Source organism: Scardinius erythrophthalmus (genome assembly GCF_964197995.2).
Source record: "Scardinius erythrophthalmus genome assembly, chromosome: 25".
Taxonomy (NCBI): domain Eukaryota; kingdom Metazoa; phylum Chordata; class Actinopteri; order Cypriniformes; family Leuciscidae; genus Scardinius; species Scardinius erythrophthalmus.
This window is the reverse complement of record NC_138245.1, coordinates 25,702,892-25,820,224: the sequence shown is the minus strand read 5'-3', so window position 1 is coordinate 25,820,224 and position 117,333 is coordinate 25,702,892. Positions and strand designations below refer to the sequence as shown.

Here is a 117,333-nt window from a genome sequence, read left to right as displayed (position 1 = left end):
AAGGCGATCTTTTGAAGCTTTTTGTTATACAAATACAATAATTTTTATATTTAAAGAAAATTAGGAAAATTACATGCATCACCTTTTAATTTACTTAATCTCACATGTCTCCTCTAGAATTTCAGAAGAGATCTCAACAATGTTCTCAGATTTGCCAATATATTAGTCTCTGCAATCAAATGTCAGAGATCTCAATATGAACTCAAACATTTTTCATCAAAAGCAACTTATTAGAGTTGCATGACAATACTTTTCTCATTTGTGGCCTCCCCTTCCTCTATCTCATTGTCAAATAATGGATTGCCATTCAAAGCAAATCAGACCGGACTCTAAAGAGTTTAACCTGGTGATAATCTCATACATTTAATCAGATCACAAACATTTCCTGTTAGAATTTGTACAGAAAGCATTCTAATCTCCTTTGCTTTAATAATCAAAATGTTGAGATTTCATGCATCGTTAGTGGTGCTTTCTAAGTCAAGATTTACTATTGCTCATAGTTTGGGATTCAGGGGGTTTAATCATAAGGATTACTCATCCTGAAATGTTTATGCCGTAAAAATGAATGATCGTGTGGCTATCGTACTTATGATTTTTGCTAAAGCTAAAAAATTGCACTGGAGGATCCTCTAGAGACCACAGTTTCAGAGACTTTCTAACCTCCTAACAACCCATAGCTAATTTCGAAACCTCTAAAAATGTCAATGGTTCACAAAGGCGATCTTTTGAAGCTTGTTTCTACCATGCATGGAATAAAAAAATAAAAAAGGTAGTAGATAAAACAATGGAACGATAGATTGAACGATAGACAGAACTATAGAGTGACAGACAGACAGACAGACAGACAGACAGACAGACAGACAGACAGACAGACAGACAGACAGACAGATAGATAGATAGATAGATAGATAGATAGATAGATAGATAGATAGATAGATAGATAGATAGATAGATAGATAGATAGATAGATAGATAGATAGATAGATAGATAGATAGATAGATAGATAAAACATTGTCTGGTGTGTATGTGGCTCTGGCCATATGTTCGTTTGAGAGTAAAGCCTGTTTTATACTTCTGCGTCGGACCTACGCCGAAGCCTCTACGCTGTAGGCAACGCGTTGGTTTTCATTTATACTTCTGCGTCGTTGTCCGCGTTGACGCGCAATTACACTTGCAGAGGGAGCATGTGAAACCCGAGGGAGGGGTTCTAGCAGACCAATCACAGCGCTTGTGTTCGCGTAGAGTTGACGCGTTGTTACATTTTTGGAGAGGTGCGTGTCAGGGTACGCCAAAGGGTACGCGCGCTACACACAGCCTACGGCGTAGCTACGGCGTGAGTTCGACGCAGAAGTATAAAACAGGCTTAAGTGTGTTATTTGAAGTGTAAATGAAGAACAAACTTTTCACAGAGAACTCAGCATGTCATTCAATGAATAGACTTCTCTTTGTCCTTGAGACCTGAGCCATTCACAGTTCATTGATCTCCTATTCTGCTCAAAGCCTCACAGCCCTCTATGAGTGGAGTATTACACACTTGTATTCATGTCTTTAGTTACAGTTTTACACCTCTCATAGGTAATTTGAAATGTCAAAAGTAAATCCCGTTCAGATATTCACAGCATTCAGCGTGGAAACATTTGCCCTTTTAATAAAAAGATAAATGAGTGATTTAGAACTAGATTTGATTCGAGATCTGGAAAAAAAATTATAATATAGACACTGGTTCATGTGTGCACACACACAAATCTGTGTAATATGAAGATAAACAGTGTTATGAATCTGTTTATGTCATATCATAGATTCATGTTTGATCATCCACAGGCCTGCTGTTATTATACCATCTTTATGTAACTCTGAATGTGAATCAGGGAATCGTGCATTTCTCTTACACAGAACTTCAGATGTACTTTTGTGCATCCATGGGTCTCCATGACAACAATACCAAGGGGTTGATGAATTCAGACTAAAGGGCAAAACCAGAGGCCAAAAAAATTATAATGTTTAAAAGAGACACAAAATCCAGTAACTGCTTTTCTGTCTACATGATTATAGCTTAGAAAGCATCACAGAAAGATTAGACACGGCTGCTCTTTATCCAGCACAGTAATAAACAATGGTGCTCTCTCTGAAGCTGCCGATCAACTGCTGTTTCTGTTTATCACCTTGACCGACTGTTGCTGAAGATGCAAGAGATGCCATCTTTTTGTGAACTGCTAACAATGCCCATATCACCTTCAAAAATCACGACTAAGGCTCAAATGATATGTGTAAATTATAGGGTAGCAATAAGCAAATGTTTTGGTAAAAATACCAAAACATTATTATTACACCACCCTAATATATATTATACATACATTCATACTTATTATACATATACACATGCAGATAGATAGATGGATGGATGGATGGATGGATGGATAGATAAGTTAGATAGATAGATAGATAGATAGATAGATAGATAGATAGATAGATAGATAGATAGATAGATAGATAGATAGATAGATAGATAGATAGATAGATAGATAAACAGCATTAGTTAAGGTCACTAATGACTTCCCAGTAAACAATTACCATCTTTCAACGTTCAAATATGGTTGAAAATAATTCAGTCCTTGTTTAGTCTTTGGTGTTTCTGATACTGCATTAAGCTGGTTTAAAGGGTTAGTTCACCCAAAATGAAAATTCTGTCAGTAATTACTCACCCTCATTTTGTTCCAACCCCGTAAGACCTTCGTTCATCTTCGGAACACAAATTAAGATATTTTTGATGAAATCTTGAGTGCTGGCTCACTCCTCCACAGGCTTATGGACACTATAACTTGCTGGCCCAGAAAATGTATTAAAGACATTGTTAATATAGTCCAAGTGACTCCAGTGGCTCAATCTTAAGTTTATAAAGCGACGAGAATACTTTTTGTGCACAAAAACAAAAATAAATAACGACTTTATTCCACTTGTCATTTCCTTCTCTCTGGGCCTCGAGTCTTTTCACGTAGTGTAATAGCGTAGCGCGTCTGTGTTGCACGTCACACGCATCACACACATGATCAGCGTCGCCCAATAGTGAGCCTACGTGGTGACGTGCAACACAGACGCGCTACGCTTAAACACTACGTGAAAAGACTCGAGGCCCAGGGGTTTGCTGGCCGGGGTTTCAAAAGCTACCCTAAATAAATTACAGTAGGTTCCAAATTCAGCCGCTCGAAACCTGTTTGGAAACAGGACAAGGGATCACATCACTCCTGTCTTGGAGTCTTTACACTGGCTCCCTGTCAGATTCCGTGATTTAAAAATTCTCATGCTAACATTTTTTTTTGGCTTTGCATGGATTGGCACCACATTATCTCTCTGAACTTTTAACCGCTTGCACACCAGTGCGTGATCTCCGCTCCTCTGAAGCTGGCCTTTTAGTTGTTCCGCTTACTCGCTTAAAATCTATGGTGATAGTGATACCTTTTATCTAAATATTTTGAAATTATTATATTTGTCTACTTACTTGTTAAACTTTTGATATTATGCTTTTATTTGGTATTTTTTCTGTCTGTATTTCACTTTCATTAATGCATTGTTTGTATAATTGCATGTTTTATTGGATCTTATTCTTGTTCTTTTAGGATGCTACTTTTAAAGGCGCTATAGAAAATAAAGCTTATTATTATCATAGATAGATAAAAAGATAGATAGATAGATAGATGGATAGATAGATAGATAGATAGATAGATAGATAGATAGATAGATAGATAGATAGATAGATAGATAGATAGATAGATAGATAGATAGATAGATAGATAGATAGATAGATAGATAGATAGATAGATAGATAGATAGATTTGTGACTAAATCTTAATGATTTATGGATGTTTCAGCTCACCTTGCAGGAGAAACCACATGTTGTGTATTTCCTCACATTAACTGTGTCCAAGTTATTTTTGTCTTCATTTTTGCAACAGTGCCCTCGTGTGGTGGATATGTGGCATAATACATTTTCAAAACGTAACTTTTTACAATTCATGTTGAACGCTACAGATCTTTGTGTATTTGCCAAAATATAACTGTCTTTCCTATTCAATTAAGACTGGAGTAGTTTACTGAACCGTAGGCTGAGGATTCTTACTTTGAATTAGAGGATTTTATGGCTGTGCCGCATCAATTGCCATATAAGTCTCTGTTTGATAGAAAGCGCTAAACAGTGTTGACGTCAGAGAAGTGTGTAGCTCATGTCTATCCTGTAATCTAGCCTGTCCACTCTCTTCCAGCGCCTTCACTCAATAGCAACAGCGCAAAACCACCACAAGAGGGCGCAAAACTGAAACCCCTCAATTCTGAGCTCTCATATTATTTTCAAATATTAGATTTTTAAATAAAATGTATATTAATGAACTTATTTTAAATTAATATATGTATCATATATATGTGCATTTTATAGAGGAAAACTTCACAAAATAACTATTTCTGAGTGACCGTTAGATAAAATATAATGTATTTATCATACTTCGTACGCTTGATTATTTCTGAAGAAAAACTTATGTTATGTTACGTTATGTTATGTTATGTTATTGCCCCCCAAAATCATCCAATCAGAAGTCTAGCCGAGCAGCACGTGATCTAACCCGGAAAAGCAAGCTGAGTGGATAGTCTGTTTTTCAGGAAAACATCTTTATCTTCGAGTGAAGAGAAAAAGTGGAAAAGCAACAGATCTGAGGGGCGTTTATGTTGTCGAATAAAATCTGAATCGTCTCTCAGGATAAGTCGTGCTGTAGGGGATGCTGGGGGTGGCAGAGATGACGGGCAGGTACGATGTTTGAAATAGATTTTTATTAAATATGTTATAGATAAATCTTCCTCTCTAGCCAGAGATGCAGCTGATATCTACAGTTTTATTGTTTACTTTATTACTTTTCTTCTTTCTTGTGTTCCACTCTATCTCTTAAATTACTGTTAAACTGTAACATTAAGTGTTAAATCTTTGTTTTATATAGAGAGAATAACTAAAATGGCATGGGTTGCTATATAAGGGCGGATGCTAAGCTAATTAGCCTCCCTAGTTGAGTTTTTCTGGGACACACACACACACACACACACACACACACACACACACACAGAGAGAGAGAGAGAGCTGGAAAGACATTCAACACACCGCAAATGTTTAGACAAGCACTGCCATACTGCAGTTAACGGTCTATATAATAGCCTAACTGTTACTTAGATAAATATAAGTTAACAAATAACATGAATTTATTCATAATTTAATTATTTGATAAATTTCATAGTATTTCTGGAACGTTGCTATGTGCTCCTTATCCTTCAAATGCTGTCTCAGATGTTTTGTGTAGTCTGTGCTTTTGACGTTTTGCTTTTCTGGAGACCCAAATTCCCAAACATTCCTGATCTGGATGCTCCCATAGACTATTAGATCTTTTGGGAAAACATGGATGTAATCTGCTTCCTGAGATGCTCCTGAGCGCCTTAAAAACTGACAATTATCATGTCTTAACAGTGTTAAGGGATGGAATTATTTACACATTCAATTTAAAGATATTTGTAATGTTGCAAAAGATATATATTTCAAATAAATGCTGTTCTTTTAACTTTATATTCATCAAAGAATAAAAAAAGAATATCTTTTCCATAAAGATATTGAGCAGCAAAACTGTTTTCAACCTTGATAATAATAAGAAATGTTTCTTAAGCAGCAAATTCAGCGTATTAGAATAAGAAGGATCGCGAGTTATTTTACATGTAATAATATTTCACAATATTACTGTTTTTACTGTATTTTTGATCAAATAACCACAGCCTTGATTGAGCATAAGAGATTTATTTCTAGGTCTAAGAACACTAGTGAAATACTTACAGCACTTTTCTAATAATAATAATAAGAAAACTAATTACAATTGGAGAGAGAAGTTGAATAAAATGGTAACACTTTACAGTATTCGTAAACATAAACTAACAATGAACAATATATTTTTTTGAGGCATGTATTATCTTTGCTCATTGTTTGTTCATGTTAGGCCACATGCAGTACATTAACTCATTTTAAAAATACATATTTTATTTTAAAAATGCATTAGTAAATGTTGAAATTACCATTGACTAAGATTAACAAATGCTGTTAATAAAACCTTAATGCAAAATGTTACCCAAAACATTTCTTTTTGAAACTTTTTATGCGACACAGTATATTCTTCCTAAATGCATGTTGGAATAAGCTGGGAATGTGTTGTCATACTTCCAGAACACACACACGCGCACACACACACACAGATGGCACAGCTCCAGCTTCCTCACACAGTAGTGTGAGACCTCCACTGTTGTTCTGTGAGCTCTTGCATACGATAAGACCTGACATAAAACAGTCTCCATCTCTTAAACACACGACTGATCTATTTTTACATCTACAGTGTGTTGGTACACAAGCAGATCTTTTCTTTTCAAATCACCATATTAGGGAATGTGTCCTTGGAATAGTCAGTCTGCTTTAACGCTGCGAAGGGAGTGTGGGGAAGTTGTAAAGACGATCCATCCTCTAATAGCCACATGACCTGTGATGTCAGAGGAGAGATGTCTGTGCAGGGAATCACTGAGTCATTTGGGATCTTGTCTGGCAGAGTGACCACAGGCCACGACAGGCTAATTCTGTTTGTGTGATGTAAACATTGGTTGAAGTCTTGCCCGGTCGCTCCTAAACGGTGTAACTTAATATCTCGCAAAGTGCCAGACAAGACTACATCATGGGACTTTTGTTTAGAGAAACATCATCTTGAATCACTCTCGAGAGCAGGATAGCAAATGACGATATGATACTGATACAGATGTGACACAATTTAATAATATTAAAGACACATGCAAAATTGAGGAAATGAAATGCCAGCATTTATCAGCTAATGCCAGTTCCAGTTTCTTGTGCTCACTAAGGATGCATTTATTTGATCAAAAACAGTAATATAGTGAAAAATGTTTACAATTTAAAATAACACTTGATATTTGAATATATTTAAAAATGTAATTTATTCCCGTGATGCAAAGCTGAATTCTCAGCATCATTACTCCAGTCTTCATTGTCACATGATCCTTCAGAAATCATTCTAATATGCTGATTTGCAGCTCAAGAAGCATTTCTTATTATTATGTTGAAATGCTGCTTAATATTTTTGTGGAAAATTAATATTTTTTTTATAATTTTTTTTTCAGCATTCAGAATAGAAATCTTTTGTAACATTATAAACATCTATTCTGTCACTTTGATCAATTTAATGCGTTCTTGCTGAATAAAAGTCGAAATATCTTTAAACCCCCATGTTTGTGACACCAAACATTTGTTAGTAGTGTGATTCTTGCATATACATTTGTTTGTTACCATAGATAAATCAAAGCTGTTCATAGACGCTGCTGATTGTTTCTCCTGACATTGATCTGTTTCTAACAGCAACATGGCCAATGCCCTGGCAAACGCCTCGTGCGAACGGTGTAAAAGCGGCTTTGCCCCGGCGGAGAAAATTGTCAACAGCAATGGCGAGCTGTATCACGAACAGTGCTTCGTCTGCGCCCAGTGCTTCCAGCAGTTTCCTGAAGGACTCTTTTACGAGGTACTTCCATTAAACCTGTCAAGTAGCATTTAATCTTGAAGCCTGCTGGTTAAAGCGGTGATATCCTACATTTCTTTTGTTTTGTTTTTCATTTTTTTTATTAAATTAAAGAAAGTCCTGGAGGTCGAATTAAAATGTTAGATTTGTTGTATAATGTTTGTTTTATAAAAATTTTTTTTTTGAAAAAACAGATATAAAATCTAATATTAAATATTTGTTATAAAAAAAAAAAAATATATATATATATATGTGAAATAAGTTTTTTCCCACCCTCTCTCTGATCCTTAAGTTTTAAATTTATTCATATTTTTTTTTTGGACTGGGTGAAGTGTTGAGATCTTGAAGTTACAGTATGTTTTGTCTACAAGTTGAATTCAGAATTGGCAATTGATTGACTTTGAGACATATTCCCACCGGAGCCGATGTGTTATGTTGAATTTTTTCTCTCTTTTGTCCATAGTTTGAGGGAAGGAAATACTGTGAGCATGATTTCCAGATGTTGTTTGCTCCCTGTTGTCACCAATGTGGTAAGAGACGCACATGCATAAACACTCGAACAGGTGATGTTATTGACTGTGCTAATTGTGAATTGTGTCCCTCATATTCCCACAGGAGAATTTATAATTGGGCGTGTGATTAAGGCCATGAATAACAGCTGGCACCCTGACTGTTTCTGCTGTGATATCTGCCAAGCCGTGCTCGCCGATGTTGGATTCGTCAAGAACGCCGGCCGGTGAGTTTATAGCCAATGAGGGATGACTGTGAGCATGTGATTGACAGGCTCCATACGTTCAGTTTCATGTGAAAACTGGTCTAGTATCAGCCCACTGATGAAATTATGATTTCATTAAAAGAGTAGTTCACTTCGAAATGAAAATTGTCATCATTTACTCATTACTTTTGAAGAATGTCGGTAACCAGACAGTTGATGGACCCCGTTGACTTCAATGGAAGTCAATGGGGTCCATCAACTGTTACCGAAATTCTTCAAAATATCTTTGGTGTTCAGCAGAAGAAAGAAATTCATACAGGTTTGAGACAAATTGAGGCGGAGTAAATGATGACAGGATTTATTTTGAAGTGAACTAATCCTTTAATGAAATATCTTTATTCTCATGAGCAGTTCTGTTTCTTTAATACACGTTTTTTAGTCCTACCATCCCTTTGAGATGTTCTTTAGCTCAGCTGATTGTGTATGGGGCCAAATTGATGCATGGAAATAGAAATAAACAGAAAGTTGCGATCCATGTGTTCTGATTGGCTGATGTGCATGTCTGTGTTTTCCAGCCATCTTTGCCGTCCGTGTCATAACCGCGAGAAAGCTCGGGGCCTCGGGAAGTACATCTGTCAGAAGTGTCACGCCATCATTGAGGAAAACCCCCTTATTTTCAAAAATGACCCCTACCATCCCGATCACTTCAACTGCAGCAACTGCGGGTCAGTACGGCAGCAAGCGACTCCTCTGCTGTGTCCATTTACTGAAAGTGATGTGATTTGGAGGTTGTGTGTTTTACAGTAAGGAGCTGACTGCGGATGCTCGCGAGCTGAAAGGTGAACTCTACTGCCTCCCCTGCCATGATAAGATGGGTGTGCCGATCTGTGGAGCGTGCAGGCGTCCAATCGAGGGCCGTGTGGTCAATGCCATGGGCAAACAGTGGCACGTCGAGGTTCGTGTGCTTTCTTTTTTTATTTTAAGCAAATAAAATGTTCAACACAGTGACAAATTTCTAGTACAATTCATATAGCTGAATATGTTTTTAATCACGGATGCTAGTTAATAAACAAAATAAAACAGAAAACTGCTTCGGGTCAAAATGCCAGCCTTGACTAGGTATCAGTGCAAACATCACAAGTAATGTCTTAGATGTATGTAAGCGGATCTGGGCATGGGATATCGGGTGTCCATGAGGCCTTTCTTGCCTGCCACATATGATATTTGTAATAAATCAAACAATGATATAGTAGAAAAGGAGAAGCACACAGTCAAACTGCAAAGGGCATCAGATCAATATTAATGTATTTGATATAATAGTCATGTAGTACATTTTTTTTAATATTTTATTAGTGATATTTCAGTTTCTGGAAATACTTCAAGACTAATTAGCTTCAAGCTGCTTTCATTTCATTTGTTCTATTTCTTTGTTCTGTTTGTTTAATTTGTTATATTGCTTGTAATTTGTTAATAATTGCTTGAAAAAATAGCGAAAATGTAGGCTTCATGTTGTTGTCATATTTAATTTTAATATGTTTTAATTCAGTTTTAATTGTTTATTTAAAGGAGTGTGTTTAGCATATTAAAAAACGATTAGCATATTATTTTTGACTCCTGAAATGTTGAAATTGTGACAACCCTATACTTAATTGAATAATATCTATTTAATTTTTACCAATTAAGACAATATTATACCAATCTTTTTTTCAATGTGCGTGTGCATGAGGTGTCCGCTGTGTGATTCGACACTGAATTTGTCACTTTAGATCTCTTCCTTTATCATACACTACTGTTCAACAGTTAGGGGTCAGTAGGATTTTTTAATACTTTTATTCAGCAAGGATGTGCTAAATTGATCAAAAGTGACATCTATAATGTTCCAAATGTTTCAAAAAGGATTTCTGAAGGATCATGCGAAACTGAAGACTGGAGAAATGATGCTGAAAATTCAGCTTTAAAAAATGTATTGCAAAAAATATTTTACAGTATTACTGTTTTATATGACTTATATTTATATGTATATTTTATTAAATGAAATAAATTCAGCATTGGTGAGCATAAGACTTAAGCGAAAATCTTACCTCAAACTTTTGAATGGTAGTTTACATTTGAGCTTCACACTGACAGCTTGTATATTTGTGTGTGTTTGCAGCATTTTGTCTGTGCCAAATGCGAGAAGCCTTTCCTGGGACACCGTCATTACGAGAGAAAAGGTCTTGCTTACTGCGAGACTCACTACAACCAGGTAACGCAGGCCTGACTCCTCTTTCAAAGCCTCTTTTGTTCCCCCCCAAAAATCTATTATTTATAAACCTTATGGATAATGAAACTGTTATGTCTGTTGTGCAGCTCTTTGGTGATGTCTGTTACCATTGCAACCGTGTGATCGAAGGAGACGGTAATTGCTGTTTACTTGAACATGATATTGACATTTAGTTCTCAACCTTTAAAGCTTCAGTATTTATATAATAGCAAAAACTAATAATGCCTTGTAGTGCAATAGTTATGGCTTCGGGAACTGCTGTTGCGAGTTGGTAAGATGCTTTTGTGTTTTCTCTCAGTGGTGTCGGCTCTGAACAAGGCTTGGTGTGTGAATTGCTTCTCGTGCTCGACCTGTAACACCAAGCTCACTCTCAAGTAAGTGATTTTACACACACATACTCATCCAATATCACAATCTACCCCACTTTCCTTTTTCTGTTTGTGGCTTTTCGCTAGCTCTGTTTAAATTTGTTCAGAAGTGTCTTTAAATTGGGTCTCCCGGGTGCTGTGAAGTTAGGATCATAACTAACCTTTCTGTCCTGCTAACTCTTGTATTCTCTACTTCTGTCCCCTTCAATTCTCTCCTCCGCTCTCAAAATGCTCCCACATTCTATTTCTCTTCTTCTCTCCCACTTCAAACCCAATTTTCCATCCAATTTCCCTTCCTTTTCGCTTGTTTCTCCTCTTTCGTCCCTGACGGTGGCCCTGCAGGGACAGATTTGTGGAGGTGGACCTGAAGCCAGTGTGTAAACAGTGTTACGAACGCCTGCCGGAAGAGCTGAAACGGCGCTTGGCGAAACGTGAACGCGACTCTCGCGAACGCCGAAAGAAAGCCATCGCCGTCTGTCTGTAACCCTTTTCTCTCTTTTTCCTTCTTCATGCTCATCTGCTTCACTCGTTCTTTATCATTGGTTAGTTTTTTCAACCTCAACCGTTTTTTTGTGGCTTTTATGTATTCCTTTCAAAAATGTTTTCCTGTAGGGATGGACATGTCAGATATCGGCTGATACTATTTTTCTGAAGAGCATCTGTCAGTATTGGATATTTAATTGTGCATGCATATTTAAAATTTTTCACCCTAATTTAGATGGAAAATCTACCTATACTGTCATATACCGCTGCTCATCTAAACTTTAAAAATATTAATCATTTAATAAACACTGGAATGTAATGTAACTTCAGCTTTAAGGGCCCTACACACCTGGACGAATTTCGGCGCGCGTTATTCGCCAGCGTTTTTCAACGCGTTTTTTGTGTTTACACCCAAGCGATTTTCGCTGACGATGAGCCGAGTGAACATGCAAATTCATTCCCTGACATTAGATGGCGCTTAATGTAAAACAGAAACCACTCCATAACAGTTCTCTTTTATCAAGATTTTTGAAGTTTTTCTGTCGCGTTTGTCATATAGTTCTTTATGTTCCGACACCAACGAGACCAGCAGCTCTACAATCATCTTGCCTTGCATCTTCCTCGTCTTATTTCTTCCCGGCAGCAGAGCCCGTCCACGGAGAGCCTGCCCACTCCCTGTTGTACCGAATTTTGGTTGTAGTACCACCAGAGTTCCACTGGGGGCGATCACCATGAGTGCAAAATGAATGGGAGTCTATGGGGCTAGACAGCTAAATTTGTCTCTTTCACCCGATTGCCGTTGAGAAATCTCAGATTTGATTGTAGATTTTGCAAGTTCAACATGGGTTTTAGGTCGAAAGTTGAATGAACGAGTACTTATGTCCTTTCGATTTCTTACAGGTTGAGTTGTTGTTGCCCATAACACGCTAGCATTCTGCTAATGAACACTGATTGGTTAGTGAAGGACTGATTACGACCAGAGATCCCGCTTGATGGCATCGTGGCATCCGAAGCGGGACCACAAACAAACAAAACAAAAACTCTTCTGCCGTTTTTCGCGCCGGTGTGCACACTCAAATTGGCGCCCTTTGTTTAGTCACGAGACGTTAAACGTCGGCGAATATCGCGCATGAAATTCGTCCCGGTGTGAACAGGCCTTTATTCTGTTTGTTTCATTCTATAATGTGATGCCTAACATCAATTGTTGCAATGTTTGTATTGTTTTATTAATTTTTTATTTTTTAATTGATTCATTTTTTTTAAATAAATTTTCATATTTATTGGTTATTAGCCATAACATCAAAATAATTATCAGTGTCAGCCAGAATTTGAATGCCTGTGCATCCCTGTTTTCCAGTGTTCATTTGTCAGTTCAGCATTATCATATTTTTGACAATCATCATCATATTGATGTTTTTTTTTCCCATTTTTTTGGTCATTCATAGACCCATTGTCCTCAAAGTTTTTACTGAAAATACGCACATATAATGCAAATGAATTTATGCAACTGCTGAAACACTATATCATGTATATAACAGTGTTATTTATTATTGTACTATATAATAGTATTGTTTATATTCTATTAAATGGTTTAATATTTGGAATTATTATTTTGAATAGTTTTAGTTAACACTAAAAAACACATAAAGAGCACACAGTAAGTAAATTAAATGGGTTGCATACTTGCATAACATATGTGTCTGGCCTAAACGTGTTAGAAAGCACATTCCTAAAAGCAAGATTTGTGTTTTTAGGAACAAGTTTGTGGAGTTCGACATGAAGCCAGTGTGTAAGAAATGTTACGAGAAGTTTCCTCTGGAGCTGAAGAAGAGACTCAAGAAGCTTGCAGAGACCTTGGGCCGCAAGTAGATCTCCTCGCCATCTTTGGTGCTTTAAGAATGAATGGAGACCAAACAAAATCTGGACCGCATTTCATTTGGGATTAGTTTTCACTTGTGTCTTCGTTATCGTTCTATGATGGAAAGTGGCCAGCAGATTTTCTTTGGTCTCGTTCCGACAGATTGTTCTTGTTTCTTAACACAATGCAACCAAAACCAAATACTTTTATATTGTTTATTGATATATATGTACTTGCATGTTTATGAAGATAATGCTAGTTGTAGTCACACTGTTCAGAGCATGTTTTGACATTTGTTTCCTCGGCTCGTATGCAATGCCACAGAACTTTTTCTCAAGGCTGAAACCCTTCCTGTGTCTGACCCTGGGTCCGACTTTGATCTATTGATCTAAGAGTTGTATTTGATATTTAATGTATGCTCAAGCCTCACATATTTCTGTCAGACAGGGGATCAAAAGTTAATGCATGATGTAATGAGTCCGGAGGAACACGACAACCTCTAAACCAAACTCTTCGCTCGAATGAACAAAGTGCTCAGGCTGTGTAATCTCCTTCTCTACTTAAATGATCTTGCTTTATTAAAGCCCTGGCTGTGTTCTCGAAATATGCAATAAAAGACACCACTTGTATTTCTTCTTAGAGGTTTATGAACTGTTGACTGTCGTGCATCATAACATCCTTGTCTTTTTCATTTCGTTTTATACGTTTAGTTTTATGACACGCCTGCCTTATTTTTCTGGAGAAAAAATGCTTTTAACTCTTCAAATATAATGAACTCACCCCTCGTGTTTTGTTATTTACATAGACAGCAATTGCTTTTGAACTTAAATGTGATTTGACTGTCCTTGTAACGGTTGATTTCATCATCTATTTTTAAGTATGAAAGACATTAAAAAAAAAAAACTCACTACATTTCTACTCTATACATTATATTTTGTGTGTTTATTGTGCATTTAACTACAGTATGTGCTGTTATTTTTTTTTAAATGCCCTTTTATTACAGTCAGACATTTCATTTTACTTTACAGCAATATTTAGACCCATAGCAAAACTAGTTTATGAATTCATCACAGCCTGCATTCACAGAATGACGCATTTTGGCAAAATATGTATTAATATGCTTGTTGGCAGCTTTTAAATAAATTTCACTGTTCTGTACGAAATCTAAAAATATATTAATAAAGTATGCACTATTTCTGATGTCTTTTTTTTTTTGTATTGTAGTTTTTAATCTGTTATAGAAGTTTGCAAAACTAACAGATCTATGTATTTAATCAGCCTTCAGATGCATTTACATTCAACGATCCATAAAATATTGGTATCTTGCAGTCCAATAAAATGCAAAAACAATTATAAGGGGGTTTTAAAATTGTAAAACAACCATAAAAATAGTTCATTAGACTCGCATGCAATCGGATTATCTGAACTGCAAGGAAAGAGGGACCAAAACATTATTTAATACAGAATAATCAAATGAGAATGAGTTTGGATTTGGAATGACAAGGGCTAAATGATGACCAGTGATGGGTGTTATGCATTACTCAGTAATGAATTAGAAAAAGTTGTAAAGTAAAGTGGGGATTACTCTTAATTTTTTTGTAATTTAATTACAGTTACGTCTGATGCAATTGCATTAAATACTGTTTAGACTACAGAACTTCCTTTTGAAAACATTTTAGGATTTAACATCAAATTTTAACGTCAAATGTTAAAATGTTAGGTCAGTTCGAGAATAATTTATGCAATTTTATATTATTTATTTGAAAGAATTAAGAGCAGTTTCATCTCTATCTTTGTGTTGTTCATAGTGTTGAAGTAACTTGCTTAACATGGACAATGACTAATTTGTCACCTTTAGGTGAATTATTCTTTGAATGTGATGCATGTAATATACAGTGTTCTTTAGGAAAATGTCAACAGGTGGCGCTGTTACACAGGACCTGAAATTTACAGATGAAAGTCTTCTATAAAAGTTGCATTTCGTTTGAAAAGAGACCTTCAGTCCTCATGAAACATTTTAAATACTCTGTCTCTTCCTCTAGTTTCCCTTTAGAGTTAAAGCTGAGGTGCAACATGGATCAATTGTTCAAAAGATTTGGAGAAAAGAGAAGCAACACAATAAGAGTTCTGGATACTATTGGGTGGGTTGGATTGAATGAACAACTTCTCAATATCACTGAACAGACTCGCCGTTTTACCGTCTAAAGCTGTGCTTCTAATCACAAATAAAACAATACCTCTGATTCTATTACTGTAGCTCAATAGCAGAAGTGAGAACAGTAGAAAAATATTATCTGGGTGTCGCCTCGCCTCTGTCATCATTTACAATGGCAGTAATTTACATTCAGCGGCGCTAATTTCTGTGCTATCGAGGGCTGCAGCAATTCGTCTTTTCCCTGCGAGCATCTCCTCCTCTGTGGAATCTTTTCAAATGAAAGGAGAGAAGGAAATGACAAAGAACAATAAGAGGCATTCAGAAAATTCTCAAAGAGAGCAATTGAAGTGGGTGGATTTGACTAGTTAGTTTCCTAATCTTCAACAATGCTTGACGTCACGGGCTCGGCTGTAACCTCCGTGAACATTGTCATCCGCACTATTCAGATTATTGGGTTGTGTGTGTGTGTGTGTGTGTGTGGGGCCTGGTAAACCCTACATTATGATGACATAAAATGTCCTCACAAAGATGGCAATCCCCTAAATCCATGTCCTTTTGGGGACATTTTTTGGTTCCCATTGGGAAAACAAGTATAATCATACAAGATGAAAATTTAAACACAAACATTTTATTTTAAATAATGCACCAATAACCATGCTAAAAAAAAAAAAAGACCAACAATGTAAATATGGGGTGGTGGCGCAATGGATAAGACACATGCCTTTGGTGTGAGAGACCAGGGTTCGAATCCACTGTGAGACACCAATGTGTCCCTGAGCAAGACACTTAACCCCTAGTTGCTCCAGTTACAGTAAATTGCTGTAAAGTAAATTGTAAGTTGCTTTGGATAAAAGCGTCAGCTAAATGAATAAATGTAAATAGGGTTTATTTTGATTTCATATTGACAAAATAATTCCATTTGGCCCCTTCAACCCTGAATTACATCCTTATGTTATGGTAATGTTTCTCTTCACAGAGCTGCCTTTTAATAAACATCTTTAATTTTTAGCTAGACGTGCTGGGTCTAATAGACTTTACTGTCCCTGTTCATTGATTATGTTGTGCCTGAATGAAAGCGCCATAAAAATACTTAAGTACATTTTTGAAATATAGGCTATGATACGGCTTGCTGGAGGCCAGAATTGTATAGTGTCTACTAATTAAGGATTTACATCAAAAAGGATATTTGTTCTAGAGCCTGCAGTGCATTTGGTTTGTTGATTACGGTGTATGAAAATCATGCTGCGCTCAGAGGCTGATTCTAGTGTAAGAGAAGAAAATATAGAGCTTGTGTCCATAAAAGTAGCCGTCTTTAATTATTCATGCTGAGTGGGAATAGTCGTACTTGCTAGACTTTGTTATTCAACGGTAGGATGCATTGATTGACTACCGTAGACGTTTGGTTCTCCTGCACGTGTTGGATCAATTTGTGTGTGTATGAGAAAGAAAGACGGTTGAAAAGAGAGACAGACTGATGGAAACAGTGAGGTTCAGGACTGCGGGGAGTTATGGCAAAGGACTGAAAATCTATCATGGTGACAGTATGCATGGAAAACGTCAATATGTGTCACACACAGAAAACCTTCCGGGTGGATAAAGGAAAGCGACAAGCGCCGAGCCGGGGATCTGTGTGTGGAAACACAGGTGCAGTCGTGCTTATCGGGTTTCTGCATGTCCAAACATAGCCTGGTTCCCTTTTTTGATTAATATTATTGATCCGGCGAGGAAAATTATGGTAGCCCACTCATCCGATATAAACATGGCTCCTCCGCTGAGCCGATATCAAAGTTGCTTTTCTCTTCACTGAAGTTTAGAGAGGGAACCGTCTGAAGTGCAGCCAGGATGTGTGTGCTCGCATTAATGACATCTCTTCTATATATTCTCCAGCTTATGTGACCGAGAAGTGTTCTCGACATCTTCAACTTGTCAAATCTTCAACTTTTTGTCTCCTTAATTAGCATATTGAGAGGAGTACCATCATTGCAGGTGCTGAGCTGCTGGTTGCTGGTTTATGATTGTGAACTTACTTTCTCAAGTGGAGAATTTCGGATGCAACCAGACATCTTTGTCGCAAGCTATTAAGTTAAAGAGGAAGCAGGATTTCAGAGTTGTATAATTGACATAATTATCCATGAATAAGTCGATTCTTTGTGCCAACACTATTTCTAGACGTTGCTTCTTTTCTACGTCCCATCAGGCCAGATCTCTCTCTCTCTCTCTCTCTCTCTCTCCCTAAGATGAAGCCAACTGAATCTAAATGGGACGCATGTTTTATTCAGGAGAAAAGTGATATCGTGGCTTGTGCATCGGGGGGGAAAAGTGTGCTTGAGTGTTTTTGTTTGGGCTGGTGTTTGATTGGAAGTCACTAGTGAAGTGAAATTACTTTACCTATTGATTTTTCTGGCTCATTTTCTTACGATTTAGGAACACGGCCGACAGAAAATGCTTCTACGGGTGTCTTAGTTAAGAATGCCATTAAATCTACAGCATGTAATGAACCTCTGAAATGTGGGGGGGGTGAATTAGATGTTGTGAGTTTGAGATGCCAGTGTTTAACTGCATCATTTATCAGTGTTTTGGGCATATTTTGAGGAAGCTCCTGTGATAAAACATGTTTTCTATACCAAGAAGTCATCTGGGAGGTAAATGTCCTCTAGTTGTTTTGTAATTTAAAGCATTGCATTGAAATCTCATGGAAATCAGACCCAAGACCTTGGCATTAGCAACAAACAACCAATCACTAAAACAAATGTATGTGCTATGTTTAGTTTTTAGCATGAGGGAAGTATCAATCAATCAACCAATCAATCAATCAAGTAAAATATAACATCACATAAATAACATACTGTACTCCTGTTATTAGTGATGGGACAGTTGATACCTGGGATACGATGCTCCGACGCAGTTTTAAAAGCACTATTGTATCACAAACTGTACCGATGCTTGTGTCAAAATGACAATACAACGTGACTGATGATGTTTGAAGCTTCGAATGTCATGTAGTATCGGAAGGTCGAGACAGCTGGTCTAAAAAAAAGATATTTTTTTTAATATTGATCAATAGCCTTATTAGCCTATGTGAATTCATTGACCAGGCTACACACGACATGAGTTTGGTCTCATTGACACAAATTAATTTAGATGAGATGAGATTAGATTACATAGAACTGTAATGATCCCAGATTGATTCCACTCTTGTATGTCACAGACTTCTGAAGCTTTGTTTGGCCACGTGCTTTTACAAACCGTATATATTTATATTTATACAAATCCGCGATAATTTGTTAGATATGGAGGAGAAAACAATTCTGACCACCAGATGTCGCTAATGCGCATTGTGTTAAAAGCTTCGAGTAATGAACCGTTTTTCGGCACAATTTGATGAAAGCCTCAAATGCTTCAGAAAGCCTCGGTTTCCCATCACTACATGTTATGGTGGATGGTGAACCCAGATGCAGGAAATGGAATAAATCAAGTTTAACAACGAAATCAGGAATCATTATAGACAGTAAACAGAAAAGGTAGTCCAAATGTCTTGATGAAGATGATGATGATGATGATAATGATGATGAAGCTTGGCAGGCACAGCAGTAACTGCAATGGGGTAAATAGATGACAGCAGAGATGAAGGCAGAGTGACTGAAGGATGATGGCTTGGAGCACGGGAAATAAAGATGGGTAATTCTAACTGGAAACAGGAGAGAAAACAAGAGCATAACACCATGATAAACGAGAACGGTCCGACACAGACAAAACACGAAAGGGCTGCTTATAAAGGGAGAGGAAATAGCGAGCAGGTATCGCGTTAATCAGGTGGCGGTGGGAAATAAGAGTAGCAGAGCAATATTGCCGCACGATAAACGCCACACACACCCACAAAACATGAGAGGAAATACACAAACCAAGCCGAGGATAAATCCTTCACAACTCCTCTGCATTTCCTTCCATGCTTTGTCTTTGTTCTCACAAAACAACCACAGTGGATTTATGTGGCTACATTTTCAACAACCAGAAGCCTACAGACTGATTCAAACTGGTAACTCGACTTTTTTTAAAACTATTCTCTAAAAAGAACCGGCTCATTTAAGGATTAGTTCACTTCAGAATTTACTCACCCCCATGTCATCCAAGATGTTCATGTCTTTCTTTCTTCAGTCAAAAAGAAATGAAGGTTTCTGAGGAAAACATTCCAGGATTTTTCTCCACATAGTGGACTTCAATGGGGTACAACGGTTTGAAGGTCCAAATTGCAGTTTCAATGCAGCTTCAAAGACCCTACACGATCCCAGCCGAGGAATAAGGGTCTTATCAAACCGATGTACCCCATATGGAGAAAATCCTGGAATGTTTTCCTCAGAAACCTTCATTTCTTTTTGACTGAAGAAAGAAAGACATGAACATCTTGGATGACGTGGGGATGAGTAAATTATCAGGAAATTTTAATTTTGAAGTGAACTAATCCTTTAAAGGCATTTGTATCGGGAATCGGGCAACACTGTATTTTGATACACAATGAAGAACCGGTAAATTGGAGTCATTTGGATCCGACAGACAACCTATAACTTTACTCCATCTAGAATGGGATACCTTTCTTGCACCATTACCCTGTCAAAAACACCTAATAAGAAAAGTCATCATTGCATCCAGGCCTTCTGAGGAACATAAAGGGACGACAGTGCACCAGATTCACAAGCCTCCCCAAGGGGTCGCACTGGCAAAGTCCCATTTCTCTTGCTGTTCACTCTGTCTACAAATCCTGGTAAGCTAAAAGTAGATAATTCGTTTCAGACAGAGCACAGTATGAGAGCTCTCCTGGCTTTGTGAGCCATCACACTGAATCCCACGTCAAATAAAAGAGGCATGGGAAAGTAACTTTATGCAGGATTTTTTGACATTGCGATGGTGTTAACAGAGCTTAACCTTCTCTGGGTTTAATTTGCTCAGGTGCCTGTTTAAATGTCATCGCTGGTCTCCTGATTGAAGACTCCCTGCCTCGCTGTATTTAGATGAAGTTATTAAACATCTCTAATCTGCCATTTACGTAATGTCTTGGTATATTAGCAGGCGTTAGGTTATAGCTGTGAAGTGAAAAATGAAGATGAACATATATAGTCCTTCGGGTTTTTTAATCAAAGCTAGAGTCCATTCAAACGCATCTACTAGACATAAGACCTAGTTTACAGAAAATATCTCAATAAAAATGTAGGAAAAGCCCACATGCGCAAGAACTTCTCTCTCGGCTATTTAACTATACAGATTATATTCAGAAGCTATTGATTCAATTCAATTCCAATTCAGTAGGGTTCATATTTCAGTTATAGTCTAATGTCAATTTTGCTTACGCATAAAAGAAATGATCCACTAATGCTGTGAATTACACATGGTAGGGTTTCAGACTGATTTTTTTTTTTACTATTCACTAAAAAGAACAGAGTCATAAGAGGCATTTGTGTCAGGAATCAGGCAACACTGGTTGTGCTGTATATTTCTGATTAAGAAAGAAGAACCGGCTCATTAGAGTCATTTGGTAGCGAGTCGAACAACACTGGTCAGGTTGTATCTTTGCTTTTGAAAGTAGCCAATAAGGACAGCCCAATATAAAGACGTTTCTTGACATTATTTTGTGGTACATTGTCTTTTTAGTGCATCACATTCATTACAGGCTGCAAACTCTTCAAGCCGTATCATTGAAGTGTCAGGTGCAACTGTGCGCATTCAGTAGGTCATTGTACGAATTCATACGAATTGGGCAACTCGTAAAATATGTACGATTTAGCAAAAATCGTACGAATTCGTAAGAGTGAGGTCCTATGAATTCGTACGAATTAGCCACCCCGTAAAATACGTACGAATTGCCGTGAGATTGGGTTGTTTTCTCACACAAAATGATCATACGGCTGCAAAAGATTTGGGAACGGAGTTCTAACTGATCCAGGAATGGGCCCAATAGATTTTTGTAAAAACATTACAATGGTTGAGTAAATGACATGATTGTCATTTTCGGATGAGCTATCCCTTTAATGCGCCCGTGCAGTTTTAAGGATTCTGCCCTCTTCTGACATTTTCAAGCAATCTGATTACGGTTGACCTGTGCTCTGTTAACCTTTAGCATATTGCATTGTATGTTCTGTGTGTCTGAACTGAATCTGGCCTTCCTGATGAGATGGTGGTGAGAGAGAGAAACAACAGGGAAAGGCATGCCATTGATTTGCCATCCAACTCCGCTGCCGTAATCACCTGATTGTTCCAGACAAATATACAGGGGAATCGACGAGAATACCAAATTAGATCTCTCTCCCCTCTGGCCTCCTCCCAACAGAACACATTTTCCTCAACCAAAGGCTGTGTAACAAAAAGCTATGTTTAAACCAAACTTTTTGTTGTAGTTGTTTGACGAGTTTGGCAGCTTTGGTCATTTTAAAGAAATTGTTTTAATTCATTTCAATCAGAGAGAATTGCCAAAATAATGTGCAAGAGTGTGAAGTTCTTAAAGAAGATGTGTTTATCTTAAAAAGAGAACTCCCATAATTCTCAACTTGCAATGGTTGTTGGAGCCCGTTAACAAGACTAAAATGTCTTTTCCTCTGAAAGAAATCTAAAAACTTACCACATTATAGTGTCACTAGCTCTGAACAAAGACGTGTTTATTCCCATATTGCCTCTGGGCTGTCATGTAAGTTCCTGCTAATTAGCTGGATAGACGTGCTGCTTTGACTAAAGCAAAATGTCTCTTCAAAGTACTTTTGGCCAAAACTAACTATGTCTTATTTCCTTTTTTGACCTTTAATCAAACCGTGTACTATTTTAACACATTAGCACATTTCAAATAGCCGTGCTTCTTGTTATTGATCATTTGAAGACTCTTGTTGGCTAATTTGCTTTGGTCACAGTTTGGGGAAAGCTAATTATAGCTTGCAAACTACAAACTATGCATAGTTTAAAAGTAGTTAAAGTAAAGCAGAGTAAAGACAGTTGCATTGCTACTTTTAATCACAATATCAATGTGATGAGAAGATTCTTGAATTTATATGTGGTTCTTGGCATTTGAGTGTTTGCTTAATTGTGTACACTCAGCTATCTGTCCAGGGAATTTCCATTAATATGATAATGTTATTTAATTAGTAATTTTTCTTACCAAAGTTGCTTTGGATGGTGATTATAAAAACATAAATGTAAATTCAAATTATGTTTGCTCTTTCTAAAGGTTAAGACTGTTTTGCTATGATTCTTCTTATAATAGCTACCTGGTAGTTGTGTAATGGATATGGATCCGGAATTATCTTACAAATGTTTGAGGTTCATTCCCAAATTGGCATAACCTATGAACTGGAGGATAACTGAAGCCCTGGTCTTGCTCCATAGCCATTGCTCCAGCCTCCAGGTTACTTTGGAAAGACATTATCTGAAATTAGCGTATGTTCATTTGTACGAAAAGCATTTGCTTGAGCAGTTGACTAATTCTCTACAGAATGTGTTGTTGTGGAAGAGACTGAGGGTTATTTCTAAGTGTTGATTGAAGGTTTAATGGTGTCATGATGAGAGGTTACAGGCTGATTATGTGGTGTGCAATTTCAAGTAGTAAAATGTGGGTAGTTTGTCTTCATGCTACACACGTACACACTCACACAAAGCACATCAAAGAAAAGATATATATTTAAACTGAATTGGCAGTAAATTCATATGACTGTGATCTGTTATATAGTACATTTAATTTTCATATGTAAATGTAAATGATGCCTGGGTGTTACATGTTCCCTGTTTTTTGTGTCTTGTTTTTGCTATTAGGACTTTATTTTGAACTGTATTTTCTGTTCCCATCGTTGCCAGTGTTCACGTCCTGTGTTTAGTTCCTGTTTTACTTTGTTTCTATAGTTACCCTTGTTTGTTCCCATAGTGATTGATTGTCCTCACCTTGTTCCTGGTTAGCTTCCCTGTGTATATACTCTAGTGTTTCCTTTGTTCATTGTCTGGTGTTGTCATTGTCTGCTGCCAGGCCAGTAACAGGCGATGTCACTTTGTAAAGAAACACTACGAGCCTACTAATACAAACAAATCCAATTTTGTGTTTTGGTACAATAAAATTAAATGGGTTTAAAGACACCTGGGACTGTCATGGTCCAAAATGACAAACAAACATTTTTTTATTGTCAATCAATTCATTAATTAATAAATGATCATCGATCAATCAGTCAATCTTACTACTAATAATAAAAGTATAATATAATACAATTTTATAGATTTAAAGTCCCTAACTAAAATTTCACTCATTTCACTTGGCGGCCATCTTTGAATCGCCTCTCGGGCAGCTATTTCAGTCATGCAAGTGCAGCTCCCATCTTTGAATGGGGAAACATCAATTATACAAAGCTGTTCATCAAGCCTACGATTCAATTTCATATTTGAAATCACCTATGAAATCTGACATCAATCTCATAAATGTGTTTTCTTATGGTAAAATATCATAAAAAAAAAAAAACATTTTTCAGGCTGGACCAGCCAATGCATGTGCAATCAGAACACTGACTGTTTCTAGTACACAGAGCTTCTAAAGGCAGCTGCAGTGATGCAATGACTTTATCAATTGGCGATTGGCTCTTTTATTTATGACTTATCCATCATATTGCTCATTATACTTTCTCCCATTCATAATAATATGAGTGCACCATCTTTGTACTGTATATCTAAAGTCTTTGACTAAAATCATGCTGGTGATGGTGAAGTGATAGTGTTAACCAGTACAAGAAGTCTGACATATACATAAAACGGCCTGCCAAAACTAGATGTTCCTGGTCATTTAAAAAAAATCAGTGCTGCAGTTTCAGGTTCAAAGTACACTTTAATGGAGTTTCCATTTCCTGTAATTCTTTAATTGTGTATTGATTTTATTTCCCCAGAGGCATAACTAAGCTTTTGAAATGGCCTAAATTCCCAGAAACCCATTATGTCAAATACAAGCCTTAGAGACACCCAATCAGCAGTTTACAGAGATGTTGGGATCCCATCAAAGCTTAAGTGGCTGATTTTGAGCAATTCCAACAAGTATCAACTTTGAGTAGTAATTATTACTTTTTATGCCATTGAGTTTTTTATGCGTTGAGCATTTAGCTTGTGTAGATGCTTTAGAGAAAGCTTTGATTTTCTGAACACATTGGATTCCTGTGTATGATTTTAGAGGAGTAAGAACATTTGATTATGCTTCAATTGATGTTGATGTTGTGTTGCAGGTGGTCACAGGGCATTGCTTTTAGAATTGATTGTGTAAGGCGTTTGAGGCATCATTCCAACGCTATCTCAAACAGTGCAGGTCGAGTCGTGCACTAAAGTTTAATAAATCCCCCACACATGCATTCACACAGCCTTCATCCTCTGATTTCCTGAAGGGACTGTCTGCTCTTGTCACATAGATAAAAGCATCTGCTAAATGAATAAATGTAAATGTATAAATGTATCTAATATGAGTCTGTGTGCTATATCTCTCAGACATTTCTCTCAGCACCCCAACCATTATATTTTCATGACTCTTTGGTCAATGGAACAGAATGATCAAAATCTCGGCTGCACTCTTATTTTTGTGGCATAGAAAGTAGAAATTAATATATGCAGAAGGTTGTGTTCCACTGCATCAAAAACTTCCCTTTGTGTGTCAATCCTCTCTGAATAATAACGAAAAAAGTGCCCTTGAATTATCATATTAAAATACTTCAATATTGAATGTTCACTAGGCCAAATATGTAAATACTTAACTTTACATGATTTAAAGTTAAGGTCGGTAAAACTTTTTTTTAAAGAAATTAATCATTTTATTTGGCAAGGATGCAGTCAGTTGATCAAAAGTGACATTAAAGGGTAACTCTCGCCAAAATGCAACCTAGGGTCTTTTTGTTAATGTATCTGAGGCGAACTTTCATTTAAAAGCATAATAGGCTTTATGCCCAGCTGCACTACTTCCTGAACTTCAGCCAGCTCTTTTGTTTCCTGCCTGCCATTATTGGACAAACTGATTAATCCAGGTGTGTCTGATTATTGTTACTGAGGTCAGGCACACCTGGATTAATCAGTTTGTCCAATAATGGCAGGCAGGAAACAAAAGAGCTGGCTGAAGTTCAGGAAGTAGTGCAGCTGGGCATAAAGCCCATTAGAATGGAAACGCCATTTTAAGTTTGACTATATTTTCATTTTCGGTCAAATTGCCTTTTGAATGGGAGTGCTTGGGGCACTTCTATGATAGCATCAAAAATCGCTATTTTTAAAACACCAATGGCGCTTTTCCACTACACAGTACCAGCTCGCCTCGGCTTGCCTCGACTCGACTCGACTCGGCTTTGTTTGGTTTTCCACTGTGTAAAAGTTGTACCTGTACCTGCTTCCAGGTACTTTTTTTCGTACCACCTCCGGCGAGGTTCTAAGCGTACTAAAATGTGACGTGAAAACACGGCAGACTGCTGATTGGTCAGAGAGAATCGTCACTATTCACTGCGTCATCATTGCACGCGCCAGACGGAGTATCCTGAATAAAAAACAGCAAAAACAAAAACAAAAACATCCAAAAACAGCATACACTCGATTTCCTCCATTGTCCTGTGTGTGTGGGTAGCGGGTCCCCCGCGTAGAAGATTAAGTCACGGCAGTTTCCTGCGGCGTCGCTGTGACGACCAGGTACTATTGTGGAGGTATACGATCTGCAATGGAAAATGGAGCGAAAAGCGAGCCGAGCCGAGCCGAGGCGAGTCGAGCTGAGCTGGTACTAGTAATGGAAAAGCGCCATAAGAAGGCTCGACACAACATGAAACTTTGCTCGAAGTATCACCAGAGGCTCTTCACATGAACTCGAACATTGAGAACACTGTTTATGTACACAGAGTTTACTAAAAAGAAAGATTTAGAACAACTCACTGTCGCTGTGTCCGCCGGCATTTTGACAGTCAAAAATAGTCGATCTCCGAATGCGAATGAATTTTAGTATTGCTTCTTATATGAGCATCTATTCCATTCTAATGGAATTGTAATCCATTCTAATTATGCTTTTAAATGAAAGTTTGCCTTGGGTAGATTAATAAAAAGACCCTAGGTTGCATTTTGGCGACAGTTATCCTTTAAAGACATTTAAGCAGCACAACTGTTTTCAACATTGATGATAATAAGAAATGTTTCTTGAGCGGCAAATCAGCATATTAGAATGATTTCTGAAGGATCATGTGACACTGAAGACCGGAGTAAAGATGCTGAAAATTCAGCTTTACATAACACGAATAAATTACATTTTAAAATGTATTAAAATAGAAAACAGTTTCACACTTTGCAGCTAAAAATCTTCACATTCAGAGACAAAAGCATCACAGATGTACTAATTCATCCCAGAGGTGATGAATTAAGGTGAAAGAAATTCTTGCACGTTAAATATTTTCAACAAATTGTCATGACAGTCAATAAATACTGGGACTGCTTTGTTTTTGCCATTTTAGGATAGAGCAATGCTGGGAACACCTCCAGCTGAGGAGCGACTGGAAACGCTGCTTTATTAGACCTCTCACTGATGGCTTTGTTCAATGGACTTTGAAGTACATATTTTTTCCACTTCCAAGAGCACAGAGCCTCATCCTGTTCACTGATCTCTTCATTACTGGCATGAGCATCATGTGACTGGTCAGAAGTTACACTTGCCACTGGATTTTGCGGAAACCATCAAACCAAATGAAGCAGTTCTGCTCTTTTATAGCAGCGGGAAAATTTGAGCTATTGATCTCTCTGCACATTTACGCTCGAAAGCACATAGGCCCTTTCATGATGTTTTGTATGTTGTATGTTATGTATGTATACATATGTTGTATGTATGTTGTATGTTATGTTTGTACCCAAACCTTAAAGGGTAACTCTCGCCAAAATGCAACCTAGGGTCTTTTTGTTAATCTACCCGAGGCAAACTTTCGTTTAAAAGCATAATTAGAATGGAAACGCCACTTTTAAGTTTGACCGTATTTTCGTTTTCGGTCAAATTGCCTTTTGAATGGGAGTGCTTGGGGCACTTCTATGATAGCATCAAAAATCGCTATTTTTAAAACACTAAGAAGGCTCGACACAACATGAAACTTTGCTCAAAGTATCACCAGAGGCTCTACACATGAACTCGAGCATTGAGAACATTGTTTGTGTACACAGAGTTTACTAAAAAGAAAGATTTTGACACTGTCACAACACTCACTGTCGTCGCTGTGTCCGCCGGCATTTTGACAGTCAAAAATAGTCGATCTTCGAATGCAACGTAACAGGGAGGAGAGTGAAGATGGAAAGCTCATAAAGCTTAGTTCCATATAAATTCACAGATCATTTGTTGTTTTGTCATTAGTGAAAATCAATATTGACCTTATATTTGAAAAAGGATCCAAATATAAGAAACAATACTACAATTCAGAGTCAGTTCATTCACATTCGGAGATCGACTATTTTTGACTGACAAAATGCCGGCAGACACAGCGACAGTGAGCTAGCTGTTCAAAATCTTTCTTTTTAGTAAACTCTGTGTACACACAGATTAACAAAAAGACCCTAGGTTGCATTTTGGAGAGAGTTACCCTTTAAATCTTATGATTGAGTTGCTGCATACTCTAAATTAAACTTCAATATAGCCAAAAGACTTAAATATTATTATTATGTTAACATGAGGGATACAATCACTTACTCTGTTAAAAATTATATGATCAAAAAGTGTTTTTACATGGCTTTAACTCGTCAAAATAAGTTAACTAATTTTCAACTTTTTATGTTATACAAGATTCATCTCATTTTCTAAGTCAGATTAAAGGTTGATTGTACTTTAATTTTAAGGCAGCAACTTTTTTTTACACTAACCCTGTGTAAATTACCTTTAAACTAAGGCCAGTAAAGACAGTAAACTTAGTGACTTTCACATGGTATTTGCACAAGAAAGAGTAATAATAGCTTAACTTTCTTGTTTACATGGAGGATGAGGACATTTTTATTCTAAATCAGGACATACGATCCTCTACTCTCTAGATGATCGGTTAATTTAAAGAGGTAAATTAAGCGAGGTGTTTTAATTAATGCATTAAAATGAAAATAAACCTGGGTCTTGTCTATTAAAGCTTGGTCCTCAAAAGTTAAGATGTTTACATTTTTTTGAAAAAAGTCTCTCACCAAGTTCTTTATTCTAATCATGATTTCTGCCTTTTTAAACTAGGCAGAGTAGAAATAACCTTTTATGTAAATCGAAAATGTGCAACAAGTGCTGTTGATTCAGCTTAAGCTGAAATCCTCACAAATGTTACATGGCACGAACAACCGGAAACTCCACCAACATCAGAATTCATTTGACCTCCCTGATGGTGCATTGCTCTCAGGCAGCAGCCTGATACTGTAGATCATGAATATTTACACCCTAAACTCTGAGCTCTAACAAATGTGTATGATAAATATTCTTCCCTCCGCAGCAGAGGCCGGTGAAAACACATCGAGGATGGGTTCATCTATGTACGCCTGCGGGGCCGATCAGCGGGAATGCCTGATGGGAAAAGATGTTGCCCGTATCCAGTCATTACAGAGATGCGCTGAGCACAGAGCGCCTGTAGCTTGTCAGCAACACCGTAAAAAAAAAAAAAAAATACATCCCAAGCTCCAGTAATTCAACTGAACAGGCAAAGGCAATTTTGCAGTAAATTTACACAATTATCCTGCTTGAGTAATCAATGACTCTCATAGCTGGCGAAAAAAAAAATGGCTGCCAGATGTAAATGTGTGTGTGCGAGTGTATGTGAGAACAGAACAGGTGTGACTGTACCCCTCTGTGCTACAGCGGAGCTCATTTCCCATACCCTGCCAAGTTTGCAAATTGAAGCGTGTAGAGGCTCAGGTAATATTGCAGCAATTTGAGATTCAATAGCAGCCGTGAGAATACCAAACAGTGTCATGTGTACCATGGGAAAGTGAATCATTGGCTTCCATTCAATTAATAGAGTAACACCACAAATGATTAGTCCATCGAACGCACATGGCACCATTTAGCGTCAATATGAGACGCAGATAGAAATGGGCCAGAAGGCGCCTCCTAGCGGTCTAACCCTAACCCTACCCCAGACCTAAACCTACCCATAACCGAACAAAGCTCTGTGCGTGTCATATTGACGCTAAAGGGTGCCATGTGCGTTCGATGTAGACGAAATGTCAAAATCATCAGTATATGACGCGCTAGGATGAGAATGCGTTGGTTTCATTGCCATTTAAGTGAAATTACTTGAACTTAAATATACAAGCTTGATAAAAATGATCATTCTAGAAGAACATTTTATGGAACTCTTCATATATATATATATATATATATATATATATATATATATATATATATATATATATATATATAACGGACAAGGAATGCAGGTAAGGGAACAACTTAAAGGGGTCATATGATGCAATTTCATGTTTTCCTTTTTCTTTAGTGTGTTAGTGCAAGTATAAGATCTGCAGAGTTACAAAGCTAAAGAGATATTCTTTATAAAAGTTAAAGCTCAACCACGCCTTCCTAAAACACTTAAAGGCGGAACTTATATTCTCACTGTATTTATTATTTCGTTGCGAAAGCCAAATTACTTTGTTTGGCCTTCCAAAAGATGACACAATTAAAAAACAGTGCTTAAAGCTCCAATATGTAAAAAAATTTCACCACAAGAGGGCGCAGTTTCCAACAATAACAAAGGCGAAGCTTGATAATGCTATGAAGGAGGTGACGATGGGAGATGTCGTTTTTAATGTCACCATCTAGCAATGTATCTAAATGGAATTAATGAATCATGATCACGGATGAGGTAATTTATTCGTTTTTGTATTACCTGTATGTCTGATCGTATTATTTTATGTCATCATCATAATTAATGAACTGCAAGGAACGTGAAATGTTATGCTATATTATTCCGTTACAACTTACAGCTATTTGTCATTAATTCATATCTATTAAAATCATCTTTACTGTAACTATTACGTTACTTGTACAATAAAAAAAAAATGGATTTGCTTACCTGTCTATCAATACACTCGCGAGAGCAGAGTCTCTGTCAAGTCCAAGATTGTCGCGCAGCTCTCTCCATCTCGAAAACGCCTGGCCGATATTTATCCGGGTTTTATTCCTCCGTTTATCACACAGTCTGCGTGTATCCGAACATGGACGCTTTCATTTTGTTGGCACTTCAATACTCGCCAAAGAGTAATCGTGATCCATAACAGCTATAACCATACAGTCTATGGCTATAACGCTATAACCACCACTTCCGCATTTGACCATGTGATATTCCGGTGTGGTGGAATATCACATGGTCCACACCGGAAAAAAAGATAGTGCGGACATTGCGTCACTGAGAGGCGACATTTCTTTTCCGGGACGGACAGTTATTTAAAATCGGAATTTCTCTTAAATAAAAAATCTTTGGAGACTTTTGAGATATTGTAAGTACACAACTGGAGGAAATATATCACACTGTGCAAGTTATTTTCGGAAATTTTATTACAAAATTGTTACATATTGGAGCTTTAAGCTTTATTTACAACACTCTTCCAAAACAGTACAACTCAAATTTGATATAATTTTATTTTATATATATTGCAGATAATTGATACTGGCTTTATCCAATTTCTGGAATTTGAACATTCTTCACAACTTATGAGTGATGTGGTCCTGCAATATCATTAAACCTTCACTTGGACCACCTTTCCAAGCAAATGCAGATGAAGCTGCCAACTCCACCAATTAATCTTGTTTAAAACTTGTTCAAGTATGCTTGAAGTTCCCGTGCTTCACAGCCGCTGGCCCAAAAGTCCATTGCTCCAGCTAGTGCCAGTTCCAAGAAAAATTAATTACAAGATTTATGCCAGGTTTTTTCCCATGAGATCCCATAGCATGATAACAGATGACACAGTGGGTTAGAGTTTCCTCATATCTCATCCCAAAGTAAATGGCAAACAAGGTTAATTGGCTTCTCTGGCCTCCCCAGAGGCTGATCGACGGTATCAAAAATGTTTTGCTTTTGTTAAGTGTGGAGGGTGATAGGTTTAATCAAGGCATTAAGTGAAAGAGATTTAGTCTCCGCTCCTAGCGTTTGACTGTCCACTGTGCATCCAATTAAACTATGATTGTATTTTATAGTAATTGGGTGGTTCACACATATTCAATCAACAGACTGGGACTTAAATTGCGCCGCATAAAGCTTCATTCACCTTACTTAAAATGACAAAAGTACTTTTGGCACAATGCATCCGTGAATGCAAGAAAAATGAATATGAAACACAATTGAAATGCTTTATTGGTTAACTCTAGTAGAAATTCATTTAGGTTTAGATATTCTGTCTTTCAGCTTATCTTCAAGCCAAATACTCATGCAGTGAAGAGAGAGAGCAATTTATTTCTCTTTATCTCGCTTTCACTATTTTTTTCCCCCTCCTTTATTCTTGCTTTTAGGGTTGAGGTGCAAGGCGTTGATTAAAAACGCATCTGAAAACCCACTTTCAGGTTAACGCTGCTGCATTTTTCCACGTTTTCAGGTTCAGATTTTTCTCAAGATATCCACTCGTATATGGGGCGAATTGAATTTGGGCTCATCGATGATTCAATTTTCACAGGTTTTCTTCTGCATGCACTCTGTTTTCCTTTTATCCAACTCAGAGAAAATAGCAGAAAAACTTAGTCATGTGAAACATTAGCCTGTGTAGAGATGCTTCACCTTCTCTGCAATCCGTAGCCTTTTCTTTTATTGTAATAATCTTTTCTACATTTCTACAATAAAATCACATGAAGTTACAGGACCAAAAATGTTAAACAGTCAAACTCATCTTATATTTAAAGGAGCCAACTTTACCTTAATAACATCCCTGTATGCTCCTGACCTGCTCAATTCATTTCAGGAAGTGCATTGTGGGATGCTTTTCTAGTAGTCCTGAATAAACCTACTTCCATTCTATATAATAGGCAAAAAACAGTATGTGAGCAGAATAGTATGTGCGTTCACTCCATGTCATAATCACAGTAAGTGCGCATCTAAAGGACACTATCCCATGAGGCCACGGGAAAGGATTTGTGAATAGCAGTGAAGCGACGCAACTGACGGTATAGGTCACATGACAGTGACAACATGGCGGATGTACTATGTCTGAATTTCATTCACATTCATACTATATTTATTTTAGCAGTCAAGAAGTACGTTTAAACCACATGTATACCTACTATGCGATTTCGGACGCAGTGCAGTTCCCAAATATGCTGGGCTTTGGCTGCTTTTTCTTCACTGACCAAATTTGATCCATTAAAAATAGTTCTGTAAAGAAGTTCATAAATGTACAATTTATATTTGTCGATAAACTAATTCCAAACACTTACGCATACAGTAAGCCTGCAAATTAATGTGTTTAAAATCCAGGTTTAATCCAAAACCAGTAAAGAGTGTCCACACTTTTGACTGGTAGTCTAAATCCAGTCAAGTATTTCTGTGAACTTGTGAAGGTGTGATCATGTGACAATCAGGTGCATGCTGCCATCAGGGGTGTTGTTTTGCTCTCTACAGCCTACCTGTTACAGCAGATAGCCAAGAGAAGTTGTTTCATTATCACTGTATCCTAAGAGTTCTCAATCGATTCTCTCTCTCTTTTTCTTTTTCCATCTTGGCTTATATTACTAGCAGTTCATATGACACAGGAAATAGAAGGTCAAACGGACTGCATTGTAGAATACAAAACCCAGTGCAATGTGCTGTTGTATATGGCACATTTCACCAGGTTATATTAAAGGGGGGGGGGGGCACTCAGTTTCAGTCAATCTCATGTTAATCTTGAGTACCTATAAAGTAGTACTGCATCCTTCATATCTCCAAAAAGTCTTTAGTTTTATTATATTTATAAAAGAAAGATAGGATGTAGGCCTACCGAGTCTTTCCAGAAAAAAACGAGCGGCTGGAGGCGTGCTGTGTGGGCGGAGCTAAAGAATCACGAGCGCTGTTCACTGTTTACTTGCTGTGCTTACACGCCGATAGCTAACAACACACAGACATTTGAAGCAGTTTTACTTACCGCCTGCGGTTCCAACGCACGACCGTGAACCTTTATCGTTGGGACTGCTCCATCATTAGACGATCTGCAAATCCGGCAAATACTTCCCTAAAGCCGAGCACAGCGCTTTGACGGGCGTACTGCTTTCGCTCTCTCGCTCTGGTCTACGGGTGCGCGCGCGCCCTTCCGGCAGAAGTGCACTTAGGACCCATATAAGGAAATTCCGCCCCATCTGACGTCACACATGCCCATAAAAACTTTCCGAAACTTGTGACAAACCGGAAGGAGTATTTTTGCCACAGAAATACTCCTTCAAACGTACAACTTTATTTTTGAAACTTTGTCCATGTTTAGCATGGGAATCCAACTCTTTAAGTGTAAAAAACTCAGTATGCATGAAATAGCATTTCACCCCCCTTTAAATGAATACAGAAAATTAGCATACTATGCACAGTAGACATACTATATACTGCAGAAAATACTATGGCAATACTCTAGGGCTCAACAATATAGGTAGCCATTATGAGAGTTTCTGGACAGCTGACAGAAGTGTCACTTGCCATATTTGTCAGTAACAAATTTTGAAGTTAATAATTTTATGTTCTGGAGCCTGTAGGTATCTGAACTATACTGGTCAGTTTTTGCAAGCAGAAACAATCCTTACTGTTAAGTCATGGAGTGTACTATCCCATACATTGCCATACACACATTCATTTTTGCATAAATATACCAAAACCAGTTCAATAGGTCATCTGCACTCATAAGCTCTTAGAAAGCTCCATTTATTAAATATAATTATAAACATATGTACACTATTCATTTACAATAGTCATATAGAAAAAAAAAAACAGCCATAGAATTAATTCTCAATAGAAAGCAAGTGTTTTGTTATAGTTGTTTTTCTAGTCAGGAGATATAATGCACTTCCATATGGATGAGATTTCATTCCAGGAGCTCAGTTGTGAGACTGGCTCAATTACCGTGGGAAAGAGAATTAAACTGCCTGAATCTGCCCGGCCCAAGGGAATCGGGATACACACACAAATGACTCATATTCCATCTCTCAGCCGCTTTTTCTTATAGTCTTTTGGTTGTTAATCCCAGCCTATAGTGGTTCCTTGTACCAGTCAATAGTTTCAACATCAAATGCGAGGTTGTCGGATGTCTTTAATCTTTTTTTTTTTTTTTTTTGGACACGTTCAGCGATGATCGATCCTTTAAAAACAATGTCTCGGAAGGTCCACCGCCCTGCCACAAAACCATTCTCTCAGAACCCTCTCCTCCGGGGTTTCAGTCCATTAGCTTAAGCCCAGTCTATATATGCGGGCTCTGAGACAGACAGGTTTGAGCAGGCACACTGGATAAAGAATATTCCAAGTGATGCTTCAGGCCTCCTGCTGTGCCGTTTGCGTGTGTGTGTGCTGTGCATGTAAAACCTATTATTATGCCTGTAAAATAACAATATACAGCTCTGTCATTTTTCAGGCGGCCCGCACACACCACTTCAACATAAGCTTTACTCTCTTCATAGAAAATAAGCAAACAAAGAAAACAATTCTGTAGTTTCTCTTGTGTCCCAGCCTAAAAAAGTGGCTGTCGAGTCATTGCTGGCCTCTGATTGGCTGCTCAGCCTGCAGTGTAGATAATACAGTGTGGTGGGGATGTTTGCATGTTCACTGAAACAGGCTACTCAATTAAAAGTCAAGCACGACAACGAGAGGTCAGATGTAATATTCTTTGCTGTCGTGGTTGGGTTTGTGCAGGCCCAATGCAGCCCGGTACGGTGGATGCTCCATGCTGGGGCAATGCGTCTTTCCGGTGATTCCGGAGGGCGCTGGAGTCCGTCGATGTCGGTATAGGAAGCGGATGATGACGGCCAACGCACAGAGGGTGATGAACACCACTGCAGCCACTACTCCTGTTTATTAGATGAATGAAGATGTGGAAATTAGTGTTGCAGCATGTGCTTCCTTTTAAATGGATGCATGAAAACATGCTAAATATTAAAGATTTATACTGATTCACTTCCTAAAATGTGGTTTGAATGAAATGGTGTGGGTTTGGATCTTGAGAATAAATGGAAGATGTGTTAATATTTCCATCATTCTACAATGCAGTGCTGCAGTGGTACAAATGAGAACAGCATGAAATAAAACTTCTGATTTAACACTAAAGATGTATGAGGCTGTGCAGTTTCATTTCTGAGGATGGTCTATTGTCAGATCTGGGTATTATTCTGAAAAGCTTTTCCAAAAGCACAATATCATGGGGATCTATACCTCCGATAAGTGCCAAGTCATTTTGATCAGCCTTTTTCAATGGGTCTTTGCCTCTGTTTGATTTTGCTGAGTCATCTGTAAGCAGAGAAAGAGAGCAAGAGGAAGACAAAGGACTGGCTTTTGGCATTCTTTTCAGCAGGCTGAAAAATACTGTCATCATTGAGTCTCTTTGCAGTGTGGAAACATTTAAAGAATCATTTACCTGATCGTGTGTGTGTATTGCTCAAAGTGTTTGAGCTGGAAATCGTCCCGCAACTTGATGCTTCCAGGCGGCCGATAACAGTAACTAATGGGCTTTGGCTGTTTTGCAGGGCTGCCTTCAGCGGGGTAGCCTGATTAAACTGCACGGAGGACAAGCAGCCAATAAACCCTCTCAATCCAGCCTGGACCAGTTCCTTATCAGTGATGTCACTATCTGAAACAGGAAAAAGAATTGAGCAACCGAACTTGAATTGTGTTGTTAAAATACATTCTCCCATCCTAGTTTAATATGCAGAGACAACTACACTACAGTTCAAAAGTTTGGGTTGGTAAGATGTTTTTGAGAGAAGGCTCTTACGCTCGCCAAGGAAATATTTCAATATTATTACAATTTAAAGTAATATTTAACAATGTAGTTTATTCTTATGATGGCAAAGTTGAATTTTCAGTCTTCAGTGTCACATGATCCTTCAGAAATCATTCTGATATGCTAGTTTGGTGCTTTCAAAGTTGAAAACTGCTTAATATTTCTGTGGAAATCATGATCCATATTTTAAGGATTCTTTGATCCTGATATTCTTTGATTTGGGGTGGAATTATTGTCTAAATAATGGGAGACAAAAAGAGACTTTTTTTGCAATTCCATCCGGTTACATCAGTGGCATACAAATTATGCATTTCACCTTTAACTGAATTCAAATGTTAAACTGTTAATGGAACCACTCATTTAAAAGTAGCAGACTGCAGAACCACACAAGTAACCTCTGCTTAATGAACTTAAAAAAAAAAAAAAAAAAAAAAAAGCTTCATTAGTAGTGTCTAAAAAGCCATTCTAAAACAGAATAAATTAGCACATTCAGTGCTGGTTCCTTTTCCATTTTGCATTTGTAGTAACTAATGAGATTAAACAGGGTTTGTTGTAGTTATGTGAGTGTCCTAATCGTTCTCTAGCTTTATTTTTTATCAGGTAAAAATAAACTGTCTCCTAGGCAACACTGAGAAATTCCATTTGGCTTTCACTTGGCAACTCACCTGTGACGACGCTGTCAAAAGTGTGCACACCATACATCTGCCTCCCAACCCAGTCAACCACCCACCCTTTCCTAACCTGCCTGGTTTCAGACACCTGACGCCACATCAGTGAAATAGAAATGTGTGAAATGGCACACAAGGAACATGAAGAAATAGAGTCCTCTTCAAAAGCCTGCTAGGAACTCACCTTGGATTCTCCCCAGAATCACTGACCTCACCGGGCTGAGGGCAGAGCCAGGAGACAGGCTGTACTGCTGGGTTACTGTGCTGTCAATCTGGAAGGGCACAGATATTATGGCAGATATCTTGTAAAAGATTTATACCAACACTAAGTTTAAATCAGTCATGGTAAGCACAGGAAAATACATCTCAGTTCATTGTGACATGCTTTTTTAGAAATATCATGCTAGCACTTTATTTTACAGTCCTGTTCCCCATGTACATACTATGTACTTATTATAGCAATTTAAATAACTGGTTAATAACTAGGTACTAACCCTGAACCTACCCATATAACTGACCTTAACCCATGTAATTACCGTATATTACCCAGCACTTTCTTTGTAAGTACACTGTAAGTGCACACACTGTAAAATAAAATATAATTCAGTATGTTACAAGACTTTTGAGACAAGCATAAAAGTCATCCATTCTCATTCCTGTAAAAAAGTACCCTAGTGAAAAAACTTTTAAATACATTTATTTCATTTGAAGTATACTGCAAATCCATTAATATATTAACTGTCATATCGACTTACTGATATAAATATTATAATTAAACTTTATTTGGAGTACTTCTTTATTGCACAATGCACATTTCTTAATATTAAGACTAAAATGTGTTTAATATCACTATTAGTAAGGGTAGTATGATCTCTGTGTAATATCAGTCTTTAAATGCACGATTTTTAAAGTGTACCAAAAGTATACTTGCAATAGTTCCACTTCAGCACAATCAAATATACTTAAGTATATCTTTAGTATAGCTTTAAGTATAGCAATTTAGTATACTAAAAGTACAATTGCAGGGTATTTATATTAAGTACATAAATATGTAAATGTACTTGTAGTAGCCTACACTTAGCATAAAATAAATGTATTTCAAATACATTTGAGTGTATTTATTTTTCACTAGGGTAAAGTATAGGAGGTCAAGTAAAACGTCTTTGGAAATCAGACATTGGCCATTGCGTTAACACCTGCTGCTATGGTGACAAAGACTCACCTGAACAAGGAGTTCCTGTCCCTTTCGATTGATTTTGACCCAGTGGAACCGTCCATCTGATAGACTGGCTGACTTTGGGCTGAACGTTTCTGTTCTTTTTTCTTTGTTCAACAAGTATCGTATTTGCAGGCTGCCTGGGAAATCAGAGTAAAAGCTATTGACTTAAAGTCATACAATATTTGTTTGATACAATGAATTCAGTGTTGTAGCATGACAAGAAGGAATAATGCTTTAAATTTCAACATGTTCAAGTCCACAATGTAAAGTGTTTTTGTATCACCATAAAGGAGTATGTGATAATAACCATCTTTTACATGGCTTACCAAAGAAATTAATGGACTAGAAATATTGATTTGATTTGAAGTCATTCTATTATGTGATAAGAAAATACGGTGTGTGTATAGACGGTTTCATCGGACGCACGCGCGTTGCCAGGGTTACGCGTTGGCCCGAAGTTAACTTCCGGTCTGTGTTTGTTTATCGGTAATAATAGACATTCTCTGGTAATAATTATGGCGCCGACTACGAACGCAATTAAAATGAAGGTGATGAGTAGACTGAAGTTGGGCTCAGGTTGTTGTGCTGTGGGATGCAACCTGACCTCTGGAACAAATACATTATCGAAAATAAAAATGTTTCGGTTTCCTAAAAACGAAGGGAGACGGCGAGCTTGGATCACCGCTGTGCGAAGAGAGGCTTGGCAACCAGGCAAGAATTCAAGGATCTGTAGCACTCACTTCGTTACAGGTAAGAAACTCATGATAAGCAACAGATAATAGCTAGCTGACCAGTAACAAGCCTGCAATGGTTATGTGTTTAACTAAATTGATTACTACACACGTAGCTGTAACATTGTATACATTAATTTTACACAGTAACGTTAGCTCAATGTTAGTTGATACGCTTTAGCTATGATTTAAACTAGTGTTATGATACCTGATATCCATCAAGCATAAAAGCCACAATGTTTTTCCATCAATGCTATACAAATAACCTACATTATTTAACTAACAGTCACCTTTGGCTTGTTCTCTGGGGACATAACAAATACAATAATGCATAGCTCTTCTGATGAAGCTTTAAATTAAGTATTATATGGACTTTTACTACATTTTCACTGACGAATTTACTACATTATCACTGATATGTTTTATCTGTAAAGCTGGTTTAAAACAGTGTGCATTGTGAAATAAATTTGACTTTGATCTAATTTCAATGTACTAGTAGGCTACTAATATTTTTTTTAATCAATACGTTTTAGTCAATATCATAGAAATGCACATGAAACCAGAAAAGTTATGGATTATGCAAAGCATGTATGTATTATGCTAGCAAGGTGCAATACTGTCAACACAAACTGTGTCTGTCTTTATTTTAGGTGCGCCATCAGTGGACCCATGCCATCCAGATCATGTTCCATCAATTTTCGCTCATAAAAACACCATTGATGGTTCACAGAAGTTGGAGCGATACCAGAGGAGACAGAGGAGACCATCTGTGGTTGAGTCTATGGATTCACCTTCCTTAGAGGTCACCCATGCTGACCCTGAAGAAGGATGCACTGCTGTGGGTACAGATCTGTCAATGGCAGACATTGACCAGCTACAAAATGAAAACACTGAATTAAAAAGAAAAATGGCTTTACTGGAGAAGAAACTGGAATCTCAAGAAAAACGACTACAAGATCATATGTTTGGCAGTCCGTCTGATTTTATTTTAAATGATGACAAGCACACTCATTTTTACACTGGTCTACCATCTGCTTCTGTGTTTTTCACCCTCCTCACTTACCTGACAACAACATGGAACGCATCATCAACCATACTTACCCTTCCCGAGCAGTTTCTTGTGGTCCTGATGAAGCTTCGTCTAGGCTTAACTCATCAAGACCTCGCTTTTCGCTTCAGAGTGAGTTGTGGAACTGTCTCAAACATCTTTCATGAATGGCTCGATGTGATGGCTAAAGAGTTACAATGCCTTGTCCGGTGGCCATCCAGGAAAGACATCAGAAGAAATCTCCCCACCCTCTTCAAGACTACAGGTTTCCAACAAGTTAGATGTATAATAGACTGTACTGAAGTGTTCATTGAGAGGCCAACTAGTTTGCAAACACGGGCAGTCACATACTCCCACTACAAATCACATAATACTGTGAAGTTCCTTGTTGGTATTAGTCCAACAGGAGCTTTTACATTTTTATCAAAAGTCTGGGGTGGCCGTGCTAGTGACAAGGTTATAACAAAAAATTCAGGGTTAATTGACCTTCTTGAACAAGGAGACCATGTAATGGCTGATCGAGGCTTCAATTTTCCCGAATATTTTGCCACCAAATGTGTTCGTCTTCATGTACCAGCATCTACAAAGGGAAGAAAACAATTGACAGGATTAGAGGTGACACACTCTAGAAAAATGTCCCGAGTGAGAATCCACGTGGAAAGGGCCATAGGAAAACTGAAGTCATTCAGAATTCTGCGGAACACCCTGCCAGTCAGTATGGTCAAACGGAGAAATGATAACAGTCTTTGCACAATAGATAAAATATTAATTGTTTGTGCAGCACTTTCAAATCTGGGGAAACCACTTGTACCAAAATAAAGCAGGACTTAACCACAACTTAAAGGGATAGTTCACCTAAAGACCCTCATGTCGTTCCAAACCTGCAAGACCTTTGTTCATCTTCGGAACACAAATTAAGCTATTTTTAATTACTTAGGCTGTCAATGGAGGAACAGAAAGCTCTCGGATTTCATCAAAAATATCTTCATTTGTGTTCTGAAGATGAACGAAGGTCTTACAGGTTTGGAACGAAATGAGGTAGAGAAATGAATGACAGAATTTTCATTTTTGGATGAACAAACCCTTTAATTTGATACTTTTACCTACAGGATTACATTTTTTTATTATTAAATATATTAAAATACCAAACACATGCATTGCATTATCATATTTGTAGTGTTGAACTTGTATCACAATGTTTCAAATGGATTGTAACTATAAAATGAAATGATATATTCACTACCAACTATTGATTAACTGACTTATTGATTAACTGATTTATTGACTGATGAATAAAGTACTATAGACTACAATTTCCGTTTTTAATGTATTTATGTATTTGATGTAAAAAGTGAAAAAGGGCAGGAACAACCTATGCTTTAAGGAAAAAAAAACCCTCTTTTTCTTGTAAAAACTGATTTCAAATCAGCACTATTGAGCTGCTTTTGAGACAATTTTCATGTAGCTGTCACTCAACTGCAGTCTTCCCTCTACAAATTCATCCACAACTTTTGGCAGCATGTGTTTGAAGTAAAAGCTACGTAGCCTTTGCATATATGTGGAGACAAAAGCATTGTCATGAGGCACATCAAGTTCCAGGTGCTGTGCTGGGGTCCAAATAACCAGACAGGATGTTTTCAGCCCGAGACAGTGCATCCCTAACTGTATCTGCCTGTAGTAACCTCTGGGGCCTTTAGGGTTCACAACGTACTGCCCACCCTCCACTCTGATGTCTTGGTTTGTGCCAGTGAGTGCATCATTAAGGGATGAGCAAGCACTGAGTGTGATAGGGCATTTTACCTCTAGCAGCTTGTCATCAATGATACCATCAGGGCTTGCTGCAAGCCATGGGTCTCCTGCACACACCACCAACCCTTTGTCCACCACTATGCAGCCCCTCTCCCTAATCTGATCCTTAGCAAGACCCTCGCTTTCCTTCCCATACCTTGTGGCCACATTCCCCTGGAACTTTGGGTAGAGGTGTTCAGTGAGAAACTTAGCTGGGTCAGTTGTCTCACGCTGAGGCACCTTGCTGGCTGTGCTTGCTGTTATGCGTAGCTTGCGCGCATCATGCCAGAGTGGTTCTATGCTCTGTTTTCTAGTGTTTCTCTCTAGTTCCACCACTTGATCTGGGTTCAGTTTAATGAAGGCATCATAAAATGCTGTGCACTTTGGACAGCTCAGAGCACTATCATGCTCACTGTGGGGCTGAGCTAAGCTGCTGAACACGTTGAGTTCCTCTCCCTGAGCATCCTGTTCTCCCTGACTGCTGGTGAAATCCTGACTACCTGACTCGGAGGCTGTGTCTGTCTCACTGCTGTCACACATGACGGAAAAGAGAGCACAGCCTGGCACAACTTCCTAAAATAAATGGTGAAAAGATCTTACCTACACTGCCATATATATATATATATATATATATATATATATATATATATATATATATATATATATATATATATATAGTACTGAATCTTTTACATTAGACTAGCTGATTTGTTAGAGATATATGAACTATAACTTACTTTCAGGGCTTTAAAAAGCTTTTTTGGTGACCCATCTGGATTTAGTGGGGGAAGGCAGAGGGGAGCTTGTAGCTTGATCTTCTTGCCAGGTTTCAAGAAATCACACTGAGCTACTGGTTGTGGATCAGCCTGAAAGGATATTTGAAATGTACATTATACATAAATATACAGTACAGGTCAAAAGTTTGGACACATTACTATTTTTAATGTTTTTGAAAGAAGTTTCTTCTGCTCATCAAGCCTGCATTTATTTGATCAAAAGTACAGAAAAAAAATGTAATATTGTGATAAAGTATTACAATTTAAAATAATTGGTTTTCAATTTATTATACTTTAAATGATCATTTATTTCTCTGATGCAAAGCTGAATTTTCAGGATCATTACTCCAGTCAATCACATGATCCTTTAGAAATCATTCTTATATGATGAATCATTATCAAAGTTGGAAACAGTTCTGCTGCTTAATATTTTTTCATAACCTGTAATACTTTTTTTTCTGTATTTTTTATCAAATAAGTGCAGGCTTGACGAGCAGAAGAAACTTCTTTCAAAAACATTAAAAATAGTAATGTGTCCAAACTTTTGGCCTGTACTGTACATGATAATACAAATAATTAAGGAAAATTGTTGTACAAAATACCACCAATTGTACACTGATATTTGAAATAGGATAACAGGAATTAGTATACTAGGATATGGTTATTAAATATAATAATTGTTAAAATGCTCCCCTTTTTAGTCACCCGTGACCAAACACTTGGTTTTGAAGTGACAGATGGGCCACTCTGGAGTCCATCCTGAACACACTGCTCCGCAGCAACCAAAATTGTACCCACATGGCTACACACCTCTCCATTGCTGTATAGATACAGATAGACTTTTTATCAACGGGATAAATGCAAGTATTGAAAAAGTGTACCTAAATGCTATTGTAAAATGTAATGTTAGCTAGCCAGCCATACTTACCCTGCCATGCAGTTGCAATGCCCACTCTGGATTTCGCCGGACTTCTTCGCAATGATCCAGGCGGAGTAGCTCTTTGAAAGCGTCTGACCCGCCTCGATTTCCCCGTAAACGACACAGGTATTTCCATCCGCGTGTGTTAGAATTTTTTTTACTTTTCCGGAATGAAAATAGTTATAGGCATCCAAGCTGCGATATGCCTTGAACGCCTCCCTGGTGTACACACATTCCTTCTCGACTAAGTATTCAAAAATATTTACCTGACTGACCTCCGGTAAATCAGACAGGTCTGTAGAAAATAATGTTTGCCTCAAAATTTTGTTGAACGGATCTGGTAGTGTAACGTTGTCACATTTAAGTTTGGCCAAGTAACGGCTCTTTTCTTCTATTGGTAGTCCCAAATAATACTGGCTAGACATACTTGCTAATGTAATTTGCTTGTTACTTTCTACAGATGAACTCTGTTGTTATTGATTCTACCGGAAGTTAAGTTTGGGCCACAAAAGCGCGCATGCGCAGTAACGTTTGTTTATGTTGTTGCCGTTGAAACCGTCTATAGACGGTTTCATCGGACGCACGCGCGTTGCCAGGGTTACGCGTTGGCCCGAAGTTAACTTCCGGTCTGTGTTTGTTTATCGGTAATAATAGACATTCTCTGGTAATAATTATGGCGCCGACTACGAACGCAATTAAAATGAAGGTGATGAGTAGACTGAAGTTGGGCTCAGGTTGTTGTGCTGTGGGATGCAACCTGACCTCTGGAACAAATACATTATCGAAAATAAAAATGTTTCGGTTTCCTAAAAACGAAGGGAGACGGCGAGCTTGGATCACCGCTGTGCGAAGAGAGGCTTGGCAACCAGGCAAGAATTCAAGGATCTGTAGCACTCACTTCGTTACAGGTAAGAAACTCATGATAAGCAACAGATAATAGCTAGCTGACCAGTAACAAGCCTGCAATGGTTATGTGTTTAACTAAATTGATTACTACACACGTAGCTGTAACATTGTATACATTAATTTTACACAGTAACGTTAGCTCAATGTTAGTTGATACGCTTTAGCTATGATTTAAACTAGTGTTATGATACCTGATATCCATCAAGCATAAAAGCCACAATGTTTTTCCATCAATGCTATACAAATAACCTACATTATTTAACTAACAGTCACCTTTGGCTTGTTCTCTGGGGACATAACAAATACAATAATGCATAGCTCTTCTGATGAAGCTTTAAATTAAGTATTATATGGACTTTTACTACATTTTCACTGACGAATTTACTACATTATCACTGATATGTTTTATCTGTAAAGCTGGTTTAAAACAGTGTGCATTGTGAAATAAATTTGACTTTGATCTAATTTCAATGTACTAGTAGGCTACTAATATTTTTTTTAATCAATACGTTTTAGTCAATATCATAGAAATGCACATGAAACCAGAAAAGTTATGGATTATGCAAAGCATGTATGTATTATGCTAGCAAGGTGCAATACTGTCAACACAAACTGTGTCTGTCTTTATTTTAGGTGCGCCATCAGTGGACCCATGCCATCCAGATCATGTTCCATCAATTTTCGCTCATAAAAACACCATTGATGGTTCACAGAAGTTGGAGCGATACCAGAGGAGACAGAGGAGACCATCTGTGGTTGAGTCTATGGATTCACCTTCCTTAGAGGTCACCCATGCTGACCCTGAAGAAGGATGCACTGCTGTGGGTACAGATCTGTCAATGGCAGACATTGACCAGCTACAAAATGAAAACACTGAATTAAAAAGAAAAATGGCTTTACTGGAGAAGAAACTGGAATCTCAAGAAAAACGACTACAAGATCATATGTTTGGCAGTCCGTCTGATTTTATTTTAAATGATGACAAGCACACTCATTTTTACACTGGTCTACCATCTGCTTCTGTGTTTTTCACCCTCCTCACTTACCTGACAACAACATGGAACGCATCATCAACCATACTTACCCTTCCCGAGCAGTTTCTTGTGGTCCTGATGAAGCTTCGTCTAGGCTTAACTCATCAAGACCTCGCTTTTCGCTTCAGAGTGAGTTGTGGAACTGTCTCAAACATCTTTCATGAATGGCTCGATGTGATGGCTAAAGAGTTACAATGCCTTGTCCGGTGGCCATCCAGGAAAGACATCAGAAGAAATCTCCCCACCCTCTTCAAGACTACAGGTTTCCAACAAGTTAGATGTATAATAGACTGTACTGAAGTGTTCATTGAGAGGCCAACTAGTTTGCAAACACGGGCAGTCACATACTCCCACTACAAATCACATAATACTGTGAAGTTCCTTGTTGGTATTAGTCCAACAGGAGCTTTTACATTTTTATCAAAAGTCTGGGGTGGCCGTGCTAGTGACAAGGTTATAACAAAAAATTCAGGGTTAATTGACCTTCTTGAACAAGGAGACCATGTAATGGCTGATCGAGGCTTCAATTTTCCCGAATATTTTGCCACCAAATGTGTTCGTCTTCATGTACCAGCATCTACAAAGGGAAGAAAACAATTGACAGGATTAGAGGTGACACACTCTAGAAAAATGTCCCGAGTGAGAATCCACGTGGAAAGGGCCATAGGAAAACTGAAGTCATTCAGAATTCTGCGGAACACCCTGCCAGTCAGTATGGTCAAACGGAGAAATGATAACAGTCTTTGCACAATAGATAAAATATTAATTGTTTGTGCAGCACTTTCAAATCTGGGGAAACCACTTGTACCAAAATAAAGCAGGACTTAACCACAACTTAAAGGGATAGTTCACCTAAAGACCCTCATGTCGTTCCAAACCTGCAAGACCTTTGTTCATCTTCGGAACACAAATTAAGCTATTTTTAATTACTTAGGCTGTCAATGGAGGAACAGAAAGCTCTCGGATTTCATCAAAAATATCTTCATTTGTGTTCTGAAGATGAACGAAGGTCTTACAGGTTTGGAACGAAATGAGGTAGAGAAATGAATGACAGAATTTTCATTTTTGGATGAACAAACCCTTTAATTTGATACTTTTACCTACAGGATTACATTTTTTTATTATTAAATATATTAAAATACCAAACACATGCATTGCATTATCATATTTGTAGTGTTGAACTTGTATCACAATGTTTCAAATGGATTGTAACTATAAAATGAAATGATATATTCACTACCAACTATTGATTAACTGACTTATTGATTAACTGATTTATTGACTGATGAATAAAGTACTATAGACTACAATTTCCGTTTTTAATGTATTTATGTATTTGATGTAAAAAGTGAAAAAGGGCAGGAACAACCTATGCTTTAAGGAAAAAAAAACCCTCTTTTTCTTGTAAAAACTGATTTCAAATCAGCACTATTGAGCTGCTTTTGAGACAATTTTCATGTAGGTCACTCAACTGCAGTCTTCCCTCTACAAATTCATCCACAACTTTTGGCAGCATGTGTTTGAAGTAAAAGCTACGTAGCCTTTGCATATATGTGGAGACAAAAGCATTGTCATGAGGCACATCAAGTTCCAGGTGCTGTGCTGGGGTCCAAATAACCAGACAGGATGTTTTCAGCCCGAGACAGTGCATCCCTAACTGTATCTGCCTGTAGTAACCTCTGGGGCCTTTAGGGTTCACAACGTACTGCCCACCCTCCACTCTGATGTCTTGGTTTGTGCCAGTGAGTGCATCATTAAGGGATGAGCAAGCACTGAGTGTGATAGGGCATTTTACCTCTAGCAGCTTGTCATCAATGATACCATCAGGGCTTGCTGCAAGCCATGGGTCTCCTGCACACACCACCAACCCTTTGTCCACCACTATGCAGCCCCTCTCCCTAATCTGATCCTTAGCAAGACCCTCGCTTTCCTTCCCATACCTTGTGGCCACATTCCCCTGGAACTTTGGGTAGAGGTGTTCAGTGAGAAACTTAGCTGGGTCAGTTGTCTCACGCTGAGGCACCTTGCTGGCTGTGCTTGCTGTTATGCGTAGCTTGCGCGCATCATGCCAGAGTGGTTCTATGCTCTGTTTTCTAGTGTTTCTCTCTAGTTCCACCACTTGATCTGGGTTCAGTTTAATGAAGGCATCATAAAATGCTGTGCACTTTGGACAGCTCAGAGCACTATCATGCTCACTGTGGGGCTGAGCTAAGCTGCTGAACACGTTGAGTTCCTCTCCCTGAGCATCCTGTTCTCCCTGACTGCTGGTGAAATCCTGACTACCTGACTCGGAGGCTGTGTCTGTCTCACTGCTGTCACACATGACGGAAAAGAGAGCACAGCCTGGCACAACTTCCTAAAATAAATGGTGAAAAGATCTTACCTACACTGCCATATATATATATATATATATATATATATATATATATATATATATATATATATATATATATATATATATAGTACTGAATCTTTTACATTAGACTAGCTGATTTGTTAGAGATATATGAACTATAACTTACTTTCAGGGCTTTAAAAAGCTTTTTTGGTGACCCATCTGGATTTAGTGGGGGAAGGCAGAGGGGAGCTTGTAGCTTGATCTTCTTGCCAGGTTTCAAGAAATCACACTGAGCTACTGGTTGTGGATCAGCCTGAAAGGATATTTGAAATGTACATTATACATAAATATACAGTACAGGTCAAAAGTTTGGACACATTACTATTTTTAATGTTTTTGAAAGAAGTTTCTTCTGCTCATCAAGCCTGCATTTATTTGATCAAAAGTACAGAAAAAAAATGTAATATTGTGATAAAGTATTACAATTTAAAATAATTGGTTTTCAATTTATTATACTTTAAATGATCATTTATTTCTCTGATGCAAAGCTGAATTTTCAGGATCATTACTCCAGTCAATCACATGATCCTTTAGAAATCATTCTTATATGATGAATCATTATCAAAGTTGGAAACAGTTCTGCTGCTTAATATTTTTTCATAACCTGTAATACTTTTTTTTCTGTATTTTTTATCAAATAAGTGCAGGCTTGACGAGCAGAAGAAACTTCTTTCAAAAACATTAAAAATAGTAATGTGTCCAAACTTTTGGCCTGTACTGTACATGATAATACAAATAATTAAGGAAAATTGTTGTACAAAATACCACCAATTGTACACTGATATTTGAAATAGGATAACAGGAATTAGTATACTAGGATATGGTTATTAAATATAATAATTGTTAAAATGCTCCCCTTTTTAGTCACCCGTGACCAAACACTTGGTTTTGAAGTGACAGATGGGCCACTCTGGAGTCCATCCTGAACACACTGCTCCGCAGCAACCAAAATTGTACCCACATGGCTACACACCTCTCCATTGCTGTATAGATACAGATAGACTTTTTATCAACGGGATAAATGCAAGTATTGAAAAAGTGTACCTAAATGCTATTGTAAAATGTAATGTTAGCTAGCCAGCCATACTTACCCTGCCATGCAGTTGCAATGCCCACTCTGGATTTCGCCGGACTTCTTCGCAATGATCCAGGCGGAGTAGCTCTTTGAAAGCGTCTGACCCGCCTCGATTTCCCCGTAAACGACACAGGTATTTCCATCCGCGTGTGTTAGAATTTTTTTTACTTTTCCGGAATGAAAATAGTTATAGGCATCCAAGCTGCGATATGCCTTGAACGCCTCCCTGGTGTACACACATTCCTTCTCGACTAAGTATTCAAAAATATTTACCTGACTGACCTCCGGTAAATCAGACAGGTCTGTAGAAAATAATGTTTGCCTCAAAATTTTGTTGAACGGATCTGGTAGTGTAACGTTGTCACATTTAAGTTTGGCCAAGTAACGGCTCTTTTCTTCTATTGGTAGTCCCAAATAATACTGGCTAGACATACTTGCTAATGTAATTTGCTTGTTACTTTCTACAGATGAACTCTGTTGTTATTGATTCTACCGGAAGTTAAGTTTGGGCCACAAAAGCGCGCATGCGCAGTAACGTTTGTTTATGTTGTTGCCGTTGAAACCGTCTATACGACAAACATTACACTAGCAGTTAAGAAGGAAATTGTTTTCTTAGGACAATGTCAGTTATACAGTTCAGTGATCATGATATAAAAATATTTGAACACAGATCTCTGCAATTGACTAATCAGAATCAAGTATTGCAGAAAGCCATGTCATTTCTTACACACACACACACACACACACACACACACACACACACACACACACACACACACACACACACACACACACACACACACACACACACACACACACACACACACACACACACACACACACACACACACACACACACACACACACACACACACACACACACACACACACACACACACACACACACACACACACACACACACACACATGAATAGCACCTTAGAAAATGTGTTTAAAATGACCATCAAAATGTTTAGGGTTACTATGATTTAAAAAAAAAAATAATAATAATACTTTTTTTTTAAGGGTAAATTAAATTAAATCAAAAACATTTACAATGTAACAAAAGATTTAAATTTCAAATAAATTCAGTTCTTTTGAACTTTCTATTCTATCATTTCTATCATGGGTTCCAAAAAAAAATAAAATAAAAAATTAAACAGCACAGCTGTTTTCAACATTGATAATAATACACAAGCTTTCTGAAGGATCATGTGACATTGAAGACTGGAGTTATGGCTGCTGAAAATTTGGCCATTAGTCCAAAACATAAAAAGAATATCTTATCAACCCATGAGATGTCAACAGTACATGAGATGAAGCTCTACAGATAAAGCGTTGTCGGGAAACTCAATTCGCGTATCTACCCCGAATTAATAAAATAAAATAAAATAAAATTCTGTATCAAAAATTATAAGGAAACACCAGTACTTTGTTTAGGCTTGGTTTGTAGGGAATTCCAAACCTGCACACATATATTCAAACGCACATAACTATAGAACCAATTCTTAATGCGCATGTGACCGCCATCAGCGTTTCTCACAGGTTTGCGTTTAAAGTCTATGTAGAGAGAATGGTGTCGTCTTAGCGGCCCCTAATTTAATAACAAATGATCGTTGCGACGGAAGCGAATCAATCAAAACTAACTTTAGCTGGAAAATAACTTTATTAAAGAACCGCTATAAAGCCAAACCAATCTCTGTTACCTTAAATTATACGTTTATCTCTGTAAAGCTGCTTTGAAACAATCTACATTGTTAAAAGCGCTATATAAATGAAGATGACTTGACTTGAAGCCTCCAGTAATATCTGTGGCCTAATAAAAGCGTTTTTCTTTTAGATAGAGCAAGATAAACAAATGACTAAGTGCACCTTTAAGGTGCAATCTGCAGTTACCAAAATAGGAAATAAAACACACTACTCTTTAGTCATAATTAGGTTATTTCACTGCAATTAACAATTTGAGAATTATGAATGCTTGAACATGTTTAACAGTCATTTGGGATAACAGGACCAAGCAAGTCTGCAATCACCTCTGCACTTGAAAAGTTCTCAAGTGAATTATCATTTCTCTTGTAGGTGGAACAAGACTAACTCCATCCACTACTTCTCCCTTCTCTGTCATTAAGTATTCTTTATAGCCTTTGCTTGTTTCCTAGCTTTCCGTGATCTGTCTTTCCTTTAACATATTTTCCTTCTGTTCTGCATTTCCTGTGCCTCGCCTCAGTGCTTCTTACTTTTATCCATTTTTTCCTCCCTTTATGTCAAACATTGATGTGCATCTGTTGTGCAAGACATGTTAGCCAGTCATGCGTTCTCGATGAGATGGTGACAAATTATTTTCTGCTAAATGGAAAAAAGCAGAGCTGTGAAAGAGTACTGTAAATAGTGATGAGACAATGGTTGCAAGATGTGTGTTCTTTTGATAAAGGGTGTGGGTGTAACTGAGTGAGGGAAAAAAAAAACTAAAAGGAAAATTTATGACTTTTTCTACTCTGTAAAAATGTAACCTGCATAGATAAAAAATCATTATTGAATCTCAAAGGAAGACAGATATTGCATATTTATACTACTCACATACTAATCACAGGAAGAATTTTTTTCATCATTTACTCATCATCATGTCCCTCCAAACCCGATTTTTTTTTTTTTTTACACAAAAACTAATACCATTTTCTGGCTGCTCTTTTCTAGTCAATGAAATCAGATAATGACTATGGTGGAAAAAGACTAAATGCATAAAATTATTAATATTCATTGCCCTTTTTTGAGCTTGATACAGGTTTGGCACAATATGAAAATGAGCAAATGATGACTGTTCCCCAAGCTTTAGAGTAACGTATGACTTGGTACCGTTTGATGATAGCATAACAGCCATATAATGCTGGTCAAGAGTGTGAGCTGTCAGGATCAAGGCAGGCACATGACGCGTCAAGAACCCAAACGACACTTTCTCTTGAGATTTGGTAACTTCTGCATTATGGAATCCAGCCGGTGATTTTCTGACTTCCTCATTCAATATTCCGGAAAATGGCTCCTGGAGAGTGTACAGGACTGAAGATCCACTTTCAAAGGAAGCTGCTAGAGCTGTGATGGACACAGAGAGACAAATAAGTCCCTGGTGAACTTCACTGAGAACATCAGCATCATCATCATCTCTATGCAAATTCAGATTGTGCGCAAAGGCAATGAACACTACGTCTCATCTGTCATTATTAGAGCTATAAAAACAACAACATTAGCATTGTTTCCTCCCCAACCACAGCTGAGACGGAGGCAGAGAGGTGTCCTACTGATTCTTTCTGTCTCTTCTCATTTTCTGGTCATCTATTCTAGTTAGCAGTAAACAGCAGTGGCTTGAGCGGACCCGTTGTGACATCGCATTGTGAAGAAACAAAGCCATTACATCACTAATCTGACTGACAGGCTGCTGGATGGGTATGAGGCAGAGCAATGGCTGCTATAATTAAATTCAATTTGTCAGTTAAAGCTTTTCTGCCAAAGCCTGTCAGCCCAGCCTCAAGGAATTCAAGGTGAATACGCCATCAAGGGCATGTTGTCATCCACCGGCAGCCAACCCTCCTGATCTAATAAAAAAAAAAAAAAAAAATTGCCTGAAATAGTTGAAATTTCCATAGAATATATAGTGGGTTGACTTTCATACCTGTTGTACACATTTTTGGTACAAATGTCTCCCACAGTGTGAGACTCATGCCATATCCAACAGCTCACAGCAAGTTGTGGCTTAAACGGATATTAAATCATTTCCTATAGAGCCCTGATTTAATTTCTCTCTGCAGGCTTTGATCAAATTGTGTGATTTTACAGTGTAAATCCAATAAAAACACTTCCTCGTCAAAAATGCCAACAGAACTACAAGCATCTGAGGTGTGCTTGTGGTCCAGAGTGCCTACTTCATTCAGCTCTTTTTGATTGGTGCAATAAGACCTATGAAAGAGAGCTGGCCTGGAGGCCATCGTAACCTCACCTGTTCTGCAGTGTGGCCCATCGAAGGCTATCTGTGTGCAGTCGCAGGTGTACCTGCTCCTCTCTTCCACACATCTCCCTCCATTATGGCAGACGCTGTCACTTGTGCAGTGACCCGGGCAGCCTGAATTCACCCCAGGGGTAGTCTTAGCACGCTCATAAAGGTCAAGGGTAACCCCATTAATGGTGAGGGCACGTAAGCAGCCCAGAAAGCCCCTCTGCCTAGAAGCCGTTCCTCCTATTGGGGAGATTAAAATTATTAATTGTCTTAGGCACTTTGAAGTTAATAACAGTGTCATTCTCATGAAATGATGCCGTTTGGGTGCTACAGTATGTGTGTCCCAATCACTTACTACTGACACAAGTAACTGAATATTATTTGATAGTCTTACTCCATTTAGTGTGTACACAGCAAAGGAAAAATGAAAATGAACAATTTGATTAAAATTAAATAAATGTATCTGAATCTCACCATTACACTTTAATAACAAAACATTTTACAAAAATGTTGTTTTTACTGACATGAAAATCTCATGCCTTCACAATTTTTTTTCTAAAATGCTTTGTCTTTGTAGGTTCTGTCAAACTCTCTAAATAATAGTTCGATTTTGTGACAGCATATTCAAGGGAGTGATAACATAACATCTGAACAGAGGCAAGTTACTAAACAAATATCGTTCATGGCATAAAACAAGAATTCTGACTGTAAATAATATGGTGTAGCGAAATTATATTTTTTGCACTGATCTTCAACCCTGTCACATTTAACCATGCCATGCCATGGTTTCTGACTTGAAATATGATTACAGATTCCTTCTGTATAACGAGCTCAATTTTCTCTGTTCCCAAGGGTATTCTTAGCTAAAGTACACTCAATATTATTATAGCATTACTAGTGACATTTGCATGTTTGCGCACCCACAAATAGTTGACTGCTGAGTTGAAGCCGATAGGGTCTTTCAGACAGTGCTTCGGTTAGCTCCAGAGGCAGCGAGTCAACCTGCAGAGAAGCTTCTTTCACATTTCGCTCAGCACGAATATAATGCCATTGACGATCATTTAAGACTACGGGTGATCGAACGGTAAGAATTACTGGTCCATCCCCAAGGTCAAAGGTGAAGTTCACTGTAGAAGGAGCTGAGAATGACAAAAACAGTGGTATGTTTATCTCACACTTTGCGGTTTAAACAAAAGTTAGACTGAAAGTTCAGTGAATGTACTTCTTTTAAAGAAGTGCTTAGAGGCTCTTTCAAGAAACTTGCTGAAGCCTCTATTTTCAGGTCAGACGCACCCAATACTAGTGCATTTCCCTTCAAGCATAAAATGAACTGTTATGCCACTGTTTTTGTCTTGCTTTCAAGTTAAAATATCAAATATATAAATAAATATACTTAATTCAGCATATACTTTAGTTATTTTAGAGTTATTTTCTCTTCAAGAAATTTTGCAATTTCTCTTCTGCAATTTTGCTTCAAGTATATGTATATTTATAATTCTTGGAAAACAAGAATAAGAAAAATAATGTCACAATAAGTCACATTTGATCAAGCACTCACAAATAAGTTCCAGCCTTATGAAATCTCTGACACCCAGATTCTCCAAGAAGACTCCTGAGAGAGCACTGGTTTTGAAAAAAAGTGAAATATCGACGCTCAGTTCGGCTTGCAGTGTGGGGAAGTGCAGATAGGAGGATTCCTGGTAAAAAGATGCAGTGTTCCAGAAAAATCCTGTAGCAAAGGGACAGGTGAGAAAACACACAGCGTGTTGAAAAGCAAATTGTGCTCTGAATTTGATAAAAAAAGGGTCCATCTCTTTTGCATTTTGAAATATGAAAATATATTCAGTAGAGAGCCGTTTAACCCCCCATTCCCCTTTTAAATTTGGTAAACAAAACACCCACGGTTGCCATAGCAACGCAGCGGTCCAATATGAAGCTCAGCCTGTGAGTTTGTCCGGTTTGTGTCTCCGATGGCGATCTCACTAAGGGGTAAATGGTCTTTATAAGACAGCACACCAGTATCATTTGCCCTGCAGGAAGAGAAAGAGAATGAGAGAATGTGGAAGAGAAGTAATGAGCGAAAGGCCAGTATAAAGACTTTTTAATCTCTCTCTGAGGTAGACAATTGCCCTCCGAGGAGTGTGTATGCTTCACTTGTAGCTTAAAAAACGGTAATACTTGCCCTATGGCGAGTATTAAGCTTTTTGCTTGTCTCACTCACTTTAACAGAAAAGCTAATGAAGGGTTTTAAAGTGTGAATCCAATACAGCATTTTAATCTGTCTCAGATTTATTTATTTCATTCTATGAAAAACAACAATCCTATTATCTTAAAAATAGGAACAACTGCTCAAGTCCATTGAGCTATTTTTTTACCCGAAGGTTAAAGGTTTGTCATATTGCATAAATTATATTTGACTGAAATGCTTTTAAATATTTTATATTCTACAAATGATAAAACTGGCATGTTTTGTAAGAGAGAAGCCTTTGAGCTCCTTTATGAAAACAAACTGTGTTTATGATTACTACTCTACAGTGATTTTCAAGTTGAAATTGTGTATAATTTATAACAGTGACTATAAAATATTTTAGGTATGGGATTTTGAATTTTGATATGTGGGCTAGGGTCAATGGGCTAGTTTTGATTGGCATTTTTTTTGTGTAACGCAGACCTGGCAAGTCTGATTCACTGTGGAATAAAAATGTACCAGATGTCTTGGTCTGCATCACAGTTGCAGAAGTAATTCATGTCCCTGCAGTTGCCATCCAAGCTACAAGAACACTGCTGGACCCCAGGCAGAAATCCTCCCCAATATGTTCGTTTGACTCCGTCTCTATCCAGCCACCACGACAGAGGCGTTCCATCTGAAAATGGACAAAATGCCCCAAGGATAAAAATATTTTTTTATATTTCTATATTCTATATATATCATGTTAAATAATTTTGCTAATAATGACAGTACTGTTTGGAGTCTAATGTAATTAGTCATGCATGATGACATCTGGTATCCTGCTCCTACTGGTCGGTAATGGGCTCTGAGGCTCCTGTCAGTCAAGTAGCCGTTATAGTAGCACTACAATGTGCGTGACCAGACATCTGCTATCACAGCGGTGCAGAGATCTGGCCAAGAGCTTAGCCAACGACAAATGGCAATCAGATATGCAAGATGTCTAGTGCTGGAGGTTCACATTTGAACAATGTTTGATCAAAGGTTGATCTTTGCTCAAAGGCTTTTTGGATCTCATTCCCATTTTACAAATCAAAATGAATCCAAAGAGAGAGCCAAATGTTTGAGGAGAAGTTAACTCCAACCCAGTAAAAAGCCTAAGCATATCAACCCCACAGAGTCAAAAGTATTAAAGCAGTGTGCAGAAAAAATCATATGGAATAATTTAGCGTAAAAAGCTTATAATCTTTTTTTAAGGCTTTATGCATGCCTTTGCAATTCAAATGCTCTCATCACGTCCCACAACCATCCCTGCATGACAAAAATTACAGTATAACCACTTTTTAAGTGAACATCATCATTCACCGCAGATCGTCGTCATGTCACACTTGAGCCCCTTTAATATCGGTGGTAATAACCTGCTGTTGTGAATCATTTAGCTGTGAGGTATGTTTTTGTTCCTTTGCAGCATATTAGCCAAATTTAGAGGATTAGAATTCCTGAGGTAACATAAATCACACACTTCATAGAAAGACAACATTTCAGCGGTACAGCACACAAAACAATGAGATAAACTCAGTGCGCCAGAGTAAGAAAGCAGAACCAACCCCAGGTGTCAAAAAGCCGAGACTTCCTGCAGCGATATATCACTTCCTGTTGGCAATGTTCTGAGGAGGTCACGAGCGAGCGGAGATGGTATGGTGAGATGGTGTAGTTGAAGATGAGAACGAAAGGGCTGCGTGGAGTGGATCCTCGAATGTCAATGGGCCTCGTGTAATCGTGCCCCACCACAGTCCAAACTTTATCTTCTGTGCAAGAAACACACACACACAAAGAAACAGCACACTTGAAAAACTAGTAAAGACTGAAATCCCCATTGACTCCGAGCGTGTATCAACCCTCTCAAGCCTGCACTCAATCGACCGTATGTGCTTGTGAATGAAAATGAGAGATTAACGGAGTGATGGAGTCGTATGCAAATACCTGATGAATATTAAGCAGAGAACAGAAGGTCACTCTTTCAGGAGGGTGTGAAATGATGAGAGTGTGGTAGTCTACACTAGCACCTTTCCCTACACACATTGAAATTGCTACGTGTGATGTCTAAAGGTGCCGGTTTGTGGTGTCTTGCAGAATTAGCATGGCTAATAGCTCCTGTAATTGGGGTCAGTTTCAAACGATTTTCTTGCCAGTGCTTGTTGGCGTCGCTTGAGAGAAAAGGTCTATTTGTATTGGGTCTACAGATCTTTAAATGCATTCAGCGGGACAAAGCTAACTTTGCAATCTGAATAAAGCTCAGTGAAAGCTGACTTGGTAAAGTAAAGCCAGCTTAGCTGTGCCAACGTGCAGCAGGTGGTCACAGCCTATGACAGCTTCCCGGTGCTTACTTTTCTCAGCTCGGCTTGCAGCGCCAATAACATCAGAGTCAAAACCTGCTGCCTATGAAACTAAGAAAAATTAAGCTATCAGTCTCTGCTAGTATGTGCTGCCAGTCTCTGCAGGCAGAAACGCATCTTGACTTTTTTCTTTCTTTACCTGCACTCCTCCCTGCTGCTGACATAATGGGGCTTGAATTTCCCTGCGTGATGATATAATGTATTACAGTCTTATCTCAGAGACAAATCAGCCCAGCATCTGATGCAGCAGAGAGTAATGTCAGAGGCCAAAAACCAAGGTCGGTGAAATTGGTGATGAAACCTGACAGGAGACGTGAGAAAACACATTGTTCCTGAGGCAGATGATACATCTGCTTGCCCCCACATGTCTTGGAGAGGTAGTAAACCATTTCCCCCCCCATTTTGCTATATATTGTATCCTGTAAAAATCCTACAGTAAAAACTTGTCAATTGGTTACCTTACCATATAGAGTACATGGGCTAAGTCAAGTCAAGTGAGCTTTATTGTCATTCTCTTTTATATGTGGAGACATACAGTGTAACGAAATGTAATACCTCGCAGGACCATGTTGCAACATATTTAAATATAAATATAAACATGTAAACAGTAGAAGAATAACATATAAACCTACATAGCTAACCTACTGAAATAAGTAATCTAACTATAAATATATTATATATAATCAAACTATTCATATACAAATACTAACTGTACTAACTGATTCCTCTCATTTTTGTTTTATGTTACATTACAGTGTAATGTTACTACAAAAACAGCACATACAGGGCCAGATCTACTAAACAGGGCAAATAAGCATGACGCTGTATTCCCATAAAAGAGAAGATGGGACCGGAAAGTTCTGCGGGTGATCTACTGACAATGCGCAAATTAAAGAACAAATGCAGCCATGTCTAGCCAAAATGAGTTAAGACATGCCCTTTTGGTATTAAATAATGGTGCAAATACAAGAAAATTGACTACCGCAAATCATAGTAAAATCACGTTGCGTGATTTATTTAAATACTTTCCTCCAATAAATGTTATGCCTGAAAGGGAAATTCCTACAAATGCATATCCAATAAGGTCAGCTACAAAAATAACTGTGCTGTGCCCACAGCTTTTCATTGCCAATTTTTCACGGCGTGTCTTTAGCAAATCCTGACAATAGTTTTTCCAACGCCAAAAGAGGGTTTGCACTGGCACAAGCTGTTAGTAAATCTGGCCCATAGGGTCAAATTCATTCACTTTTGCAGCCCTTCTGCACTCTGTATTTCAATGCAAAAAAACTGAATTTCTCACAGCTATCACGCTCAGTTTGTAGCAGGAGTAATTGCTCAAATGATGAAGAAATTATGGAAAGATTATAATCCGTCATACATCACTGGAAACAAACAACACTAGCAATAGGCACAAATTACTCTTAGTGATTTCTCCCACAGTCTAGAGAAAACACGAAAACATCTAAACCACAGCAACATCACACCATCTAGATGTCTTGGAAACACTAATCAACTGCTTCGTTGGATCCAGTCTAGCTGAATCAGGGATGTTTGTGTGGTGCTTGAGCAAAAAATCTGCCTCACCGGAAGCTCCATGGGAGAAGGTTGGCCAACCCTAATCCAACCTGCTGAACTAGACAGCCGCATGAGATGCTGAACTCACTTAATGAGATGTGTGATTTCTCCAGGCAGTCCCCCCACACATGCTGAGGTCACACCTGTCCTTGCACTGAATCAGGTTTGTAAATGAGAAGTGCTGAGGTTTGAGCTTCATCATTGAATAATGTTAAACATGATGAACATCAGTGTATAATAACGTCTAGAAATGTGCAAAGTTGGGTATGTATAATTAGATCAGTCACCTGCCATGGTGCAGTTAACTTGAGTGTGCTCTAGAGGTCCACTCCCATCAAGGTCGATTGTAAACACACTCGACTGGCTTCCTGTTTTCCTGAAGGCCTCACAGGATCGCTCATATATTGCTGAAAATGATGAATCATAGAAATCATGGAAATAAATCTGCTGCTGTTGTGTTTATGTTGTGTTTGATTACAGAATGCTTGCATTTTGGAACATCAGCATGCTTGGCACAGATATACTGAGCCTGTGGGAGGTAAAAAAAACAACACTAAAGTGAGATCAAGAACATTGTTTTTTTTTGCCTTAAAGTTTGAGCTGTAATCATAAGAAAAAACATTTGTCAACTTTTGTTAATCAGCAGCATCATTCAAACAGAACACTCTGCCTGGCCAAAAACAGCCGATACCTGTTAAATCAGTCACAAATAAAAACAGTGTCGCGTGCTAACAAGTCTTCTTTCATTTATAGTAAATTAACTTCCCTAACCATGACATTGTAAACAGTTAATTTAGCAAACGGAGGTAATTACTGTTTTCTTGGGACCTGTTTGTCACGACAGAGAAGTCCTCTGTGCGGCAGAGAGAACTAATTTGTTGCACGTGTTGTTTTGCTGACGGTAAATCGCACAGCAGGACTTGTAAAAAGGAAATATCACATTTTTGTCTTTTAATGCAATAAGTCTAACAGATGGCATTGTCATGCCTCTCTCTCCTCCAGAGAACATGTACAGTCATGAGCGTATGATGAAACCATGCATGTGGCGGCAGATTAGAACATATTGATCCAACAAATTTGATTACAGCAAGGAAGCGTAAAAATACATCTGGTGAAAATAATTACAGCTTACTCAAAATACTATAATAGACACAGATGCCAAAATTAAATTGATAAATTGGTGAGTGCATAGTTTCAAATCACTGTTACACTTGCAGGTGTAAAGTGATGCATTATGCATGCCATAATTAATGTTAATGATTTAAAGATAAAGGGTAAGCAGCATTGGCCTATTCCAATAAGTATCATTTACAAATAGTTTATTAGAACAATAAAATAAAAATATGTGAAAAGTTGGACCTCACCAACTTAACTGAAATTTAATACCAATTTAATTTAGGCTACTTTCTTCCACACAATAGTGGCACCTGTAGATGAAAATTACCTACCACTCTAAAACTTTTGAACACTTTTTGTGTTTGTTTATAGTTCATGTTTTTATAATTAATATTTTTTTATAATAAAAAGTTCTAATTCTGACAATGCATCTGTGATATCTGAAATAAACCCCCAAGTACATACATTATTCATTATTTAGTAATGTGCTGCAAAACAGCGAAATTAAACTCACATCTGAGTAATCAAACAGACATAGGCTGTTTTGGGACTTTGCATAACTCACAGTTGTGGCAAGTGGCTCCTGTGTATCCTGTTCCAAAACAGTCACAGTAAAACTGGTCCCATGACTGGATGCATTGACCACCATGTTCACACAGATTGGGCAAACACCTGTTGGGATGAACACATTCATTTGAAATGATAATTTATTTAGATTTTTAGTTTTTGTAATAGAACCATTTTTATTTCTCATACCTAACTTTTTTTATTATTATTGTATGTAATATTATTACAAACTATATTATTATTAAATATTATTCTATGCTTATAGGTTATGAGTTGGCCCACATTGAATCTGCTCCTGAAAATATTTCCATAGAATTGGAATGGCCATCATTCACAACGTTCTACACATTCCCTGCTACTTGCATGTTTGATTTTTGAATATTTTGACTGATTTGGTTATCCTTCAAGCTAAAAAAAGAGAGTGTATCACTCCGAGCTTTGTTTAACTCATTTCATTAACTGTTAATTCTATTCCATTAATAGATTTTCCTCCAAAACTAGCATAGAAAAGGCAAATAAATTCTATCTGGGCCTGGTTATGAGCCAAATTATATAGCTGATCACTAAAGTTTTTATGTCATGCATAATGATTCACATAAAAGTAGTAAGAAAACTGTGTGAGCAAGAAATCAATGGGGAAAACTGACCTGTCTTGTATGTTGCAAACATCAAAGCTAAGCTGGCTAAAGTTGCTCAGGCTTTCCTGCTGAATCTGAAGGAAGTTGACCGGATGGTTGTTGATGAACAGGAGACGAAAGCAGCCCTGAAATCCTCTGCTGGGGTTCTCACAGATGAAATTGCTCTGGAATAAAGGGCAGCCTAAAATAATGGAAAAGTCCAACTTACTGGCTTTTAAATCAAAAACAACATCCACAACTAATACCAAGTTGCATAAAGACAAATCTCTGCAAAGCAGCTTATACAATCTCAGCAGGACTGCATTGTCTGAAAAGTAAGCAAAATGAGAGATTTAGAGGTCTTAGTTAAGACGTTGAAAGTTTGAGTCAGAGATTTCAATAACAGCATTGAAGAAAATGCATTTATCCTCTACAGAAATTGAATGTGGTTAGAGCTGCATGAATAAACTAAAAAGAAAAAAAAACCTCCAAGAAAAAAAGGAGGTGGTTTGGGAATAACAGCTGTGCGTGTGAAATGAATGGACCCTAAGAATGATCTCAGCTTTCCAAACCTGTATTTCATTCAGGAATATGAGGAACGTTCAGTTGATGGAGGTTAGAGATAATAAGGCAGAAGAAAATTGTTCTTTGCATTCAGGATAATGTTTTGGGTAATAACTGCTTTTTGCCCGTAGCCATAAGGCTAGTTAAGAAAGGAGATCAAAATAAGTAATCATCCCTGAATTTGAATATAGCCAGTAACTCGTTCCAAGAATCAGGATAAACTATTATCCTATAGCTATTTCCATTTCTAAAGCTATACCTCCAATGTAGATGGTTGTTTTTTGCACGTTCTGGCTAAGGCCAATGATTTCCATGGAGACAGGCTTCTGATTGTTGACTGTTAAAGATACTTTTTGACCCTTGACCTCAACGGCTATGGAATGCCACTGTCCATCACTCAAATTCTGACCTGAAACACAAACAGTACAGGCATAACAAGGCAGTCTGCCCAGCCTCAGAATGAAAGCTGTGATAAATGAATCACGTAATCATCTGCATCAACACTTAATCAGTATACAATATCTAAAAATGTATTAACAAATGAAATGCTATTGCTCCTACATATCTTACCACTGAAAACCTGAGCAGAGTTTTGTGGCCCTCCAGAGATAGAGAGGAGTAGCCGGGTCTGGCTGAGCTGCAGAAGCAGGTTAGTGGGGTCAGGATCATGAGAGAGAGGGACTGAGAACAGCAGCCCTTCCTGATTCCACGTGCGGAACTGAAGGCGTACAGTGAGACCCTCTGTAAAATAATCTGCAGGGAGCGCCAGGAAGCTGCCTGAGGAACTGAGGAATGTCACAGCGACTGACGAAGACTCAGAGCAGGAGAATGTCACATTTCCCTTAGTAAGGAAGAGAGAGAGAAGAAGAAAATATGAAAGAGAATGAAGTGATGAATATGTGGAGAGCAGAATTAAAAAGGAAAGGACAATGAAAAGATGGAAACAAAGAGTCATACTAAATCATACTGATGTTGGGCGTGGGCACATAGCAAGTGAATTATTGAAGCAATAGCAATGTGTGCTGGCAGTTTCTTCCATCTTAGCGAACATTTTAAAACTCTATAGTTCAGCATCTCTCAAACTGGGGTCTGTGGACCCCCTGGGGTCCCATAATGTAACTTATAAAAATATACATATTGGAGGTATTATGAAAAACAAGAAATAAAGTAAGCAATAATCAGATGATTGTGCCAATAGTCTACCTATATATGGAACATTATGAATAGTGGTGTTAGTCTTTTCTTACTGTGATAGGGCAGACCAAAGAGAAGCCCCAATAGTTTACATTAAAAAGAAAAGAAAGCCACATACATGCCAGTTTAATGTGTAACAAAAATACCATTAATATCTAGACAAAATATTTTATCTATAGTTTAAGTTTAATAATCACATTAAGCCGTATAGTGATTAATGTTTTTCTCCAAATTTAAGACCTTTTAAAATTATCATTAAGATTTGTGTTGTACTATTTAAGATGTAATTTTTTTTTGAATGATAATTTTTGATCAAACCTATTTTAAGACTTTAAGGACCCAATGGAGTTAAAAAACCCAAAGGAGACCTCAAAATTGAAAAAAATTCTGCTATAAATCAATACCTCTCAACACTTTAATGATGAAACATTTAGGTTTCCTATTTACAACATGAGCATGGAAGCCCATTGTGTACATGAACGCGGCGGTGCTATGTTTAATTTAACTTTTGTTTTGAGGACCAATGTGAAATTGAAGTTCTCAAATAGTTTTGAAAGTAGCTATAGCACAAAAAATAGCTATAGCACTGCATAAACATCATTCAGTCAGTGAACTCTTGGACTTTGGAATGTTTTGCAATAAGCTGGTAAGTAAGATCGTTGTCTTAAAATGCCTCTGACAAGAGGGAGGGTAAGAAAAAATGATTTTTTTCCCTGTCTGTGATAAGTGTATTAGACCATCAGGAGAGAGCGAGAGAGAAATGGACAAGAGGAAAGACATCACAGCCTCTTAATTAGGGAAAGAGAGCTCTTTTATGGTGTGATGCACACAACTTCACACAATTGCAAAAGCACACTCTTAGAAGAACACACAGAGCTACTGTGATTTACAAAGTGACACTGTTGCAAATTGTATTGGATATAAATGACTTTGTGTGAATAAAGTTGTTTAAATGACACAATACAAAAAAAAAACCCATCAACAAATCTATGCTTTAGTCTCACATTGCCTTGTGACCAGCAAGATTTCACATCCTTCACAAAGAGTGGGATTTGAAGTCTTCAAACTAACTAGCTAAAGTGTCATTGATTCTCACAATATAGGCATATTAAAAAGTGGTATTTACAGTAACACTAGCACTTGTAAAACTTCAAACTTACCACGGTATAGATCTGTGGCTTCCGTCTCTTTGCCATGTCAATGACATTGACACCATTGTAGTTTAGGTTCTCTATGCAGCCATGGAAATTTTCATGGAGAAACGTCCCAGGCTTGCCAGGCAAAGGGATTCCTCCGAAACTGAGCTTGAATAAGGACAGACAAACACAGAAACACACACACATACACACAAACACACAAAAACAACCACATATCCCAGAGATTAGTAACAATACAGTTTGCATAGCAGAGAACACTTCTGAGGGCAATTTTATAAGAATTTTAAATAGAATATATAGGCCTGTTATATACCAGAAAAATTCTAACTTTGCTTCCCTTGTTAACATTGGAAGCTCTTTAAATGAACAAAGAAAAGAGAAAATAGAGAGAAAAGGAAAGTGGTAAATATTTTAGCTGTTTGTAACGAGGTTAATCTATAATAAATGGTATCAATTTTCATTCAATATTGAACCGATTAATCATTTAAGCATTTGGGCTGTGTGCTCTCATGTTTGAAATAATCACGTATACACACAAAAGAATAAATGGAAAAATGGAAGATATGTTGGAGGTTGAAGATATGAAAAGGTGGAAAAGGACAGAAAAATGTGGGACAAAAATAAAGATTAAAGTATAGGGAAACACTTGGTCGGGGCGCTTGTTGAAGGGCCCTGCGATAATCCCTGTGCCAGGTTGCGCCGGTAGATGATGATATCGTGTGATGACAATAGCCAGTGATATTGTCAAAAGCATCAGCTATCGGCCTTATCAAGAGGATTTGGCATTTCCAATTAATGTATTAAATTAGGCTATTCAATAATTTTATTGCGCATTACCCCATAACCGACGTGTTGTGAGGAAAATAAAAGATGAATTAGATTAGCTTACTCATTTCAAAAACACGGCTTTTATAAAATGTTCAAAAACATTTCACTACTTATGGGCCAAAAGAGAAATATTAAGTGAATAATTGACTGGGGTTTGAGACTTCTTCACCACCATAACTCTAGAGCAAAGTTTGCACATTGCTTGTGTGATATCCACTGGCTCGCCTTCATGGTTTAAAATGGAAATAGTTCCAATATTGTGCACACATTTTCTTTATAAACAGTTGCTTGCAAAATTATGGACAGCGATTTAGATTTTGCACATACCTGTGCTGAGATTCCTGGAATCATTGACTCTGTTCTCTATGGTACTTTGTTTCAGGCTTTCATAAGTTTTCAGTGACAGTGATTGACTAAAATGTTTTGTATAAAATGTGGTTTCAGATAACAAGGGAGTGGGATATCTTAATGCATGTCACAGTAATAGACCTAATTCTTTTCTTCTTTTTGTTCTGTTTTGTTATAACAAGAAAACATTTGTTAATATTTATTTGTGTCAGTGTTTGCTGTGTATTAGGGATAGCCTTTAGTCACATTTTCAGTGTTGTCTAAACAAATGACACATATAATTTACAAAATGAAAATAATTCAGATTTATAATATTTTACACTCAGATCACACCTCATAGTCAATCTCCAGTGTGTCCTCTTGTCCTGGACTGCGGAAGTGTTGCGTGTGTCCATCCACGGTGAAGTTGACATGTTTGTTAAATCGCTCAATTTGAACAGAGTGCCAGTGGTGGTCATCCAGCAGGCTTCCTACCGTGACAGAAGATGAGCGGCCGCTAGACTGAGGCTTGGCATCGTCTATACAGAGACAGCAGAAGAGAGACTAGGAACAAAGACTTTAGAACCTAAAGGTGTGTTCACACTTGTAGTTCGGTTCTCTAAGTTATTTTTTTCTGGACCAAAATAGAAAATTATACATTTGGTCCACGTTCATGTAGTGTTCACAGTGTCATTTTTATCACCAGACCTAAAAAAAGGAGCTTTTATGACCCAAAACAATGCTGTGTGCTTGGGCTGAATGCACTCGTTGTATGTGCGCACATACAATGGTATTTTTTCAGGTATATCTCAGTCCGCTTGTTTAGTGCGCACCTTCTAATGGCAGAATTTACATTTATTCAAATTAACTGCACTAACAGAGCAATCGCACCAGAGTTTTGAACAAAACCTGCCAAGTGTGAACACACCCTTAAAGTAGTGTTGTCAAAAGTACTGACTTCGGTACCAAGTCGGTACTGAAAAAAAAAAAATGCATTTCCCTTTAGCATTTTAAGCGCTGTTGAACGGATTCTTAAACACCTCTGATTGGCCATTGTGTTCCAGCGCTCAACATATATGTCTGTGATTGGCTACAATAATCAGTGCTTCTGAAACATGTTGTAAATAGACGTCTTTGACGCTTTTCACAGAGTGCTTACACAGAAACACACGGTAGCGTTTGAAAGCAGGCTGATATATCCGCTGATAGATGGATCTGCTGATAGACGCCTGCTTTCAAATGCTCCCGTGCGTATGTGTGTAAACGCTCGGTAAAGAGCGGCAAAGTTCAAAGAAGCGTTGATCATTGTAGCCAATCACAGACATATATGTTGAGCGCCTGAACACAATGGCCAATCAGAGACATATATGTTGAGCGAGTGAACACAATGGCCAATCAGATGCATTTAAGAATCCGTTCAACAGCGCTCAAAATGCTAGAGGGAAATGCTGGTATTGTCGCATTTTTTAATTTCAGTACTGACTTGGTACCGAAGTCAGTACTTTTGACAACGCTACCTCAAAGCAATGAATTCAGCCAGGCACTTCAGCAAAACTCCACCAAACTGTCTATCCATCCATCCATCCATCCATCCATCCATCAGGTACTAGTACTGGGTAGCAAATACTCAGGTACTTTTCTCTAATTTCACTCTCTGATCCATCAAGATACACTTGAGTGAGAATAAAAGGATAGAAGGTCATCCTGAATAATACGGGATGAGATTCTTTAGCAATTTCCTATTCCTTTGGGGAAAAAAAATCCCACTCCTTTCTTATTCTCGCTTATCTTGTGTCCTGCTCTTCTCTTCCACTCACCCAAATTGAGATGCAAAATGAGTTTCCCTCTCTGAAGCTCCAGAGTGAGGAAATCTCCTCTCTGTCCCTCTCCGTGAACCAGAACCCCTTCTGCCTGATGGCTCCGGAATCTCAGGGATATCACATCTTTCACTGTGCTGGTGGACTTCTGGTTGAACCGGTAGAGTAAGGCACTGCGACCGTCGAAGTCAGCCACGTCGGACTCTGAGGAAGACAGGAAAAGGAGATCAAAGAGAATTTGAAAACACCCTCAGAACACCCTCCGCTGCCTGAACTTTCTCTGACCTTCCAAGATCTGTTTGCTCTTGTACTTCCTGTTGATTTGAAAACTAAGCTGAGTTGAATATTTGAATGCAGTTCAACTTCAGATATTAGGTATGTTTGAGAAGCTGTTTCGCTTGGATATACATCACAACAGGGAAGAAAAGCAATTTCCGCTTCATACCAACTTTAATAGGAGAAGTGCTAAATAAACATACAACACAATGGCTTAATGAAATATAAACATGCAGAAAGGTTTGTGCGATTGTCAGTTTTAGTGGTATGGGATACAATTTATCATTAGTTCAGTTACAAAAAAATAAATAAAAAAATCTTTGGAAAATCTCTACCATGATTTCTAAAGATCATTTCATGTAAGGTATCACTCACTGTATGTGCAGCCATAGACTTCTAGCCGTAAACCCATTCCTCCTCTGGGGCTTCCCTCAAGAGGCAGAAGACGCATATATCGAGTTCTGATTGAATGAGGGAGTTTGTGCTGGACCACTGTGTCTGTGTCACTGTTTCCTGTAAACGTCTGTAAATATACACATACAAACACACATATACAGTGATATTGGTCAGACATTCCTTAAAGGGATAGTTCACCCAAAAATGAAAATTAGCCCATGATTTACTCGCCCTCAAGTCATCCTAGGTGTATATGACTTTCTTCTTTCAGACGAATACAATCAGAGTTACATAAAAAAAAAAAAAATGTCCTGGCTCTTCCAAGCTTTAAAATGGCAATGAATGGCCGTGTCTGTTCTAAATTAGAGACCAGCGCGGGATGGATTTTTCAGTCCCGCTCCCGCAGGATTCTTTCCTGCTTCCACAAACATATATGTTACCTTCTCCCGCTCCCGCCCGCAACATTCATGTTTTGTCCCACTCCCGCCCGCATAAATGTATAAATAGATTTTTTTCTGTACCTGCATGAAATACTTTCAAGTTAGCCTACGTGTCACCACCACCTACACATCAGCATAAATGCTCCCGATAAATTATTTGTTATTAAAGCATTATCATTCACAAACCACTGATAATTTAACATAAAAGCAAGCAGGCTACTGCCTGCATTGACATGACTGAATGCGCGCAAAGTGCGCTCCCTTAATAATTCCTAAAAAGCAGACATCTCAGTTCATTGCAATCTCAAAAATTTCAGTTATTATCAATGAAGCTGACTTTTGGTTGAAGCAGAGGAGGAAGTAGGATCCAAGTGCAGAAATCTTTTATTAAATAAACTCAAAACTTCACAAATACAAATACAAATGCAGACTGCAACGATGAGAACTGACAAAAGCCCTATTCGCACTGGATTAGTATTATATGGGGACCTCGTGTGATTTAGAAATTACCAACCCACATCTTAATTTCGTGTGGCGCATTCACACGGGATCAAGCCTGTGATTTTACTCAAATTTACTGACTTATCTCCCAGATATGATGTCAGTAGGCTATTGATTGGAAGTGTCTTGTCGTTATTATAGGTCTAGCTGTATGATATATCATAAACAGAAGAATGTTCCTTACTGCATGCAGCTATACATGTCCATCTCCATCTAATCATTCTTGAGTTTAATTTGATGTAGCGATATGACCCAGCACCCAAAATACTATAAAAACACTCCAACGCAATGCAGCCTCCATTCTTCGCGAAAGATGGATCAAAAAGCACACCGAAAACAAAAACCTTGAAAAAATTATTTACGACCCCAGCAAATCACAGAGATGCCGATTCGCACGGGACTAATATTATCACAGAACCTCGGTGTTCGGCGAAATATGGTATAGGCCATTTGCAGGGGAATTTTTACTTTACAAATTTCAGCCTCACATGGGATTAAGATCACAGACAACCTCCGCAAATATTACAAATGACTAGAGGTCACCAGGTAATGCTTAAACCGTGCAAATAGGGCTAAAGACTGAACTAAACAGGGCTTAAATACACAGACATACAAGCTTAATAAGATCACAAGGGGGCGTGGCTAATAAGAAACACCTGGGGAGACTAATCAACATTAAACATAACAAGGGACTGCAAAACATGGAACAAGACTGGGGAACACAGGTTGAAAACATCGCATTTATAATCAGAGGACTTGCCAGCATGCAGTATTTAGAAGCTAGTTTGGAAGCTAGTTATTTTACTTTATAAAGTTTTAAATATGGATATTTTTCTTACACAAACGCATCGCTTCAGTTCACAAGGCCTTTATTAAGCCCCTGGAGCCGTGGAGAGCACTTTTATGATGGATAGATGCACTTTTATGGACTTCTAAACAGAAACGGACATTCACTGCCATTATAAAGCTTGGAAAAGCCAGGAATTTTTTTTTTTATATAACTCCGATTGTATTCGTCTGAAAGAAGAATGTCATATACACCTAGGATGACTTGAGGGAGAGTAAATCATGGGCTAATTTTCATTTTTAGACACAATGCTAATACTGAAATCAAAGATTTTAAGTACTTTCCCATTCAAAAGTTTGGGGTCGGTTCAATTTTTTTTTTTTTATGTTTTTGAAATTACAGCTTTTATTTGTATTTAATCAAATAAATGCAACCTTAGTGAGCATGAGGATCTACAGTAATGTTGTGACAGTAAAATAACTTATCTATTTTAATGTATTTTAAAATGTAATTTATTACTATGATGGCAGAGCTGAATTAGTCTTACTGAACCCAAAATTCTGAATGGTTGTTTACCTCTTTATATGTTTATGTAAGCTGATGCTAATTTCCCTGTATAATATTATACTTGGTTTGGTGCTGGTTTGTCTTGTAGACCACAGCTAAACAAAACAAAGCTGAATGCTGGTCAAACAGCACAGTTTAGTGACTGTTTATTAAATGCTCTACAACAAAACAGCTTCCATGCTTAAAAAGGCCCTGCAGACACCATTTAGATGCTTTGTACGATGCAAACATTATATTAGCACAAATGATCCTTTTTGAGTTAGGTTCTTTGCTCCCAGTGATGATGAAATGAGACTAAATGATTTTCTGATGAGTTCTGACCTTCTCGCTCTTTCAGCTGTGTGCTGATTCATCTCTGCTGGGCTGTTTTGTTTTGCCATTTTTATTAAAGGATTCTTGAAAATAAATCACTCCCCGAGCTTGTATGGGGGAAGTTGCCAAATGATTTTTGGAATATGGCGGCCAGTCTGTTTTTCTTTCACAGAGCTAACGCATGCCGATAGCATACAAACCAGAATAAACTAATTTCCTTCATCTTGTCTACATCATTAAAGTTAATGAAAGATCAAGGGTGTGATGAAACAATGAGAAAATATGAGAAAACTTACAGATGGAGAAAGATCTCCCTTTTTTTCTGTAGGAGAAAGTGACTGGAATGCTTGTTCATTGCCGAGTGAATTTTAAGCCCTAGCACACAGACTGTGAGCATGAATAAACCTCTGACTAAAGATTGACAAGCTTCCAGCATGACTGTAGTGTGGTGTAAATTAGTGGGATATCATTACAAATTTCAAGTCAGCAGGCATATATTTAATGAACTACTTTTAAGGAATAAAATACAGAAATAAAAATAATGTCATAATTTTCCCAGAAAAGGTGAAAGCAGTCACCGTAGCTGAAAAATATACATATATATAGCTATTTCTTTCACATTTCTTTCATAAGTGCAATGTGACTGATTTTATACTCTTTGTGGACTGATGTCTTTGAGGCTTTTGAACTAGATATTAATTATTCATTCAGTGAGAAAACAATAGAAGAAAAAAATGCAAAGAAAATGGGGAGGAAATGGAAAATAAGCTTGAATGATGAAATGATTTATATAATGTAACAGTGCGACCATATTATTATTATTCTCCTGGAGATCAACAAATGAGAGAACTATTTCTTTAAACCTTACAGTGAGTTTATGCCATGTTTGGTTCGTTTTGTTTTTGAGAGGAAAAGCGTTAAACTGTCACCTTTTCAGAATAGCCACAATCTCTGGAAAAGCCAGTCCTGTACTCCCTTACTCAGTTTAATATCATTTTTCATACTGGCAGATTGTGTTTGAATGACCTACACATGATGGTTTAATGTAGACAGTCTCGTGCGACATACCCCCTTTACAGTATACAAATTGGTTTAATGTGGATGGCCAATTTTGACATACCTTTAGATATTTTCGTAATGACTTCTATATTATCATATCATTTATGCTCACAAATTTACAAGGGAGACAAAGGATGAAAAAACAGTGCAAAGCAAAGTTCTATACATAATTTAGCAATGCTCCATGTACGATTTATTCAGAGAAAAGGGAAATAATTCAATGCTTTTTTTAACTTCCCCCAACACCCCAGTGGACAATGACAGGAAAACTTAATTTACAAGTGAGTTTAATCCTTGTACTGAACAATAGGCTTAGCTTGTGTGCTCATTCAGCATAGGTAAAGAGAGAGAGAGAGAGAGAGAGAGAGAGAGAGAGAGAGAGAGAGAGAGAGAGAGAGAGAGAGAGAGAGAGAGAGAGAGAGAGAGAGAGAGGTACAATAGCTTCTCAAATACATTCATTAGTGAGATACACAAAGCAGAAAGCACTACGCAACACACTGTAAATATCACTCACTGAAATAAATTACATTCTTAAGCCTTGAATTAAGGTATTAAAAAGATGATGGTATTTTGTTCAAACAAAGTGTCTGCAACTATGAAGGTTTTTATATAAAATAAAGTAAAATTGTATATTCATTTCCAAATGAACATACTAAATTTGTATTACGCAAGCTGCTCTACAGATTGTTCTCAAGTTTCCTGGATATAAACATCTCCCAAAGTATTCACCTGGAAATGTCTATCAATCTATTCATCTCCATGTAATCTTTTTTATAAAGGTTAGGTTTATAACTGACTTTTTGTCTAGCAACTTCCTTGTTTCTTCATTTGACCAATGTGATGGTATTTGAATGCTCTGAACTAAAGTGAGAGGAAGCTAATCGATATAGTATAACACTGTGTACTCTTTCATCCCAATATAGAGTCAATACACAGACGGCAAGTATTGATTTTTTAATTATAATCATTATTATTTTGCATTTTAAAGGTACTGCTGACATTTTGTGTCGCTTGTAAAGTTCAATTCGGAGGTCAATTAACTCTGATCTATCGAACCTTGTTTGAAAGAGGAGGGATTAAAGTTGAGAAGGCGACGCAGTTTTCGAGCTAAAAATTATTATCTGGACTCTGGTTGTTGTGTGTGATCTTGGTCGATTCAGACTTCTTTGCCATTTTAATACTCCAAAAAATATTTCTAGTCCTTTGTATATTATAGAAACATGTTACAGCCAAAGCTTTTTCAGTAAACAAATTCTTCACAACAGTGAGATGACCTGATTAAGCCGTTAGCGGCTTTAGCTCAACATAATCAATATTTTCCATGGTCACCTCCAGCTCATTTTGGACCACACCTGACGAGCTGCCAAACAGCTTTAGAGCCAGACAGGGACAGAGCAGCATACAAGAATGGTTGCAAGAAAATATCTATAAACATGTTTCTGAACTGATTGACCTTTTTAGAGTGGTTTAATAGAATCTGTCACAATGTGAGAAATCCTCCTTGCCACATTAGCCGCTGTTAATGGCTAACGCTAAAGCTCCTTCCAGTCATTGCCATTGATTTTAAATGGACACCAAAATCTTATTATGTGGGGCAGTTTGCAGAGCAAAGGCATCAAAGCGCTTAATGAAAAAAAGAAACATTATGAAAAGTCTTGGAGATCAGTGCTAAAGCACAAACCACAACACAGCTTCTCTGACCTTTTCATGATGCTGATGATTAAATTTGCAATCAAACTTCAAATGCTGCTGTTAATTGTGAGAAAAGAATATTTTTCCGTTCACAAAATCAGTTCACAATTTGAAAATATCTATACCACCACCACCACGGATTCTACTTACATTATGTATTTAGAGAATGCATCTTTCTTTCCAAACCACTGCACTGCACCTGAAAAAAAAGTGCCTTATTCCATTACACAAATGTTACTCAGAAGCTCATCGTGGATGTTGTTATGTATTGTTTTAATGTCAAATTGACAGATGATCTTCATTGTATAAGATACTTTTATTTTTTCCCACACCATTTTCAATAGTATTATTTTAGTCAGAGCCGAAAAAGTCTTGGTTAATCTTCTTTACCAATCCAAGCACAGAAGAACAGATAAGAGAGAGTTCTGAAATGAAATATATTGATTTTGTGAGAATGCGTAGACATGTGTGGGTTTGTGCACATCTAGGGCTTTACACTTCGTGGATCACGTGAACACAAACCAGCAGTGGAGAGAGGCAGATGAAATCGATTTCAGAGACAACGCAATAAGCCCAAACTAAACAAGTGACAACTAGAGTCAATGAGAGGCGCTAGTAATCCTAACAATAACTCTGCAGCGTTCTGTCCAATCGTGAGAACTGGATCTGCCACCACCAGGTCTTATAGGCTCTGACTACAACAACTCCAAAACAGTGTTAAATTATAGAGATCATAAATGCATTTTTCTTGCATTTGACATTTTCAAAATAGGTTTTGCATTTTATATAAAATGACAACAAGGTGACCTCTGTAGTTTCAAACAGAGCATTTCTTCTAATAATGAACTAGCAAATCGTTTAAATTTGATGCATTTCTAAATAATGCACAACCCTAAGGAGCAGGAGCTACATCAACTAGTCATAAATCAACACACAATCATTCAGCAGGAAATAAAGTGCTCCTTTTATGCCTCCCTGCTTTAAATTTCTCCATCATGTTTTATGATTAGCGTGCAATTTTGTCCAAATAACTATAATAACAAACCATTAAGACTATAGTTAAAATAATTTCTGAGGGAATTATTTTCAGGTAAAATGAAATCAGTTAAGTTCTGAGGTGCAAGATAGAGCCTACATTATACATAATCAGAAAAAAAGAAAAGAAAAAAGCATGAGTTCCTGGTTAGTTTGTCTTTTTGTGAGTGAACCAGAACTTGTGTGTGTACACAGGTGACTTGTGCACAATAGACCCGCTCTATAGACCTCTGAATCTTGGTTATTAACTAAAAGCAACTCATAAGAATGGGAATTTTAATTCACTTTGAATCAATACAATTTAAAACCCACTGTTTAAAAAAAAATCCCAGCAAAACAAATCTTTTTTGTGTGTGTGGCGATATACAAAGTATTAAAATATAGTCTTTTAATAATTTCACAGGATAGTTAGTCAAATGCAGTTGTTCATTACTATATTGAAGTTCAATAAATGTATGCATGTGTAAATTGTTTTATACTTTTTTTGCAAAAAAATAATTACAAATAAAATACAATAATTAAATATATAATCAGATAGATAACAAATTACTTTTTGAAAAATGTCAAATTGCATGAAGTTGAACTACTGTAAATTAGTAGCTTGTAGCTTTAAAAGAAACCGTTAAGTAATTACCCTAAAACCAGACCTCTTCACTGCTCGTGCTGCTTTAATATCTGGAGAGCTTACTTAATAAAAAACCTCTATAACTCCATTAGTGGATTGCTAATGCAAATATTGTTCTGCAATTCCTCATTCAGCAGCCAATCCCTTTTAAACATTCCATCTCTGTACCTCACAGAGAAGCTGATTCAAATTAAAAGACTTTTCGTTTAGACTAGTGCAAACACTGCCACCAGTAATATCTCTCGCAGTTGCACTGTTTAAAAGAACGATGACAAAAAAAAAAATCAAGTACAAAGCAATTTAAATCTATTTTTATGAACCAAATTCCATTCGTTTTGATATAGTAGACACCACTGCATATTCTAGCTACCTATTTTTAGTGAATATTCCTTAGACAATGCAATGAATGGGGAAACAGTAGATTAAAGTTGCTGTCTGCAGACATGAATCTTAATTTGTCTTGGTTCTTTTCTCTTGCTGTCCCTATAGCTAACAATCAGATAGCGGTTAACTTGACTTAGATTAATCACATACACATGTATTATTCTCATTTGTAAGTCACTTTGGATTAAAGTGTTTGGTAAATGAATAAATGCTAAACATTAACTGGCTAACAAACAAGAATACTCGCTAACTTTTCCTGACATATTAATACATTTTCAACACAGCTTTAAAAGGTAAAAGTTGCAATAAAACTTTACATATATCTGTCATTTTTCTAATAAGCTATTCATTGTTTGCATTCTGATCAAATATACAAATTGTGCATCTATTCCTGCACAATTGTCCTGCTGTCCAAGAGTTTATGCTGTCTTCAAGCGCACTTTCACCATTCACTACAGACTTGCTTTGGGCTTACTATATAGACCATAGGTTATTATAATTAAATTATATTATTTTGTATTGTCTATATTATTGTGCCCTTCGTGTGGAGTACATGGATGACCAAGTGAAGTTGTATTTACAAGATGGAAACTTGGAATTCCAGATTATTCCAGAGTTGCGACAATGGAAGAGGAGTGTCGATTTGAAAAGGTGCAGAAAGCATGTCTGTAGTGAATGGCATTGAATGGGTTTGGTAGTTATTTTAACTTTATATGCTGTATTTTAATCATTTTGTATTATCATCATGTACAGAACAGGATGGACAAATGGAATTCATAGTTTCCCTTTTTATATACAGTAATATGGTTGTGTTGAAAAAAAATTAGATAGTCGATCAACGACAGTCAGAGATATTGCCGATAGCTGAAGTCTTTGACGATAATCAGTCATTGGCTCGTTTTCTTATTAATGCATTCAATTATTTTTATTTTCATTATTAGGCTATTATTATTATCAATGTTTTATAGATTTCAATGAAATAGTTTCAAGACAAGTTATGTGTCTCAACAACCTACACGTCCCCGCTTAAAAGCTCCAGACAAATTATTTGTTTGAAAAGCAAGCATACTGTATGCATGGTTTGGCATGGCAGCCAATACAAATAATAAATAACAATTGCCTTACCTAATGCAGCAAAATCCTGCGTTTGGACCAGGCCCAGAATCAAATCACAGAGGGTGCTTCTGAAATTAGTGAGGGTATTTTTGTCTCATCCTTTGCTATATGGTTATCACTATCAGTCATCACAATTTTGAGAGTGAATCCCGCATTTATATGTGGACGGGCCTATTTATTGAAGTATGCGGCCGCTTGTCATGCATGGAAAACACAAATTTTATTCAAATTCTGAATATATTATATTAATTATTATATATTGCCTAGACAGCGCGCAAAGCGTGCACAGGAATGTCGATGGGGGGGACATCCCACCGCCCATCAAAATCTGAACTGCCAAGTGACACCTATATTCACAAATTATATATATTGTGCAAGTGTGTGTATATACAAGTGTGCTTGTTATAAAAGAGACATAATTTCTTGAACAGTTGTTTGAACATGGCAAAAACAGCATTGTCATAAGACACAGCATTTGACCCTGCAGGACTGAAATTGCACATCACTGATCTATTCATACATTTGTGTGCACTTATGTTTTTATACACATTTAAAATAAAAAATAAATAAAATTAAATAAAATGAAATGAAAAAAAAAAGAAAAGAATGTAAGCCCACATTTGAAAGATGAAGGGCTGCAGTTGTATCTGAAGCAGTTCATATCAACCTGCAAACATACGTAGTGCCACCTTGCCAGGAAAAACAATCAAACTAGGTCTGCATGCACCGGGACAATGATGCGGCAAATTGTGTTCAACAATATTGGACTGGAACATATCAGATATTGCCTCTGCATCGGACTGAATCATTTTTTCTTGCGTGCCCAAACATACAGTGCGCCAGGCAGAGCGGTGTTTATGTCTGGCTGCTGCTGTGCACAGGATATGGCCATCAAACAGTCACTTCAGTCTCTCCTGCCTGAACATGACCATTAGAGCAGGGAGAAGCTGGAGTGTAATATCTCGGCCGTTGTCTCATGTAGTGCGTATGTCTTTGTGTGTGCACTTAAAGACTGAGGAGGATACTGAATTTAGATATGAAGTGGATGTGGTTTCCTGTATTGTCACGCTGCTTCACGTCATGCCTCATTTCAGTGACACTACAGCAGTGGCAAAGGTATCAGCACACACACACACACACACACACACACGCACACACACACACACACACACGCACACGCACACGCACACACACACATATGTATGAGTATGATTCATAAGTATGCACTTTTTTCTTTCTAAATTTAAAGCAGTATGCAAGACTCCCAGTGGCCTTGGAAACATGGATTTAGTCTATGATAGAATTTGAATAAGTAAATTACTCTGCAGTAAGCCTTACTTATTTTATAGTAACAAAAAGCATGCCCATTACATTTTGGTCTGGAATAGATTCTACATAAAAATGAAGCTGATCACATGTCATCTAGGCCTATTAAACTAGTATTTATTGTGCTTCAATTGCTTTTAAATGGCTGTCCAGACACCACAGTTCAAAAGAAGTGATGCGCCCGAATGAAAATTCTGGGCCAAAACTGAAACTTCTGGATGCACTTGGCCGAAAACCGATGCCGAAACCGAAAATGCCTTAAAAAAATAAATAAATTATTATTCATTTCTTATTTTAAAATATTTTTTTGTATAATTGTATTATTAAAAGACGTTTGAATTAATTTAATGAATCTGAATTTAAAAACTATAAGCCAATGACCATAAAATCACCACACATTTATTTAAAGGGGTGGTTGATTATGATTTCACTTTTCTAACTTTAGTCAGTGTGTAATGTTGCTGTTTGAGCATAAACAACATCTGCAAAGTAACAACGCTCAAAGTTCAAAGCAAAGCAAGATATTTGCTTTTAAAGAAATGGTAGGGACTACACTAAATTCCTCCCGGGTTAGTGACATCACTAACTCTAAAATTTACATAAACCCCGCCCCGGGAACACACAACCGCTGTATTTTCCTGTTCTATTTTGAGAAGAGGAAGAGTTTTAGAGCACATTTGTGAGTCTACTCAAGCTGTTGCATTCGTCTTTTCACATGCAATATAGTACGTAACACAAATGCAATAGCATGTCACTCTGTAGGCATCCCACAAGAGCGATTTTATAGATTATCATGACAGATATGCTAATATGCTAACACACACACACACACACACACACACACACACACACACACGCACACACACACACACACACACAAGCTCTTGAAGTTTCGCCCTTTGTGCCGGAAGCAGCAGCTCATTTGCATTTAAAGGGACACACAAAAAGACTGACCCTCAAAAAGGGGACAATTTTAACATGCTGTAAAACATTATCTGTGGGGTATTATGAACTAAAACTTCACAAACACACTCTGGGGACATCAGAGAATTATTTTACATATTGTAAAAAGGGGCATTATACCACCCCTTTAAAGTAACACACAAAAATTAGACAGAAAAAAGGCCTATACTAATTTAATATCAATATATTATTCTTTATTCAGTTATACACAACATAATCAGATGTAACAGATTTATTTGTGACCAATTATCAAAATAAACTAGTCATAAAAAGCTATTATTATCAGAGCATGTGAGCAGATAGCAGGGAGCGGATCAGTGAACGAGAGGGTAGCGTCATTTTACCAATGTTGGCCAGCACAGTAGTTTGTTTTTCCGGTGAGGGTGAACGGTCCATTAGTGGGGCGTTTGGGCCGTGAGCGACTGAGAATAGTGTGCAGTGGAACATTTACTAGTCATTTTGAAGTTGTGCATCTTTGGAAGCGGAGCCGCTCGCAAAGTTACAAAACATGCTGTGTCAGAGTCATACCTGATCGCTGAACACAGAGGGGAGGGGCAGCATATTTTTGGCCTTTTTTCTCATTCGGCCAAAAAAAATACTAATTTTCGGTGGCCGAAATTTGGTGCATCCCTATTTAAAAGTTTGGGGTCAGCAGTGTTGGGAAAGTTCACTTTCTACATGAACTAGTTCAAAGTTCAGTTCACAAATTTTAAAATGAACTAGTTCAGTTCATAGTTTATACTCAAAATTTTGAACTAAGTTCACAGTTCCAAAAACTAGTTCATAGTTCTTATTTTCCATGTTGCTGCGAGATATTATTTTTCAAAATGATTTCCACAGTCCATATAGAACCATAGACAATTATTTTATCAGTTTTAACACTGAAGCTATGCGTCAGATTTTTCCCATCCTCACCGACCTTGTCATAAAACTCGTTTAAATGATCATACAATGCCTCCTTGCTGCTTTTTGTTTTGATTTGTAGCCTAACGTAAGTGATGAGTCGTTCATGAACGATCCATTCATTGCGTCTGTCACGTGACAAATGAACGAAAGACTCGGAAGGTAAAGTAATTATTTATGTTCCCATGATTTTTGACTGCATTTATAATGATTTCTTAATTCAGAATATGATAAAGATTGCGTAGATGGATGTGTTCTGGGAATTTTCCAGTTAATAGTATAACATTTTAAGCCCCTTAAATGAACGAAATGACTCGAAAAAAGATTTGTTCATTTTGATGAACGAGATCGAACAAGAGAGTCAGTGGACACTGGTGGCGGGTGTTGCCAGATTGGGTGTTTTTTCCGCTACATATTACAGTGTGTTTCACCCAAAATATGAACGCGTTCAGGCACAACACTGGGGGTCTGTAAGATTTTGTTTTCGAAAGCCTCTATAGCGCACCAATAATGCATTAATTTGATAAAAAATACAGTAAAAACAGTAATACTGTGAAATATTACGTTTACAATCTAAAATAACTTCATCCTTCATAAACTATTTTACTATGCTGATTTGGTGCTCAAATAGTTCTTATAATTATAAAAAATTAAAACAATCGGCAGCGTAATATTTTTGTGGTATCTCTTCTGTAATCTTTTTTTTTTTTTTTTGCAGGATTCTTTAATGAATAGAAAATTCATAAGCATTTATTTCAAATAGAAATCTTTTGCATATCCTAATTAAAAAACAAAGAACTCCTGCACACTATCCGTACTTGCAAAAACGTATGAAAAATATTTATTGCCAACGTTTCAGTCTCATGACCTTCATCAGGCATGTATGTGCTGAATACGTATTCATTCCTTTAAAAAAAATAATAATTTTGAATGGTAGTGTGTGTGCGCCCTTACATGGTTTTCATAGGTATATGCTGCTTCTCAAAGAAAAATAAATAAATAAAAGAGAAAAAAAAAAAAAAACGGATTAATTAACATTAACATTAAAGTGAGGCTAAGAAAAAAAGTATATGTGTACACACCTGCTTTGGCAGAAAATGAGCTTGGGTACCTTTTCTGGACACATAAGTAATAAAATGTACTATTCATCAATACTGCATGAAACCCACTCACTCTAGCTCTTTGCTTGGATTGTGGATGCCTTTGTAATGGTTCTCAACTGCTTTCTTCTCTCTCACATGCACACAGGAGGCAAAAGCCAAGATATAGATATAAATGAAAGCAAAGTAAAGAAGCGAAAGGTACTGTACAGCGGTTGAAAAGGCAGGTGAGGCAGGTAGAGGGGATGGTGACTAATGTAGGATTTAATTGTCAAATCGCACCACCTTCATGCTGTGGTGAGAATAAAATGCTTTGTGCCAGCAGGAATAAAACCTCAGCTGTACTCCAGGCCCCAGAAAGCTCTCACATAGATGGTGAGAAAGAGAGAGAGGGATATCTGCGCAACAAAAACTTCATGATTAAAAAAAAACAACAACAACAACAACAACAACAACAAAAGTCACAGCAGCATTTCTAAAATCATGACAAAAGCTCTTTGCAGAATCACCGCTGTATTTTCCTGTTCTCTTCTATCCATTAGCCTCAACCCTTCCGTGCCAATAGATAATACAGCCATACAGATGTACATTAACAATCCAAAATCATTAACACACAAATGCACAGTCAGACTGGCTTCGTAAATAGCATTTAAGAGGCAGAATCACACCATTTGGATTTATATTGACTTACTGACTCACATGTTTACCATGATTAACAGCTAGAAGCTGGTGGGCAGTAATGATGAGAAGACCCTTATCTAATGGGCAGCGTGTTTCGGTTTAGTCAAAGTGGATGACTGTATTTTGGCGTTAAACAGATGGCATCGGATTCTGTATGTCTGGCTCACTGGCATCTGCTTCAGCTGGCATGGCAGCTCACCTTGGCACAGACTGGCACCTCTGTGAGATGGTTTCCTCCTCTGAATGGGTAAACAAGCAAAATTCAAGGTCCTATTGCCAGTGTGTGCCCAACAAGCTAAGTTTCTCCTTTCGCATGCATCTCCTTTTGGCCACACCATAGCTTACACCATCTCGGTTGGAGACAGACTTGATATTTCAAGGTGAAAATAAACCTGCTGGAAGGCCGGAGGCTGAACAAATGGATTCCTTTTGTATTTCTATGCTGAAACTTGGTCAACCAACTGTTATACATCATAGAAGTCACAGGTATGACAGGTATCACATGTGTACGTCTCTCAACAGGGCTTGATTGTTGCACAAAAATGTATTCCAGCTCAAATTACTATTATGTCTTCCCAGTGGACAAATATCCATCTTATTAATCAATAATCTAAAATAATTAAGCAAATTAGCAAGATGTCCTTCAGAATAATTAATGTTCAATTCAATGTGTCACCAGCATTTTCACAGTGGACTCTGGATACTTAAAATTCATTCATAAGTAATATTCCCTCCCATCAGTTCATTAGGAAGAAAAGCAAGAACACAAGATTGATTGACATTTCTGGGAAATTTTACTTGCACTTTCTTTTTTAGTCTGAAGGAAAGTGAAATATACTCAAAATAAGAGGATGGAACTCAATACAAGATGGAGATAAGATCCATTTAAATTTCCTCTCTGTGGAAAATCACTTCACCAAAACAAGCCACAAGAGAACTGCAGGATTAATTAACATAGTCTAATGAATCATTTGTATGTGCCGCATGCACTGACAGGTCTTAAGTGACCCAGAGTGTGTTTTATTGATCTCAGACAGGGAGAATAATTTATCAACATATTCCAAACAAAATTCCATCACTGAACGCAGTTCATCATAATGCCTTGTGCTTCATTGCATCTTGCATCAATGCCACACACACGCCATTCAGATTCCTGTTATTTGAGTCAAAATATAGGCTGGAATATTTGACAATCAAATGGAGTAAAAGACTCAAACTAAAAATAAAGTTTGCAGGCGACCCATGAATTGGTAAGTAGCAATGATCAACAACTCAACACATGAATTGGTTAGTAGCAATGATCATAGTCTTGCATTATTATGCCCATAAGCAGAAGTCAAGGTGGCAATATACAGAGAATCAGTGTGCTATCGTTAGTCTTAAAAATGTAAGACTGTAAGTACACTCTAATTACATGTACTGTAAAATAAAGTGCAACCAGAATTTCAGTAGTCTGTACCAATGCCAGTAAAATGTCATTGTTCTCTGTACCGAATTTGGTACCAGAGCAAAAACTGTTGAATTAAGTACTTTAAAAAATTGTGTCCGGTTTTGTCTCGTCCGTTGGTTATCACAGTAAATCAGAGCGAGATTTCGATTCAATTGTGCATTTAAATATGGTTTTCAAACCAGAAAATTTACAATGTACTTGAAAAACAGCATGAAAAACAAAAATTGTATTCAGATTGTGAATGGGTAATAAACAGAAAGCAAGAGAAGTGCCCTCCCTTTATAATCACTAAGGCTGTCAATGAGCGCGTTTACATGCACATTCTAACCCCATTTATGTTTAATAAGCTGACAATGCACGTGGTCATATAAATGCGTAAACCCGTTTTCCTTTATCAGAGTAAAGTCACAAACGGCTTAAGCATAAACTATATTTTTGGCCCTTCACCCTGAATTCTCCTGGCATGTAAAAACATTAACCTGCATTCTGTCGGTTTATTGAAGTGCGCATATGTAAAATTTGTCAGGAAAGTACCCTTACTGCATCCAAAGAGCGAGTGTTTCGCTGTAGGGGATGAGGAAATATCTCAACTAACAACTAATAAACTCTTTCCTGACCCAAGAAATTATACAAAATTAGTTCTCATCTCGTGCAGTAGTGCCACAGTTAAAATGCTGAATCTGTAACTGAATGAGATGATAATATCAGTCCGTAAGTTTCCCGTTGACATGTTGGAACGCTCTTCAGTTTTAATGCTTTATTTAACATCACAACTGACCACTGCTGGGAAATAAATAAATTAATTAATAAAATCTTGTAAACGCGGCTTACTTGCGTTGCTGGGTTATCAGTAGGCATAAACCAGGACAAAGGGTTATCTCAATAAGCTGTTTTTTTTTTGAGTTATCAGCATTTTGTTTTTACGTACTCAGTATCTAAAGTGCAAGTTCACTGAATGCCGCCTTCTTGCGAAAACTCTTACTTGTACAATGAATCTCCTATTTACATTGTGTGTGTACTTTGTTGGCTATAATGAAAGGATTCGCGAGCGTGCGTTCGTTTTCAGTGGTGTGTTAAAGGGTTAGTTCACCCAAAAATGAAAATTCTGTCAGTAATTACTCACCCTCATGTTGTTCCAACCGCGTAAGACCTTCGTTCATCTTCAGAACACAAATTAAGATATTTTTGATGAAATCTGAGAGTTGTCTCACTCCTCCATAGGCTTTCAGAGGGACCGAAACTTGCTGGCCCAGAAAAGTTATTAAAGAGATCATTAATATAGTCCAAGTGACTCCAGTGGCTTAATCCTAAGTATATCAAGCGACGATAATACTTTTTGTGCGCAAAAACAAACAAAAATAACGACTTTATTCCACTATTCATTTCCTTCTCTCTGGGCCTCGTAGTGTTTTTGCGCTGCGCGTCTGTGTTGCACGTCATCACGCATCACACACATGACCCGCTTCGGCCAATTGTGAGCCTACGTGGTGACGTGTAACACAGACGCGCTACACAAAAACACTACGTGAACCAACTAGAGGCCCAGAGAGAAGGAAATGAATAGTGGAATAAAGTCGTTATTTTTGTTTGTTTTTGCGCACAAAAAGTATTCTCGTCGCTTGATAAACTTAAGATTGAGCCACTGTAGTCACTTGGACTATATTAACAATCTCTTTAATAACTTTTCTGGGCCAGCAAGTTTCGGTCACCTAGCAGCCTATGGAGGAGTGAGACAACTCTCAGATTTAATCAAAAATATCTTAATATATGTTCCGAAGATGAACGAAGGTCTTACGCGGTTGGAACAACATGAGGGTGAGTAATTACTGACAGAATTTTCATTTTTGGGTGAACTAACCCTTTAAGCAGATTCTGACTAACTTGCTGACTGACACCACTAATGTCATTGTGTTCACATCCTCAACAGATATGATTGTGATGGGCTACAATGCATATAAAGAAACGCTGTAAATATAAACCTTTGATGCTCAGAGAGCGTTCAAACAAACAAACACAAACAAGAGCAGCGTCTATCAGCAGGTACCGAATATACCAGGTAGGCCCTACTGCAGAAATGTTGATACCGTCAATTTGTATTTAGTACCAACTGGTACCGGTACGTAAATAGTCTCTTCTATTTAGTTATGGTTGCTATGGTTTCATTTATCACTTGTGCTAAAGGTTTCTTATCATTGGTGTCCCATTATTCAAACAATGCATAATGTCTAGGCAATGTTCCAGAGATTAGCTAGACTCACCCATATCACATCCTCTTGTCTATATGGTCTCCAGGTTCGTCCAGAGTCACTATACTGTAGCTGGTAGCGGGCCACCCAGTCAGAGCTGCCCCAGCGACCCTGGGTAGCAATAGATGTGACTTTCAACCTGTCCCGTAGATCCAGCTGTAGCCAAGGTTGTTGGTCTTTTCCATTCGGAGACCAACCCCCATCACCTAAAGGGACAGATCCAGAGCCAGTGATTTGAAGAAGAAAAAAAGTGCAGAGGAAAGAAACAGAGTTTAAGCATAATTTTCCCCACAATTCAAGCACTCACTAAGATTTCATACTCCTGTTCATCATGCTGACAGGACTGAAGCTTGGTGGTCAGAGAAAAAATGAATTAAATTTGTTCCAGTAGTTTTGTGGCTCAGTCTCTATCTTTTTGAGATTGAAATCCTACAATCCCTAGAGGAGAGTTGACAGACCTCAGTGCAGTATAATATTACTGCGGTTAAAAAAAGGCAATTTGGAAATTACACAGCATATTTCTACACTTGCATGTCTTATAGTTTTTCTAGTTGCATGGTTTTCTGCATCTCTTGTTCAGTACAGAGTAAAAATAAAAGCAGGTCTCACACACACTTCACAGAATTCTTGGAAATATTTGTCCACCCACGCAGACCTACTGAGTACCCACCTCCTTTTCTTTTTATTTTGCCAGAATTCGGGAAACGGTACCTACAGGAAGAATGCTGGCAGAGAGGACAATCTATAAATCAAGCAAGCGGTATATTAAAGGACTTGTGTTTGATTTCTGCAAGTGGCTTGATAGAAAAGAAATGACACACACCTTGGAACAACAATAAAGAACACTGCCCATGTTATCAAATGCAAAAATTTGCAGAAAAAGTGCAGCCTGTAAAGATCTGAATATGCCAAATAAATTTGCTTGTTATGTCGTTCGATATGTATTGTCTACAAAAATATCATAATTATTGTTTTAACGGTGCATTCATATTTTGAGTTACATTTAAGGCACAATATTGTCAACAAAAAATGTATAATTAAACCACAGCTTTTTTGGGTCGCCAAGAAACACACAGCAGTGTTTGGATACTGAAAAAATCTGTGTTTTGAATGGATCAATTTAATAAATATTTAACTGTTTGAATGTATTGTTTCAATAAACTGTTTGAGTTAATGACTCAATGACTCATCTCATTTCATATTTAAAGTATTGTTTTATTTTTCTATTTAAGCAGTTGTAAATGCATTCAATCCACCTCTGAGCTGCATTAAAAAGTCTGTGTAAATGCCACTTCAGATACAGCTTCTGTGCCACTTCTGCAGTGCAAATATGGATACAGATTTAATTTGACTGGTAACAGTGTCTTATTATTTTAATTGTAAGAATTTGACATCAAAGGTTATGCATCAATCTAAAAAAGTAATAAAATAATTACACTATAAAGGTAAAATTCCCCTGGAAATCAGTTTAATGGGTCAAATATCGCATCATAGTGGAAAAGTTCATTTCTATTACTGCTGTGAATTATAAACTGCACAGAATATGTAGAATATGAAAGGCTTCGTGAGTCAGCTGTCCATGACAGGCATAAACCAATCAAGGTAACAGCACAAAACTACTGAGCAAAATATTGTTTAATTATCATTATCGTTAATAATTTGTGTCAATATTGCACGCCTCTAGCTCAAGTTGCTTTTAAAGAGGACATAAAGCTGGTGTGGAAAAAGGAAACCCTCAAGGTCAGGTGTGACAGGGTTGCCTCGGGGCAAGTCAGAACAAGATGGCCGGATACTAAATGCTTTATCAGTGCTGTTCAGTGACTAGGTACATATCATCTGTAAAGATTTTCACACAAGGTCAGGATGAACACTCTGAACTTGTTGGATTTTACCGTAGGCTCCATGAGAAGACAGATAAGATTCTTTTAGTGTGTGCATCCAGAATTTTTTTTTTTTTTAGCATGGGCGGTTTGTTTCATTTATTAAATAATTTCCAAGCTGGCATAAATAACAGGCACAGACATAAATGACAACTTACAGATCTTGTATTCTAATGACAATCAGAGACAGATAATAAATAGATGGATAGATCTAAAGATAACCTTTGGTATCTGCACACGTTTGGATCAGGCTGGCAGTGACTGGGAACGGGCTGCCTGTCTGTGTCTCACAGTGAAAGAAAACCTCCTGCTGTTACTAAGAAAGAGGCATGATGAGAAAAAGAAATGCCTTGGGGGTGACAAGGGCAAGCCGCCATATCGTAGCCCCACTTATTACCGCTAGAAGACACTGTTAATCCAAAAAGTTACAAATCTACTACCAAGTTTGGTATTGTGATAATTTGCGAGTGCAACCAAGCATCATAAGGAAGTTCTTGGAGTGTGTTTGGCCCATGAGGTCAAACAACTTACAATGCACAAAACAACACTCTCAAAGGGCCTCAACATAAGCTTGTATTTCTGGCCTGTCTATGCTTAACTGCATAATTGGCTGGGGAGTTTTCTCAAGTGCTTCTTCAGACTGTAATCAGCTGCTGATTGTTAGGTTGCATTAATCAAACTGTTCTTCACCTCCCTGAAGTAAAAACCACAACACGTTTGCTTAGCCATAATTTACACAGTCCTCTTGTTATACCTCGTGCTTTGCCAAAGCTCAGTCTGGCAATATACTTTGTCTGTGAATGTTTTAGGATCATTAAGCAAATCATGAGCAGCCATTATACTCCTTCTGGGTTTGATCCCGATGGTTTTTGGGGCTGTTGTTGTTCTGGAAACCTCAATCCACCAGCATTTCTGATGAAAAGGGATACAGTTCACCCAAAAATAAAATCATCATTTACTCACCCTCATATTGTTCCATTTTCCATGTGCCATGCCCTGTTCCACTTTTTTCAATTAGGACTGATTTTTCTGTGTCCAAAAACCCACTGAGATAGATCTCAAATCAAAATATCATATTTTACGTACCACAGAAGAAAAAACTCACACAGGTTTGGAATGACTTGAGGGGGATGACAGAATATTCATTTTGGCTAAACTTTCCTTTCACTTTCACTTCACTTTCAAGTAAGGAAAATCTTACACCGTGTCCTAAGCAGACCCCAAGATATAACACGACTACAAGAAGTGACACAACCAATCAAAATCACAGCCATTCCTTTGTTTTCAAGATCTGAAGTGTATTATTCATTGTAGCTTTCAGTAATAAATGCTTTTAACATTAAATAAAGAAAATAATCGGTACATGAGTCTATCATTGTCATACCTTGTAAGGTGTTGTTCCAGCCGCAATGTCACGGAAATATAAAAAAGATGCCTTTTAATCGAGTGTTGTGGCGTCGCATCAAGTCTGGTTAGGATATGGTGTTATTCAAAAAGCGAACCAGTTCTGTATTTCCTAAAGGCATTGTAAACCTAGTAGATCAAAGAGACCATTGGTCCCAATCTACCTAGGCTTATTCTTCTTTTTGGAAATACAGACCTGGAAAAGAATAGCTGTTGCTTGACAATTGACAAACAACACTGATTCGAATATTCATTGACACCGGCATTAAGAGGAAAAACACCCATTACAAATTAAATTTGATTACCATAAGAAAAAGTTTCTAAACTTCTTTCAGTTCCTCTAGCTTCCTTTGAGTCTATATTTATATTTACATTTTGAGTGGTTATAAATAAGTTGCATATTGTCAGTAGAGATTTATGTTTGTCTATGTGTTGTCACACTTAAGAAATGACTTCTAAAACACTTTCAAATCTTGCTTCAGGTACAGCTAATTACCAGAACTTTTCACATCAGTACTGCTCATGGATAACAGCGGACTGTTATATTCCCTCCAATGAAAGTATAAAGTCTTCTAATAATTTTTTGCAATGTTTGTGGAAGCTAAATCGCATTACGTTAGGTATTCATACAAAGAAAAAGCTATACGTCAACACTTTTCCTGACAAGGACAAATTTCCCTTCTGCTTAATTCTCTAGTCACATAAACACAGACAACTGGATGTTATTTAATACAAACAGGGCAAGAGAACATGAAGACATGAGCACATACCATCTCTTCTGTTGAGTTTAGAATAGTGTGGTGACCTCCTGTCAGAAAATTTTGATGAGTTCTGGAAGGAAGTCGGGGGTAGTGATGTCATCAATGGCTCTTCACAGTAATCTGGATAAAAAAAGAATGAAAAGTTGCGTTAAAACCAAACAAAATAAACTTTTGTCTTTAGTTCTTTATTTGAAATGGAAAACAGTTAAGGGTTTATTCAATTATATAAATATTATCATCTGATTTTTATTTTATTGTATTATATGATTCATTAGTTAAAATATTGAATATTATATGACTTTAAATTTTATTACATGACTTCAAAAGTATTGTTTTGGCATGCAATAAATATTAACTCAAAACCTTTTGTTTTACTGGACACAATTTACTTAAAAAAGAATTTCAGCTCATTAATGGGGTTCGAATCTGAAACAAAAAAACTCTTTTAATTGTAGTGGCATAGTTTAATTGTGCAAGGTGTGATGTAAAGACATCTGTTCTCTGTAGAAACGGCCAGTTTGTGAGAGTTAACTAAAGTCTTGAGTCTTGCAAGCTGTTACATGTAGTCTGCCTTTCATCCGACTGAATTGTCAGTGCTGGTTTTTCACTGAACCCGGCCTATTTTTTTTAAGAATTCACTTCAACAGGTTTAAAGTATCTAGGTTGTCAGGAATTTTATACTCATCTGAGATTGTGAGTATTATAATAGGAGTAAAAAAAAAAAAAAAAAAAGGAAGGCTCAAAGAAGATACATTTTATTATCGGGTACAGTGTGTGACAGCACAAGTTGAATCAGAGTGTTCATTCAAATCTTGTCAGTTCATTACAGCAGTAGTAATTTTAGTCTTTCGAATTTCTGCTCAGTGTGCTTGGCAAGAATACCCATTTGATAAAGGTCAGGACCCTTTTCAGTTTGGATGAAAGAGAATGAAGAAAACATTTCTGTGGCCATCAGTCCAGGACGCTTTTAAAGCAAGGAATGTACAACCAATTGCAAACTGCTTCTTTATATATCACCGTACAGACATTATACAGATAATCATACAACTATCCATCAAGCACACTAGCTGCTTCTGTAAGGACAAAGACTAAATGCCCAGGAAGTTCATGCGAGACCATACCAAAGGTAAGATTATTGTACTTTTTTATAGATTATTGTAAATAACATGCCGTGATCTGCTTCTCTTGCATCCTTCAATGGCCTTCTCAACGGAAACACACAGATCAAAAGAACTCTAATGAACCGCAGCTCGACAGCCCAAACACATTAGTCTCAAGCTTCCAGAATATGCATGTATCGTCAGAATAACAAAACAATGAACAGCAGGTTAGGGAACCATTAGCTGTGTCCAGGGAGCATTTTAAAGCTCTCTCCTGTTTCAGCAGCGTAAGCACTTTGCAGCACTCTCCATGGACCAGGGTAAAAATATATCCTTATTTAGAGGGCCTTTGCATTTGTGGCAACATTTTGCCTGACAATCACTCATTTGACATTGAATTGCCTACTCCCAAGTTTGACGCTCCCAATAGCCATCTCTCCATCTCTTTTGTTCTCTACTCCTCAATCTCGCCCATCTATCTGTTCACCCACTCTTCATTTTCTGATTTTCCTCCTCCTTTCTCACCATCTCACATGTACACACTCCCACTTTCTCTTCAACTTAATGAGAAAAGAGAGAAGTCTCGCCATTGTGAGGGGGCTCACATGTGTTATTGCCACCATAAGGGAGCCATAATCTGAGTCAGCAGTGCTCTCCGCTGCATCAGAGAGAACAGCTGCGGCATCGTCCTTTCACTCTCAGCTGAGCAAATGACACACAGCATCCCCCTCAGATTTACTCCTACAGTAATAAGTAGCATTTTAAGAAAGTTCACTGAAGAAAGTGATGAAGTGTCCTACTAGATGTTCTGCAAAGTTCATCTGAGGTTGATTTGTTTGCACTGAAATACAACCTCAGAGATTGCAAATGATATACCTGACGTTTATGTGACACCCTCAAGGGTGTGACATCATTTGATGAGGACAACAAAATATTTCACGTCTGAATTAAGGACCTTATAAATTTCACTGAAGCACATAATTCAGAACTTTCACATGTCCTGAAAGTTATCAGGCCATTTTTTTTTGTGTGTGTGGGAAATTAATAAACAGGCAGTGTCAGGATTTTAAAAACACTGGAGGTCTTGTTGACTCCAGCAATATTTCTAACAGGATTTTTTCATTAAACAAATAATTTCCCAATGGAGTGTCTAGACCTGAAGATGTTACAGATGATAAGGGCACATAAAATGACTAATGTTTAATTACCGTAAGCACAGACAAGGGATGGACTTACACAAACTAATAATCCCACTCAAGATTTTGAAACATTACATGTGGAGTCAACAAACGAACAAGAGCTAAGAATAGGACGATACTCTGTGAAAACTGATCCAGCAGGCTTTATTCAGATGCTTGTTGACCCATTTTGAGAGAAACTGACAATCACTACAAAAGCTGAGCAAGTGAATATTCTTTGAAATTCTATACATATTTTACAGATCATATATATTTAATTCTGCATTAGCCTCATTCAAGCAACCCCTTTAAAACTAAATAACTAGCTTTATATTTCAAAACATGGCTGATACCTTCAAAAATATATTAATGAGTAGTTTTATTACAGTTCTTTATATGAATAATGCAGACGATTCCTGTCAATTCTGTTTTTCTTCCTAAGAAAGATATCAAACACATTTATTAAAATGTAGACAGTTGAACCTAGCAGAAAAACAAGAGGTATTTTATCAACACAAACCAATTCTTAGATATTTTATTGACAGATAACTTCAGAGCAAACGTGGGCAGGGTCTGCCACTGTAAGACGTTTCGAGAATCACTGAAACCATATCAAATGAAAATTCAGCCTATGTTAGCTGTTATTGATCTTATTGTAAACGTTTTTTTCAATGTGTATGTTTCATAAAAAAAAAAAAATCATTCTGTAGAGCTCCAACGCTGCTTCAAAACACCTGTCTATAATTAAGTGTTCCTCGAGATCTTATTTAGCTGGTACAAGCAGAACTTTGCAGTATCTCCAGGATTGGGCACCGCTGGTTAAGCCAAAATAATGAGAACACATCCCACTAAAGAAATATCCTAAACAGTCATTACAGACAATTGAACTATTGGATTTGGTGTATGTGATATCAATTCATTAGCATTCATACTGAAAAGAACAATGAAATGTTCTTCAGAAACACTGTTGTGAATCCACCATTGTTGATGGCTTCATAAGTATCCTCAGCTGGAACACTTTCACCTCATCAGCCAATCAAAATGCGCGCTTTTATCTTTCATGAAAATGGTTTATGGCCCTTCATGGTTAAAACAAAAGCACTTCTTTTCAAGCCCCGTCATCAACAGGAGCACATCAATGACCTTTCGACACAAAAAAACAAAAAAAAAAAAAACACATCTACAATTTCACGTTCTCCCTCTCTTTTAGCCGTATGCACATGCACACATGTTCACATCACAACATAACAATGACAGAGACCACGGTAAAGTGTTTGCCTAGCAACTGGCATATAATTATATTTTTCCATGACTAAATAACCCCGGGAGCAGCAGCATTTTGAAGTGGCTGAATGACAGACATTATGTGGAATTTTAGGACTAAGAAAGGTGGACCTGAGTCAGTGATGTCTCAGGCAGGTCTGTGTCTCTGATGCACTCTTCATTCTGTGCTGCTTGAGAGTGGAACCACACATGGTCATTGTTCAAAAGGTCAGATATTATTACTGTGCATCCTCAATGTGTCCTGGGCAGGAGTCCTTTAATCATGTGGTCCAGGGGGCACAGAAAAGAGAGAAAGGGGGCAGGAATGGCAAAGAGAAATCAGAGGAAGAGAATAAGGGAATGCTGGTAATAAGAAAGAGTACAAAGCAGGGATCGGCAAGGAACTTAGGCAAGTTTGCCGCCATTGGAACACGGAGGTGTTATCACTGGAATGCAAGCAATAACAGAGGAGAGAGGAATATTATGCATATAATTTTATTTAGTTGTTTATTTTAGAAATGCTGAAGTCAATCATATCTGCACAAATCTTTCAGCAATCCTTCTTTGTAATCACACAGACAGTTTTATTGAGTTATAAAGCTTTATGGGAAGCCAAACACTCCAAAAGTGGGATGAAACTGCAATACACAGCAGAACCGCACAGTGCGAATCACTGGAGAGTGGATCTGTTTACACTCACGGCCCACTGAAGAGCGCAGAGATCTGTTCCATTAACTTGCACAAACCAGAAACTGATCTGCAAACAAAAAGTGGAGCGCTCTAGTAATGGATCTACTGTCCTGTGGGTCGCGCAGTCCTACTCGCAGCAACAGCAGTGCTGCAGCAATTACACACTTTGGTCTTCTGTTTTGCTGATTTTCGCACACAAAGCAATACTTTGTAAAACAAAAGGATATTACTTCAATAAAGCATATTAAATACTACAGTGGCCCTGCTTTTCACGCAAAATATTTCACAAAAAGCAGTTTGATTTCAAATTATTTACAACAATTGTTTAAAATGGAGATTCATAATTAATCGTGATTCTATCTTCTACCGATTTGTATCAATTCACAAATTTCAAAAATCGATTTTATAAAATGTTACACTTCATTAACTTCGAAGTACTACTTAAAGTAACTTACAGTTATTGACGTTAATCACAATAAGACGCGAACAAGGACTCAATGCAGTGTTCGCGCTGACCGACACACAGCCGAAGTGCACACACAGATGCCGCCTCTCACATGCATGCGATCACAAATTCAGTTCTCTTTCACAGCTACACACACAATTATGTCAAAATGCACATCATGTGGAGCATCCAATGAAAACGGAGTCGGTTATGTCCTACACAAACGAAAACAAATGGGAGAAAATCGGATGTGTAACTATATCCGTGCATTCATTCTTAAAGAAACAGCTAGCAGCCTCATAAACTGTTGCCATAAATTTCATTAATGTTAATGAAAATTTTGTATTGATTGTATAATATTGGATTGACTAAAATGGGAAGAAAACCTAACTAAAATAAAGGTTCACATTTAATTCAGTAGGATTTTTTTCCCTTCTAGACCTATTAAACTGTCTATCGCAGTCAAATAAGAAAAGTAACAAAAAACAGTAAACTACAATTAAATCTATGCACATATCGAATCGTGACCTTAAGAATCGATTTGAATCTCGTGAGGTACCAAAAGATTCCCACCCCTATAAAGTATTACTAAAATACTTTGTATTTTATAAAAAGCATTTGTTCATAACATGTAACACTAATTTTTAAAGAGTCCAAATTGATTGATAGGTGATTTTAGACATACATAAAAATAAGGATTGGAGTCAGCTGACAAATTTGGACAATCAGTCAATTTGGAGACAGCTGGTCAAAATCAATATCAAAATAGGCTCAGAGAAGTTTTGAGAAAAGCTTTTTGTCACTGTATGAGATGCAAGTTTCTAAATTTTTAACTGTAATTTAAGTGTACAAAAACTTTTTGGGAAAAGCATACTGCATATTGGTCTATACTATATAACAGATTTAATTTGGAGGCTGACATGTCAATTCATGTAAAACAGGTTCCCGACTCCTGGTATAGAGGGATCACAGAACAGTTTTCAACAGCTGTAAACAATGCAGGATAAAGTGAAAGAGAGGAAGTGATTATGATTATCTCAGAAAGGACAGGATGTGCTAAACACCTCAAGCATCCAGGTCTAATGAACGTACATCACGTCATATAGTTATTTAGCCCACGCTGCTCTAAGCTATTTATAGCTTGCGGGATCGATCACCCATCTGATGGGCCGCCACGATAGCGCTGATTAAGGTGGGAGATTAATGGCAGATTAACTGGTTTCCACAGTGTTTCCGCCAGGCATTGTTTAAATCATCTCCCAGCGGAATGACAGCAGTACTTGCAGTGTAAATAGGATCTTTGATAAGATTGCCTGACAAATAACTCTGTTTGGCCCTTTAGATACTATTATCTGATGCACAGTATAATAAAATTCTCTGAGATTTAAACCACAGAAATGGATCTGAAATCTCTTTCCAAAAACTGTGAAAAGATAGTGGGCAAACAGACATGAACTTTTTTTAAATATGACATTTTTGACACTTTAAAATTAATATTTTTTATCTCAAACTGAGATCTAATGGTCCTGCTGTGAGACAAATGGATTTTTAAAAAGTATTTCACGTGTTCTCTTAATGTCAATGATAATTCACAATAATTATAATACAATTTGAAAAATGCTATTTAAAGGTGCTCTAAGTGATGTCGGGTGACGTCACTTCTTGTTGACGTTAAAAGTGTTGTCAAACAAAACGAAGGCTAGCTAGACCCTCCCTCCTCCTCAGCCGCTCAGTAACCCCCCAAACCCCACCCCAAATCCTTCTTGTCGGTTATTGGCTAGAACAGTTTGTTATGTTTCGTGGTGCGGGTTAGCCCAGTTTGTTTTTTTGGCCGTTTGTGGAGCCTGTGGTGTCTGCAGAGACTGCGTTTTTTTTCAGTGTGTTCAGGGGACAGGCAGCTAGCAGATGGTGAGGAGATGTTTGCTGTATGTGACAAAAAATGTTTTGGCCTAAAAAACGCGTGACATCGCTTAGAGTACATTTAAAGATGTTTTACATGGAATCACACCACAGGACAGGTCAAACTGAGCAATGAGCAGCATTTTTATGACAATAGATCCTAATGATATTATGCCATTTTTCATTTCATTGTAACAAAATAATTATTTTAATGACATCCTGATTGTGTTCTGTTCAGTGGGCAGGCTGGGGAAGGCTATATTTCTATAATTCTTACTCTAAATAGCATGATGAAATTCAGTTAGATTAAGACATTTAAAATGGATTATAAAAATACACATTCTTCTTCTTCTTCCTCTATTATTATTATAAGGGAGAGTAAAAACATGCTCCAACTCCAAGTGATCTCATCAAACTCTCTCTCGAGTCTTCCCTGATTAATAACTCCTGGCCTTAAAAAAAAAAAATCATAAAAAAAACATAAACTTTGACAAGCAGAATTATGAAAGCCGAAAACATGTTATTTGTGTGTGCATGTTTTTTTTTTTTTTTTTTTTTTCTGTCTGAGATGTGTCATTTGGCAGGCGCTCTGTTTGTATTTATCCGATCCTGAGCCGTGGCCTTAATTTCCCCTCATCAAAACTCGGGAGGATTTTGTTTGTCCTTCACTTTGCTTTAATCTCTGTAAATCCCTGCCTGCCTGCTTTGATCTTTGTGTGTGACTGGGAGGGTCCTATCACCATTTGTTTGTGACTGGGAGGGCCCTCTCGCCAAACTCCCCCACCTGACCGGATCCTTAGAATATCACATCCATCAAGTTCCTCTAAGATCAGTACAGAGATAGACCGACTAAAAGCAAGAGACTATAGAATAATGCCCTCCAATCAGAACCTGTGGTCTAGGGCAGTGATGTTTTTTTTTTACCAAGAAAGAGATTTCAAAGGAAGGTAAACAAAAATGTCTTATAAAAATATCACCTAATTTTACCAAGAACTGCACAGGCCCAGCAATATGCTAAATTATTAACACAACAAAGGCGGAATGGCAAAATTTGCAGGAGCTAAGAAAATAGCCTGTAAAAATCAATGGGACACTTGTGGATGTGAAAACCAGTCTATTGGGACCTTAATGTGGGAACACAACATAACAACTATGTCCCTTTTAATTAAATACGATATTCTATGAGAATCCATGAGATGCAGCAAAACAGAGTGAACATTCATCAACCACATCTAAAATAGAAGTGGTGTTGTAACCTTTATAAAAAGTAACTACAGCATCTAACAGCCTTGAATATACATTAACACGAGCAATTCTCTGAGACAGCACATGACACCAAACACGTCTTTCTGCAGTCAGTAAGCCCACCTTGCTTCACTGATCCTCTGAAAGTTCACAAACACTGCGGCTATTAGGACGACACAGACTATATGCAGCTCTGACATTATTGGCAGTGAAGAGCAATTTAAGTGACTGTAGAGGTAATTGAGTTTATTTAGAAAACTCAAGATTCTTGTACTTGTCTTGGGTGTTTGGAGAAAATAAATAACCTGTAATATGTAAACACTGCCAAATTATAATGAGCAAATTGTGAACAGTTTATGCTGACTCTATTTATTTAATGTAATAAAGAAAGTTAGTACTCGCTACTAGTGATGATAACTACTAGTGCAGATATTACTAGTGCATTCTCTAGATTTGTCAGTCATATTAATTGTAACACCACCCAATAAAACATTATGCGCACAAATTAATTAATAATACTAATACGTATAATCATTTTTGTTTATTTCCAAAGAGAAATAAATAATGTCAAGATGAGGTCAATGATGAGGAGTCAGACAGTCAAATCAAAGACATTACAGTACATCTTTTATTCTTTTGACAAATGCATCCTGTACATCCAGTTTTAACAATAATTTCTTGCGAATTTGAGTAAGCATCTGGGCCGTCCTGCAGACAACACTGATTGGACCCTCAGCTTTGGGGTCAGCAGAAAACAATCACACTGATCTCTTGGCAAGCTGAATTTTGATTATTTCAGATGTCAGTGCCTCACAAATCTTCCACATATTTTTACACAGGGCATTTTGTGATTATTTATGATCATCTGCTGCTGGCATTTCAAACTTTTAGTGCTTTGGATCATAGGTGGAGTGGGGGCAGACCAAAGCCAATGATTTTGTCTAATTTTGCCAATTTGAGTTGAAAATAGGCAATCATGATTCATGTAATTTATAAATGAATGTGACGAGACAAGAAACTTTTGCGTTTTCCACATTAGACATATACGAATAAGAGTGAATATATGCACATTTTAAAATAAAAGAAAAATTTCAAATAGTTTAAATTGATTACTTCATAACTACGATTACCATTCTTATGTATTTATTTATTCCCTAAAATCCCATAAATTATTATTTATGAAAAAAAAAGCTTTATTTCCACAGCTTTGCTCTGATAGGCACTCATGCACGCCAGCACACAGAGTTGGATCTGTTGGAGGATAAAAAAATAGGCAGTGGAATTAAGGGTGAAAGCCATTTTTTAATTGAATACCTTATGGAGGATTAGGAGAGTATCCTCTGCCATGTCCCACGTATCTCTGTGTGTGTGTTCACTTAATCATGTTATAGCATATGCTCGTATATTTTATGCTTAAATTTTATTGAGTGAGAAACCACTCCAAACGAATCAGTGCATGAGTGAACTATCCAAATGATTTACACTGAAACACAAACCTATTTTCCTAATCAGTTTGACTAAAAAAAGACCTGAATCAAAAAGAGTGATTTATTCATGAAGCGGGAATTGCTTCTTCTGTGGTCGGAATCATGAAACATTCTTATGAATAAAATGCTTCTTAACTGCTATTTAGGGTCCAATTCTCATTATTAACTATGACTTTTGCCTCAATTAACTCCTAATTACCACTTGTTAATAGTTAGCAAGGTAGTTGTTAAGTTTAGATATTGGGTAGGATTAAGGGATGTAAAATAAGGTCACATAGAATAAGGCATTAAAGGTCCCGTATTATGCCCCTTTTCACAAGATGTAAAGTAAGTTTCTGATGTCCCCAGAGTGTGTATGTGAAGTTTCAGCTCAAAATACCCAACAGATCATTTTTTACAGCATGTTTAAATTGTCATTTTTTGGGGCTCAGAAAAAACGCGCTGTTTTAGTGTGTGCCCTTTAAATGCAAATAAGCTGCTGCTGGACGACACAGGGGGCGGAGCTTCATAAGCTCGCGCTCAGTCTCTCAGGACAATTTCATCTCACGGAATGATGATAATATCAGAAACTCTCAGTAACAGTGTTCAGTTCGAGTCGGACAATAATGCCTACAGAGTCAGAGTGCTGTATAGAGATGGAACAGGTATAGTTTAGTAGTTTAATTATGGTTATTAGAGGTCGACCGATTCGTCGGTTTTGCCGATTAATCGGCACCGATAGTTGATTGGTGGAACTATCGTTATCGGCAAAAATACATAGGCTACCGATAGTTTTCCCTGGTTGCGTCCGTTGCTGGAGCGGCTGAGAAGCGCGCGCTGTCATTCATTACACAGTAAGAGAGAGCTGAGAAGGCTCTGCTGGCATCATGCAGTACAAGAGCGGCCTCTAGAGGTGTAATAAAAACTATCACTGATGCCTCCTGTTGTTTATTTCGACACGTGATTCTGCGTGCTGCACTGCACTGAGAGCACAAGCTGCGTGGAGAGCGCTGATATCAGACGCGCTTTTAAACACCGACAGCTAAAAATGTATGTATACAGAACATTTTTTCATATCATTATAAAGGGATTAATTTATTGACTAAATGCTGCATTAGTAGAGAAAGAACAGCACAACAGTATGTTTGTTTGCCTTCGAGGCTGAGAGGACGCTAACGTTAGTAGTACCTCAAGCGGTTAAAACACTGACAAAAATAAACGTAAGTCCGACCCGAATGTTTAATGTCACAATTGTTACCATCTATTTGCATTAGTTTATATCCAGCTGGTCACTTTTATGCATTAAATATGCAGAGAAGTTGCATATTTAAAGCTAGAGACGTAAGATAGCAAACTGATATGTTCATACAGCCGACAGAAACTAAACAAATCAGAAAAGCATTCGGTTTTGGTTATTTTTTCATCATCACTTTAATACATATTTTGTTATTTTGATTAGATAATCATCAAGTGTTTATAAAATAGAAGCAAAAGTGTGAGACTATACATGTAATATAATATTTATATCATTTTAATGCTCTGGCATTGTAGATATTTAAAGTTGGCCATCTTTAAGCATGACTGTTTGGATTTATATGAAATGATAACACTTACAATAAAATTCCATATGTAACATTACATAAACTAATTTCGGTAGAATTGAGGGAGCATTCGAGAAATACGTAACGAGTTCTAAATTTTGCCAGCGGTTCCTGTGTTGTGATTCGACAGCAGCTTAAAGCACGCTGCCCGGAAAGGTCACTCCTCTTACCATAACGTGGAGATGCATGCGCTCAGGCAAGGCCAAACAAAGGTGATTTGACTCCGGGATGAAAATAACAGCATCTCGACAACATGGCGACAAACACACTCTACAAACGCAACTCTTCCTCTTCTCCGTGGGAGCGCAACAAGACCACGCCCCCTTTTTTGTGTATTCCTGTGGGCGGAGGTTAGTCAAAAAACTGTTCTAGTGACGTCATTAAAGAAGGAAGTAGAGGGGTGTAGTCCAAACGGGCCGTTCGATGTAGGCGACTTCTGTTAAATAAAATATCTCGCTTGGCATTGAACTTTGAGCTTTATAATTTTACAGATATTATTTATGCTCTAACAGCAACATTACACACTAACTAAAGTTTGAAACATGGGATCACGAAGAACGGGACCTTTAACATGTGATTTATAAGTACTAATAAACAGCCAAAATCCAGGTAACATGCATGCTAATAGACAACTAGTTGATAGTTTGAATTGGACCCTAAACTAAAGGTTTACCAAGCACTTAAGAAGAATTCAAATTCTTGAAAATAATCTCCTTATCAATAATCATAAATAAGTTAAAATAACTTCCAACTTGTAATAAAGGATTATGACATAACACTAAGTACTGGGGATGTACATTTGGACAATGAAAATGCAAACAGGTTTTGGTCATGAATGTTAAACTTCAGTAAAAAACAACTGTACCAAAATTAGTCAAATAGAGTTTTTAACTTTATAATTACAACATAACTTTGGTAACATTCAGCATATTAGTGCACCCATTCACAGGATCACACTCACTCACACACACAGATACAGGGTGCATTTACTCTAGCGAGAGTGCCAAAAGACAGAGTGCAAATTAATCCAACAGACAGACTTTAAAGAAATAACCACCTAAAGTGTATAACACATTAAAAAACATGATGCCAAGTGCTGAACAGCACTGTAATCTGCAGGTAGTGCAAAAAGACTTGATGTTTTTCATTGAGTTGATCAGAGGGTCTAGGGAAAGAACCGCCACACTCTGCCGGTTCAGAATTGCATTTGGAACATTGGGTCTCACTGACTAAAAATTGCACTATTCGTATTTTTAAGCACATTTCACAAAAAACGTTTCGCCTAATTCACAACACGTGCGAATGCATATGAATTTGTTCTTAACCTCATTCTAATGTTGAATTCTGAGTATTCAAAACAAGCGACTGTGTAATCAATTTGCATAAAACACACTTAAACCATGTGCATATAAGGGCTTTCCCCGCACCCTTTTCTTTCGTCACTCTCAGCAAACGTGACGCTCTCTAAAGACGCTTTCTCTCCTGAGAGCATACGTAGCAAGATCCTTGAACAATGCCAAGAGTGGCATCATAGTTCAAATGCAATAAACAACTTTTATACAGACATTACAGACCTCTGATTAGCCAACTGTATATACACATATCTGCGTCTTTATGCAGAGCTACCTCGCAGCTTGAGCTATAACACACCTTTACTTACTCTTATACTGATCTTTTTACTAATATTTCATCTTAACATGTTTATAAGCCCATCAAGAGTATGTGATTTTTGTGTGCGAGTGGTTTCATATAGTGGTTGATACATTTATTCGTAAATTTAGAACACATTTTAGAAATAAGGTAATTGATGAATCATGATATAGCCTATATAATTTGTTTGTGAAAACGTTTGTACACAGATTTCACTATCAAATTTGAGACATTTTTTAAAATGTATCTTTTTTTTTGTGAATCCGGCCACTAATTCTGAAAGGCGAACAGAAAAACAAGACTACAGTTTGTCAGCTCTACCCCCTACTTAATCAATAAAATATCTTCACTGCTGAAAAGCTACATAATTTAAAATCTAGCTTCAATATTTGGAGTGACGCCTAAAACAGATTGCAAATATAACACGATGTCCCTTCAGCATTTCATGAATGTAGTGAAAACCAACTGAAAACAGCTCCATAAATAAACACCCACAAGACACACGCAACACTAACTGTAAACATGACTGAGAAGCACACAGACAGAGCATAATTCAGGCTGACTTTGCTCCCTAAATTTCCTTAATCTACATCAACAGCTGTAGGCCAATGTAAGCATATTTCTTAAAGAAATTTGTATACGAGTCAAAATCTGCTAAGGGGCAGTAACAAACCATGTAAAAATTATATCATCTTTTATTGGAAAATTAAAACAAAATTTGATCAACCTTAATAATTGCCTTAATCTTTTAAACAACATTTTATAAAAATCACCTATATTTCATCAGCATATGAGTGTCAAATTGAATGAGGGACTCATGTCATGATCACTCATTTAAAGGTGCATTGTAATATTTAGGAGGATCTGTTGACAGAAATGCAATATCATATACATAACTATGTTTTCAGTGGTGTATAAAGACCTTACATAATGAACCATTATGTTTTTATTACCTTAGAATAAGACATTTCTATCTACATACACCACGGGTCCCCTTACATTGCAATAGCCATTATGCGCCGACATGTTTCTACAGTAGCCTTAAACGGACAAGCGTGTTAGCTAGCTAGCTAAAATCAGTGAATAAAACACAATTAAGTAAACATCATTTCTTCATTTATCTTTGTAAAGAAACCTCATTGCTTACTGGCTACTCCCTGCCGACTCAGACGACGACATCTTTTCCTGTCGGCCACCATAACTTCTGTTGGTTGCAATTCGCAACCTCACCACTAGATGTGGCTAAAATGTACAAAATGCACCTTTAAAGGGTTAGTTCACCCAAAAATGAAAATTCTGTCAGTAATTACTCACCCTAATGTTGTTCCAACCCCGTAAGACCTTCGTTCATCTTCGGAACACAAATTAAGATATTTTTGATGAAATCTTGAGTGCTGGCTCACTCCTCCACAGGCTTATGGACACTATAACTTGCTGGCCCAGAAAATGTATTAAAGACATCGTTAATATAGTCCAAGTGACTCCAGTGGCTCAATCTTAAATTTATAAAGCGACGAGAATACTTTTTGTGCACAAAAACAAACAAAAATAACGACTTTATTCCACTTTTCATTTCCTTCTCTCTGGGCCTCGTAGTGTTTTTCTGTAGCGCATCTGTGTTGCACGTCACCACGCATCACACACATGACCAGCGCTGCCCAATAGTGAGCCTACGTGGTGACATGCAACACAGACGCGCTGTGCAAAAACACTATGTAAACTAACTCGAGGCACAGAGAGAGAATGAAATGAATAGTGGAATAAAGTCGTTATTTTTGTTTGTTTTTGCGCACAAAAAGTATTCTCGTCGCTTTATAAATTTAAGATTGAGCCACTGGAGTCACTTGGACTATATTAACGATGTCTTTAATACATTTTCTGGGCCAGCAAGTTATAGTGTCCATAAGCCTGTGGAGGAGTGATCCAGCACTCAAGATTTCATCAAAAATATCTTAATTTGTGTTCCGAAGATGAACGAAAGCCTTAAGGGGTTGGAACAACATGAGGGTGAGTAATTACTGACAGAATTTTCATTTTTGGGCGAACTAACCCTTTAACAGTTCATCTAAAATGACCAAAATGAAGAAAACACTATGTTTGATTTTTGGGTAATTATAAAACATGCTGCTTTTTGCGTAGGTCATTATACTTGTTTTATGAAATGAAGTTTATTTTGTGGCTTAAATAAATTACATGGTGCTCAGAGACTGACATGTTTGGCTTGGCAAATTCATTGACTTTTGAAAATCAAGTTAAAAAAAAAAAATTATACCAGGAAAGGACTGGAGGGGTTTTGATGCACAAAGTTGTTTTTATTGTCTCTTACAACAAAATTGCATGAAAATGCAGTTCAAAAATCACTTAATTACCATTTTTACCCCTTAGCAGATTTGGACTCATACGTACAATATGGACGCACATTCTGTGCAGGAAAATAAACAATGCTACTGCTCTACCAGTGTAATGATAACATGCAATATATGTAAACACCTAGCACATGCCTCACAAATAAACCTCACTGACATTAAGAATTGAATTCATTTTGTTTTTCTGTGATATGATGCCAGAAAGACGCTGTCACATTACAAAGTGAAAGTGCTACTTAGAATAACTGCTGCTTCATTTACAGAATGCTGAAAAGGAAATGTGTTAAAAACAACACTAAAACAAAACCCAAATTTTGTTAAAAGCATTCTCCCAGTATAATCAGCTAACTCTAGGGCTTTGTCTGAGATTCTTCATATAGCCCTGATCTCAGTGTTGATGTCTTTTTAGAACACTTTTTTCCTAAGTGCAACTTATTTAAAGGAAAGTTATTTTCTCCTGGCATGGGTTCCTGAGTTCAATCACTCACACACCTGTTTTGTGGGCACTGAAGTCTGTGAGAGACAGATTGAAAACCGCAGAGGGCTTTTGTTCTCAGCGGGGAGAGAGTTAAACGCCACTTCTCTGTCTAACAGAAGCTGCAGCACCACTGCCTGACATGGGCGGTGCTGATTGCTCGTAGACAGCAGCTTTCCACATTCTCCTCAAAAAAACATAACCTCATCACACTCATGCACTGTCTTACTGCACACTAGAAATCACACCAATCACACTGAACCCCAAAACACTCACCGATCAGACTATATCCTCTCCTGCAAACCAACACACTTTGTATTGCTAAGGTTTTCAAACTGGTGTCCAACAGACCCCAGCAGAAATGTTCAGAGAAATATATTGTTAATACATAAACTTAACATTTACTAAATCTTACATAATTACAGTTTTATTTAGCTTTCTAAAGAGTGGTTTGAAATCAGGAGTTTTTATAAGAAATAATACAAAATAGCCTAGTTATGTGGAAAATTAATTATTCATCTCATACATATACTGTCAGAAACAGGGGTACAGTAGGAGTCCATTTCTGTCCCCCAAGGCACAATCTAACACTAACATACCCCATAGCAGGGCTCCAGACTGCGACCAAATGGTCGCATTTTGCGACCAAAATTTGAGAGTGTGCGACTGAATTTTACACCCAGTCGCACATGTGCGACCAGTAATTTATTTTTTTATTTTTTCACGTTAAACGTGGAAGGGGCGCGTCAATGAATCTGGAATGTGTGGCAGGCCAATGAGTGTGAGAAGAATAGGGAATGGCCACTGTAACTGGCTAATGTGTGGAGGGGGAGGGTCCTAGAGATAATCGAGCGCGCGTAAACGTCCGTGGGAAGGAGACGGAGACAAATATCAATGTCACGGACAGACACAATCGGATGATGATGATTCAGAGTCAGAGGTTTGTAAGGTGATAAAGGCCTGAACCCACTATTTTCGGGAAGACTGGCTACGAGAATTCAGCTGGTTGAGGTACTGTAAGGAGATGAACTCCATGAGCTGCGAATGTTGCAGTGGCTACCCCAGAACTGCGGGGAAAACGAAGTTTGCAGACAGTGCCGGCACTTCGCAGTTTAAACACTCAATCTCAGCCTCAAGCATAGAGTATGCCGTGACATGTTAATAAATAAAAACAAAATGAAAGTGGAAAAAACTGCGCTACTCAGCACTCATTCTGCTTCACAGACCGTTTAATAGTTCGAACCAATAATAGACAGCGCAGAGCTCCTCGCCAGTCGCGGGCCGATCGCGATCACGCGAAACAGTTACATCGTGGAGATCCAATGAAGAAATCCATTGAGTTCGCGACAGAATTAATAACATTGCTGCGAGATCCAGTGAGAAACATTCAGATTTGACGCAGAATTCTCTGTTATAAACCATATAAGATCAAACAGCGCTGACGTGGAAACCAGGAGAAACATGTGCAATGAGCGAACAAGTTATTGAAGGCTTTAGGTCCACAGATCAGCAACAATCACCTTGGATTTAATGTAGTAACACTAACTGTAACTATGGTATACTGTGGTTATAACAGTAGCCTACACATATTTTTCCAGCACTTCAAAACTATATTATCATATTTAAATGTTATTTTTAATAATGTGTTGACCAAACATTTTTTGTTCATCCTTTAAAGACCTATTTATAAAACTAAAAGTTTCAAGAAGTAGGGAAACTCACACTTATTTAAAAAAAAAAAAGATAAAGATTAAATTACTATTGTAAACATAGCTGCAGAGGACGCTTACTGGCTATTTTCACTCCCTAATATATATTTTGTCACTCATTTTGCTTTTGAATTAATATTAAGACATTATGAATGATAATAATTAAAGTTAACTTTATCTATACACCTCAAATTAAGCTCAGTGCTTGGTCATCCCACAGTGCTACCAAATACGTTCTGTAGAACTTAGTGCCGCTGCCCTCAAATGTTAGTCTGGAGCCCTGTGAACTTAAAATAAAACTGCACATTGTAATTTCTGTACGTTAAGGCTATTTATTATCAAAGCATTTGTCAGTAATACAGTTATTTTGGGGGAAAATGTGAATAATTGCATTGCAAGGTGATTTAAGGTGTGCCCCTAAATTTTCTGCTTGCGCTCCTAAAATTTTAAGTCAGGGGCTACAGCGCTCCTAATAAAAAAAGTTAGTCTGGAGCCCTGCATAGGGATTATTATTGGACCTCAAGGTACATATATGGACCTTTTTGAGGGTCAAAAAGCATTAAAAGGTACATATATGTACACTCAAAAAAATGATTCAAGGCCTTCTTAGGTATGACACACTTAAATTGTGTTCACTTTATTTAAATATATCTGATTAGGAATAATACGTATATATATTTAATAAGTCTAACGTAAAATGTATAAATAGTGTCATCTATGAGATTTCATTTAATTTGGTTAACTCAAATTAATTTGGCTTCGGAGAGCGTCATTTGCGCATGTGCAAGACAAGCTCAGAGAAGATGCTCAGAGGGTGTGGCCGCCATTTTATCGTCTGCCGCTGCAAGGACTGCAACGTCGTATTCGTTATTGGTAAGTAAGTATTATCTTGTTTGAGTATTTGTAATAAAGAATTTACCTCACTGTAAGAGGGTGTGTAACTTATATCATGATTTTGAGTGAAATATGCAACAGCAGTGAAAGTTATGCAAGGTGAATTGTTTTAAGTGTCCCTTCGATAGCTTAACTTACTCACGCAACGTTTAAATTCTGTGTTAGACCAGTCTAACGATCCCGAATTTGACTGTAACTGTGCAAAATTGGTTCTTAACTTATTGGCTTGCTAGCTGGATTGATATATCCGTCATAAAATGAATTGGAGGCTTGCGATCGCCGCGATTGTTTCGGCGCCGAGTCTATTTTTAGCTGCGTCACTCACTCACGCTGAATTGGCCACATTGCGTTTTTCTTGATCAAATTTGACCTGCCTAACATGAAAAATAAGACATTTCACCATAAAATCATGAAGTGAGGTGTTCCGTGTTTCACAATCACCATATGACATTAAGCGCTGTGGGGGAAAAAATACACGACAGGCCTTTTTTGTTCAAAGACCTGTTTGAATAATTAAAACTAGAGGTAACGTACATAAGGTAGAACTTATATCTCAATATTAAGATTACTTTGATCATGTAAACTACCTATTTACAACATCGTAGCTGAGCTGCCCAAGGTAAATCAGAGCAAGTGACAGACGGGTTAGCCTAAGTTACACCAGAACACCTGAAAAATGTGACAGAATGGACGATAGTCGTCTGTTTTTGACAATTGTAGACGATATAGACAATTGTACCAAGTAAACATTTAAAATTATTTTAAAATCAATTTAATTACTTGAGAGAATTGTAATATTAAGGGATTAGTTCACCTCAAAATGAAAATTTCCTGATAATTTACTCACCCTAATGTCATCCAAGATGTTCATGTCTTTCTTTTTTCAGTGGAAAAGAAATTAATTTTTTTGTGGAAAACATTTCATGATTTTTTTTTTTTTTAGAAAACGAACGACTGATTGTTTCGCTAGATAAGACCCTATTCCTCAGCTGGGATCATGCAGAGCCCTTTGAAGCACTTCAGAGCCCTTAGAAATTGCATTGATTTGGACTTCAACTATTTGGTTACCGTTGAAGTCCATTGTGTGGAGAAATATCCTGAAATGTTTTCCTCAAAAAACTTAATTTCTTTTCCACTGAAGAAAGAAAGACATGAACATCTTGGATGGCATTGGGGTGAGTAAATTATCAGGAAATTTTCATTTTGAGGTGAACTAATCCTTTAAGTGAACGAGTTGGGTAAAACAGAACCATGTAAACAAAAAGCATATTTTCATGTGAATACTGGTTCCCACTCCTAATCAACATCTTCTCTTTCACAGTTTTATGAACATGACCAGGTGAACAGCAACCTCCTATTTATAGTAAGTCATATTCAAATATTCTGATTTAGGCTGCTTGTGTCATTTGTTAAATATGGTATCTTATAATACTTTTTTATTCTTCTTTTTAGGATTGTTTCTTTTTTAGTGCAAAGAATGTGTCCATCGAAACTAGCTAGCAGGTAGTTGTTTCTGCAGCATTTTAGGCAGACTCATGTGTGCTTTAGGGGCAGTTTTCGCTATCCATGTCCATACACAGATTGCCCATGCACGTTTAGTACATGGAGTAAGCTTCTTAATCATACAAAATACATGCTAAACAGGAAACTCCAAAGCCAGAAGAATTAACAACATTCCAGTATCATGTGTGTTCATGCAAGGAGCTAGCAACAGAAAGATTATTTTCAACACATAAATGGACATCTCAGGCATAATGAAACAGTTCAGTGTATGTTTGTAGGATGTGCATTTGAAAGTAATATTTACAGTACATTTAACACCCACAGATACCGGAAACACAATCCACATTCCATAATAGACTTCAAACCCATTGTCGTCAGCCAATGCCCATGATAGAGGTGTTCAAGAATCAATGGCCAGCTCTCTTTCAGCAGAGTGAAGTAAGTAAACATGTTATGTAGTGTTTTATTTTAGTCGTTATTAGGTTCTTTTCGTAGTAAGAAATTGTTTTTTGTTGTTGTTTTTTTCCATTTTGAAGGTGAACGCAGAGTTCATGCAGATCACTACGAAGCCACTGCAATCAATGTTCCTACAGCTGAACCACTTTTCAGATAAACTGATGCAGATCTTCAAGAGCAAAGGAGGAGTTAAGGGGCAAAAGATCAAAAACGCCCTGGCGATCAGAGACTCTGTTAGTATAAATGCATGCAATGTCTTCTGTTTTGTCTAGTTATTGTACAGCTTTCTGCATTTGGCTAATTTCAGTCTTGATTTTCCCCCTGCTGTAGTGTGACAACATAAACATCAGGAGAGAGTGCACCCTGAAAGGCCTGATGATCTACTTGACTGAAGATCCAGACTCTTTCTTCAAGGAGTATGTGGTAAGTGATTATTATGAATATAACAACAATTCTGTTAGTACTTTTATGTTTTAAAAGAATATATGATTGATTATTATTAAATGCTCAATTTTCATTTTAATTTCACAATAAAATATGTATTAGTGGAATAATCATTTTGTTTTATTCATTTTAATAAAATAATATTTTTAATAGTAATAATTTTGCAGGGGTAATAACTTTGTGTATGCCTTTCATTGTTCATCTGAACACAATAGAATTTGTAGAAGTTTTCAGATGTGTATGTCTATGTCCATAAAATGGAAATAAATGGCAGCCAACAATGTAATAGTAAAAGTGAAAAGTAGCAATGCAATTTGCTGATTACTTTTAAAATATAAAGGGTCAAATTCACCTGGGCTTAACCAAAGTGTTTTGTGTTTTGTCCAGGCCACTGAGGATGCAGAAAATGGGGATTTACAAAATCCAAAGAGGAGATTGTACAGCAGACATAGGAGTTGTGATCGAGGGCATTAAGGTTTTGAGGGACCTAGACTGCGTGATCCTGGCATTCATCATGCTGTTCGGTCTCATTTATGCTCTTGATCTTAATTTTCCTGACAACCTCAAGTACACCTTCAAGTTTATCCAGAAAATCCTAATGAACTTGGATGGACATAGGCTGAATGCAAAAATCCAGCAATTTAAAATCAAGCTGTTTGCATGAGATGTGCACTTTTTTTGAGAACACAATGAGAATTATTTGAGAATACATTGTTGTATATTGAGTCATTAACATACTTATGCACGCACACACACCACACATTATTATTATTTTTTAACACTCTTACATGCTTTTTCTTACACACTTTTTGTGTGTATTTCTGTCGTTCTTGTCTTTAGGGATAGTTCACCCAAAAATGAAAATTCTGTCATCATTTACTGATCCCGGGGTTGTTCCAAACCTGTATAAATGTATTTGTTCTGTTGAACACAAAGGAAGATTTGTTAAGGAATATGGGAAACTTAACAGTTCTGGGCCACCATTGACTTTCATAGTTGTTATTTTTTCTTCCTACTATGGAAGTCAATGGTGGCCCAGAACTGTTCAGTTTCCCATATTCTTTAACATATCTTCCTTTGTGTTCAGTAAGAACAAAGACATTTGTACATGTTTGGAAAAAGGCTTTAAAATGCATTTTTCTAAGTACTTTTCACATTAAATAACTATTGCACTATTGAGTTTTAAATAAAAACATCTCGATCAAGATTTGTCTCTTGTCTCTATGGGGTACAAAATAAGGATTTCCTAATTGTTTTTTTTAATTAAATGTTCTAATTTAAGTTTAGGAAGCATAAAACTTATTTTTAAATGTATCCATTTCATATAAATTATTTGATCAAAATTGAGTTGGACCAACTCATTTAAGTTGGTCAAAATTGAGTTGGACCAACTCATTTAAGTTGCTCATAATTGAGTTGGACCAACTCATTTAAGTTAGTCAAAATTGAGTTGGACCAACTCATTTAAGTTGCTCATAATTGGGTTGGACCAACTCATTTAAGTTAGTCAAAATTGAGTTGGACCAACTTAATTACATTTCATTGCATGAATTAGTTTTTTATAAGTTGGGGCTACACATATTTATTGGATGGAAATCCTGCCATCAATTAAATTGAGTTTGTCCAATGAGTCATTTTTTTGAGTGTACCGTTTCTTTTAAAGTTTAAGGTACAATATTGTACCCCTAAAGCCATTGTACCCCTAAAGGTACAATTATGTACTTTATTTTCTGAGAGTGTACATACTTAAACCATGAGTACTGTACAGTAGTTTGTACATTTTTAAGTGAACTGTCCCTTTAATGGTCTTTCAATGCACCCCAAAAACACACATTGGTTTCACTATATTGAGTGGCTTCACCATTAGTGACTTCTCATAGACTATGACATTTGATAAACATCAACACTGAGACTAACCCTCACTCAAACCTGTTGATTATAGAGGGTGTAAACCAAAATATGTATAGGCCAATCTATGAGCCTTTCCAAGTAAAGACCATCACAAATAGAAGTCGTTTTTTAGTATTAGTGCGGACACAAAAAGTCCCCTCACAAGTATAGTAGCAATACCTGTATGTATACACACAAACACACACACACACACACACACACACACACACACACACACACACACACACACACACACACACACACACACACACACACACACACACACACACACACACACACACACACACACACTCTCTCTGTTTTTACTAATATGGTGTCTTACATGCTTCTATACTGAGCTTAGCAATATATATATTTTTATTTTTATTTATTTTTTTACCATTTTTCACAGCTTGCTAGTCTCCCCAATGTAGGTGATGTCAGGTTTCGGCTCAGGCAATTTACCAGAACGAGAAGTTAAATTACCCCTCTGATATGCTGTGTGTGAACAAAGAATGAAGATTAACTCTAAACATCACATACACTGTATTTTACAAGACAGTATTTATTACGTTTCTAAATTGTTTTCCTAATTTGCCCAGCTTGCTAGTATCCTCAATGGAGGTGAATTGAGTATTTACTATTCTAGGACGTAGACAACTGACACACACACACACACACACATACACACAGAATGCATCCTTTCTTGCCAGTAAGCTATCGGAGGCTGTTCGATCACGGCAGATGTCCATCATCGCAAGCTTTTATTTCTGGAGTACCGGTACTCCTCCCATCACGCTTGCTTGCTTCCAAACAGATTAAATAAAATCGAAAATGAGATCGAAAAACTCAGTGCTTGACTTTTCAAGAAGTGTTTTTCTGCTCGCTCACGCCTTGGTGTGTGTGTCCACGCGCGCGCGCGCGAGAGAGAGAGAGATCAAAGAGGATACAGCCTATTAAGCTCTATCTATTTTATGGTAGCCTATTACAAGAGTTGTTTTCTTTCTTATTCTTTTGACGTGATTACTTATGTGTCTTTATTTAAGAACCGACTTATATCTAAAGATTTTACATTTCTGTGTGAGATTAAGATATATGGCCTCATTCCCACAAAGTTAGCATTTATAAATTGTATTCAATTATAGCGAAGAGTAGCCTACACTTTAACTGGAAATATCAGTGAATGCATTAAAATCATGATCAAAAAAAAAAAAAAAAAGCCTCAATGGAAGTTATATAAAATACAAAACACTAATAGATACAACAAATAGCCTATATTAATTTATTAATAATTAATGTATAAAAAACACTGCGATTTTGATGTTGGCTGCTTACAAACTGCATTGGTTTAACTGCTTTTTAATTAACGTTATGTGAGCAGGTTGACAGGATTCCAAAAGATATTGTGTTTGAATGTGTCTAGATAAGGTTTAATAATCTGACATACTGTTTAAAAGTATTATTTCACAGAATAAATAAATGAACTTACAGTTACTCGCCGATAAAACAGAAGTTAAAGCGCTCAACGTCGTGAGGAAGAACATTCCGATGCTGTTGTGGAATCTCATGTTTGGAAAAAGTAGTACTCTTCTCCACGCTTCCGAGGTTCCTCCGACCGTTAAACCGTTAGGGGAAAGCCTAAAAAGTCTCGTGAAGGTAGCGTTTTGACTCCCACCACAATGAGGTGCAGTCACAAATGAGCACGCGCCTCCCGCCGTTTCCTCAGATCCCTCTGAAGGACTGATCCAACACTTGCGCGAGCGCTCTCCCTCTCTCTCTCTCTCTCTCTCTCTCTCGCTCTCTCTCTCTCTCTCTGAGTCAATGCTGATCTCAGTCACACACTTGAGGATGTAGCCTAAGTGGTGCGTTTTCGATTTCAGGATCACGGAGAGATCCACAATTGGAAGATGTTGTCTAGCTGAGCATTTCTTTCTTTCTTGTTAAAGGGTTATAATTACCCCAAAAAATGAAAATTCTGTCATTAATTACCGTTACTCACCCTCGTGTAGTTCCAAACCTGTAAGACATTCGTTCATCTTCGGAACACAAATTAAGATATTTTTGATGAAATCCGGTAGCTCTCTGACCCCATTGACAGATATTTAATTTCGTTACCACTTTCAAGGCCCAGAAAGGTACACTCTAAAAACTAATTCAGAGGACCTTTAGTCATTACTTAAATATATATATTGTTGTGAAATAAAAAAAATCAAGTTCTGAGATACTGTTAGACTTTTTACTTGTAATTGTTATTTTATTTAGCTGGGATGACACACAAATTATGCCTATTGATTAAATATACTATCATGACTTGTCAGAGTTTAATATTTTCAGTTGATCAAAAATTTATTTCATTTTAAGTTCTGTTAATGTAAAAAACTATTTGATGACGTGTAAACGGTCCACAGTTTCCATGCGCATGTTTAAAGTGTAAGTTGCAGGTTAACCACCACAGCCAATTAATGTGTAAATTAAAGTGCTCTATATGTATATATTTAATTATTTCTGTCTTAAAATGCGTTAAAATAACATTTATTAGGGTTTCTTCAAACGTAGCGTGTTTTTCAGTTACTGGGTGATGACGTCACAAGAGGAACTCGCAACCCATACTCTGCTAGATTCCTACTGTATTATGGCTATTTGGAGAACGACTGAGGATGTGGGAAACCATCAAATTCTTTATGGACCACAGCCCTACAATTTTTAACTGGTCAGGCGTGAGAGAGGGGAGCCATGGCACTCAAAGAGTTATTAATGCTTGGTGTGAGGAGAATGAGTGGAGGGTTAGCCAGGTGTCCCGGTGAGTAACGTTAGCTACGTTAGAGCAAGTCTAGCCTGGTGCAAACTTAACCCGGATAATATAACAGAACAAGCAAGTCTTTTCAAAATATTGCCGTCATGTAGAATAGCAAGGAGGGACAACGACTGAAGACATTATTTACTTACAGTAACGTTAAGTCAGTCCAAATCAGAGCTGCACGTTAGAGATGCACGTCAGGCGCAATCGCTAGTCTCATCGACGCCTCAAACGTCATGTAATACCCTTCCTCAGTCCACGCGTTATCAATTTCTCACGATTTAATTAGCGATGTTTATTGTCAGAAAAGAAAAAGAGAGATCGATGTCCCCATCACTGTGTGTGTGTGGGCTATCAGCAGTGGAGAGTGTGTGCTGCCGTGAGGTGAACGCGTTTAGTTTAGTGGAGCAGCTCGACCCGCGACCGGCTGATCTGACGTGCCTGAACCCGTTTGTTTTGCGAATAGCTTATTCTCATTTCAGGCAGGATCACGGTCCCCTTGAAGTCAGCACACACGAGTATGTTAACAGTTGAGTTATTTTATCCATAATTTTTTTATCAAATAAAACATACAACCAACTTGTCTGTAGTTATGTAAGGCATCTATAGCTATGACTATGCCGGTAACTCTACTAGCGAGTTCCTCTTGTGACGTCACGCTCCATCTAGTGGAAGGGAGCGGGAGCGGTTAAAACCACTGTTAAAAGTGCCAACTTTTCATATTATATCAGCATTTTGGTATAAAAAACAATGGTGGGCAGTTCTTATCTTTATATTTAATAAACACATTGCATTATCTTCGTGAAAAATTTAACCTGCAACTTACACTTTAAGGCCAGACGAGTGTGGCCACAGCTGAAACTCGCTGAAGCGTAATGTGGTGAATGGTATTTGGTAAGTAATTTTATGCTTACACATATTCGCATTCGCTCAGGATTCTGTTGGTGATAGCCTACTGTAACCGAATACCGAAATCTGGAAGTCCTTACTCTGAAATTTGAGCAGTGTTGATAGTATACGTTAGTCTGTTTGCCGAGGTAAAGTTAGCTAGTAGCTAGGCTATTTGTTCAGATACTTTGCTCAAAACAAGTCGGAGTTATGTAGGGCCCTATGAATTCCGTTTTAGTTTTCCAAATTTCGTTTTTATTGTTTACAATTGTGACAGGCGCCCGCGCATTTTATTGAGAGAACAAGCAGAGAGAGAGAGAGAGAGAGAGAGAGAGAGAGAGAGAGTCTCTCTCTCCCTCCTCCGGCCGCGCGCGCGCACTCTCACAGTCTTCGAACTGTCTTGCTCTCCCTCCCTCGCGCATATTAACGTTAATCAAAATTGATATTACCATCAAAATCAATAGAGAATTGACACGATGGTAATAGGTCGGAAGACCGAAGTTTCACGTGAAGCATTCAGAGATTTTTTTTAGCTGAGTTACCGCTGGGTGTGAATTGTAGCCTACTAAAATAACGTTGCCTTATCTTCTCTGAAAATCGCTCCGCACATTCAGCTGACATAAACCACACTTTAAATAAACGAACGAAACCTATCCAGTGATGGAATGTTTTCTGTGTTCCTGTCCAATGACAGTGTATTGACCATACATTTCAAATGAATGTTTGATTTGAAGTGAAGTACATAGGTTGATTTCTAAGAAAATGAATGCTTTACGTTGTATTAGAAAGGACATGGTAATACAGTTCATTTAAATGTTTTGAAAGGGAAATATATTAAAAGATGAATGTTACATGTATGTTTAAAAGAGTAATCAACTTCAAATAAAATCAAAAGGGCTCAACTTAACTCTTGCAGAGATCAACTTAATTATTAAGTTCATGTTACTTAGAAATGTGTTTTATTGTGGCCAAAAAAACTGCTTCACCTAACTTAAAACATTATGTTGGATCAACTTAATTACTTGCATTCATGTTGAAAATTATTAAGTTCATGTTACTTAGAAGTGCGTTTTATTGTGGCCCAAAAAAAGTAATTCACCGTACTCAAAACATCGCTTTGAATTAGGCTAATGTAATTCTGCCAGCAGTCTTAACATAAAAATTCTAGTGGAAAACGTTAACATATTTTTTTTTTGTTGACCCAATGTTTTATTTTTTAGAGTGTATTAAAGACAAAGTTAAAAGAGTCCATGCGACTACAGTGGTTCAACGTTAATTTTATGAAGCGAAGAATAGCCTACTTCTTGGCCGCAAAAATAAATATTTCGAAGTGGTCAGGTCACACTGCACGACTATCTGGGGTAACAGTTGCTGATGTACACTGCAAGATAGATCGGCGACAGGGGGTTTCACATGCATGACTTTACAAAAGAAAGAATCGCCGACAACTTCCAAACTGGGCCCTCATTAAATTATGGAATTATTACTTCTTTTTTTTTTTTAAATAGGCCTATTTGTGGAAAAAATGTGTAATACTGTATTTGAGTTACATAAAAGCTTTTTATTTGTTTTCTTCCTAATTGTCCTTGAAATAGTGGTCAAGAATATAGCCCCACATCATCACATAGCCTTCACTATACCTAGAGTTTGGCATGGAGTATTTTCCATAAGATCATCTCTCAATGCAAATCAAACCAGCTATTAGGCTAACTGAAATAAAACCATGCCAATCTCTATGGTGAAGGCTATGTGATGATGTGGGGCTATTTTAATTCCAAAGGCCAAGGGAACTTTATCAGGATGCGTAGTATCCTGGATCCATGAAGTAACTGGCCTTTAAAAATAAAAATCTGCCTGCCTCTATGGGAATTTAACATAGGGGTGTCCAAACTTATGCACCCTGTATTTTAAGGAAGAACATTTATTTATTTACAATACATTATTCATTCACAAAGAAAATTGGTGTGCTTAAAGGTTGGATTTTTCCTAATTTTTTAAATTAAGGCATTAAGTTCAATTTCCAAAAGATGATTTTTTATTCCTCTTTTTAGTCAACTTTAGTATGGGTGTCTAAACTTACGCATAGCACTGTAATCACACAATGCGTCCCGTAGGCTACACGTCCACTGATGACACGCAAACAAATGACTCCTTTGAACCATTCACTTTAATGAATGGTTAAAACAACTGATCTGTTTAACACTGAGCTCTCGAGACGTCTGAATCGGTGTATAAAAAAATCGGTAACACTTAACAATAATATTCGATTTATTAAACTCTATTTAA

At 37.4% G+C, this 117,333-nt stretch overlaps 5 protein-coding genes and 2 long non-coding RNA genes across 11 annotated transcripts; 4 read left to right on the top strand and 3 right to left on the bottom strand.

Annotated features, from left to right (window-relative positions):
* The first annotated feature begins 4,626 nt into the window (after positions 1-4,626).
* Positions 4,627-14,469, top strand: lims1 (LIM and senescent cell antigen-like domains 1). Its single transcript, XM_081357562.1, has 10 exons — positions 4,627-4,793; positions 7,431-7,590; positions 8,051-8,117; positions 8,203-8,323; positions 8,878-9,027; positions 9,107-9,257; positions 10,455-10,547; positions 10,652-10,700; positions 10,864-10,939; positions 13,171-14,469. The coding sequence occupies exons 1-10, from the start codon at positions 4,765-4,767 to the stop codon at positions 13,283-13,285; spliced, it is 1,011 nt and encodes a 336-aa protein (XP_081213688.1). The 5' UTR covers positions 4,627-4,764; the 3' UTR covers positions 13,286-14,469.
* Positions 14,470-34,214: 19,745 nt separating this feature from the next.
* Positions 34,215-113,098, bottom strand: cntnap5l (contactin associated protein family member 5 like). Its single transcript, XM_081357393.1, has 24 exons — positions 112,852-113,098; positions 89,098-89,208; positions 85,056-85,249; positions 67,836-67,983; positions 67,185-67,388; positions 65,722-65,906; positions 64,216-64,359; positions 62,432-62,702; positions 62,121-62,270; positions 61,328-61,499; positions 60,679-60,785; positions 59,285-59,404; positions 56,634-56,834; positions 55,567-55,723; positions 54,762-54,889; positions 54,418-54,588; positions 53,780-53,998; positions 52,863-53,099; positions 51,728-51,961; positions 38,203-38,336; positions 37,165-37,252; positions 35,947-36,159; positions 35,745-35,819; positions 34,215-35,383 (listed from the first exon to the last, which is right to left on the bottom strand). The coding sequence occupies exons 1-24, from the start codon at positions 112,928-112,930 to the stop codon at positions 35,187-35,189; spliced, it is 3,939 nt and encodes a 1,312-aa protein (XP_081213519.1). The 5' UTR covers positions 112,931-113,098; the 3' UTR covers positions 34,215-35,186.
* Positions 38,612-41,913, top strand: LOC308685542 (uncharacterized protein). Its single transcript, XM_081357394.1, has 2 exons — positions 38,612-38,949; positions 39,581-41,913. The coding sequence occupies exons 1-2, from the start codon at positions 38,715-38,717 to the stop codon at positions 40,795-40,797; spliced, it is 1,452 nt and encodes a 483-aa protein (XP_081213520.1). The 5' UTR covers positions 38,612-38,714; the 3' UTR covers positions 40,798-41,913.
* Positions 39,898-43,779, bottom strand: LOC308685544. Its single transcript, XR_014029469.1, has 3 exons — positions 43,471-43,779; positions 42,504-43,362; positions 39,898-40,558 (listed from the first exon to the last, which is right to left on the bottom strand). It is a non-coding gene; the product is annotated as an uncharacterized lncRNA (long non-coding RNA).
* LOC308685543 (uncharacterized protein) lies at positions 44,054-46,709 on the top strand. The gene is made up of 2 exons (XM_081357395.1): positions 44,054-44,369; positions 45,001-46,709. The coding sequence occupies exons 1-2, from the start codon at positions 44,135-44,137 to the stop codon at positions 46,215-46,217; spliced, it is 1,452 nt and encodes a 483-aa protein (XP_081213521.1). The 5' UTR covers positions 44,054-44,134; the 3' UTR covers positions 46,218-46,709.
* LOC308685545 lies at positions 45,318-49,199 on the bottom strand. The gene is made up of 3 exons (XR_014029470.1): positions 48,891-49,199; positions 47,924-48,782; positions 45,318-45,978 (listed from the first exon to the last, which is right to left on the bottom strand). It is a non-coding gene; the product is annotated as an uncharacterized lncRNA (long non-coding RNA).
* LOC308686201 (uncharacterized protein) lies at positions 106,998-110,677 on the top strand. Of its 5 annotated transcripts, none has more exons than XM_081358665.1 (7): positions 106,998-107,052; positions 108,391-108,432; positions 108,522-108,572; positions 108,897-109,010; positions 109,109-109,261; positions 109,359-109,451; positions 109,860-110,677. In XM_081358665.1, the coding sequence occupies exons 4-7, from the start codon at positions 108,954-108,956 to the stop codon at positions 109,944-109,946; spliced, it is 390 nt and encodes a 129-aa protein (XP_081214791.1). In that variant the 5' UTR covers positions 106,998-107,052; positions 108,391-108,432; positions 108,522-108,572; positions 108,897-108,953; the 3' UTR covers positions 109,947-110,677. The 5 variants fall into 5 exon arrangements, with proteins under 5 accessions (XP_081214791.1, XP_081214790.1, XP_081214792.1 ...); XM_081358664.1 differs by having other exon boundaries at positions 107,026-107,048; XM_081358666.1 differs by lacking the exon at positions 106,998-107,052 and adding an exon at positions 108,124-108,244.
* Positions 113,099-117,333: the final 4,235 nt, after the last annotated feature.

What these genes read in the sequence shown, in the direction of transcription:
- LOC308686201 (XM_081358662.1), top strand. Translation starts at nt 108,221, where the DNA reads ATGAACATCTTGGATGGCATTGGG. An exon ending in ACATCTTGGATGGCATTGGG is followed by an intron (nt 108,245 to 108,390) that starts GTGAGTAAATTA and finishes TCTCTTTCACAG; the next exon opens with TTTTATGAACATGACCAGGT. An exon ending in CTCTCTTTCAGCAGAGTGAA is followed by an intron (nt 109,011 to 109,108) that starts GTAAGTAAACAT and finishes TCCATTTTGAAG; the next exon opens with GTGAACGCAGAGTTCATGCA.
- LOC308685542 (XM_081357394.1), top strand. Translation starts at nt 38,715, where the DNA reads ATGGCGCCGACTACGAACGCAATTAAAATGAAGGTGATGAGTAGACTG. An exon ending in TAGCACTCACTTCGTTACAG is followed by an intron (nt 38,950 to 39,580) that starts GTAAGAAACTCA and finishes TCTTTATTTTAG; the next exon opens with GTGCGCCATCAGTGGACCCA.
- lims1 (XM_081357562.1), top strand. Translation starts at nt 4,765, where the DNA reads ATGCTGGGGGTGGCAGAGATGACGGGCAG. An exon ending in CCGTGTGATCGAAGGAGACG is followed by an intron (nt 10,701 to 10,863) that starts GTAATTGCTGTT and finishes GTTTTCTCTCAG; the next exon opens with TGGTGTCGGCTCTGAACAAG. An exon ending in AACACCAAGCTCACTCTCAA is followed by an intron (nt 10,940 to 13,170) that starts GTAAGTGATTTT and finishes TTGTGTTTTTAG; the next exon opens with GAACAAGTTTGTGGAGTTCG.
- LOC308685543 (XM_081357395.1), top strand. Translation starts at nt 44,135, where the DNA reads ATGGCGCCGACTACGAACGCAATTAAAATGAAGGTGATGAGTAGACTG. An exon ending in TAGCACTCACTTCGTTACAG is followed by an intron (nt 44,370 to 45,000) that starts GTAAGAAACTCA and finishes TCTTTATTTTAG; the next exon opens with GTGCGCCATCAGTGGACCCA.
- cntnap5l (XM_081357393.1), bottom strand. Translation starts at nt 112,930, where the DNA reads ATGAGATTCCACAACAGCATCGGAATGTTCTTCCTCACGACGTTGAGC. An exon ending in AGTCTATGGCTGCACATACA is followed by an intron (nt 67,389 to 67,835) that starts GTGAGTGATACC and finishes TGTCTTCCTCAG; the next exon opens with AGTCCGACGTGGCTGACTTC. An exon ending in CAATACACACACACGATCAG is followed by an intron (nt 35,820 to 35,946) that starts GTAAATGATTCT and finishes CTCTGCTTACAG; the next exon opens with ATGACTCAGCAAAATCAAAC.